At 44.5% G+C, this 129,196-nt stretch overlaps 2 protein-coding genes, 1 long non-coding RNA gene and 1 pseudogene across 23 annotated transcripts; 2 read left to right on the top strand and 2 right to left on the bottom strand.

Annotated features, from left to right (window-relative positions):
- Window positions 1-21,649: 21,649 nt before the first annotated feature.
- On the bottom strand, window positions 21,650-26,122 carry LOC149122686 (uncharacterized). Its single transcript, XR_016219794.1, has 2 exons — window positions 25,454-26,122; window positions 21,650-21,894 (listed from the first exon to the last, which is right to left on the bottom strand). It is a non-coding gene; the product is annotated as an uncharacterized LOC149122686 (long non-coding RNA).
- On the top strand, window positions 26,098-66,682 carry LOC127487864 (interleukin-15 receptor subunit alpha). Of its 4 annotated transcripts, XM_051834760.3 has the most exons (7): window positions 26,098-26,379; window positions 52,052-52,246; window positions 55,052-55,150; window positions 57,051-57,248; window positions 57,841-57,873; window positions 63,637-63,712; window positions 65,855-66,682. In XM_051834760.3, exons 1-7 carry the CDS (start codon window positions 26,304-26,306, stop codon window positions 65,964-65,966), a joined length of 789 nt encoding a protein of 262 aa, XP_051690720.3. In that variant the 5' UTR covers window positions 26,098-26,303; the 3' UTR covers window positions 65,967-66,682. The 4 variants fall into 4 exon arrangements, with proteins under 4 accessions (XP_051690720.3, XP_089168506.1, XP_089168508.1 ...); XM_089312380.1 differs by lacking the exon at window positions 55,052-55,150; XM_089312382.1 differs by lacking the exons at window positions 55,052-55,150; window positions 57,051-57,248 and having other exon boundaries at window positions 26,109-26,379.
- Window positions 27,950-120,011, bottom strand: LOC100359008 (F-box DNA helicase 1). Of its 17 annotated transcripts, none has more exons than XR_016219790.1 (24): window positions 119,795-119,998; window positions 112,122-112,277; window positions 108,439-109,052; window positions 101,635-101,765; window positions 101,396-101,531; window positions 98,021-98,211; window positions 97,136-97,228; window positions 96,705-96,799; window positions 94,562-94,730; window positions 93,653-93,875; window positions 92,902-92,989; window positions 92,732-92,818; window positions 91,230-91,366; window positions 86,968-87,067; window positions 86,761-86,879; window positions 84,947-85,022; window positions 84,134-84,331; window positions 83,414-83,539; window positions 82,033-82,139; window positions 72,388-72,519; window positions 53,126-53,402; window positions 31,957-32,171; window positions 31,154-31,251; window positions 27,950-28,187 (listed from the first exon to the last, which is right to left on the bottom strand). XR_016219790.1 is itself a non-coding variant. In XM_089312378.1 (22 exons), exons 4-22 carry the CDS (start codon window positions 108,973-108,975, stop codon window positions 53,280-53,282), a joined length of 2,868 nt encoding a protein of 955 aa, XP_089168504.1. In that variant the 5' UTR covers window positions 108,976-109,040; window positions 112,122-112,277; window positions 117,523-117,609; window positions 119,795-119,992; the 3' UTR covers window positions 52,708-53,279. The 17 variants fall into 17 exon arrangements, 14 of the variants coding, with proteins under 14 accessions (XP_089168504.1, XP_089168505.1, XP_089168502.1 ...); XR_016219791.1 differs by having other exon boundaries at window positions 108,439-109,040; XR_011381591.2 differs by having other exon boundaries at window positions 31,154-32,171.
- Window positions 32,073-34,757, top strand: LOC138845014 (serine/arginine repetitive matrix protein 1 pseudogene; annotated as a pseudogene). Its single transcript, XR_016219793.1, has one exon. The product of XR_016219793.1 is annotated as a serine/arginine repetitive matrix protein 1 pseudogene (transcript).
- Window positions 120,012-129,196: the final 9,185 nt, after the last annotated feature.

The raw sequence follows: 129,196 nt of genomic DNA, 5'->3' as shown, positions 1-129,196 counted from the left end.
ACGGTGCAACCACTGTAGAAAACAGGTTGGTGGGCCCTCCAAAAGTTAGACACAGACAAGAGGACCCAGCGATTTCATTCCTAGGCGTGTTTATAATGACATTGAACCCAAATACCCATCAACAAATGGCTGCACAGCAATGGAATATTATTCAGCCATAGAAAGAACGGGAACTTTGATCTATGCTACAAAATGGATGAGCCCCAAACACATTATGCTGAGTGAAAGAAGCCATACACACAAGGGTACATATTGTATGATGCTTGTTATGTGAAATATCCAGAACATACAACTTCACAGAGCCAGAAAGCAGATCAGTGGCTGCCAAGGATGGGGAGTGATTACTCAGTGGGGTTTTTCTAGAGTGATTTGTATTTATTATTTTTTACATGATTTGTTTTTACTTGTTTAAAAGTTGGCTGAGGAGGTAGGGAGAGATTTTCTATTTGCTGGTTCATTCCCCAGATGGCTGCAACAGCCGGGGCTAGGTCAGACCCAAGCCAGGAGCCAGGAACCTCAAACCTCATCTGGTCTCAAATGAGCCCAAGGGCTCAGATCATCTTCCACTGCTTTTCCAGGCGCATTAGCAAGGAGCTGGATTGGAAGCAGAGCAGCTGAGGACTCAAACCCATGTGGGATGCCGGCATCGTAGGCAGTGGCTTAACCCATTACACTACAACGCCTGAGCTGTAGAGAGTGAATTCTTCCACCCAGTGGGGCATCTAATATTGTGAACAGTTGTATCTATTTAGAGGTAGCCTGTGACCCACCAGCCTGTAGCTTATTTGTCCTGTAATAGGATTGTCTCACAGGATTCCTCTGAGCTGCCACAAATGATTTGTTGATTCAAAATGACTAATCCTGGCCGTCGCTGTGGCTCACTTGGTTAATCCTCCATCTGCAGCGCTGGTATCCCATATGGGCACTGGGTTCTGTGGCCGGTTGCTCCTCTTCCAGTCTGGCTCTCTGCTGTGGCCCGGGAAGGCCGTGGAGGATGGCCCAGGTGCTCGGGCTCCTGGACCTGTGTGGGAGACCGGGAGGAAGCACCTGGTTCCTGCCTTCGGATTGGCACAGCTCTGGCCATGGTGGCCATCTGGGGAGTGAACCAACGGAGGGAGGACCTTTCTCTCTGTCTCTCTCTCTCTCTCTCATTAACTCTAGCTGTCAAAAAACAAAACAAAAAAAAAAAAAAACAAAAAACTAACCCTGAGACATCTCAGGGGAAGATTGTACAGCCCAAAGATGTCATTTGTGGAGCAAAACTGCCGTTGGGGTCTTCCAGGGAGCCTGGGCAGACAGTTCAATGAGCAGCATATTTTAGAAGCGTGACAATTAATTTCGGGTTTTAAAGGCTTGGTCTGTCAGGTGCCTTCAATGGAATCTTATTTACTCCCCAACCGCACCAGTTATTAACTTGATTAGAAGTTAGTTTAACATTCTGCCTCAGGGTCCTATTTCCCTTTTATTTGAGCACCTGCTCTTATGGCTGTGGCAGCCAGGGCCTCTAGGGAGAAGGACTCTGGTCGTTCCCATCAGCCACACACTGGAGGTGCGGAGTCTCACTTCTGTTCCCACCCCAGGTGTCTCTAGGTGCTGAAGATCCCCTGGTATGGGTCTGAGTGCACAGCAGCCTGCACATCTGTGGGTGCCCACCCGGTCCCTGGCGTGGATGTCCACCGGAAGTTCTGACCTCAACTTGCTGTGGGTCTGTGGCAGGAAGCCCGGGCTCCTTCCTAGTAACCCCCCTGGGGAAGTTGCGCCTGCTCCTGCCCTCAGTTAACTGTGCCTCACCAGTTTTTTTTTTTTTAATTTTTTTTTTATTTTTTACAGACAGAGTGGACAGTGAGAGAGAGACAGAGAGAAAGGTCTTCCTTTGCCGTTGGTTCACCCTCCAATGGCTGCTGCAGCAGGCGTGCTGCAGCCAGTGCACCACGCTAATCCAAAGCCAGGAGCCAGGTGCTTCTCCTGGTCTCCCATGGGGTGCAGGACCCAAGCACCTGGGCCATCCTCCACTGCACTCCCGGGCCACAGCAGAGAGCTGGCCTGGAAGAGGGACAACCGGGGCAGAATCCGGCGCCCTGACCGGGACTCGAACCTGGTGTGCCGGCGCTGCAAAGCGGAGGATTAGCCTTGTGAGCTGCGACGCCGCCTGGGACTTTTTTTTTTTTTAAAGGCTACCTCATGCCCATTAGTCTGGCTACTATTAAAAAATCACAAACACTGGTAAGGATTGAAATAAACTGGAAACTTGGTAAACTATTGGCAGGTTTGTAAAATGGTACAGCCACTGTGGAAGACAGTATAGTGGTTTCTCAAAGAAAATTAAACATAGGAGTATGGTGCTGCAGCATAGTGGGCTAAGCCTCTGCCTGAGGCACCAGCATCCCATATGGGCACCGTTTTGTGTCTTGGCTGCTCCTCTTTCAATCCTGCTCTCTACTAATGGCCTGAGAGAGCAGTGGAAGGTGGTCCACAAATTGGGCCCTTGAAACAACATGGGAGACACGGAAGAAGCTCCTGGCTCCTGCCTTTAGACTGGCCCAGCTCTGGCTGTTGTGACCATTTGAGGACTGAACCAGTGGATGGAAGACCTCTCTTTCTGTTTCTCCCTCCCTCTGTCTGCAACTGTGCCTATCAAATCAATAAATGAATCTTAAAAAAAAAAAAGAAAATTAAACAGAATTACCATACAGCCTATATATATATATATACACACACACACACATATATATATACTCCAAAGAATTGAAAGTTTAGTGTCAATGATATTTGTTTATATAAATAAATTCATGTTTATTGTGGTATTATTCACAATATCCAAAATATGGAAGCAACCCAAATGTCTAGCAACAAATCAAATAATAAAATATGGTATATACACATACAATGGAATATTTATTTAGCCCTGAAAAAGGAACTCAGATATATGCTATAGCATGGATGAACCTTGAGTCCATCATGTTAAATGAAATAAGAAATAAGACAGTAAAAAAAATGGGAGACAACCTTGTGGTGCAGCAGGTTAAGCCATTGCTTGTGACACCCGAATTCCACATCAGGGTGCTGGTTCAGGTCCTGGCTGTTCTGCTTCAGATCCAGCTTCCTGTTGGTGTACCTGGGAAGGCAACGGATGACGGCCCAAGTACTTGTGGGAGACCTGGATGTAGTTCCTGGCTCCTGGCTTCAGCCTGGCCCCAGCTGTTGTGGCCATTTGAGAAGTGAGCTAGCAAATGGAAAATCTCTCTCCTACTGTGTCATTCTGTCCTTCAAATAAACACATAAATCTCTTTTTAAAAAGGTAAATGATGAAAAAAGACAAAAGTAAAACTCAGAGACAGAAAGTAGAATGGTGGTTGCTAAGAACTGGTGGTGGTGGGAAATGGGAGTTTTTGGTTTAATGGATTGGAAACAGTTCTGGAGACGGATGTGATAGTTACACAGCAACCTGAATGTGTTTAGTAGGATGGCTTATTGAACTCTACATCTAAGAATGGCTAACTAGCATGCTCCTTACCACAATTTTTTAAGAAACAGAGTAGGTCCTGTTTGATTCCATTTATGGAAATTTCTAGAAAATAAACTACTCTACAATGACAGTAGCTAGATCAGTGGCTGTCAGGGTAGGATTACAAAGAGCATTATCTTGGCTGGCGCTGTGGCTCAACAGGCTAATCCTCCGCCTGCGGTGCCGGCACACCAGGTTCTAGTCCCGGTCAGGGCACTGGATTCTGTCCCGGTCACTTCTCTTCCTGTCCAGCTCTCTGCTGTGGCCCAAGTCCTTGGGCCCTGCACCCACATGGGAGACCAGGAGAAGCACCTGGCTCTTGGCTTCAGATCAACGCGGTGCACCGGCCGCAGTGGCCACTGGGGCGTGAACCAACGGAAACAGAAGACCTTTCTCTCTGTCTCTCTCACTTTCCACTCTGCCTATTAAAAAAAAAAAAACAAAACGCAAAGAGCATTATTTTGACTTAGACACTTCAAATATGTGCAGTTTGTTGGTATCAAGAAAACTCCCGATAAATCTCTTTGTTTATAAAACAAAAAACAAAAACAAACAAACAAAAACCCTCTGTTTATAGTTCCTAGCTGTTTTTCAAAGCAGTACTTGCCTTAGTACTCCCTGCCTCAGTAGCCTGTAGGTTCAGATGAGGCCAGGCCCACATTCCCTGATTCTTGTTCCACTTGCTGATATGAAACATTGGCTCCACACACCCACACCCATGCTCATTCACACACACACAGTCATTCAGATATTTGGGGAAGTTCCTTGCATCTGATTGGCTGCCTCTGCTGGGCTCCATAGTTCATTAATAAAACAACTAAATCATTCTGTGCTCCACCCATGGGAGAGGCACAAGCTCCTCCTCCCTAAATTGTGTCAATATTTTATCACTGGGCACTGAAACAAGTTCCTTGAGCCCCGGTGTTTCACAGAATCTTTCACGAAACCTGAATCCTCAGCTCTGACGGCAGCTTTTCTTCCTGGAAGGCTTCGACGCGTGGCCAAGGGAGCAGACCAGTGGAATGGTTTCTGAACAGATACCAGGATGCCCACTGAATTCCACCTCAAACTCTTCTTCCAGTCTCCCTTCTCCAAAAACGCTGCTGGAGCCCAGATGCTTCACCACAGACCCATCCACACGCCAAGAGAAGCCTCAATTCTGGGCACAAACTCAGGCAAGACTGAACTGCAGAGTCCACATACATTTTTTTTGTGTGAAAGCTTTTACTTAATAAATATAAATTTCATAGGTACTGCTTTTGGGCTGTAGCGGTTCTTCCCCCAATACCTATCCTCCCACTCCAAACCATCCCACCTCCTATTCCCTCTCCCATCCCATTCTTCATTAAGATTCATTTTTAATTATCTTTATATACAGAACATCAATTCTATACGAAGTAAGGATTTCAATAGTTTGCTCCCACAAAGACACACAAAGTATAAAGTACTCTTTGAAGACTAGTTTTGCCATTAATTCTCATAGTATAACTCATTAAGGACAGAGGTCCTGCAGTGCACAGTGACTCCTGCTGTTGATTTAACAACTGACACTCTTATTTATGATGTCATTAATCACCTGAGGCTCTTGTCATGAACTGCCATCCACACACATTATCATCGTGGTGTTGAGACACTACCATGTTTGGTCATACTGTTAGGACCAATCAATTCTAAGTTCTTATATACTCATTTGACAAATATTTGGCACTTTTCCCTAAGGAAAACCAAAACAGAATGCTCAGGGGTTTGGTCAGATAGACTATTGCCTAAAGGATTACATTTGGCAGTTAAAAATTAAGGCACCGAAGTGTACGCCTTGTTCTCTGGCAACAACCTACACATGCATTTACGAAAACAAAGTGGCGTTCCCATCAGGTGTAAGACCAAAAGTATAAGGGGGAATATAAGACAACTAGGAGAACTGGTTTCCTTTCTGCCCACACCTCTCACTGCCTCACTGTGGTAGGAAAAGACAAGAGGACAAATAAAGTCTGCACTCAAAGTCTCCACCTTGCTGCTTTGTGAGGTGTGGAGGCAAGGCAAATTGACGCACAGTGAACCCATGAACCCCCAAAATGTATGGCTATGGTTTGAGAGCAGCAGCTATGACTAAGAACTGAACTGCTTGAAGTAGGAAGAGCAAGAGGGAGCTTTAGACAGGGCTCTGAGTTTCCCTTGGGTAAACGTGGCTTGAACAGGATCCAGATGATCCCACGTGCAAAGCTGGTGAGGCACAGTTAACTGAGGGCAGGAGCAGGCAGAACTTCCCATCCCATATGAGTGCCAGTTTGAGTCCCATCTGCTCCACTTCCAATCCAGCTCTCTTCTGAGGCCTGGGAAAGCAGTGGAGCATGGTCCAAGTCCTTGGGCCCCTGCACCCACGTGGGAGAAGCTCCTGGCTTTGGATTGGTACAGCTCTGGCTGTAGAGACCATCTGTGGAGAGAACCAGCTGATGGAAGACCTCTCTCTCTCTCTCTTTCTCTGTCTCTCTCTCTGCCTCTGCCTCTCTGTGGCTCTGCCTTTCAAATAAATAAATCTTTTCTTAAAAAAGTTTCTCTTTCAGACATAATCACCCTGTGAAGTCTCTATGGAGCAGAGTCTTACCCAAATTCTAATACAGTGTTGCTTAAACACAAAACAAACTTCAGTTTTTATAATCTATAAATATTTGGAGGCCCTTTGTTACTGAAGCCCAAATTGGCTGATTCTGACTGATACAGGACCGTTCAGACATGCACAGACACTGTAGCTTCTGTGACGTATAACAAATCGGACCCCAGGCACTAATTGGCGCATGAACGCTCTATTCCACTGAAACAATCCTTGTAGGCATTGTTCAGTTCCTCTTCATTAAAATGTTCACTTCTTCAAATAGCCTCTTCTTGCTGTAGGATGATTTCCAGTAAAAGTGAAGGCAGGATTCAAAGAAGTCTTATACAACCTCATGGCAATGGGAAAGAGTGAAGGCCCTCAAAGGTGCTGTCCTCTGCTTTTTCCAGATACAGATATTTTGATTTTCCACCTGGGACTCTCAGCTGGTGCCTGCTGTGGTCACAAACTGTGCCTGGGGCTCTCTGGGGGCAACAACAACCAGAACTAAGTCCCTTCAGCCTTCTTAGACCATTCTGGGTTGTGTAAGGGCCCCCTCAGCCAGCTGGTCCGCTTCTCTCTGATCACTCCTCACCCCACCATAGATAGCTCCCCTGCATACAGGCAGCTCCCATGAGAAGCAGCTTCCTGGACTCACAGCAGTTTCCGGGCTCCAATCAGAAAGAGGAGCAAAAGGAGTGGCTGGGCTTCCAGTCCTTTCCTGGATGCACAGCGGCTCTGGGCCCACGTGGCCGTGACTCTGACTGGTGCCGGAAAAGGTCAAAATGAGACAGGAGAGAAAAGGCAGCTCATCAACATCCAGCCTCTCTCTCCCAGCCCAACTTCACATCAGTCTTTGCCCACAGGTCCCTACCCTTCAGGAGCACAGAGCGCCGGACCCTAACTGCAGAAGACGCCCTAGCACCCAGCGAGGGAGTTTCCCAAGCTGTGCGTGCCTTGAAGAAGAATCCAGGACCACCAACCAACTGACTGACACATGACCTTCCTGGGGAAGGGACTGCCATCTTGAACATGCCCCATGCAAAAGGAGCAACTGTGCCTGCACACAACACTGTGCTGATTCCAAACCAAGCTGCCATGTGCTGAGAGCAGCAAGCAAGATACTTGAGAAGGCACAGCCAGCTAAGCATACACACACATACACACACCCTAGACCCTGTTTGGGTTAACATTGGCCTCCTCTCAATTTCTATTGCTGAAGAAGCTTAAAAATCAAACGAAGATGGAGTGACCTAAGCCAATACCATTAAAAACAAGAAGTTACTTTTGCCCCAAATAAAAATTAAAGTTTAAAATTACAGCCCTAAACTTTTTCCCCAAAAGCTAAAATTGGGTGCAGCTATAAAAATAAGGGACCCTATGCTTAGCTAGCTGCGACACTTGTGCCTGGCCGTGCTAAGACCTGGTGCTCTGTGCTCTGATATGGGGTACTGGGGTTTCCAGAATTTTCGAATGACCTTATGAACCATCAATTATGCTCCTAGATAAATACCCAATAAAATTGAAATGTGTGTTCAAACAAAAGCTTGTACATGAGTGTTCATAGAAGCCTTGCTCATATTTGCCAAAAAATGGAAACTACCCAAATATCCTTCTACTGGTGAATAAATAAACAAATTGTGAAATACTCATTTTGAAGAACCTTAAAAATCTAAGCAAGATGGAGTGACCTAAGCCAATACCATTAAAAACAAGAAGTCACCTTTGCCCCAAATAAAAATTAAAGTTTAAAATTACAGGGAAGAGATGTATAATTTGGGACATGCTCAGGCTGACTTGCCCCAAGTGGTGGAGCTGGAAGCATACCAGGGGATTCCAATTCAATCCCATCGAGGTGGCATGTACCAATGCCATCTCACTGTTCCAGGTGATCAGTTTCAGTTCACAGTTGGTCATGGTGGAGGGACTGGGAGTCAAAGGGAGCACATAGACAAGTCTAGTACCTGCTAACGCTAACCGATGGAGTAAATAAAGGGGAGAGTGATCCAACATGGAAAGTGAGATACTCAGCAGACTCATAGAATGGCAGATGTCCTAAATAGCACTCTGGCCTCAGAATCAGCCCTAAAGGCATTCGGAGCTGGCTGAAAAGCTCATGAGAGTATTTCAGGCATGGAAAGCCAAGACACTCTGGCAAAAGATCTCTGTGAGTGAGATCCCAGTGGAAAGAACAGGTCATCAAAGAAGGAGGTACCTTTCTCTGAAGGGAGGAGAGAACCTCCACTTTGACTATGACCTTGTCTAAACAAGATAAGAGTCGGAGAACTCAGAGGGCTTCCATAGCCTTGGAAACTCATGACTGGAGCATAGGGAGATTACTGATGCCATAGACAGGAGTGTCAATTGGTAAAGTCAACAACAGGAGTCACTGTGCACTTAATCCTCATGTAGGATCTCTATCCTTAATGTGCTGTACATTGAGATTTAATGCTATAACGAGTACTCAAACAATATATTTCACTTTGTGTTTCTATGGGGGTGCAAACTGTTGAAATCCTTACTTAATGCATACTAAACTGATCCTCTGTAAAAAAAAAAAAAAAAAAGAAATTATCAATTCCCAACTTGACTCTCACTGGGATTAAACATGACAATAGGTCTGCTCTGATTTCATCATCATTTAAAAAAATCATCTATTATTTTTCACTTTATGTTTCTGTGTGGGAGCAAACTGTTGAAATCCATACTTGATGTATACTAAGCTGATCTTCTGTATATAAAGAGAATCGAAAATGAATCCTCACGTGAATGGAAGGGGAGAGGGAGTGGGAAAGGGGAGGGTTGTGGGTGGGAGGGACGGTATGGGGGGGAAGCCATTGTAATCCATAAGTCGTACTTTGGAAATTTATATGCATTAAATAAAAGTTTTTAAAAAAAAAGAAAGTGAAAGGTACATATTTTTGGTGCAAAAAATTTTTAATAGCCACACATGAGGGGTCTTCTGCAGACATGATGAAAAATCTATGCATGAATTTCAATTTCTTTTATACCCAAATAAACTTATCTTTGAATTCAAAAAAAAAAAAATTACAGCCCTAAACTTTTTCCCCCAAAGCTAAAATTTGGTGCAGCTATAAAAATAAGGGACCCTATGCTTAGCTAGCTGCGACACTTGTGCCTGGCTGTGCTAAGACCTAACCCAGTTTGTATACCTCCTAATACGAAAATAACAGTGTGGGAAGTGGGACGCCGCTCTCCCTCCAGGGGAACGAAGGGAGCGAGACGTCATCCCCCTCAGGGTGAACAAGATGATGCTGGCAGGGAAAGGAACTGCTGAAGAAGTAAACAACAAAATGGTGACGAGGTGCATGCCTCCCATGTGGTCCCCCTAGCTGATTGGATAAAAGATGCATGCCTTTCACATGATCAGCTCACGGATTGGACTGCTGTGTGCATGCCGCCCATGTGATCCCATAGCTGATTGGACAGAAGACGCATGCCTTTCACATGATCAGCTCACGGATTGGACTGCTGTGTGCATGGACACTATAGTGCTTTTGATTGGTCACTGCGGGTATATAAACCGTGTGGCTCTGTGCTGGGGTCTCTCTCTGGACTCCCGAGTTCAGGAGGCCCGTCTGCGCAGACGCCGAATAAATCCTCTTGCTTTTGCATCAGCCGGTCTGGACTCTGAGTCTTTGGGGTGTGCCTCTTGACGTGTTAGCATCCTCACTCAGAGGGTCTAACACATGCAGTGGACTACTACTTAGCACCAGAAAGGAACTAGTGACATACACCATAGGAGAAACCTCAAAAACATCATTCTGAGCAAAACAAATCACATATGAAGACTACACACACTGTGTGATTCTATTTATATGCTTTTATAACAGACAAAACTAATCTATGGTGAAAGCAATCAGAACAATGGTTTCCAGGGACAGGGATAATGTGGGAGTTGATGGGGGAAGGGACACTAGAGATCTTGCTGGAATTATGGAAATATCCTACAACTTGATAGAGGTAAGGGAATATGCATTTGTCAAAACATCTTATGTAAAGTAGATCTCAATTAAAAACTTTAATGCTAATTTGAATATCAGAAGCTAGCACTATAGGGGATTCATGAACAGAGACAAGACAGCAAGGCCTTATAACAGGGAGTGTGACAGGTGACTCAAAAGTTTAAATTGTATGGGGCCAACGCTGTGACCCAGTGGGTTAATCCTCTATCTGAGGCGCCAGAATCCCACCCATTCTAGTCCCAGCTGCTCCACTTCCGATCCAGCTCTCTTCTGTGGCCTGGGAAAGAAGTAGAAGATGGCCCAATCACTAGGGCTCCTGCACCTGTGTGGGAGACCTGGAAGAAGCACTTGGCTCCTGGCTTCAGATTGGCCCAGTTCTGGCTGTTGCAGCCATATGAGGAGTGAATCAGCGGATGGAAGACCTTTCTTTCTGTCTCTCCCTCTCACTGTCTATAACTCTACCTGTCAAATAAATAAATAAAATATTTAAAAAATGTTTAAATTGTCTACAAGGTATAGCACACCTGAGTGGTTATAGGCTATAGGTTATTTTGCTTGGTTGTTTTAAAAGCAGGGTCTGTTCTTCATAAGAATAAATGTTGATTTGTAACTGGTCTGTTTCTGACTTCTGTATCTCTGCTTGATAATGGCCAAGGCCACCAGACTATGGTTTCTCCTGCACTCTCCCAGCTGCAGTCACAAGATAACATAGGTGGCCTCAAGGTCAGTGATTAAATGACTGATAAGAAAGTAGGTTTTGCCTTTAAAAACCCCACCACCACTGCAACTGGGGCTGTCTCCTTCAGACTTGCTCTGTGAGAAAGGCAGTCGCCAGCTGGCTAGTAAAGACTCCTAATTTGATCTCAAAGTCTCGCTGTGTTTTTAATTTGTATGTCCCACAACAGAAGTAGCTGTTTATTTTTTAAAGGTTTTATTTATTTGAGTAGAGTTACAGTCAGAGAGAAACAGAGAGAAAGGTCTTGCTTCCATTGGATCACTCCCTAAATAGCTGCAACGGCCAGAGCTACACCAATCTGAAGCCAGGAGCCAGGTGCTTTTTCCTGGTCTCCCATGCAGGTGCAGGGTCCAAGGTTGGCCCATCTTCTATTGCTTTCCCAGGCCATAGCAGAGAGCTGGATGCGGAATGGAGCAGCCAGGACTAGAACCGGTACCCATATGGGATGCCAGCACCACAGGCAGAGGATTAACCTACTGTGCCATAGTGCTGGCTCAAAATATTCTTATTTTTTACTTAGGATTTCCTTTATACTTTTTACTGAGAGATTTCCTGCCTTCACCTTTCATAGTGATGACCATGTTTCTGTGTGTAGCACATCTTTAAGCACTTTTTTTAATTAGACAGGTAGAGTTATAGACAGTGACAGAGAGACAAAGAGAAAAGTATTCCTTCCATTGGTTCACTTCCCAAACGGCTGCTACAGCCAGCACTGCACTGATCCGAAGCCAGGAGCCAGGTGCTTCTTCCTGGTCTCCCATGCAGGTACAGGGGCCTAAGCACTTGGGCCATTCTCCACTGCCTTCCCAGGCCATAGCAGAGAGCTGGACTGGAAGAGGAGCAACTGGGACTAGAACCCTGTGCCCATATGTGATGCCGGCGCCACAGGTGGAGGATTAGTCAAGTGACCCATGGCGCCGGCCCCTCTTTAAGCATCTTTTGTAAGGCTGTATGAGTGGTAACAAAGTCTTTCAATTTCTGTTTGTTATGGAAGGTCTTTATTTCACCTTCATTCTTAAATGAGAGCTTTGCAGGGTACAGAAACCTGGGTTGACAGTTCTTTTCTCTTAAGATTTAGAGAATATATCTCGCCATTCTCTCCTAGCCCACAGGGCTTCTGATGAAAAGTCATCTGTGAGTCTGAGATGCTCTGAAAGTTTTCTGGTGTTTCTCTTGTGCATATTTTAGTATATTTTTTTTAAAAAGATTGATTGATTTATTTGAAAGTCAGAGTTATGCAGAGAGAGGAGAGGCAGAGAGAGAGAGAGAGAGAGAGAGAGAGAGGTCTTCCATCCGATGGTTCACTCCCCAATTGGCCGCAGTGACCTGAGCTGTGCCGATCTGAAGTCAGGAGCCAGGAGCTTCTTCCAGGTCTCCTACACAGGTGAAGGGGCCAAGAACTTGGGCCATCTTCTACTGCTTTCCCAGGCCACAGAAGAGAGCTGGATAGGAAGTGGAGCAGCCAGGTCTTGAACCGGCACCCATATGAGATGCTGGCACTTCAGGCCAGGGTGTTAACCCACTGCGCCACAGCACTGGCCCCTAAAATCTCAATTTCATGGGAAATTTTCATTCATTTAATGTATGGGTTTCTTTAATTCATGGATTTGCTTCTGATTACTTCTAAGTAATCCTACAATCCATTTTTTGAATTCCATTTCTGACATTTCTTCAATTTCTTCATATTCACATTCTAGTAGTGAAGTGTTGTTGTGTTCCTTTTGGGGTGTCATGTTGTCTTTCTTATTCTTGTTTCTTGAATTTCTGTGGCGTTTGTGGAGATACTTGTTGTTGTTGTCTCACAACCCTCATGATGGCTTTTGAGCCTCTGTGGCTTAGTGGAGTGTCTGTTCTTTCAGTGAATCCCCTGAGGCATGTGCTGGGTTTGGCCAGGGAGCTCTGTTTAGTGCTCCAGGGTGAGGGCAGGGTCCAAGGTGACACCCAAGTTGGGCATGGTAAATCTTTTTTTTTTCTTCAGAGGGGAGGGTTTGATAAGCTCTGCGGGCAGAGTCTCACACCCACCTCTCCTCCTCCAATACCTGGGCACCAGCCCCAATGGCCACTGCGGCTGGCACGCTGCGATCCAGGAGCCAGGTGCTTCTCCTGGTCTCCCATGCAGGTGCAGGGCCCAAGCACTTGGGCCATCCTCCACTGCACTCCCGGGCCACAGCAGAGAGCTGGTCTGGAAGAGGAGCAACCAGGACAGAATCCGGCGCCCTGACTGGGACTAGAACCCGGGTGCCAGAGCCGCAGGTGGAGGATTAGCCTATAGAGCAGCGGCGCCGCCCAATTTTCTCTTCTAAAACCATATAATTGTCCCTCAGTATACATGAGAGATTGGTTCTAGGACTCTGTGAGGTCCAAAATCCGGGGAAATCAAGTTCCTTTTGTAAAGTGATATAGCAATGCTAGTAATCTATGCGCATCCTCCAAAATACCTTAAGTCACCTTTGGATTACTTAATGACAGCTCATACAATGTGAATGTTATATAAACAGATATTATACTCATACTGTGTTGTTTAGGGAATGACAAGAAAGGAAGTGTGTATATGTTTAGTACAGGCACAGTATTTTTTTTCTGAATATTTTCAATATGCAGTTGATTGAATCCATGGATTCAGAACTCACAGGTACAGAGGGCAAACTGTAATCACTATTTATAAACTGGGATATTTCAAGCAAGGATCTTTATTTCCCAGAGCTCTTTAAAAATGAAAACTCTGGGCACATATTTGACCTAGTGATTGAGGCATCAGCTAGAACACCATGTCCCATATGAGAGTGCCTGGTTTTAATACCCAGCACTGGTTTCTGATTCCTGTTTCCTGTTGATGCAGATCACAGAAGGCAGCAGATGATGGTACAAATACTTGAGTCCCTATCATCCATGTAGAAGACTGGGGTTGAGTTCCTGGCTCCTGACTTTGGCAGCTTCAGATGTTGTAGGCAGACGGGATGCCCCTTTGCCACATAAACAATAAAAAATAAAGAAAAAAATCTAGTAGTAATGAACCCATTGCTCCCACATTTTCCATAGGTTCTTGAAGCCCACGTCCTCTTATCTCATGCCCACTAACCTGTAGGTCAGCCCAAAAGGCATTTAGGTTCATGATTCCTGAATATGTATTGAGTTTACGTTTTAAAACACTAAGGCTCTGTTACTTCATCCTTTAGTTTTATCTTGAAATTATTTTGAGATGAATCAAAAACAACATTGAAAGCAGGAGATTCTTTAAAGATTTTTCTCCTCTCTGAAGTTCTCCTTACCAGGAAAAAAAAAAATAAGGAACATAGAGGAAGGAGTTAATGTTGGGAGAGAAAAGATAATCTTTTGTGAGATGAAAGAAGAGCTCCATGGATGGCAGGCCACGTTACACTGTTTTGTAGATAAGAGAAGCAGGGCAGGCTCACGGTGGAATTGCAAAGTAGGAAAGTATGAGAGACAACTTCGTTATGGGGCAGTTTGCTTTATGTTACTGGGTTGGGTGTAACTTTGCTGCAGAAGTCATACCAAGAGGCCTAAAACATTGTTTCAGCTATTCTAACTCTCGTTCAGGGTGGAGTTTCTGTGTTCTGCTCATGGGGCCTCTTATCCATCTTCTCCATACGCTGGCATCCTGCCACAACAGATGGCTCTGGCTTAGTATCAAAGAAAATATTTCTCTCAACACTTTCTCAATCTCTAACTTAACTTTTTTAGTTGACAACTTTCCCTGCAATCATTTTAGTTAGTTTTCAGAGGACAATATATTATCTATTGTGCATTTTGTATCTAGCATTTATCGAGAGTTTATCACATTAAGCACTATTCAAAATTCTTTTATTAACTTATTTAATCCTAACAATCACCTTATTACTTCCAACCCTCTGAGCTCCTTTATGTCGCTCCCCCTCTCGTGGAGGAACGACACTAAACCCTGCGCTGTTCTTTTTGCCCGGCCCTTCCCGGGTTAGCTGCCGTTCCCTCACTCATGGAGGAACGATGCCGTCCCGGGTTAGCTGCCGGCCCCTCCACCTCCGTGGAGGGGCAGCACCCCCCGTCACTTTCCCTGCTTCCACGGAGAGCGGCATACCACCGGCCGGCTCTCTCGGGGGTTGCTCAGATGTTATCCGGATGTTCCCCCAGATGTTCCTGGTGCATGTTGTCTCTTTCCTCCTTTATAGTCCTCTTCCACCAATCCCAACTCTGCTGCCCACACGCCGAGCACGCTGCTCTCCTCCAATCAGGAGCAGGATCAGCTCCTGCAGTTTATTGGTCAAACTGGAGGCAGCTGTGTAGAAGTTGTTTGGTCTCTCTCTTAGCGCCATATTGTGGGAGAGCAGATGCATAGAATAAATCTTAAGTCCAGTAACTTAGTCTAGTCTCAGTTGCTCCCCACACTTTATTTACTCACTCCACCACAATGCTCGCTCCAATAACGTGTTTTTTTCCCCAAATATTTTTTGATCTGTAGTTGATTGAATCCACAACACACAGCCATGGAAATGGGAGGCTGCCTGTATATAAACAAATTCATATATTTGAAAACCTATCTACTTCCTAATTTTTTCCCGAAATAGCTCATCCTCAAAGGCAGATATTAACAGGGCTCCTGTATAAGAGGCACAAACTATTATAGAAATAGCAAGCAACAAAGAAACAGCTCTGACAGGTGAGAGGTGAATATCATTCAGCTGTTCTTGCAGACATGGAAGACTGAGAGGATTGTGTCACTATGATGTTTTATCCACATTTCTTCTCTTCCTTGTTGTCTTCTCAGTATACACAAGTGCTAGGAACAGACTTCCAGCCAATAAAACATAGAACTGGAGAGAATGGGCTTTCAATGCCAATTAAAAAGGAAAATTCCAAAACTGTTTTGAGTTCAAAAAACAAGGGAGCTTTCGACACTTGCTAACCTCACACTACTCTGACATGTTCAGATATTTAAAGTTCAATGCCTAGCTCATAGCTTTATATTTTCCAATTACAAAAAGGTATTAAATTGTGGTTATAAAGCTCTTCATTCACATAATATGAATGAGCTATCAAGAAATGGATTAGGCTCTTGGGAAGTTTTGCTACCAAAAATTCAGTGCAGGAGAAACTAGGAGTAATTTTTGTATTCTAGAGTCTATGGTTTCATCACTCCAGGGATGCAATTCACTGCTAATTTATTTTTAGGTGTTTGTTTATTTGAGGGCAAGGAAGGTGCCAAGGAGGCTGACCTACTTAGGACTTTGTGGAGGAAGCCTGACACTTTGAGAGAATTGAGAGAATCTACTTGCATTGTCTGTGGGAATAACCAGAAATGCAAAAGCGTTTTGAGTTGGGGGAATCTAGAGGGGAGTAGGTGGATCTGGGCAACCTCAGTAGTGACCAAGACAACACAGGCCAGAGGCCACTCTCTGTTTTGCCTGGGTCCCGGGTCCTGATATGGGCCCTGTGGTGGGAAGAGAATCTTTTGCCATGGGAGCAGTGAAGTGGGGCTTAGTTGGAGGAGTAAAGAAGTCAGCTTTTTGTTCACCTTGGCCAATGGAAGCTCAGATCCATATCTGATGTGGTTTACAAAAATAAGGAAATGTGATGTTTTTTATTCTTGAGTATTGAGAAACAATTCCTTCCTTCACATTGAACATGTTTTTCTCCTCTTAAACATCCCCTTACCGCCCCCCATTCATAGATTCCTTTTCTTTCATTCCTTCCATCTCATTTTCACTGCTTTGGGGGCCCTAGATTAACAGCAAGCAGTGCTATAGTTTGGATATTAACTTAGATGTTCCCCCAGTGGCCCATGTATTAAAGCCTTGGTCTCCAAAGTGTTATGTTAATGCTTAATGGACTAAAGGTTGAGATTTCATCCAGTTGTGGTGCCTGAAGAGGCAGGGCCTTTAGGAAGTCATTGGATTGGGCTGGACTGCCAGGGTGGAACCCGTATGCTAGAAACATGGTGGCTTTGTAAAGAGAAACCACATGGACAGGGAAGGATGAATATACTGCCCGTGTTTCTGCTTCCTAACTCCCCTTGTGATGCTCTCTCTTACAGGTGCCATTACCACCCACACTAGGTGCCAGACCAATGGACTGCCCACTCTTGGACTGTGAACCTCCAAAACTGTAAGACACAGTAAACCTTCCTTCATAGGTAGCATCACTCAGGTGTTTTACTTACAGTGATGAAGAGTTGACTGGTCTAAGCAGCCACATCCCTTTACACAGATCCCTAGAGGCTCAATTTTGCTTTAGCTCATAGATCGGTATGTTATGACAACATAAGCATTAGTAATGCACTGCCCCTTTCTCCACCCACACCCACACTGAGAAACAACTGTGCCCAGCTTCTTTGCAGTTTCCAGAATCTTTCTGCCAGCTTTTGAAAATCTTTTTTAAGTCTTATTTCTTTCTGTCTTTGAAAGGCAGAGCAAGGGAGAGAGAGAGAGAGAGAGAAGAGAGAGAGAGTGTCTACCATCCACTGGTTAACTCCATAAATGGTCTGGGCCAGGTTGAAGCCAGGAGCCAGGAAATCCATCCTGGTTCCACATGGGAGGCAGGGACCCAAGTCCTTAGGCCATTTTTTGTTGCCTTCCCAAGTGCATTAGCAGGAAACTGGATCAGAAGCAGCGTAGCTGGGGCTTGAACTGGTGCTCTGTGCTCTGATATGGGGTACTGGTGTTTCCAGAATTTTAGAATGACCTTATGAACCATCAATTATGCTCCTAGATAAATACCCAATAAAACTGAAATGTGTGTTCAAACAAAAGCTTGTACATGCATGTTCATAGAAGCCTTGCTCGTATTTGCCAAAAAATGGAAACTACCCAAATATCCTTCTACTGGTGAATAAATAAACAAATTGTGAAATACTCATTTAATGGAATTTTAGTCACTAATGAAATGGAATGAAGTCCTGAATTGTACAGCATAGAAAAACCTTGCAAACATTCTGTTGAATGAAAGGAGCCAAATATAAAAGGATGTATTATAGGATTCTATTTCTATAAAATGTTCAGAATAAGCAAATTCATGGAGACACAAAGTAGGTCAAAGGTTCCCAGGGGCAAGCAGGAAGGGAGATTGGCAGTGATTTTTTTAAAAAGATTTATTTTGTTTATTTCAAAGACAGAGTTACAGAGTGAGGTAGACGGGGGGGGGGGGGGGGTGTCTTCCATCCACTGGTTCACTCCCCAGATGGCTGCAACGGCCGGAGCTGCAGGATCCGAAGCCAGGAACCAGGAGATTCTTCTGGGTCTCCCACGTGGGTGCAGGGGCCCAGGGGCTTAGGCCATCTTAAACTGCTTTCCCAGGCCATAGAAGAGAGCTGGATTGGAAGAGGAGCAGCTGGGAATAGAACTGGTGCCCATATGGGATGCCGGTGCATCAGACCAGGGCTTTAACCCCCTGCACCACAGTACTGGCCCTGGGAGTGATTATTAATAGGCACTGGGTTTTTTTTTTTTTTCAGGGTGATGAAACTATTTTAGAAGTAGTGGTGTCTGTTTCACAATATCATGAATACACAAAAAACCACTGAGTTGTTCACTTCAAAATGGATAATTATCAAATGAACTATATTTCCATTTAAGATTTTAAGACTGTAAAGCAAATAAATAAATAAATAAAAACAGTGCATTAGCCTGGATCTCCCTCCTTCCCCTTTTCTGATGGCCCAGTTTGAATCTTACGTTTTACTGTCCTTCTTTCCCAGTTCTGAGGGTCCTTATCTGTAATACACCAATGACAGCTAAAGACTGAAGACCCATGCCAGTCCTCAACTTTCCTGACCCCAGAGCCTCATCCTCTACTACAGCTCTTCTCTGCAAGCAATGATTACTGAGCAGATCCCCGCCCTTGTGCAGTTCCCAGAAGGAACTCTCATCCAAATCACTACTGAACTGTGCACACTTGACCCAAGGAAGCCAACTATTCCAAAACCAGCTCATTTCCTCTGGCCTAAGAACATGGAAGTCAGCCTTCTCAAAATGAAGATACGGGGAGAGCATTTGACACAGCAGTTAAGTTGCTGTGTGGGACATTCACATTCCACATCAGAGTAGCTGGTTTGAGTCTCAGTTCCTCTGCTTCTGACCAAGTTTTCTGCTAATGTGAACTTGGGAGGCAGCAGGTGATGGCTTATATACTTGGGTTCCTTCCACCTACAGGGGAGACCCAGATGGAGTTCTAGGCTTCTGGCTTCAACCTGGCCCATTCTTGACTATTGTAGGCATTTGGGAATGAACCAGCAGATGGAAGATCTCTGTCTCTCTACATTTCAAATAAAATGAAAATAAAAATTTAAAATAGTAATAAATAAAGGTATCATATTGTTATAGATCTAGATCAAAGGATAGCCACCCAAAATGTATGTTGAAGCCCTAACCCTTTCACAATGTAACCGTATTTGGAGATAGTGTTTTTGCAGAAACAGTGAAGTTTAAACAAGGTCATTGGGATGTGACTGTTGTCCTTCTTAGGAGAGGAAGTTGGTGTGGTGGGAAGACCATGTGAAGAAACACAGAGAAGAGACTTCCATATAAAGACCGCCAAGAATTGCTGGGAACTCACAGAAACTAGAAGAGACATTGACGAATTCTGAGAGAGAACACAGTCCTGCCAACTCCTTGATTTCAGATTCCAGACTGTAAAATGAGAACTTTCTCATGTTTAAAGCCATACAGTATCGGGTACTTTGCTATGGCATCCCTAGAAATGAATACAAGTATACATAAAAGGGGGTGTTGGGCTGTGGATAAATTTGTATATTTTAGAGAAGTCCCATTGATACTACTCTTAAACAAGAACACACCATTAATAACGTGACAACTTGACTGAATCCTAAAGGAATTATATTAAGTCAAAAGCTGACCTCTAAAGAATAAATACTGAATGATTCCACTTGTTTAAAATTCTTAAAATGGCAAAATGATGTAGAGATAGAGACACATGAATGGGTTCCAGGGCTTTGGGAAAAGCAGAGAGGGTAATAAGTAGGATCATTGCATGGGAGCCCATTCTTCGTCTTGACTATGGATGTCTATGGCTTGTATTGATGTCAGTTTCCTGGTTGTGATCTTACATTACAGTTATTCAAGATGTTACCATAGGTGGTGGCAGAGAATTAGGCATAAAGGATCTCTCTGCATTCTTTCTTAGAACAACATGTGAATTAACCCAAAATAAAAAGTTTCATTAAAAAAGATACCACTGAGGCAGGCGATGTGGCTTAATAGGCTAATCCTCCACCTTTCGGCGCCAGCACACCGGGTTCTAGTCCCAGTCGGGGCGCCGGATTCTAGTCCTGGTTGCTCCTCTTCCAGGCCCGCTGTCTTTTGTGGCCCGGGAGTGCAGTGGAGGATGGCCCAAGTCCTTGGGCCCTGCACCCCATGGGAGACCAGAAGAAGCACCTGGCTCCTGGCTTCGGATCAGCGCAGTGTGCCGGCCGCAGCGCGCCTGTCGCGGTGGCCACTGGAGGGTGAACCAACGGCAAAGGAAGACCTTTCTCTCTCTGTCTCTCTTTCTCTAACTCTGCCTGTCAAAAAAAAAAAAAAAAAAAAAAAAAAAAAAAAAAAAAAAGACACCACTGGGGACAAGTGCTGTGACACACTATGATAAGCCACTGCTGAGGACACCCACATACACACATACCATATCAGAGTGCTGATTTGAGTCCTAGCAACTCTATGCGTCTGATCCAGCTTCCTGCTAATGCACCCGGGAGGCAGTAGATGATGGTTCAAGCACTTGGGTTCCTGTCATCCACATGAGAGATCAAGATGGAGTTCCAGGCTCCTGACTTTCACATCACCCACCCCTGGCTATTTCAGGCATGTGGGGGTATGAACCAGCAAATGGTTCTGTCTCTGTCTCTTTCTGTCTGCCTTTAAAATAAATACATAAAGAATAAATCTTTGAAAAAGTTAAAAGATATGTTTGAGCTATATCAGTATAACCCCAAGAAAATTGTCTCCACTGAATGTAAATGAGATTGAATGTAATTTCCATCTGAATACAACGCAAGGTTTTGCATCTCTCTCTCTCTCTCTCTTTTAAGGGATGGAGACAAATCTGACATAAGAATTTGAAAATTCATTGGGACGCAAACAACAAGCAAGAATGGTAAAGGAGTTTTGATTAGAGAAAATTTATGGGGACTAACCCTGTAAGACAGGAAAATATTATAAAGCTGCACTAACTGAAACAGTATGGTCCTGGCAAAAGAAGAGACCAGGTAGCAAGGAACAGAAGAAGTAACCCAGTTAACAGTCTGAATTGTCTCCAAGAAAATGCTTTGTGAGAAAGACATTTTTTTAAAAAAAAGGTCAATAAGGAACATTCTAAATCAACATTTTGATTCACTCCATTTCAGTTTCCTGCTAAAACCCTGAAAATAATACAATGAGGTGAAACTGTAGAACAATATTGGACATTGCCTGAAACTTTTAGGGGTTATGGTAGAAAATAGCATAGACAATAGCTCAGTGTAGCAGAGTGCTGTCACCTGAGAGAATTGAAGACCTACCCCATGTGTATCACAAAAGATCAACCTCAAAAACCTCATGGGGGGTGGGGGAGGAGAGCGGTGCGTGACCAAGTGGTTAAGATGCACGTGTCCCACATGGAAGCATCTGGATTCAACACTCACCTCCTGACTCCAGCATTCTTGTTTAATGCAGATTCTGGGAAGCATAAGTGATGGGCCATGCAGTTGGGTTCCTGGCCCCACATGGGAGACCTGGCTTTGGTCCAAGTGGTCATTATAGACATTTTGGGGAGTGAATCAGAGAATATTATTCCCCCTCTCCCCTCTCACAATCTCCCCTCTCCCTCTCCTTTGGAATGATATCATAGTATGATTCTACTCAATTAAAATTATTTATTTATTTGAAAGTCAGAGAAAGAGAGAGAGAGACAGAGACATAGAGAGAGAGAATCTTCCATTTGCTGGTTCACTCCTTATATGCCCACAACTTCTAGTACTGCGCCAGGCTGAAGACAGGAGCCAGGAGCCAGAAGCTTCTTCCAGGTTTTCCATGGGGGTAGCAGGGGCGCAAACACTTGGACCATCTTCTGCTGCTCTTCCCAGGCCATTAGCAAGGAGCTGCATTAGAAGTTGAACAACCGGGACATGAACCGGCACCCACATGGAATGCCAGCATCATAGATGGTGGCTTTATCTGCTATGCCACAGTGCCAGCCCTGTGGCAAGATTTTTTTTTTTATTTGACAGGTAGAGTTATAGACAGTGAGAGAGAGAGACAGAGAGAAAGGTCTTCCCTCCGTTGGTTCACTTCCCAAATGGCTGCCATGGCCGGAGCTGTGCAGATCCGAAGCCAGGAGCCAGGTGCCTCCTCCTGGTCTCCCATGTGGATGCAGGGGCCCAAGCACTTGGACCATTCTCCAGTGCCCTCCCGGGCCACAGCAGAGAGCGGGCCTGGAAGAGGAGCAACCAGGACTAGAAGCCGGCGCCCACATGGGATGCCGGTACCGCAGGTGAAGGATTAATCAAGTGAGCCACGGCGCTGGCCCCGTGGCAAGATTTTTCAAAACCGGAAAGCACAATTCTATTGTCATGGACAGATGCCTTCCCTGTGGCTTGTTTATTTTCTAGATGGCTTTCTCTCTCATTTATTAAAACCGCAGTCTTTAATTTTATGAAGTAATAATTAGCAGAATATGTTTCTCTTGCTGAATGTAATTTTGTAAAACTTCATACTGATCCCTGTATAGCCCCAGTCAAAGCTATGGGCCGGTGCCACGGCTCACTTGGCTAATCCTCCACCTGCGGCACCAGCACCCCAGGTTCTAGCCCCGGTTGGGGAGCCAGATTCTATTCCGGTTGCTCCTCTTCCAGTCCAGTTCTCTGCTGTGGCCCGGGAGGGCAGTGGAGGAAGGCCCAAGTGCTTGGGCCCTGCGCCCACATGGGAGACCAGGGGGAGGCGCCTGGCTCCTGGCTTTGGATCTGTGCAGCGCAGGCCGCTGCGCTGGCCATAGTGGCCATTTGAGGGGTGAACCAACGGAGGGAGGACCTTTCTCTCTGTCTCTCTTTCTCTAACTCTGCCTGTCAAAAAATAAATACATAAATAAAGCTATGACATAATCTCTTAGTGCCTGTTAAATAAAAATGTAAATTTGAATTATACCATCTTTGGCAATTACGGAGCAATTATTTTAAAAAAAGAGTTCATTTAAATGTATCAAATTTTCTTTCTTCTTAAAAGTTTTATTTATTTATTTATTTATTATTATTTATTTTGAGAGTCACAGTTACAGAGAGAGGGGTAGAGACAGAGAGAGAGGATCTTCCATCTGCAGGCTTACTCCCCAGCTGGCCACAACAGCCAGGGCTGGGCCCGGCTGAAGCCAGGAGCCAACAATTTCTTCAGGTCTCCCATGTGGGTGGCAGGGGCTCAGACACCTGGACCATTCTCTGCTGCTTTTCCTAGGCCATTAGCATGGAGCTGGGTCAGAAGTGGAGCAGCCAGGACACCAACCAATGCCCTTATGCTGTGCCAGCACTGCAGGCAGCAGCTTTACCCGCGATGCCATGTATTGTTACAATACCTTCTGACTAGCATAGTGTTACAGTATTCATTTTACTGCATTCTGGACATGAATGACTTTCAAAGCTTGAAAACAAACGTCGGGACCTCTGTTATGGCATAGCAGGTAAATAGTTCAACAGTTCATGTGTTGGAAACTTAATCCCCAATACAACAGTATTAGCAGGTAGTACCTTTAAGAAGTGATTAGGTTATGAGTTATCTGCCACCACGAATAGACTTATAACATCACTACAGAGTTCTTGATAAAGGATGCATTCGGTACCTTCACTCCTGCCCGGTAGACACTTACCCTTCTACATTCTGCCACAGGATGACTTAGCAAGAAAGCCCTTATCACATATTAACCCTCTGATTTTAGATTTTGTGGCCTCTAAAACTACTGCCTAGGACTGGTACTGTGGCGTAGCGGGTAAAGATGTTGCCTGCAACCCCTATGAGTGTTGGTTTTAGTGCTGGCTGCTCCACTTCTGATCCAGCTCCCTGCTAGGGGCCTGAGAAAAGCAGTGGAAGATGGCCCAAGTGCTTGGGCCTCTGCATCCGTGTTGGAGACCCAGAAGAAGCTCCTGGCTCCTGGCTTCAGCCTGGCCCAGCCCCTGCCGTTGTAGCCGTTTGGGGAGTGAACCAGCAGATGGAAGATTTCTCTCTCTCTCTCTAACTCTTTCAACTAACTAGATAAAATCTTAAATAAAATTCAACAATCTACAAATTAGGAAAGAGGAATAAAATCTAAAAAATGCTTCTAGCAACACATGGGAAAACTGTTAAAAGTATTTATTTCTTTACTTGAAAGGCAGAGTTACAGAGACAGAGGAAGACACACACACACAGAGCGAGGTCTTCCACCTGAAAGCTCAGTCCCCAAACAGCCGCATCAGCTGGAGCTGGGCCCATCCAAGGCCAAGAGTCAGGAGCTTCTTCCTGTCTCCCACAGTGCAGGGGCCCAACCACTTGGGCATCTTTAGCTGCTTTCCCAGGCCATTAGCAGGGAGCTGCATTGGAAGTGGAGCAGCTGGGACAGGAACAAGTGCCCATATGGGATGCCAGCCCTGCAGGCAGTGGCTTCACTATCTGTGGAAAATGTTCATAATAAAAGAAACTTTTGTATTTAGAGGTGGGGAATGTGTGTTATTTCCAACCCTCTGAGCTCCTTTACTGAGAATCTTCTGTATTTATCGTGTCTATTTTAGACTTTTTAGGGAAAGAGGAGTAGACACAGGAAAAGTCTTCACCTTTTCTTTTCCTGGTATGTATGTGGTGGTGGTGGTGAGTGATGACATGTAATAAGTTAGTGTTTTTTGCCCAATTAGTTTTTTGCAATTCTAAGGATATATTTTTTTTTTTTTTTTTGACAGACAGAGTTCGACAGTGAGAGTGAGAGACAGGGAGAAAGGTCTTCCTTTTCCGTTGGTTCATCCCCCAAATGGCCGTCACAGCCGGTGCGCTGCAGCCGATCCGAAGCAAGAGCCAGGTGCTTCTCCTGGTTTCCCATGTGGGTGCAGGACCCAAGCACTTGGGCCATCCTCCACTGCCTTCCCGGGCTACAGCAGAGAGCAGGACTGGAAGAGGAGCAACCGGGACAGAATCCAGTGCCCCAACTGGGACTAGAACCGGGGTGCCGGCGCTGCAGGTGGAGGATTAGCCTAGTGAGCCGTGGTGCCGGCAGGATGTTTTTAAAATTAAAGATTTATTTTATTTCGTGGGAAGGCAGAATTCTTCACCTGCTTTCCCAGGCGCATTAGCAAGGAGCTGGAACGGAAGTGGAGCAGCTGGGACTGGAACTTAGGCTCATGTCCCAGGGGCTGCTGCACCAGCTGTGCCAGGACATGGCCCCGTCACTTACTTTCACAGACCACTAAAATCTCTTCAAGGAGAATTCCCACTGAGCAGCATTATGTCACAGAAAGCCTCCCAAGGATGCTGGGAGATTGTAGATAAGAAGTGTGGGACTGAAGCCCAGGGCTGTGTGTCTTGTCTAATTCCACTTGTCTCGCTCTCCCTGGAAATTTTCGACTGCACCCAGAGCTTTCTCCTTATGGACCTGGCTCTCTCTAACCACAGGACTGACTTGCGATCCCAAGAAAGAAAAAGCCCCACCTGCAAAGAGGAGGGTAGGCTGGAAGAATTCGTCCAGGGAAAAGAAAGGAGGCACAGCGGTGAATAACTGTCAGTTCCTCTTCTTCTCTCTGCTCCCTCCGCAACGCTTTAAAAAATTGCCATTTTTTTCTCAGGTCCAGGAAGGAAGCAGCTGGAATAAGGCGAAGTGGCTGGCCAGGGCTGCAGCAGGCGCCAGTTGCCGCCACCTTAGGAGTTGAGGAAGTGGCTGAGGCTGCACTCCAGTCGCCGCGGTAGCGCTCAAGGGGCAGGTGGCAACGCTGAGCGCGATGGGGCTCCCCCCTCCGCGGTCACCCACTGACAGCGAGCTCAGAGCCACAGAAGCTACTGGAGCAGAGCTGGCGAAGTGGAGGTGACCAGCCAGTGGGACCGGACAAAGGCGTGGACGCCCAGCAGTGGCGTGTCCTGGAGAGTTTGCTCGCCCACGACGTTGCCCGTGCCTGCTGCAGTGGGCACAAAAGACCGAATTGACCTACGGGGATTCCAGGGACAAGGAGCCTCCCGGAGAGGAGGAGCCCAGGCTTGTGCAGGTGAGGTCTGCGGGTTCCCGCAGCGCAGGGCCGGCGGCACCCCGGGCACAGGGGTGGCGGCGGCAAGGGTCACGACGGGCTGCTGGGGCTTCTTCCAGAACAGGGGTGGGGATGCTGAGTCACGGATCTGTCACTATTTAGCACCTCTCCTCCGCCCTCCAGGGGCCAAAGCAAAAGCGAAAGCGAATGCATCTGGCCGGGCGGCCGGTCCCGGAGTTGCGCTCTCCACCTCGCTTGGGCCTGGGCATCGCACGCGCCGCTGGCCCTTGTCGTCCCGGAGGGGCACTGTCTAGCCTGCTGCCATGGCCCGGAGACGGCTCCGCTCCTTCTCGGCCCACGCCTTCCTTGCGCTGCTGCTCCCGCCAGCGGTGACACTGGGTAAGGAACAGTGCGCCAGGGCGGAGCCGCGGGAGGGGTCCCAAGCACAGAGCCGGACGGCACCAGGGGTCCCATGGCCCTGGGTCAGACCCGGAGGGAGTCCCGGGAGGAACTCGGTGAGCGCCGGCACACGGGGAAGGGACGCGGCGTCCAGCAGGAGGCTCAGGTGAGGCCAGGCGCGCCAAGGGGCCGCTAAGCGCGCCCCAGACTGCTCCCGGCTCTCGCGGCTCCTAGGTCATCCACCGAACGGAGCTGAGCGGTCAGGCTTGGGTTCCAAGGTCAAAGGAAGAAAATGGTTTTGTATGGCCAAGGGGGCGGCGTATGGGGAGGCGCTTGAGTGCGCGCCGGGCGCCCGTCCCACCTGGACAGCTGGGTGGGAGTTGCACGGCACGCGGTTCCCCGAAAGGGTCCAGGGAAAATAACTTCTGGAGTCTGTCAGGCACAGATACGTGATATGGGTGGGCAGCTGGAAGGACAGGTAGGACCCGGGAATAACTCCCAGTTCTTGAGTGAGCAAAGCAGGAAAGCGGGAGGCAGCGCGGGGATGGTGGTGACAGCCTGGAGGCTGCACTCCAAGAGAAGTGAGGACGAAAGGAAGCTGGTGATTGCTCCGAGTAATCAAAACCTCGGGCAGGTAGATCTAATCTCAGCAGGAACAATGAATGAGTGACTTGGAAAAAAAATTTTGGGCGGGGGGGGGGGCGAGTGCAGCTAGTTGGAGGGGGACGAAAGATCGGTCTAACTGGATTCCTGGATCCTTGCCGGAGCTCCCTCAGGGTCTCATGAAAGCTATGAACTCTTTACCCAGAAAAGTACAGGAATGCATGCTAACTTAGAAAATGTGCATATGAGTTTGGCATCACGGACCCATTGAAGACCAACCATGACAGTTGGTAACTCCATGATTTGTGTGTATTTGTTTTAAGCAAGTTGCAAATACGGTTAGCCAGTCTGGCCAGAGCTGTCCCACCTCCCCACTTGCTGCTGCCTGGCTTGGTCTGATGTCTTAGCACTGGAGTGCGCGTAAAGTTTCATGTTTACAGGACTGTGAGCTCTTGGTGCCTTCCCCCATCCAAAGCTGAGTTTCCTTGGTGATCTGGTCATTTCCTCCCAGCTGGCCAGCCAGTGTCTCCCTTGCAAGTAACAGCCTGGGGCAGGGCAACTCTTAACACAATGTGAAAGTGAAATGCAACTGTGGTCAGAACCCAGCAAAACTTAAAGTAATCAAGAGACACTGCAGAAAGACCTCTGTAGATAATCAACCACATACAGCCTTTGCTCTTTGACCTTGCAAAAACCTTGCAGCTGTGTAAAGATCTGTTGTCACTGCAATCAAGGGAGCAAATGAATTCTTTATGACCAAAAGTTTCCTAAAGCTTTGCATAATCCCTGCCTCCCACCCCACCCTGTCCCCAGGCAAGGACTTACCTGTTTTCTGTCAATATTGATTTGTTGTGCTTTCTAGAATTTTAATACAGTGTGGATTCTCTGTTGTTTGGCTTCTCTCCCTTGTGGTAATCATTCTGAGAATTCATCAATAGTTGATTTCTAAGGCTGAGCAGTACTCTACTTTTTTAAAATAAAGATTGTATTTATTTGTTTGAGATGCAGAGTTACAGACAGAGAGAGGGAGAGACAGAGAGAGGTGTCTTCCATCTGCTGGTTCACTCCCCAAATGGCTGCAATGGCTGGAGCTGTGCCGATCCAAAGTCAGGAGCCAGGAGCTTCTTCTGGGTCTCTCACATGGGTGCAGGAGCCCAAGCACTTTGGCCATCCTCTGCTGCCTTCCCAAGCACATCAGCATGGAGCTGGATGGAAAGTGGAGATGCCAGGCCCTGAACTGGTGCCCATATGGGATATGGGACGCCGGCGCTGCAGGCTGGGGCTTCGACCCGTTGCGCCACAGTGCTGGCCCCGAGTAGTGTTCTGTTGCATGGCTATCCCACCATTTACCCCTATGCTTGTCAACAGACACTTGGGGCTATTGTGGGCAGTCACATGCATATAGGTTTTTATGTGTGCATCTGTTTTCCTTTCTCTTGGGTAGAAAACAGCTAGGAGAGAAGTTGCTGGGTCATATGGTTTGGTATGTGTTTCACCTTTTAAGTAACTGCTAAGCCATTTTCCAAAGTGGTTGTAGTATTTTACGTTTCCGCCAGTGGCGGTGGAGAGTTCCAGGTCCTCTATAGCCTCAGCAACACTTGGTGGTGAGTCTTTTTAATTTTCCTCGTTCCAATAGGGACATGGTGGTTCACTCCCCAAATGACTGCCAACAACCAGAAATCGTTCAGGCCCTACTGAGGAGCCAGGAGCTTCATCCAGGTCTCACATGTGGGTGCAAGGGCCCAAGTACTTGGGCTGTTTTCCACTGCTTTTCCAGGTGCTTTAGCAGGGAGTTGGATTGGAATTAGAGCGGCAGGGACTCAACCAGCGCCCTTGTGGGACGCTTATATGGCAGGCAGCGGCTTTCCCACTATGCCACAATGCTAGCCCCGCATTTGTTTTTAAGAGATTATCCATATGACTTGTTTTTACACCATTTGAACATCACTTGTCTATGTGTGTATGGGTTAGTTGCAGGATGCAAGGCATCAATACACGAAAACCAATTGTGTTTCTGTACATTTGCAATAAAAGGTTGGAAATTGAAACAGTAGTAGCATTGAAAAGCATTAAGTTCTCAAGGATAAATCTGCAGGCGATTTGGTCAAAAACTCCCAGAGAAGACTGTAATTTGTCCGTAGTGAATATCATGATCCTTTGTTTGGGTTTGGTTTTGTTGCATCGGGTATTAGCGCACTTGGGAATGTTTGCACAATCATTTTTTTTTTGAAACTGTTTTTCAGAACTCTGAGAGGCTTTGGTTTTTGTTTCAAATCCATCATATGTAGTTATTACCACTATTGTGTTGCTCTGATAGCAACAAAGTGGTAGAACTCTAAATGTACAAAATAGGAGATTTGTTGCAATAAACCTAAATGTTCAACATTGAAGACCGTATTAAAAAAAGGGAGTTGCTTTCACATAGTTTGCATTGTATGATTCAGTGTCTTTAAATTTTGTGTTTATTTGAAAGGGAGAGAGAGAAATCTTCTATCTGCTGATTCATTCCCCAAATGCCCACAACATCCAGGAATGGGCCAGGCCGAAGCTGGATGCCAAGAACTCAATCCAGTTGTCCCACTTAGTTGCAGCAACGCAGGTACTTGAGCTGTCACCTGCTGCCTCTAGGGTACACATTTGTCGGAAGGTACAATTGGGAGTAGAGCCAGGACTCAAGGCCAGGCACTGCAGTATCTGGTGTGGACATCCCAAGTGGTGTCATAACCACGACACCAGACACTCACCCCTGACCTGATTTTTATTAGAAGATCTAGAAGTATTTGTCACAGAATAGGAAGATTTTTTTTTTTTTGACAGGCATAGTGGATAGTGAGAGAGAGACAGAGAGACAGAGAGACAGAGAGAAAGGTCTTCCTTTTTGCCATTGGTTCACCCTCCAATGGCCACCACAGCTGGAGCGCTGCGGCTGGCGCATCGCGCTGATCCGAAGCCAGGAGCCAGGTGCTTATCCTGGTCTCCCATGCGGTGCAGGGCCCAAGCACTTGGGCCATCCTCCACTGCACTCCTTGGCCACAGCAGAGAGCTGGACTGGAAGAGGGGCAACCGGGACAGAATCCATTGCCCTGACCGAGACTAGAACCCGGGGTGCCGGCGCCGCAGGAGTGAGCCGCGGCACCAGCCAATAGGAAGATATTATGTATTGGTTCTGTGTGTGTATATATGAAGTTTTTGGCTTTTCTTAGTTTTCAGTCAAAATTTCAATTTTTTATAAAAGGAAAAGTAAGGAAGACTACAAAGAAATAACCATAAAGCTCTAGAATTTTAGAGACTTTTCTAATTACCTCTCTGGTAACATTTTCATAAGTTTATACATTTTGCAAATTGAACAAGACAGTGTTCTGTACGCCACTACATATAACATTTGTGCATATCCTATATACATTCTGTAATCATTATGATTCTTTATTGTTGGAACTGTGGCTAGATTTCAGTGATCTCACAAGTGTTGGATATTTAGAGTGTCTCAATAGGTTTGAAGTTCTGAGCAGCACAAAGTAGGAATAACTGGATGAAAATGAGCTACATATGGGCCGGCACTGCAGCTCACTAGGCTAATTCTCCACCTGCGGCACCGGCACACCGGGTTCTAGTCCCGGTCGGGGCGCCGGATCCTGTCCGGATCGCTCCTGTTCCAGGCCAGCTTTCTGCTGTGGTCCAGGAGTACAGTGGAGGATGGCCCAAGTCCTTGGGCCCTGCACCCCATGGGAGACCAGGATAAGTACTTGGCTCCTGCCTTCGGATCAGCGCACCGGCCATAGCAGCCAGTAGGGGGTGAACCAACGGAAGGAAGACCTTTCTCTCTGTCTCTCTCTCTAACTGTCCACTCTGCCTGTCAAAAGAAAGAAAGAAAGAAAATGAGCTACATAGAGCAAAAAAAGTTGAGGAGAAACCCCTTTATGTCTAAAAACGTTTCTGGGGTTATTCATTTCCAATCAAATCATCATTTCAGCTAACTTGCTTTGGACCAAATAACTTCTTGGTAAGTTGATTTTATCAAACTGAATGAGTAAACATAAAATGCTCTCAGTTACTCACTACACATGGTTGATGTGATTTGAATGCTTGGAAATTTTGGGGAAGACTGACTTCTTGTTGCTGGGGGAGAGGGAACATCACTCTTTCTTTTATTTGCTTAGCAATCTATACTCACTCAACTCTTCCAGTGCTTTTCCAGTCATTGTTATTGGATGAGCTTTGATGAAATTCGCCTTCCACACAGGAGGCAGGTTGGAAAGCAGAGTTATGTGCCTGAGGAAGGAAGAACCGAGTTGATGAGTTTGGGCAGTGAGCCTGGTGCAGTTTGTACTTACAGCAAATGCCAAAAGTAAGAGTGCTTTCTTGGCTGGCATTGCAGCTGGAAAATAAGGAAGGAGAAAGGATTAATGGGAGTGCAGACGCCTTGGCCCTTTGGATGTCCGCTCCACACTGAGTTTCTCAGGGTAGGAACCACATCTCGCACTCCTTTGGATCCCACTGCACTTAGCACGTTGCCGGCGTCTGAATGGTAGACTACATGGAAGAAGGTGTTGGAAAGGACTCTGACTGCTTAAAAGAGTTGGAGAGGCATGCTAACCAGAAGACTTTTAAATTTTGGATGTGAGACTAGGCCAGGGCCCTTCGCTTGTATTAAATTCTCATAGACTGACCTGATAGACAAAAAAGATACACAGGTTCTGGGAAGGAGAGTGATTGTTAGGGCTTGCTGTATATGGTTTTATTTGTTTAATTTTTGTTGTTGCTGCCTAATTTCAAAAAGCCAAAAACTTTGACTCCAGTTTTTGTTACTGCATCCATTCCAACCTATGTATGCATAAGCCACTAATGTCAGAAATGTCACTACTGTCATACCTATTGTATGTGGATCTTACAGCTGTGAGAGTATCATAGAACTGCAAAATATATGCAGCACCTTCAAGAGGCATGGAATATTATAAACAAAGTGAGACTACTTACCTTGACTAACTGGGGAACAATGTTGTGAGAGTATTATACACAAACTGTAAATGAAGTATCAGGTGGCGGCGCGGAGCACCCTGGGATAGGGAGCGATCTCTGAGCGAGGCAGCAAGATGGACGCGGGATTCTTCCGCGGAACAAGTGCGGAACAGGATAATCGGTTCAGGAAGAAACAGAAGAAACTACCGAAGCAGGTGAAGTTTGCAGAATGCCTAGAAAAAAAGGTGGACATGAGCAAAGTAAATTTGGAAGTTATAAAGCCTTGGATAACAAAACGAGTAACGGAAATCCTTGGGTTTGAAGATGATGTTGTGATTGAGTTTATATTCAACCAGCTGGAAGTGAAGAATCCAGACTCTAAAATGATGCAAATCAACCCGACTGGGTTTTTGAATGGAAAAAATGCTAGAGAATTTATGGGAGAACTGTGGCCTCTGCTGTTAAGTGCACAAGAAAACATCGCTGGAATCCCCTCTGCTTTCCTGGAACTGAAGAAAGAAGAAATAAAACAAGGACAGATTGAGCAAGAAAAATTGGCATCTATGAAAAAGCAAGATGAAGTCAAAGATAAGAGGGATAAGGAAGACAAAGAAAGCAGCAGAGAAAAAAGTGAACGGTCTCGAAGCCCGAGAAGAACCAAGAGCCGGAGTCCTTCCCCCGCGCCAGAAACGAAGGAAAGAACTCCCGAGCTCCCGGATCCCTCAGTGCAGGAGGCAACTTCGACTAGTGACATCCTAAAAGTTCCCAAGCCTGAACCTGTACCAGAACCTAAAGAACCTTCTCCAGAAAAAAATTCCAAAAAGGAAAAGGAGAAGACCAGAGCACGATCTCGGTCACGTTGCAAATCAAGGTCACGGACGCGGTCTCGCTCTCCTTCTCTCACTCGACCTAGACGGCGCCATGGATCCCGATCAAGATCACACTCGCCTAGAAGACGGCCAAGCCCAAGCAGGCGCCCATCCCCTCGGAGAAGAACTCCTCCAAGACGAATGCCTCCTCCGCCACGGCACAGGAGGAGCAGATCTCCAGTACGACGAAGACGACGTTCGTCAGCATCCTTGTCTGGAAGTAGCTCATCATCCTCTTCATCTCCTTCCCGGTCGCCGCCAAAGAAACCTCTTAAGAGGACATCCAGTCCCCCTCGAAAAACTCGCAGGCTATCTCCTTCCGCGAGTCCTCCAAGGCGAAGGCACCGGCCATCCCCTCCAGCAACTCCACCGCCAAAAACTCGCCATTCCCCGACACCCCAGCAGTCAAACCGTACGAGAAAAAGCCGTGTTTCTGTGTCTCCAGGGAGAACTGCAGGTAAAGTGGCAAAGCATAAAGGCACTGAGAAAAGAGAATCCCCTTCACCAGCACCGGAACCTAGAAAAGTAGAATTATCTGAATCAGAAGAAGACAAAGGTGGCAAAATGGCTGCAGCAGATTCTGTGCAGCAGAGACGCCAGTATAGACGACAGAACCAGCAGTCTTCATCTGACTCTGGCTCCTCTTCCTCCTCAGAAGATGAGCGACCCAAAAGGTCCCACGTGAAGAATGGTGAGGTAGGCAGGTGGCGGAGACATTTCCCTTCCAGGAGTGCCTCTCCCTCGCCACCAAAGCGCCCAGAGACTTCCCCTCGTGGTAGACGGAGGAGAAGTCCCTCACCACCACCCACCAGAAGGGGGCGCTCTCCTTCTCCCGCGCAGGTCTCCTACACCACCGCCCCGACGAAGGACTCCTTCTCCACCGCCACGCCGGCGCTCGCCTTCCCCTCGGAGGTACTCCCCTCCCATACAGAGGAGATACACCCCTTCTCCACCTCCCTAGAGAAGGACGGCTTCTCCTCCACCCCCTCCAAAACGGAGGGCGTCGCCATCTCCACCACCAAAGCGGCGAGTCTCGCATTCTCCACCTCCCAAACCGAGAAGCTCGCCAGTCACCAAGAGACGCTCGCCTTCGTTGTCATCCAAGCATAGGAAAGGCTCTTCCCCAAGCCGCTCCACCCGGGAAGCCCGCTCGCCACAGCCAAACAAAGGGCACTCGCCTTCCCCTCGGCCTCGAGTTCCTCAGACCTCCTCCAGCCCTCCACTCGCGCGGAGAGCACCGTCGTCCTCACCCCAAAGAAGGCGGTCTCCATCTCCAAGTACTAGGCCCATTAGGAGAGTCTCCCGGACTCCGGAGCCTAAAAAGACTGCCTCTCCAAGCCCACAGTCTGTAAGGAGGGTCTCATCCTCCCGATCTGTGTCTGGATCTCCTGAGCCAGCAGCTAAAAAACCTCCAGCACCTCCGTCCCCTGTCCAGTCTCAGACGCCCTCTACAAACTGGTCACCAGCGGTACCGGTCTAAAAGGCTAAGAGCCCAACACCAAGCCCGTCACCGGCAAGGAATTCAGATCAAGAAGGAGGTGGAAAGAAAAAGAAGAAAAGGAAGGACAAGAAACACATAAAGGATAAGAAGCACAAGAAGGAGAAGGCGGTGGCAGCGGCGGCTGTCGCGGCTGCTGCTGCCGTCACCCTGCAGCTGTCGCTGCTGCCACGACCACCTCAGCACAGGAGGAAGCAGAGGCAGCGCTGGAGCCCAGGAAGGAGACTGAAAGTGAAGCTGAAGATAACCTTGATGACCTAGAGAAGCACCTGCGGGAGAAGGCCCTGCGGTCCATGCGGAAGGCTCAGGTGTCCCCACAGCCCTAGGTGGAAACGTTTCTTAGGATGTCCATTTTAGTTTGTACGCAATTCAATTTCGAAATTGCTAACTTGTTTTTGAGCTTTAGACTATAACATTTGTTGTAATAATTGCTAGGTTGAAGTTCACCATGTAAAAAAAAAAGGACATGGATTTACATTGCAAAAGGTGTGCACAGTGTATTAGTGACATTCTTTCATTGACAGCTGACATACATTCATTTAGAGTGAAATATTTTAAGCCAAAAAAATCTCCTTTTTAAAAAAGGGGGTTTAAATATTGTTGGCATTCTTATGGTTCGTTTAAATGCCCCTGGCTATTTCCAAAGGGGTTCCTCTCACTCTCTTTTTTTCTTTCTTTTTTTATTTACCTTTTCTCATTTGAGTCTCTTACCACCCATGTAAGTTATGCTTCCAACCTCATGGTTTGTAAGCTCGCCCAGAAATAAGACCACTGTTGAACTACACATAAGTATAAGTGAGTATTTTAATGCCACAATCTTTCCTGTTGCCTGTGGAGTCTCTGCTGAAGTGAATCAGGGTTGGAGCTCTCAGAAGAGACAGCAAAGCCACGTCATTGCCAGGACACTGTGGGTCTCTGTCCATGTGGAACAAGTTGATTTGGAACACTGGAATTTCATTCTATTCTGTTCTGGCGTGTTCTTTTTTTGTTTGTTTGTTTTCTTTCTTGTAAAGGCAATTAACTAGTCCCAGGAAGGATCCTTCAGTTATATAAAATTTTGTTTTATGAAATGTCATGGCTCCATCATATTTTTGTCTTGTTCTTCCAATTGGTATATACAGCTTTCAGGCTCTTGTATTTGGAAGGCTGGAAGGGCCCGGACTTTGAAATAGTGTCTTGGTTTCACTTTTTTTGTTGTTGTTTATTTGTTGATTTTTTTTTTTTTGACAGGCAGAGTGGACAGTGAGAGAGAGAGACAGAGAGAAAGGTCTTCCTTTTGCCCTTGGTTCACCCTCCAATGGCCGCCGCGGCCGGCGCAATGTGGCTGGCGCATCACGCTGATCCGATGGCAAGAGCCAGGTGCTTATCCTGGTCTCCCATGGGGTGCAGGCCCAAGGACTTGGGCCATCCTCCACTGCACTCCCGGGCCATAGCAGAGAGCTGGCCTGGAAGAGGGGCAACTGGGACAGAATCCAGCGCCCCGACCGGGACTAGAACCAGGTGTGCTGGCGCCGCAAGGTGGAGGATTAGGTTATTGAGCCATGGCGCCGGCCTGTTTCTTGATTTTTTTTAAACTAAAGCTATATAAAGCTTGTGGATTAAACAGAATAAATTTCTAAATTTGAAATTAAAAAAATGAAGTATGAAAAGATGGGATTAAGGCTTCAAAAAACAGAGGGGATTTCTAGTGATTAAATGTATTGTCTGCAGTGTAGCTATGAGACAATCTAACTCTGGGAAGGTAACCTGACATGGCCACAGGGGCCGGCTTTGTGGTGTAGCTGAGAAAGCTGCCCCTGGCCATGCCGCACCCCACGTGGGTGCCAGTTTGTATCCCAGATGCTCCACTTCCCATCAGCTCCCTGCTAATGGCCTGGGAAAAGCAGTGGATGGTGGCTCCAGTGCTTGGGCCCCTCATCCACGTGGGAGTCTTGCATGGAGCTCCTGGCTCCCGACTTCGGCCTGGCTCAACTCCGGCCATTGTGCCATCTAGAGAGAGTACCAGCCGATGGACGATCGATCTCTCTCCCTCTCTGTAACTCTGACTTTCAAAATAAATAAATATTTAGGGGCTGGCACTGTGGGTCACTTGGTTAATCCTCCACCTGCAGTGCCGGCATCCCATGTGGGTGCCGGATTCTAGTCCTGGTTGCTCCTCTTCTAGTCCAGCTCTCTGCTGTGGCCCAGGAGGGCAGTGGAGAATGGCCCGGGTGCTTGGGCCCCTGCACCCATGTGGGAGACCAGGCGGAAGTATCTGGCTCTTGGCTTTGGGTCGGCGCAGTGCTGGCTGTGGCGGCCATCTGGGGAACGAACCAACAGAGGGAAGACCTTTCTGTCTCTCTCTCTCACTGTCAATAAATCTCCTGCCAAATAAATAAATAAATTAAGCCTTAAAATAAAAGAATTGAAAACCCAAACACTGGTAGTCCCCAGGTCAGATATCAGTTGGCATCATCTTTCCACAATAAAACCCAGTAAGCACACTCCCTGCCTTACCATGACTTCATGGAATGATTCAGAACAAATCCCTCCAGCTCTGCAGGGCTGTCTGGCTGTCTGAGATGTCCATGCTGGGAAAAGACACCAGTGTGAGGCCTCTGCACTACTTAAGCCCCAAGTTGTGGGGAGAAGCTTAGGTAGTCACCAGTGAAGCTTTTTGTGATATTGTTGGTACTGGGGAACCTAAGGAGGACGCACCCACTAACAGACTCATTGAATTTATCTTGTGGAATCTGCCAGGACCATGGACACCTTCTCTGAAACAGTAACTCCACTCTCTGATGACTCATTATATTTATAGGTTGAGCTGTGAGTGGCCTTCTGGGCTCTAGGTCTTCCTACGTGATGTAAGGGCTCCTCTTCCAGAAACACCCATGCAACTTTCCCAGCCAAACACACTCCTCTGCCACTGCTTGTCCTGCAAAGGGCGGAACCACTCCTCACACAGATGCTCGGATGCTCACATTGCTCCTTTCCTCCACCGTGACCTTCATGCTGAAGGAAATTAATTCTGGAGTGACCAGCCCATGAGGAAGGCACACCCTGGACCCACGGGCCTCAGTGGCCCTCAGATGGAGTGTAAGTGGGTGCAGAGAGAACCTTGTAGCTCAGAAGGCCTGAGTGGAGGAGAGGGGACGGTACTGGTTTGTAACCCAGGCCCACTCGTGAGGACTTGGCTCTTGGCCTCCTGGCAGTTTTGCAAAAGCTCCTTGTGATGTGATTCTCACGACCTCCTCCAGGGCCCTGCACGTTTTTAGCATCTCCCTAGATTCCTCTTCCTGTCAGGAGTGTTTGGATCTCTTTTCCTTCAGTTCTTGCATCAGAGAAGCTAATTCCTCCACCAGCCTCGTGCTGCCCTCCTCACTTCTCTGTAAATATTTGCAAGGCTGGGAGTACATGAAGACCCTGTATCTACCCTGGTGTTCCCTAAGGTTGACAGAATGGCTGCATGTTTCATTTTAGCAGCACTGACCTTGTTGATAAGTTGCCATTCCTCCTTAGTGAAGCCAAGGTTTTTTCCTGTTATTTTTCTCAACATAAAGCCAACTTCTTCTTTTTTTTTTTTTTACTATTATTTTTGACAGGCAGAGTGGACAGTGAGAGAGAGAGACAGAGAGAAAGGTCTTCCTTTGCCGTCGGTTCACCCTCCAGTGGCCGCCGCGGCCGGCGCACTGTGCTGAAGCCAACTTCTAACAGACATAACAAGGCTGAGCAAAAATAAGACACCCACGAATAAACCAAAGACAAGCACTTCAGGGTCTTCCCCCGGAAGCTGTAGAAAATGAACTGTAGACTCAGGTTATTGGACAGTAGCTGCACAATCAGCTCCTTCAGCTTCTCAAAGTTCAGCCCATCACAGCCCCACCATGGGGCTCTCTGCTCAGTAACTGTGGATCCAGTAGCCACAACAAAGCCTGGGGACGTTCCAACATTTGTACAGAACCCAGCTGGCACCTGGCATTGTGCATTGGTCAGCTGTGTGGTTGGTAGTAGACTTGAGAAATTGAAGACGTTTGCCTCCATTGTTACATAATGATCTTCCTTATTTGCCTCCTTTCTTATGCTATTTTATCAAGATAAAATTTAAATATACTGAAATGTGCCCATGATGTTTATGATCTTAACACATTTCAAAGTTTTATACCTCTCTAGATCACCCAACACCCTCTCAATGTGAATTATATCTATTAATTCTATCTGCTACCCCTGTAAGTTCATCAGTAGCCTCTCACCCGCACAGTATGCTGCTCTGTTTTGATTTCTAGTAACATATATAATTTTCACCAGTTCCTGAACCTCAGAGAGTGGAACAGATTATAGTGTGTTCTTTGGTGTTTGACTTTTGTACAAAATAGTGCTTTTGATATATGTTCATGTTTTTTCTTTTCATAAGCTATTCACTCTGCTTATGTCTGAGCAATGTGACATTGTATGAATGTATCACAAACCATTGAAGAACATTTGTATTGGTTCCCATGTAGGCAGGTAAGAATAGTAGGTAATCAGCAACAGTTAGAAAGGGGGAACCGGTTCTGGTGTTCATCAGCACCGTAGGGTAACCAAAGCCTACAATAATGTATGACATATTTCAAACTAACTAGAAGAGTCCAGAAGCTTCCAGCACTAAAAATGACAAAACGGGAGGTAGAGATGCTGATTATTCTGATTTGATCATCGTACATTGAGCTGTAGTGCTGTACTTCATACACACGCATAAATATGTGTCAAACAATTACTTAAGGGCAGGTGTTTGGCACAGTCGTCAAGTTGCCACTTGGGACACACGCGTCCCCTATCGAGGTGCCTGGTTCAGTACTAGCTCCCCTGCTTCTGATCCAGTTTCCTGTTAATGCATACCATGGGAGACAGCAGATGACGGTTCAAGTACTTGGAAGCCTGTCACCTATGGGGAAGACCTGGATTGAGTGCTGGGCTCCTGGCTTCAGCCTGGCCCAGCCCTATGTGTTGTGGACATTTGGAGAGTGAACTAGTAGTTGGAAGATATCTCTCTGTTGGTTTGTCTGCCTTTCAAATACAATTAGAATAAATAAATAAAAATTTAAACTATTTAAAGAGAATAAAGGGGCTGGAGGTGTTGTGTCACAACAAATTAAACTGCTGCCTGTGACACTGGCAACTCATGTGACCTCCATTTTGAGTCCTAGTTGTTCCATGTCTGATCCAGTTCCCTGCTGATTTCACCTGGGAAAGCAGTGGTAGATGGTCCAAGTACTTGGGTCCCTGCCACCCACATAAGAGACCCAGATGGAGTTCCAGGCTCCTTGTTTGGGCCTGGCCTAGCCCTGGCCATGGAACCATTTGAGGCATGAACCAACAGATGCAAGATCACTGTCTTTCCCTCTTTCTGTAACTGTGCCTTTCAAATAAATAAAAATACATATTAAAGAAACAATAAAGATATTGTGGATATCCAAAAAAATACTAGGAGTAAGCAACAGTAATTTGAAATAAAACTATCATTTGTATTAGCATAAACAGCTGAAATAGTTAGAGACACTTTTGACAAAAGATCTCCAATGCTGATATGCTGAAAATTATAAACATTTCTGAGAGAAATTGCAAATTTACATAAATCAAGAGAGAGACTGTGCCTTTGGGTATTGAGAAGATTCAATATTAGTAAGATGTTGGTTTTCCCCTAAACTTTTTTTTTTAAACTTTTATTTAATGAATATAGATTTCCAAAGTACAGCTTATGGACTACATTGGCTCCCCCCCGCCCGCCGCGATGACTTCCCTCCCACCCGCAACCTTCCCCTTTCCCGCTCTCTCTCCCCTTCCATTCATATCAAGATTCATTTTCAATTTTCTATATATACAGAAGATCAGTTTAGTATACATTAAGTAAAGATTTCAACAGTTTGCACCCACATAGAAACACAAAGTGAAATATACTGTTTGAGTACTCGTTATAGCATTAAATCTCAATGTACAGCACATTAAGGACAGAGATCCTACATGAGGAGTAAGTGCACAGTGACTCCTGTTGTTGACTTTACAAATCGACACTCCTGTTTATGGCATCAGTAATCTCCCTATGCTCCAGTCATGAGTTGCCAAGGCTATGGAAGCCTTTTGAGTTCTCCGATTCTTATCTTATTTAGACGAGGTCATAGTCAAAGTGGAAGTTCTCTCCTCCCTTCAGAGAAAGGTACCTCCTTCTTTGAAGACCTGTTCTTTCCACTGGGATCTCACTCACAGAGATCTTTCATTTAGTTGTTGTTGTTGTTGTTGTTGTTTTTGCCAGAGTGTCTTGGCTTTCCATGCCTGAAATACTCTCATGGGCTTTTCAGCCAGATCCGAATGTCTTTAGGGCTGATTCTGAGGCCAGAGTGCTGTTTAGGACATCTGACATTCTATGAGTCTGCTGTGTATCTCACTTCCCATGTTGGATCGCTCTCCCCTTTATTTATTCTATAGGTTAGTATTAGCAGGCACTAGATTTGTTTATGTGATCCCTTTGACTCTTAGTCCTTTCATTATGATCGATTCTGAACTGAAATTGATCACTTGGTTTTCCCTTAAACTTAATGTAAATTTAATGCAATTCCAATAAAAATTTCAGTAGGCTTTTTCCTTTTTTTCAGAATTAATAAATTGATTCTAATATTCAGTAAAGGACATAGAAGGCTAAATTTATTTTTGTTTTTAAACTTTATTTTTGTTTTTAAGATTTATTTATTTATTTGAAAGGCAGAGTTACAGAGAGGCATAGGCAGAGAGAGAGAGAAAGGTGTTCATCCACTGGTTCACTCTCCAAATGGCCACAATGGCCACAGCTGCACTGATCTGAAGCCAGGAGCCAGGAGCTTCTTCTGGTTCTCTCATGCAGGTGCAGGGGGCCAAGCACTTGGGCCATCTTCCACTGCTTTCCCAGCCCATAGCAGAGAGCTGCATCAGAAGTGGAGCAGCCAGGACTCAAACCAGCATCCATATGGGATGCCAGCACTGCAGGTGGCAGCTTTACCTGCTATGCCACAGCGCTGACCCCAAGAAGACTAAACTGTGAAAGCAGTTAACAAAGTAAGAAGATTTACACTGACTTAGATACTTATCATGAAGCTACAGTAAGCAAACAGCAGGGTATTGGTGTCAAGAGACACAGACAAATAGATTTATGGCATAAGGATGCATCCAGACATAAATTCACACTGCTTGGTGGGTCTCAGGGTCCTATAGAAAAAGCTCATGGAGATCTACCAGTGCTAGAAGAGGGCCAAAGAAGTTCTTGCACTAACCTTGCCACTGCCCCTTGCTGAATATACACTGGAGAGGTTGCTGTCATGAAAGGAAGCTTCAAACCTGAGACCCTGACACACAAGATCTGCCTGGGACTGGGGCTGGACTAGAGCAATGGAAGCCACTCCCCCTCATTAGCCCCACAGCCCCAGGCAAGTGAACACATTTGTCTGTACCAAGAGAAGGATGAGGTGACTGAGAACGTGGGGAGATACTCTCTCGGTGGCTTGGGCACATAGAAAGAACAAAAGATGGGTGGAGCAGGAATCTTGAGAAAAACCCTCTGACACTGCAGCCCCCACTGTAAGTGCTGGGTAATACTGGAGGAATGTGGAGCCAGTTGTAGGCTGAAGCAACAGCAAAATCCAAACCCAAACACAACTCAATGGGAGACTGGAATGGCTCAGTATCCCACACCATTGCTGTAGCAGCAGTGTCCCCACCAGAATGGTAGCCAGTGGTGGCAGCAGCTGGACAAGCGCTTGACACAGGAAATGGACAGAACACTACCTCTCTGCCAGAGAAGAAGCTTCCGCAACTGGTGCTGGATTGAAGAACAGTCTGAAGTTGGAGATCCCCAACCCCATTAAAAGGATAATGCACACCCCTCACCTAAAAGAAAGGAAGCTGGTTTAGGATCGTTACATTTCAGAAGCAAGAGCAGAGGTCAAGGAATTCAAACAGAGTTATACTAGTGGGTTTGGGATTTTTTTTTTTTTTTGTATGGGTGTAGTTATTGTTTCTTTTGTGAATCTCCCATCATGCCCTTTGGCTGCTGTTCCATTAGGATACTTGGTTGATTTTATAAGAATTCCTTTACATATTAAAAATATTGCAAATATTTTTTTGACATGATTCTTTTACTTCTTTCATTTCATGAGCTTGCATGGTCAATTTTTCCTTATAAGGTTTTTTTTAAAGATTTATTTATATTTTTATTTGAAAGGCAGAGTGACAGAGAAAGGGAGAGACAGAGAGAGATGTCCCATCCAGTGGTTCACTGCCCAAATGCCCACAACAGCTGGAACTGGGCTAGGTAGAAACCAGGAGCCCAGAACTCCAGCTGGGGTCATCTTCCATATGGGTGGCAAGGACCCAAGCAATTGGACCAGCCTCCACTGCCTTCCCTGGCACCTTAGTAAGAACAGAAGAAGCAGAGTAGATTGGACTTGTACCAGCACTGGATATGGGGTGTGGATGTCCCAAGCAGCAGCTCAACCCACTGTTTTTGAGCCACAATGCCTGCCCACCTTTATCATTTTGACTCATTGTGTCCAGGAATGCTTTACCCACCTCAAATTATTATTGACTGAGATATACTCTCCCATGTGCTCATCTCATTCAACAGTGGGTACATTGGGGACTGGAAACAACTCTTCATCTACTTCCTTCTCCCAAGCTTGCCATGGGAATTCCTATATGGGGGAGGGAGATTCCCAGTCTTCTGGTAGAGGAGAAACTTCTCAAGAAGAGACAGAGATCATCAATTTAGAATTAAGAAAGAATGTCCACGTCTGCTTTTCTATAACAAAATATCTGAGAGGGGCCGGAGCTGTGGTGTGGCAGGTGAAGCCACCACCTACAGTGCTGGTGTCCCATGTGGGCACCGGTTCGAGTCCCAGCTGCTCCACTTCCGATCCAGCTCTCTGCTATGGCCTGGGAAAGCAGTAGAGATGGCCCAAGTCCTTGGGCCTCTGCACCCGTGTGGGATACCTGGAAGCTCCTGGCTCCTGGTTTTGGATTGGCACAGCTCTGTCCATTGCAGCCAATTGGGGAGTGAACCAGCAGATGGAAGACCTCTCTCTCTCTCTCTGCCTCTCCTTCTCTCTCTGTATAACTCTTTCAAGTAAAATAAATAAATCTTTAAAAAATATCTTGAGGGTGGGTATTTTATAAAGAAAAGAAATTTATTTTGTTTCTCGGTTTTGGAGGGCCAAGAGCATGGCATTAGCACCAGCTTCTGGTGAGGGAGTCATGGCAGAGAGCATCATGTGGTCTGAGGATATGAGTAACAGAGAGAGGCTGAGAGAGGGAGAGAAAAGGAGGAGGAGGACAGGAAGAAGAGGGAGGGGAAGGGGAAGGACAACAGCCTGGAGAGATAAAGCAAGAAAGTGAGTCAAGAAACTTGAACCCCCTTGTAAGTACCTACTCTCATGGTATCCAGGCCAGTTCTGTAAGACCTAACCTACTCCTCTGAGACAGGCATTAACGCCTTCCAAGGATGGTGCCATCCCAATGACCTAATGACCTCCAGTGCGGTCCCGCAATCTCTCAATGCCATGCCACTGGAGACTAGACCCCTAGCACATGATCCTTTAGGAGACAAATTCTATTCAGATGGTAGCAAGGGGGTATGTGCAGATGGACAGCCAAGCCTTTGTACAAGAGCAGGTTCTCAGAAAAAAAATACTGTGTAATTAAGCACCACATCGTGTGGTAAAACCAAATTCAGGAGGGAGGGGAGTGACCAATGAACCTGTGAGGAGTCAGGGAGGGAAGGAGCCTGAGAGTGGAGCTGGCCCAGGACTGGAGTGAGTAGTGGCTGACAAGGACCGAGGGGAAAGAACCTGGAGCCACAGCACCCAGTGCATTAACAGACTGAGCCTGGGGGAATCACAAACTGAGGGAGAGCCACAGTGTTGGTGTTTGCTGCAGGGTGGCAGTGTGCAGAGGAGGAGAAGAAAAAGAGAAGAGAGGGAGGAGACTTCGCCTGTGTGTGGCCTCTGTCATTCCTCTATTTCCTGCCGTCTGGCAGTCTGATCTGTGCAGGAAGGGAAGGATGGGCTCCGCACCATTTGAGATCCTTGATTGCTGATACTCAGGCAGGCGGTAGACGAACCCTGGATTGTGACCCTCTGAGTTGTTCCCCAGCTTCCTATTCCCTGTGGCCATTGCTCACATAAAGCCTGAGTCATCTTGACTCTGGGCATCGCCCTTCAGTTTCTGAAGCGGCTAATCAATAATAGTAATGATGAGGAGGAAAATTCCTTCCATTTGAGCCACAGTTCACAAAGTGCAATCTGCAGTCAGTGAAGCCTTGAGACCTCAAGGCCGACTTGTGAATTACTGAGTTCGCTTCCTTCCTAAGGAAACTGGAATTCAGTGTGAGTGAGTGGCTTGCCCAGCCACTCAGCTTTGAATGCCACGCTCAGGACTCTGTGCTTAAACCTCCATGCGTTCCATTCACTTATTCCCTTACTCTTTTATTTAACAGAAGCCACTGATTGGTTTGTGGATGGACCAGATAAACTATCATGTCCCATGTGCATTGATTCTGAGTACTTGTGCAGCAACAATAAAGCTGTTCTATCTGTCTGTCTGAGGTCCCACTTCACTGTTTTGTTTGATGAGAAAGAAGGAGGAGGGCAGAGGTTTGCCTCATTCATGATTTTATTCTGACAGTCACCATGGTTGAGCTCACTTTTCCCCAGCAATAATAAGAGATCGGGGTGGACACTATTCTCTGCAAAAAGGCCATGTGCACATTCAAGTACCCACATACCACATTTACAAACACATATACACACACACACAAAGTGATTACATATGGATAGCCCCAACCCCAAATCAACTCCAACATCATTAGGTATAATTTCTAATCTTCCCTTCCCTTTCTATGGTTGAAAATTCTTCCTTCAACTGTAGGAAACTTGAACTTGATGGCTTCTGTAGATTATCAAGAAGAAAAGGAGAGATAACAACGACTTTAGACCTTTACCCTCAAACAACCTGGATGGACTTGGGAAGAAAGTCTACAGACTAAGAGCAGTCATTGCTTACTTAGTGTCTGGCCAAGGCTCACTTTCACTTGAAAACATTGTATCTCAACGTGTACTCAGCAAACACAGTTGCTGTAAATTTTTTCCTATTCAACATGGAAAGAGTATTGTTTCTTTAACTAAATATGCATGCAATCACAATAATACCTGACAGAAGGGCTGAGGAGCTGAGGAGCTGAGCTTGGTAGTACTTGCCCTGCATCTAAGATGGACATTTATTGAAATGCGTAAGCATTGATCGATTTATTTGAAAGGCAGCGTTACAGAGAAGCAGAGAGAGAGAGAGATTGGTCAGTCATCCACCAGCTGGTTCCCTCCCCAGATGACCGCAACAGCCAGAGCTGTGCCAATCCGAAGCCAGGAGCTTCTTCTGGGTCTCCCACGTGGGTGCAGGGGCCATTCTCCACCGCTTTCCCAGGCCAAGTTGCTGACAAATGTCTTGAATCTGAAAGCAGCACACAACTGTGAAGACTGAAAAAAGGTGACCCAGGAGAGAGGAGCAGATGCAGAGCATAAATTAAGATCTATTGGCAAAATTGAGCTTGAGGGCTAGATCATGAATAAAACTGTTTTGAAAGAGATTCAGGCAAAGTACTATTCAAAGATTGGGTGGAAAAGAGAAAGAAAGGAGAAAGAGAGAAGACTAAATGCTAGGTTTCTTTTCTAAGGGAACATTCAAATTACCTTTCTGATAGGAATTAGTAGTTTAAGAAAACTAGTAAGTTAAAAAAATTATTTTATGGGGCCGGCGCTGCAGCTCACTAGGCTAATCCTCTGCCTGCGGCACCGGCACCCTGGGTTCTAGTCCTGGTCCAGGCGCCAGATTCTGTCCCGGTTGCTCCTCTTCCAGGCCAGCTCTCTGCTGTGGCGCGGGAAGGCAGTGGAGGATGGCCCAGGTCCTTGGGCCCTGCACCCACATGGGAGACCAGGAGGAAGCACCTGGCTCATGGCTTCGGATCAGCGCGGTGCGCTGGCCGCAGCAGCCATTGGGGGTGAACCAACGGAAAACGAAGACCTTTCTCTCTGTCTCTCTCTCTCTCACTGTCCCCTCTGCCTGTCCAAAAAAAATTATTTTATGATCTCATTTCAAAGTAAATTAGTAGTCTATTGTATAGCATGGTGCCTAGAGTTAATAACAGTGTATTTGCGTATTTGATAATACCTAAGGGGCTGTTGCTGTGGTGTAGCGGGTAAATCTGCCGCCTGCAGATCCAGCATCCCATATGGGCCCAGTTCGAGTCCTGGCTGCTCCTTTTCTGATCCAGCCCTCTGCTATGGCCTGGGAAAGCAGTAGAAGATGGCTCAAGTCTTTGGGTCCCTGCACCTGCGTGGGAAACCCAGATGAAGCTCCTGGATCCTGGCTTCAACTTGGCCTAGGCCTAGCCATTACAGCCATCTGGAGAGTGAACCAATGGATGGAAGATCTTTCTACCTCTGTCTCTCCCTCTGTCTGTAACTCTACTCTGACTTTCAGATAAACAAATAAATCTTTACAAACAAAAACGAAAGTGAAACAACGCATTTTTCTCTCCCGAGACCAGGTAAATCAAGGTAAAACCTACAGTGAGCGACCCACTGAGCTGTTGTGGTTTAGGTGGGTTCAGGTGTGAGGCATGCCAAATGCCCCCCTCCAACCCTCTCCCCATCCACGGAGCTGAAAGAGAGCAAGTGAGGACATTTGAAATCAGAGGGGGAAATTTGACAGCTGACCTGTGGGTGGCTGGCCTGTTGGAAGGCTGCCAGGCACCTTTCAGGTTGTTCCAGCCAAGTCCTGAAGTCACGTGTGGCTCATGCCGATTCTGACCAGCGACCCAATGGGGGTCATGGTATAAGGCACGAGCGAAAACCCAGCAGTCAGGTGAATAAACGTCCCAGTGATTGTGGAGTTTGTCCTTGGGCATCCAGACCTAAGCCAGCAGCTGGGGAATGTTTGAATCCAGAGATTGCTCCAGGGAGGAGAAGTTGGGCCACAATGAGGCAGAGGTTCAGGCTTTCTGACCGAGAGGGGCCAAACAGAGGAAGCAGATGAGAAGGGAGAAAGGAAGCTGCTGGGGAGGCTCCATGGCCAGCCAACGCGGACTCCAGATGTTGCACAACCAAGAGAGGGTTCAGATGGCTGGAAATCAGGCACGGGGTAGTTTGGGTAAATCCAACAATCTGGTTTATGGGAAGTATGCAGAAGAAATCAGCAACCCCAACACACACAGCGGAGAGAGAGAGGACACTTCCCAGAACAGATGGAGATCCCCATTCCTGGGCTCTGGAATCTTCACCATGGCAGGCCGGGCAGTGAATGATCACTGGATTTCCCATGATGCATCCCCTTCCAGGTCCCTGCACACCTTTTAATCTGGAAACGTAGCCAGCTCACCTCCTCCATTTGGGAGTCGTGTGTTCATGGGACTCTCAGGTCATTACAGGCTCAAATTTCCAGATGAGGATGGCCTGGTTTCTAGCACATTCCAGACTCAGCCAGGAAAGCTGAGAGCCAGGGTCTGCTGCCCAGCTGACACCAGCGTCATGCTCACTGGCCGCTACACCAGCAGTTTACCTGCAGATAATCCAGCTGCTAAACCAATGGTCTACTTGCAGCTACACTGAGTGTCTTAGACAGAGGTGCCCCAGGAATGAAACCCATGAAAATGCTCAGGTGGGACACCAGGACACTGGTTTAACCATTCAGTGTCATATCGGAGAAAATCTTGGGGTGAAAAGCTTGTTGAAATCTTTCAATTTCTAATTAGAAGGAGGAGTCGTTTTTAACCCAGTTTTATGGGTCAAAGAAAACTTCAGTTGTTCTGGCTCTGGCTACTTTGGACAACATTCTCCTGATAAAACTGATCTTACTTTTCACGCTGTGTGCATTCCATCCTGTCTCCAGTTGTCTGCAAGTGACTTGTGGGTTATGTTCTGGAGCATGACCAGATCCTACCCAATGGCCCTGCACATTTTTTGGCCTTTTTTTTTTATCTGAACAGCTGTAACTGGCTCAGAAAAAGGCAAGAACTCCTAATTCAAGGATCTTCTGCATTTCTCACATTTATTTGACAATAAACACCCACTGTTAGCATAATTTATTCCTGTGTTGCCCTAGGCCTAACCAAGGTTTCTGACCTCCTGTGGGAAGATAACCTAAAATCGACTCTAGCTTTTATTATTATTATTATGAAGTAGTTAGAATACTTAGAACCGTCTTAACATACAGATGGCTGAACCACAGCCCTTCCTCTTCAGTATGGTCCTTCCTTTCATTTGTAGCTGGTGGTCACCCAGCCTGGTCCAAATTAGCACCAACATCTATTCTGTCTGGTCAGTCTGAAAGGGACACTGGTAAACATTTTGATTTTTACTCCATAATGAATTCATGTATAAAAAAGGGTAATAAATACACAGGTACAAATCAGACGGAGAAGCAGAGTTTACAGGGAGGGCATTTGGTATGGTGGTTAAAACACTGCTTAGGGTGCCCGTACCCCATCTTAGAGTGCCTGGGTTTGGGTCCTGACTCCAGCTGCCTGCTAAGGTGCACACTGGGAGGCACCAGTGATGACTCAAGTAGTTGAGTCCGTGCCACCCATTTGGGTGCTCAGATTCAGTTCCAAGATTCTGGTGTTGGCCTTGCCCAGCGCCCACTGTTGTGGCTATTTGGAGAGTGAACAAGCAATGGAAATTCTATCTGTCTCTCTTCTTTTTGAGTAAATAAAATATGTAAATTGACAAAAATGAAAAGAAACAGGGCATTACAAAAACTCCCAAATGCATTTTCAATAGGCAAAGTGTTTGTACCATTGAAAAATTCAAAGGTAAAAAGGCCTCCATTTATCTTTCTTTCTCAGCTGCCTTGGCCCTATTGCTGAGTTTCTTGTGTATCCTTTCAGAGACTTTATGTACAGACCAAAAAAAAAAAAAAAAAAAAAAAACCTTATGTATAGGTTTTATTTCTCCTTTATTCTCTGCTAGTAGCATACAGTACACGGCATTCTGCTTTTCTTTTAAGCTTAACTGTGTATTGGTGGTCTCTCCACTTCAATGCTCAAAGGGTTTTCTTAGTGTGTTTTGCAAAGCTAGGTGGTACATCATTGTGAGTTTGTACTGTAATCTGCTTGATGAGTCACCTCCTGACTACATACAAGGTTATTTACAGATACTGGATACGATAATGAATAACTTTGTACATACTCACTTCACAAATATGCCAGCGTATCTGTAAATTAGATTCTTATAAATAGACTTGCTAGTTTACAGGGTGTGTCACAACAATGTTTCACAAGTATGCAGATAAATCTGTATGACAGAGTCATAGAAGTAGAACTGTCAGGTCAGAAAGCAGGTGCATCTGTAATCTCTATAAAGAGATTGAAGATATGGCCTCAGTAGGGTTGTGCAAGCCATATGAACATAATAGATTACCAGCATAGTATATGACTGAACTTTTAGCTCTTTTGACAGCTGATAAGTGATATCTCATATAGTTTTTATTTTACATTTCCTTCATTTTTTAAAATATATTTTTTTGAAAGGCAGAGTTCCAGAGAGACTGAGGGAGAAAAACCTTCCATCTGCTAATTCACTCCCCAAATGGCCACAATGCCCAGAGCTGGGACAGGCTGAAGCCAGAAGACAGGAGCTTCTTCCAGGTCTTCCACATGGGTACAGGTGCCTAAGCACTTGGACCATCTTCTGGTGCTTTCCCAGGCAGATTGGCAGGGAGCTGGATTAGCAGTGGAGCACCTGGGACTTGACCCAGCATCCATATGGGATGTCAGCTCCACAGCTTTACCCACTACAACTCAGCACTGGCCCCCACATTTCTTTGATTATGAATGAGGTTGAACAGATTTTTATATATTTATAAGGGCTGCTATCTGCTGTGAATGTCCTGTTTATATCTTTTTATGCTTTCCTATGGGATTAGTGGACTTTATACTGATTTTTAAGAGCTCTTAACATATGAGAAGAATTAGCCTTATGGAAGTACACTATGAGATGTAATTTTTTTTTGTCATTTGGTCATTTGTCTTTAACTTAGGTTGGATTTTGATATGCAGAAAGGTTTTCATTTTTATGTGGGCTGTATCACTCTTGGTCTCCTGTACACTGTTCTAGATCTGTGCTGATTGACTATGCAATTGGTTTTACCTACAAAGGCAATGATTTGTTTAAAGGCTATCTAGAGCATAAATGAGCACTTTTTCTAGAAAGGACTGGGCAATGAATAAATATTTCATTTTAGACTTTAAAATCAGTTCACCACATCTGCTCTGCCACTGCAGTGTGAAAGCTGGCATCAACACGACTTAAATGAATGAATGAGGCCGTGTGCCAGTAAAACTTGATTTACAAAAATAGGTTAGCAGGCAGGGTTGGCCCATGGGCCATTGTTTGCATAGAGGCCACTAGGAGTCCTTTCCTGGCCGGTGCAGCCACTGTGTTTGGCCTCTTCTGTGGTCTCCCCACATGAACAGAAAAATGCTTTCAGCTCAGTTCTTTCGTCTGAGTCCCACCCTTCCCACCTGCTATGGCACCAGCGGCTTGCTCAGCAGAGATTATTTTTGGCGGTTTTCCAATCTGGAACCAAATATCCAGGTTCTCGGGCAGCTATAGGCAGCCCATGGATTTTTATGTTTTTCAACTGATGTGGTTAAGCCAAGTGGTGGCCTCTGGCCAGCATCTCAGCTGGTGAATGACTCGGCATTTATACATGTTTTCCAGGCACCAAAAACTCACTGCACAGGAATCTCCCTCCAACACAACCTACTGGTAGCCCCTTCCATACCCGGGGTGGTGCTTGGCCTCAAATACCAATTCCTGCTCATCTCATCTACATGTGAGAAGACCTAACATGTGTTGCATCAATGAGAAAAATAGTAAAAATCATAGCAGTTATTTGTAGTGGCTAAAGAAAAACTGCTTTTTAACATCAGCTACAATGGAGTTTTCTGGCATCAGATAGAACCTCATCTTAAACAAGCATGGGCCAACAACCTTGGTTTGAAATGTTGGTTGCCACCTCTCCTTTTAAGAACTAAGGGAAATGCTCGTGCCATAAGCTGGGAAGGAGGGTTGGCGATAGTAACCAGCCAGGAGGGTGGCTGTGGGTTGTGTAGGGGGGACGGATAGTGAGTAGCACAGGGGAAACCCAGACCAGAGTGGCCAGGAGGAAGAGAGCTGGAGAGGTAGATGGGGCCAAATCAGGCAGACTCTCCGAGACTTCTTAAGGATGTCAGTCTTTATCCTACAAATACGAGCAGGGGAAAGCCAGGGAAAGTGATGGTATCAAATATGCATGACAGGTCATGCTGGCTGCCTGGTGCACATGGATTGAAGTCTCCCGGGAGACTGGTCTGGAAGCTCTTCTTGCTCAGCAGGAGGGCCCGGAGGCTTAGTGCAGAGTGGAGAGAGCTGGATGCCTGGGGCGACCCTGAGGATTTGGGGATGGATGGGGACTGGAGGGTGACAGGGAGGGGACGTCACTGGTGACTCTCTTGTCTGTAGCTATGCAGGGTGGCTCCTGGAAGGTCTCTAGACAGTGAGATACCCTTCCAGAACATCTCCTACATGCTTGGATCCTGGGGTTTATCCGGAGGGGCCCCTTGGATAAGCCTTGACCTTGGCTATACTATTATTGACTGTTGGCTGTACCTGGAGATCTGCTCTTGGCAAGCTGAAATCTTTTTATCTGTTCCTTCTCATCTGCACTTCTATAGGTGTCACATGCCCCACGCCCACATCTGTTGAACATGCAGCCATCCGGGTCAAGAGTTACAACTTGAGCTCCAGGGAGCGGTATGTTTGTAACTCAGGTTTCAAGCGTAAAGCCGGGACATCCAGCCTGACGGAGTGTGTGTTTAACAAAACCACAAACATTGCCTACTGGACAACTCCCAATCTCAAGTGCATCAGTAAGTATCCAGTTCCTACACTTGTCCTTCTTCACCCCGCCAAGGCCACACAAAGAGCAGAGGTGCAGTATGGGGCCAGATGAGTCCATCTCAGGGCCAACACACTTCTCTGTGTTGAAGTCGGAGGCTAAACACCAATGGGACACTGAAAAACACCTTCTTCAGTTGTAGACACATGGGAGTTTGGTTCACACAATTCTGGGTTCACAATTGGCTCTGCCATTTCGTACCTGTGAGGTCTCAGGGAAGGCCCTTAATCTCTTGGAGCTCTGGATGGTCTTCTAGGAAATGAACCCCATGTTCACACTGCAGGTTGTATGAGGATTCAGTGGAATTCGGTGGTACATATGAACTGACACTACTGTGAATGCTTGCTTTGAGATTTATGGAGGAAGGATTTGGGTTACAGAAAGGATACGTGCTTACAAGCACACTTGCTTTCCAGGGAGTCCCCCCCCCCCCCCCAAGGAAGGAGACTGCAGGGAAACTATTGCTGTTTTTCCCATTACTGCTCAGTCCCAAGGACTGGAACAGACCTGTGCAGCAATGTTTCCCTTAGCTTAGTCACTGTGTATGGTATCTGACAGTTCTCAAGTTTTCCCCTAAAACAGTCTACAACTGGACAGACATGCTAAAAGAAGCCAAATGCTGTTGAGGTGGAAGCCACTAGGTGCTATTTCCATGAATACTAAGCTCCACTTCTACTCCTCCCTTCCCGCCTCTAGAAAAGTAAAGATTGACCCATGCCCTGACTTAATGAGTCTTGGCTCTGTCTAGCAGTGAGCTAGATGCTTTCTCAAATTTGTATAACATTGGCGAGCATTCTGAACTCCTGTATGGGGCAGGGGCTGGGAGGGGACTGTCCCATAGCGAACTCACTCTGCTGGAGGATTCCTCAAAGAGCCACACTTTCTCATGGGATGTGTAGTGGTAGATAGCCCTTCTCCCCCATCCTTCTCTTCAGAACAGAAGTCACAGGGAAGGGAAGCAGGAAGCCCTTCCACTCATATCAAGGAATCATCCAGCTGAGGAATCAAGCTCCCTGTGGCACTGGGTAGAACTGAATAGAGGAGCCAGGTGAGGCTGGGAATGGCCGGTAACTGTGGGAACCCCGAGCGGATCTCTGACTCTGTCCTGTCCTGGGACCCACTGGAACCTGTAATTCAAGGACAAAAATAAGGGCCTTTCCACTGTAAGGAAAGTTACATTTCCGTAAAGCTCTGTGTCATTTGGGTGAATGAATCTATTAAGGAGTGGAGCTGTAGGCTCTGAACCAGGCAGATGCGAAGGGAAGAAGACACCTTGTAGTCCAGTTAGGTTTCACCTAGTTCAGAGCTTCCTCCATTTTTTTTTTTTTTTACCACCAACTCCCTTCAATCATTGTTTTTCCCAGCCTCTTGTGCTTTGAATGATTTTTTTTTTTTATTTGACAGGTAGAGTTATAGACAGTGAGAGAGAGACAAAGAGAAAGGTCTTCCTTCCGTTGGTTCACTCCCCAATGGCTGCTACGGCCGGAGCTGTGCCAATCCGAAGCCAGGAGCCAGGTGCTTCTTCCTGGTCTCCCATGCGGGTGCAGGGGCCCAAGCACTTGGGCCATCCTCCACTGCCCTCCTGGGCCACAGCAGAGAGCTGGACTGGAAGAGGAGCAACTGGGACTAGAACCCGGCATCCATATAGTTTGCCAGTACTGCAGGCAGAGGATTAACCAAGTGAGCCCCGGCGCAGGCCCCAATTTTCTTCTTTCTTTTCTACTTTTTTTTAAAATGTATTTATTTATTTGAAAGTCAGTTACATAGAGAGTGGAAGATACACACACACACACACACACACACACAGAGAGAAAGAGAGAGATGGATTGTCCCTCTGCTTGTTCACTCCCCAAATGGGTGCAATAGCTGAGGCTGAGCGAGACCAAAGCTAGGAGCCAGGAGCTTTTTCTGGGTCTCCTATATGGGTGCAGGGGTCCAAGCACTTGGGCCATCTTCCACTGCTTTCTTAGGTGCCTCAGCAGGGAGCTACATCAGAAGTGGAGCAGTAGGGACTTGCACTGGCGCCCATATGGGATATCGCCATCACAGGTAGTGGCTTTACCTGCTATGCCCTGGCCCCTGATTTTTCATTCTAAACAAACAGAATCTATTGAGTAATTGTTTACTGTCCCATGAAAATCCAATATTGTAAAACTGAGTTAATATCATTAATACTGTTCCAGCCAAAAATAAATTTGATGCCTTAGTTGTGCATTTTTTTTTTTTTTTTTTGGAAATGCTACAAATAAAGTTTGCTGGGGTTGGTGTTGTGGCATACTGGGTTAAAGCTGCTACCTGTAATGCTGACCTGCCATATGGGTGTCAGTTCAAGTCCCGGCTGTTCTACTTCTGAGCCAGCTCCCTGCTAATGTGCCTGTGGAGGCAGTGGAAGATGGCCAATGGGTCCCTCCACCCACATGGGAGACTCAGAGACAGCTCCTGGCTTCAGGCTTTGATCTGGCCCAGCTCTGGCCATTGTGGCCATTTGGGGAGTGAACCAGCACATGGAAGACCTCTCTCTGTTTTCCTCTCCCTTTCTGTGTATAACTCTGCCTTTCAAACAAATAAAATAAATCTTAAAAAAATAAAGTTTGCTATCTGTCTTTGCATTTGGATTGGAAAACACTGCTGTTTATTTCCTGAACTTTGAATCCAACTTAGGAAGTTAGATATCTCCATTGTATATTTAGGTTTTTAAAATGTATATCCAGTTCTGAAGCCACCCCCAAGTTCCACCCTCAGGATCGTAAATGCCATGTGGTTATCCTCTCTCCAGGAGACCCCTCCCTGACTCACCAAAGGCCAGTGCCACCCTCCACTGTAGTGACGGCAAGGGTGACCCCACAGCCAGAGAGCCCCTCCCCTTCTGGAAAAGGTAGGAACACAGGAAACTTTTTAAAGATTCCCATTCCCTACTACCACCCAGCTCCCCACCCTCGAATCCTGAACATTCATGGACCACTGCTGCTGTTCTGCTGCCAACTTGGGTAACAGAACAGACTCTTTGTTGAGGACAGGAGTCAGAATTTATAGTGGCTCTAATTTTCTTTTTAAAATCAGAGTTGCTTGATGTCTAGATTTCATATGTGCACAATGAATAGTGGTTTAAAACTCACTGTTAATGTAACAAATTATGCTTAGTTGTAGACACTTATCCTTATCACGAACTGGAAACAGCCTGAGATGTGATCTCATTTGTACCACGTTAGCCTGCCACAGTTTTATGGGTGCTGGCAGAAAACATAATACTCCTGGAGAAGAGACAGTGTGGCTCATTTATATGTGGCATAGCAAGCAGCAGGATCATTAGCATGTTTGCATCAATTTCTTTGTTTCTCACAGAAGCAATGTGGATGGGCCTGAATAGATGCCCAGATGTCCAGTGGGTTACACTCTGGGAGGAGAAACCTGGGCTCAGGGAACCCGAATGTTTTATAATTGGGAGCAAACAGAGTCACTTTTGATTTGCCCAATAAATCAGATAATCACCAAGTCACCACTCCTAGCCTTGCATCTGTGTCCCAATCACTTGGTCAGATGTCCTTTGCTGAGACCAAACTGTGCAGCTGGAAGCTCGGCTGTGAGAGAGCAACATTTGATACAGACTGATGTGAGCGCATGCTTGGATGTGAATGCTCGGTCTGGGGGGACTCTAGATGCGGGGGACCCTGGAGTGCTGACAGCTAGAGTAAGGTGAGGGGCATGTGAGGCCGTAACGAAGGGTTAATTGTAGGGGACCTCTCACCACGTAGGTGGCTGGGAGAGGATGGGGACACAGGCTTCAATCACGTGTCAAGAGCATTGTGATGCTTGGCCTCACCAGGTGCTTTGCTCTAAGGCTGTATTTTCTAAGTTCTGTATCTGTCAGGAGACCCAGTTGCCATGGAGACAAGATAGGAAACAGCTATGCCACACCTTACTTAACAGTGTAGGGGCAGCCATCCGCCAAGAAGGGGCAAGGCAGTCTCCCTCCCTGAGACTGAAGCTAAATCAGGATATATCCCTCAAATACACACCACTGAGTTCAGACAAGCCAAATCTCAGGCTTCCCCATATTTCAAAAAGTGTTTGCCAACATGTAATAAAGAAAACCAGAATCTTAGCTTTTTGGCAAACACAGCCCCCTTGTGTGTGTGTGTGTGTGTGTGTGTGTGTGTATTTAAGATTTATTTATTTAACAGAGAGGGCAAGGCAGAGAGAGAGACAGAGACAGAGAGAGAGAGAGAGTGCTAAGAGATCTTTCATCTGCTGGCTCACTCCCCAAATGGCCACAAGGGACAGGGCTGGGCCAGGCCAAAGCCAGGAGCCAGGAGCTGCATCTGGGTCTCCCACATGGGTGCAGCAGCCCAAGCACTTGGGCCACCTTCTTCTGTTTCCCCAGGCATGTTAGCAGGGAGCTGGATCGGAAGTGGAGCATCTGGGACCTGGAACAGGTGCCCATGTGGGATGCAGATGGCGGCTTTACACGCTTACATGCTACGTCACAACGCCAGCCTCCCTTGTGTTTTTGAGCTACGTCTTTGAGCATGTGAATGTCTCCTCTAGGCAGCAAGCTTGAATATGCAGCTCTTTAGGGTTTTTCCTATATATGCACCATGATAAGTAACTGATAAGCCCCATCGCCATGGATGTGTCACCACTGAAGGGGGGCATCATGCTGGGGCAGGGCTGGGGGGTGGGCTCCCTGGAGTGTGTCCTGAGACTCCCCATCTGCTGGAACTCAGAGGACTCCAGTCTAAATATCTGTGTTCTCACCATCTTGAAATCTCCTGCAGGCCCAGCCACATTCTCTCCAGAATCAGACACCACAGTGGCCACAGGGACAGCTATTGTACCAGGCTCCCAGCTGATGCCATCCACGTCACCTTCCACAGGAACCACAGGGGTAGGCAGTCATAAGTCCTCCCAAGCCCCATCTCAGACAACAACAAAGACCTTGGAACCCACGCCCTCCACCTCCCACGAGACAACAGGTTAGCACTAGCTTTGCATGGCGACAGGCCGGTTCCCCACATCCTGCTTCTGAGATTTGGGTAGGGATCTTGCACCGTTCAGTCCAGAGTCAGCACTGACCTAGCGGCCTTGCTGCCTTCTGCACCTGCCACAGCCCCCTTTGCCTGGTTTCTGTTCCCCGTGGTGCGCACTTTCTGCCTGGCTTAGTCCAGCTGGGAAAACTGGAAAAGAAAAATCCACCTCCGCAGTGCGATGAGGCCAACCTTATTAAGCTGCCCAGCAGAGCCCATGGCACAGCTCTGAACACCCATCTGAACTGTACCCCCATGGCAGGGTGATGGACACATTCTGCCATCTGGAGCCATTGTCTGTGGGGTAGAGACGCTCTTGGGATTCTGGGCCTGCTTTAGGTCTTGCCCAGTTCGGAAGCATGTCCCAGCACCTCAGTGAGTTTCCTGCGTGTTCTTGGCTGAAATGATTTTGGTGATGCTACTGGTGGGTCTCCCAAGGTTCTAAGATGGGAGCCAAGATATCCCAAATTTCTTGGGCTCTGTGAGAAACTAGTACCTTAAGGACTGCAGCCCAGACTTAGCTGTTCTCTCTCCTCTGCAGATGCTCATCCGTACAGTTCCAGAGATGTCACTGGTAAGTACTCTCCTTTGTCTGGCGTGCTTACGATGGGGTGACCACAGAGCCAGCAGGCTGAACAGTCCTGCTCTGGGCCTGCCGCCCGGCATGACCTCCACCCTCAGAAGTGCCTCCATCAGAACAACTACGTTCTGTGATATCTCGGTAATGGACAGCTTCGTCTGTCATGACATCTTATGTCCATACTGCTCGCTGCTACCTGTCATGCTAGTGACGTTGAAACCAGACAGCTGCTGTACCACAGAAAGGGCCTCGTGGTTCACTTCTGCTCAGCAATGCAGGACTCTTGTCCAGGAAACTGCCCGTGCCCACTGTTGCCATTTTTCTGCCAGCAGCTGCATTCATCTCCCACAGGACAGGGGCACCGTAAGCTTTACAGAGGGAGCTCCACTTTTCTCAGAATAAAGCACTTCCTCCTACAGAAGACACGTGCAACGTTAAGGCTAGGAGAAAAAGAAAGGAACAGACAAGTGACTATGAGGAGGAAATGGGAAGTGTTTGTAAGAATAGGAAAAGAAGAAGGGAGGAGAAGAAAGTGCAGAGAAGACAACAGGAGAAAGAAGGCGAATGGAGTGGCCGGTGCTGCCCCCCCCCCCCCCCAAGCTATTTCACTTCTAGTCCAGCTCTCTGTTAATGCGCCTGGGAATGTGGCAGAAGATGGCTCAAGTACTTGGGCCCCTGCCACCCACGTGGGTAGACAGAGACCCAGATGGAATTGCAGGCTCCTGTCTTTGGCCTGGCTCGGAACCAGCTGTTGCAGTCATTTGGGGAGTGAACCAGTGGATGGAAAATTTTTCTCTTTCGGCCGGGGCCGCAGTTCACTAGGCTAATCCTCCGCCTTGCGGCGCCGGCACACCGGGTTCTAGTCCTGGTCGGGGCGCCGGATTCTGTACCGGTTGCCCCTCTTCCAGGCCAGCTCGCTACTGTGGCCAGGGAGTGCAGTGGAGGATGGCCCAAGTGCTTGGGCCCTGCACCCCATGGGAGACCAGGAGAAGTACCTGGCTCCTGCCATTGGATCAGCGCGGTGCGCTGACCGCAGCGCACCGGCCGAGGCGGCCATTGGAGGGTGAACCAACGACAAAGGAAGACCTTTCTCTCTGTCTCTCTCTCTCACTGTCCACTCTGCCTGTAAAAAAAAAATTTTTTTCTTTCTATGTATGTCTCTCCCTCTCTTTTTCTGTAATTCTGCTTTTCAAATAAAGAAATAAATCTTTAACAATGAAGACTTCAAAAGCAATTAAAGATAAAATATATATATTTATAAAGTTACAAAGATAGTAAAAAAAATTCTCAGTTGTGACTAAAAATTATCTTGTAGAAAGGAAGCAACGCCTGTTCCCAGATTTTAGGGCATGCTTCCAGAGAGGCAGTCTGGAAACAAGCACTCAGGGGTTAAATGACGCTGGACCCTTGTTTTACTTTTACTGTTCTGTACTTCACTTTCACTTAATGAGGTATCCTGGAGATCCTTCCACATCAGTGCATAAAATCCCCTTCTTTCTTTTTCACTGCCACAGAATATGGATTTGCCATGCTTGTTTAGCTTGCCTCCTCTTTGGATATGTCATTGTTTACATTTGTTGGTTATATTACAAATAATGACTGGAAAATCCCCATGTGCCAGTCTTATCTGTAGGATATCCTACACGTAAAATTCTGGGGCCAGGGGCCAATGTTGTGGTGTAGTGGGTTAAGCTACCACTTGCGATGCTGGCATTTGATATTGGAATGCTGGTTCGAGTCTCAGCTGCTCCACTTCTGATCCCTGCTAATGCACCTGGCAAAGCAGCAGAGGATGGCTCAAGTGCTTGGGCCCCTGGCAAACACATCCAAGACCAGGATGGAGTGAGTTCCTGGCTCCTGACTTTAACCTGGATGGGTCCCAGCTGTTATGGACATGGGGACTGAACCAGTGGACAGAAGATCTCTATTTCTCCTTCTCTCTGTTGCTCTACCTTTTAAATAAATGCATAAACCTTTTAAAAAATGTCCATTTTTGGCTACATAGATTTTTCAAACAGTATTTGATTATGGGTTACAATCTATAATCTGCTTTTCCAGTTGATGACTTTCACTGGATTAAAATATCAAAATCTCTTCCAGGGCAGGTGTTTAGTTTAACAGTTGAAATGTCCCTGTCCTATACAGGAGTACCTGGGTTTGATACTTGGCTTCAGCTCCTGATTCCAGCTTCCTGCTAGTGCTGACCCTCGGGGTCTGCATCAGTGACGGCTCAAGTAATGGGGTTCCTGCCACCTGGACTGAGTTCCCAGCTCTCAGTTTCAGCCTGGCTCAGCCCTGGCTGTTGCAGGCATTTGTGGAGTAAACCAGCAAATGGGAGCTTATTTCTCTGTCTGTCTCCTTTTCTCTGCTTCTCAAATAAATTTAAAAAAAATGTTATCTCCCAAATTCTGAAATGTAATAAACATTAACTGAACAACTACAATGGGCAAAGATAGTTGCATGCAAGGAATTGTGAAAATACAGAGGACTAAAGAAAAAAACAAACCAAAATATTTCATGTGTGAGATTTTTTTCCTTCAGACTGCTGAAATAAAAAGATATGGGCTGGTGTCATGCCACTGTGGGTTGGTATGCCAACATTTCATATGGGAGTGCCAGTTCATGCCCCAGCTGCTCCACTTCTGATCCAGTTTCCTGCTAATGCACCTGGTAGGAAGTGGGTGATGTCTCAAGTACTTGGGTCCCTGTCACCCACATGGGAGTCCCAGTTGGAGTTCCTAGCTCCTGACATCAGTCTTGCCCAGTGGTGGGTGTTGTGGGCAGTTGGGGAATGAACTAGCAGATGTAAGAGATTCTCTCTCTCTCTCTCTGTCTCTCTCTGCTTTTCAAATGAATAAATAAATCTTCAGAAAATTTAAAAAGATAGGTGAAGAGAACCAAGTACTTGTCAGCAAAGAGATGAAAATAAAATCTGTTTCATTGTATGTGATTTAAGTTTTGTCTGCTCATAAGGTAGAAATTAAAATCATGCTAGTTTTCTGAAAGCACTTAGTGAAGGTGCCATTACGATATGTCACATATGTCTGTCCCAGCTACCCCAACACCCAACAGTGTGCAGGCATCACTTTATATGGGCTGAGATACTCCCTGGCTCCTGATTGTCGTTGTTTCTGCATGAATTAGCAGTCAGTTGAGCTTATCTTTCTAGGAAAATATTAATAATGCTTTACCATAGTGGTTACTCAATAAATTAATGGATTTTCAGTGAACCCATGATACACTAGTATCATAATTTGTTTTTCAAATAAGGTATTTAAATGATCATTACTTTTAAAAGTTGCTCTTTTTTGATTCAACAGAAAATATTCAATAAATATGGAATGAGTAAGCAAATGGATAAGTGAATTTGAGGGCCTTTACATTTTAATAAACATTTAAGAAATGTCATTCATAGTTTCATTGTCTTAAATATCCCTTGGTTCACTTGACAGTACTTTTTGACAGTAACTTTGTTGGATTATTCCAATATCTCTTCTCCAGTCTCTACCTAGGCTGTTGTTCAAGGCTCCCAATTATAAAATAAAAGGTGAGCGTGCAACACTGCCACCTTCACTGAGTACACTAGGAATGAAGCATGTGTTTTTCAAAATTAGGATTCCTCTACTTCTCTATATTTGAAATAAACTTGCCACAGCCAACCTGCTCAGCTGTTGACAGAGCTATCTCTTGTCTTACTCATCTGCTCATTTCCTACTCTAGACCTAGTTTGGTGCTTTGCTGCTATGAAATGCGGATTTCTCATAAAAAAAAAAAAAAGTCCCTTTCAATTTACTTCATTCACAGAACGTTAAAGGCTTACTTTGATCAACTGAGTAATGAATTGATGCAATGCTGTTCCATCCAAACTGCCTTCATTTGCCGCAGGGACACCAGCGCTGTGTCACAGTGATTGCTACCCCACGACTGGCCTAGTTTGTCAGTATTGCTAAGCAATGACTACTCTCCATGTATTCAGAGGATATTTCCACCATCCGTGCCAAATACTGGCCACTGGCAGTCTCGCCTGCCTTCTCTGTCCTAGTCTCAGTCTGGACTATAAACTGAAGTCAGGGTGGGTATCTACTGTTGCACCATAATCAACATTTTCTTCTCCCTCTCCTCTCTCTCCTCCCCCCTTTATCTCAGCAAATCTTCTTTTCCTTTTTCTGCAGTCCACATTGCCTTGGAAACACAAAAGGGTAGAGAACCTGACCAGTGATGTATTCATTCATTGTCTTGGTGATTTTGGTTTGAATCTCATTATTGAATTTGCTTTGGCTATAAGTGAGGAAGAGGCTAAGAGTCTGAGGTTGTCACCTAAGTTGAATTGTTTTGTTTTGTCATTGGCCCGGGAGCCCTGCAAATTTTATTCTCATTTAACAGGAACCAGGAGGAAGCATTGTGAAAGCAGAGCTACAGCTTTCATCAACTTGCCCTTTCCAGTAAACACTCCTAGCAGTAAATGCATGCCACACCTGTTAGTGAACATGAAGACATAGCTTCCTATAGAGTACAAAAGTTCTGAAAAAAAATTTTTTTAAAGTCATAATGATGATTAATGTTAAGTCTGAGAGCTCAAAACATCTTTGCTTACTTTTGCATGTTTTCTGTTACAGTAGCAACTTTTCTATGCTGATTTTAGTTACTTAAATGTTGCTTGCTTTGTTTATATAGTTTTGATCTTCTGATTAGTCATTAAAAATGAGAAAGAAGTTTAAAATTAAAGATGATATGTAATGCCATCATTACTTAGTACTCTGGTGTACTGTATATTTCTCTAGCCTGTTCTGTGCATATTGACACTCACAAGGCTTGGGGTTCATTCTATCTCAACCAGATTTTTTTTAAAGTTTTATTTACCCACTAGAGACAGAAAGAGAAAGAGATCCAGTCCCTTCCACTGGCCAAGTCCCCAAATGCTTGCAATTGCCAGTGCAGGGGACCAGGAACTGAATCCAGGTCTTCCAAATGGGTGGTAGGAGCCCAGTCATTTTTTTAAGATTTATTTTAACTATTGAAATACAGAAGGAGAGAGAGAGAGAGACAGAATGAGAGAGAGAGATCTTCCATCCACTGGTTCACTTCCCAAATGGCCACAACAGCTGGTGCTGAGTGGATATGAAGCCAGGAGCCAGGAGCTTCTTCCAGGTGTCCTACATGGGTGCATTTGGGAAGTGAACTAGTGGAGGAGAGATCTTTCTGTCTCTGTCTCTCTGCCTTTCAAATTAGGTTTAAAAATTAAAAAAAAATCTAAAAAGATGATGGAATTGGAAGGAAAGTGGCACTGCATGCAGTTCTTAAATCTGTGAAGTTGAAGAACAGAGACATTTTCTTTTCACTTTGGTTTTAGTGGCAGGAAGGAACTCTTGCTCTTCTGGAAGGGCTAGCCACCACCTCCTCCTTCTCCTCCTCCTCTCTACCTCCTATCACCCAGCTTTGGCTTGGAGGCACCTCCTTTTCCTCCTATCCATCCCTGCTCATAGTCACTGTACTCAGCAAGAACAAGCCGTGTGGGGCAACACGGCTGGGGATGGGTTGCATTGGCAGTGTCGACAGGGAAGAGGGCATATTTTTGCCCAGAAGTAGAGTAGAGCAAGCTATGAGGCCCTCAAGAAATGTTAATAATGGTGAGCTGATTGGGAAAGCATTTGGATTTCTCTGCAAGAATGTAGGACATACAGGATTTTCCAGTTCGTAGCAATGAATGAGTTCTTAGGATTCTCAGCATGGCTCCAGCTTTGTTCTGTTCTTTTACAGTGGCCATCTCCACATCTGTCTCGCTGCTGGGTGTAGTGTGTGTGGGGTTCCTCCTGGCGTATTGCCTCAGACCAAGGTGAGTAGCACAGCAGAAACCACAGGACTAAATCTCTCCTTCCCAAGAGAAAATAGCCGTATCATCATGATTCTGGGATGATTTCTCAAAGGAAGAATCCCTTTGTGACTAGATTCTCACACTCATCCACCTCTGTTTTAGCCAAAGAGAGCATTAGAGCTGAGCACTGAGCCAGCCCTAGAGGGCCCTTAATCTGCCACACAGTTCTCAGGCCACTGGTTGGCACTGGGGTGGGGTGGGATGGGGGCGGCAGATAATGCTGCAGGAGGCCAATCTACCAATACGCAATTTAGAAAGAGTGCCCCTAGCGGCCAGTCTGATGAACATGCACTGTGTGCCTATTCTTCAGGTGATATATTCATGAATATAGTATACTCTCCTTGAATGCACTCTTAATTTTGTGTATATTTTCTTATCCTCAATCATGTTAACCTTAATTTTGTCAAATAATTGAAATTCTGCATTTCAGCATTTATGACAAGTTTCTGCCACTGGATGGTATGTATAAGGATCATTTTTAATGACAAATACATTAAAATAGATTCTTAAAAAGTGTGCAAATTGGTTGTATGCTGCCAATAAATAAGCTTACAAGAGAATAATATCAATTTGCTGACTATATTAAATAATAAATAATTTTTCAATTATTTTTCCAATCTTTAGGCATTTTGATCCTTTTTTCACTAAAGACTGAAGCAGCAGTGCTAGCCTTATTGTGTACTTCTTTCAGGTGGTGACCAGGATCTCACCCTTCCAGATCGATGTGGTTTTTCTGGGTCTGCTGAAACTAAAATTTTACTGACTAGTTATAAAATATTAAATATGATGTCACTATAAAAGTATAGGACCCTTTGAGCCTAATTTTTGCAAAATGAACATTCCATGAAATTGTATCATAAAGCCAAAAATGAAAACCAGTCTTTAAAAGTTCACATAAATCTTCAAAAGCTGTTAATACCAGACCAACCAATAAAAAATGCCATCAATATCTTATGTAGTAGCTCAGAAGTTAATGAACTACGGTTAATAAATTACTCAAAAATTTATCTAAAAAACCTATCAAATGCCAAATGTTGACAATACAGATGAAATTACTTTCAAAAGGATTTTCAAAATATCATTGCTGAATAATTTCCATGTAAAAAGCTGAATGTAGAGTTATATTCTTAGATTATAGCTAGCTATATTAAAAAGGAATCTATATGTCATCTTTGTAATAAATACATTAAAATATATTCTTAAAAAGAATTTGTAAGTTTGGTATATACAGCTAATAATATACTCACAAGAGGAAATACCAGTGTTTACTGACTATATTAAATATTTTTGTAAATGTATTTTTAAAAGGTTTGGTAAATCTGGTAAATATGATTATTTGGTCATTTGGTCAATTAAATCTTCCCGTAAACTGCATTTTGCAAATTGGTTATCAGATATCCTAGTCAACAAACTGGCTTTTAGCAAATTGGCCTAAGATTCTGATTTATAGCCAAGCTTTCACTCGAAGGGGCTCAAATCACTTCCCTTAAAATGGCCTAAAAAGTTGCTTCTCTGTAGAAGAGAGACTCCGTAAGCCAGAGAAGAAGGTGCTGCTGACCCAGCTACTCAGAGAGGCAGCTTCATGACAGACACACAAATGTGTAATCAAAATATTGTGCCTTCCTCACTCTCATTATTCAAGAGATGATTAGTCTGTTTCTAACACTTACTAAGCACCAAGAACCGTTTAAAAACCTTCATGAGCTTGGATGATGTAGATGACCAAGTGTGGTGCGAGCAGCCTCCTGGCTACACTTCCCTTTTCCTGTCCCTGCCATCTGAAGTGCTTTTCAACAAGGGGTGGGGATGAGGAGCTTGTGGGAGGGACGTGAGCTGCCCCAATAGCACTGGAAATCTGGTGGATGGGGAGGATGAAAATATGGTATTTAAATCCCATCTGGAAGTTGAAGCCTTTTAGGTTTTCTAGATCTTTGAGCAACACCACCATCAAAGACCGAGTATTTTGTGATTCTTGCAGGCAGGGCATGTGTTTGCTAATGCCTTCCACACTGTGCTGGACACCCATGTTCAATAGGAAGTTATCTGCTGATTTGAGGGCAACCCTCTCCTCTTTTCAAAACGTGTGAATCATCTGCTTTGCAGGCAAACTTCCCAGCCACCTGGTGTTGAAATGGAAACCACAGAAGCAATGCCAATGACTGGGCGCACCGGTAGCAGAGAGGAAGACACAGAAAACTACCCACCTGACCTCTGAAACTCGTGGTGGGGTGTTCCAGCCCAACTAAGTCTGGAGCAAAGGAACCACCTCTGTTTACCTAAGGAGGAAGAGACTCAAGGAGTTGGGTGCCCAGAAAAAGCCGACCAGGATAACCACACGTCCCTGATGTGATCTAACTGTGCCCAGCCTGGGCACACCCCCGTAGAAGCCAGGAGATCACTGAGCATTCAGGAGGATGCCATCCATCCACCCACCTGCTGCCAACTCAGGTACAGGGGCCAGCTTCCCAAAGTCCAAGCAGGTAAAGCTCTCTCAGGAAAGGCTGATGGCTTCAGGCCAGCGTTTGTATTTCATTATGACATTTATTGAGGCTACTTTATTGGCCTGTTTAGTCCATGTGTCATCCTGACTTGTAGTTTAGAGAGGATAGTAATACAACCAAGGCTGTCCATTGCACAATGCTCCTTCTGACTTGAGAGATGTCCACAGGGAAGGCATCTGCATTTGAGCTCCAGAAAATTCTGACAATAGGTGCTCTGCATGATTGGAAGTAGGCCAAGCAAGGCAGAAGACATATTGAGCCCACTGAATCCTCTTGAGTTAAGGATTCAGAAAGAAAACTGAACTCAGTGACATTTTACATACACAAGCGTTTATATTTATTCTTCTGTTATCTCTGCATATTATATATGATTTGTATTTTGAAATTATGTCTATGTAAGCAAAATAAAAATATATTTTCAATACAAAAAGAATGAGACATGTTCCACAAAGAAAACAGCAAGGATGCAGAATCTGCAATGATTGTAGCACAGATTTTCTTTCTAAAAAGAGAAAAAAAAAATGCTTGCCCAAAGCTGGATCATATCACAGTTTCGGGAATTTCTAACAAAATTTCCCTGTGAGAAGTAACTTGATGTAACCTGGATGATGGTAAGTTGTGGCTCAGCTATGTGTGGGATGTACATTTCACTTTCCTTCTCATGTTCTTCTTTGCTGTGGATGCCATTTATTTCTGAAATCCTAGGCCTAATCTCACTTTCCCACCCATTTTATGGATGTGAAAATTGAGCCAGAGAAAGTGGAACCACCACAAACATCTGGGAGGTAGGGCATGCACGCAGCATCTGATTCATATGCTGCCAGAGGCTCTTAAAGCGCCACTTCTCATTGTCTGCTGTGTGTCAATTTAGATGGTTTTATCACAATTAAAGGAAGCCTCTCCAAATGGTTATTTGGGCCCCTCCCCTCCAACCAGCACAGTGGTAGGAGTGGTAGGAGCTGCCATGCCATTAGTGTCAGACCAGACACCTACATGCATCACTGTTGCATTTCGTGGGTCCAGCCGTGTTCAAAGGCCAGCCTAGGCTCAAATGGGAGGGAAGGAATCAATGGAAGCCCGATTTGGTGAGTGCCTCCCACAGTTTTCAGAGCTGCTGCAGAGCTGTGATTTGCTTTTCAATCCTTGGCACTCAGTAAATGTCAATAAATATTGGATGAAGGAACAGAATTATCTGTGGAAACCACTACCTGCCAAGTGCTAATTAGAATCCATCTTAAAATTTTTATAATGAAATGGAAAAAGTTCACAGAACTCCAAAAGATTTCAAAGTTCTACAGCTGTTATGCCTTTAGTCCAGATGTCTTTAACTGGCTACAAACCTAAAAAACTCACATTTTCCCCTTTTCCCTTGTTTCCTGCACTCCGAAATTTGCCATGAAAAAAACACATTACTTCTCATATTTTTTATTTTGCTTCATTTTCCTTGATCAAGAATAACTTTTACCCCTGCTCCCCCCACCTTTTTTTTTTTTTAAAGATTTTATTTAATTATTTGAGAGGCAGAGTTATAGTGAGAGGGAGAAGACAGTGAGAAAGGTCTTCCTTCTGTTGGTTCACTCCCCAAATGGCTGCAATGGCCAGAGCTGCGCCCATCCGAAGCCAGGAACCAGGTGCTTCCTCCCGGTCTCCCATGTGGGTGCAGGGCCCAAGCACCTGGGCCATCCTCCACTGCTTTCCCAGGCTGCAGCAGAGAGCTGGATTGGAAGAGGAGCAGCTGGGAGTAGAACCGGCACCCATATGGGATGCCAGCGCCACAGGAGGAAGAGTAACCCACTGTGCTATGTTGCCGGCCCCTATTTTCTTCCTTTTAAACTCTCTTCTAGACATTAGGAAGTAAAAGAACAGGGATCAAAATCCACATTTAAGAATCTTCCATGTTTCTAAGTGCCTGTTCCACTTCTTCATCAAAAACCTTTCACTATTAGTTGAGGCTGCCCATTTCTGGCCTCAAAATTTCAAAAAAAAAAAAAAAATATGCAGTTTAAGTATCTTGAATCTCCTTGCCTATTTCCCAACAAGTCTGTGCTGCTTGGAGTAGAACCAGCCCAATTCAAATCATAGCCTCCCCAACACCCAGCACAAATCAGGGCTGAATGTGTGAATATCATTCCAGGATGCATATAAACAAGGAGCTCTAATAATGAGGAAATTCACTTTCCCCTTCTCTCCCTCAAGTGCCTGTCAATAATATTGTCTACACATGCTGCTTTTGTTGGGTTAGTCTTAGCTATCCAGGACATAGCACTTCTTTGTCTACATTTATGGGTGTCCTCCATTGTGTTGGGGTGCCTTGTTGTTCAATACAGGGTAGGGGCAGACATCCCCTTCCCATATGCTCTCATCTAACCTGGCTGGGCCCATCAGACCTTTTCACCTGGGACTCAGAAGCTGTTGACTATGGGAGGAATGAATGAAGCACAATGAACTTGCAGAGCGGTGTCCTGTAATCGCCTTAGCTGTCACACTATTTCTTTCTCCAGACTGCTCTGGTTCAGAGAATCTGCTCTGGTCCCGGAATGAATTCATCAAAATCCTTAAACTACCACTTACCTATTGATAATTTTAAAATTACTTCCACCCACGGCTCTTTGTTGAGTATAGATGTTTACCCAATAGCCCCCTGGACAATTCTACTTTAATTTCTCTTAAGCACCCTAAAATCATTACATCAAAAAAACAAATCCAGGGGCCGGCATTGTGGCATAACGGGTAAAGCTGCCACCTGTGACACCGGTATCCCATATGGGTGCCAGTTCAAGTCCTGGCTGCTCCACTTCTGAACCAGCGACCTGCTAATGTACCCGGAAAGCAGAGGAGGATGGCCCAAGTACTTGGGCACCTGTGCCCACATGAGAAACCAGGAAGAAGCTCCTGGCTCCTGCCTTTGGATCAGCCCACCAATAGCTGTGCAGTCATTTGGGGAGTGAACTAGTGGATGGAAGCTCTCTCTATCTCTCGCTCTCTAACTCTGCCTTTCAGATAAATCCAGCTTAAAAAAAAAACAAATCTGCTGAGCCCCAGCCCCAGAGTATCTGACCCTGAAGGTCTTTGGTACACTGGGAATTGTATTTCTAACTCTTCCCAGCTGATACTGATGCCACTCATCTGGGGACCGTACTTCCAAGACCACTAATCTGTCTACCCAATCAGCAGTTCACCCTACCAGTCACAGTGCAACTGCCATCACTTGTCATTTTCTTGCTGAGATGATAATCATTAGCCTTTTAATTTATCTGACCTTTTGTATTTTTAAATATTTACTTATTTGAAAATCAGAGAGAGAGAGAAAGTCTTCCATCTGCGGGTTCACTCCCCAGATGGCTACAACGGTCAGGCTGAAGCCAGGAGTCAAAAGCTTCTTCCAGGTCTCCCAGGTGGGTGGCAGGGACCCAGACACTTGGGCCATCTTCCTCTGCTTTTCCTAGGCCATTAGCAGGAAGCTGGATCAGAAATGGAGCAGCTGGGATGCAATGCCAGTGTTGCAGGCAGTAGCTTTACCTGCTATGCCACAACACTGGTCCCCCTTCCTTGATCTTCTTGAAACATTCTCCAAACTGCAACTGGAAGGATCTTCCTATAAACAAGGTGTCAGCAAACTGTTAAAATCTTTGCTTAGTATAGAGTTGATCTCCTGTATATAAAGATAATTAACAATGAATCTTAATGAAGAATGGGATGGGAGAGGGAGTAGGAGGTGGGATGGTTTGGGGGTGGGAGGGCGGGTATGGGGGGAAGAACAGCTATAATCCAAAAGTTGTACTTACGAAATTTATATTTATTAAATAAAAGCTTTCTATTAAAAAAAAAAAAACACCATGGAATCTGCTTGGCTCAGCTCTGAGACCAATGTGGTAGTTCTTTGGGTGATGCTGTGCTCACCCCGCCACTTGCCATCAACATCCTGAAACTGCTGTATGCCAAAGATGTCAAATACCTTTCAATGTACATCCACACGTACTGGTCATTTCTGTAAGAATTTATACTTTATCACAACATCCCACTATCCCAAAACACAGTGAACCATCTCTCTTCTACGAATTCCCCACCCACCTCCACTTTACCTTTCAAGTGTTTCAGTTGTATTGTAGGAAACACTACATCTAACTAGTCTAACTATTTCATTGTACTTGCCTTTTTATGTATTAGGTGCCTTCATTATTTAAACTGCATACTTCATCATGACAAAGGTACCCATCAGGTCTTACAAATGTGTCATTCCTCATGGTACAAAAGTCACATTTTGGACATGCCAATTATCACCCTACACATTAAGTCTCATAATCTGCTTGGTGTATCATGTGAACAGAGACAGCTGTTGAAAAGAGAAAAGAAGAGGAAAAAAAAGAGGAAACCAGGTGTCACAGTGGCATGCCAGTGCTGCAATGCCGTTTAATTGAAATCCTGTAATAAAAGTTTAAATACATAAAAGGTTTTTGTTTTTGTTTTTGTTTTTTATCAAAAGATCCTCCTCCTCTTCCCTGACCTGATACAGACTGAGGGTAGGCAAATGGAAACTGGCTAGCTGTAGGGAATGGAGAAATGGCAGGTCCAAGTCTGGTTGGTTTCTTCTTCCTCAGAGAATGCTCTGTGATTGCATTCAGAGTCTCAGGAGAGTGAGAGCCCACCCCACAGACTTCTGTCAGCAGGTGGAGTCCACATGTGGCAAGCTACCCCGCACCACGGAGAATGCTTGTCCCAGCCTTAGAAGACAAGGAAGAGCAGGGCTTCGTGTCTGGGCAGCACTATGTTTTCTACAGTGCGTTCCATGGAGCGCACCTGCTCCGGAGAGGCAGTCAAGAATGCCAAAGGCCCAATACGCTGCTCTACACAGGAGTGGCAGAGGTAGCCACCATTGTTTTCCTTTCTGTTGCTCTGCAGAATGGATAAGAAAAAAGAGGTAAGGAAACAATCAAAAACAAAGACTTTCTACCGAAAAGTGCTGAATTATTGTCACAGCTGCCAAGGGACAGTGTCTTATGAGCTGATGTTTTTAGACCAGTGCAAACCCTCTGGAGTAATGCTTCCCACAACACTACTGCCAGGGTAGACTCAACTCCTCCAAATTCCCTGAAAATAGAAACCACAGTTTATCTCATCAGACACAAAGAATCAGAAAAACTGAACCAGGCTCTCCAGGTAAATGGTTGTCTTCTGATGCATCTTGTCACAACCCAGTCTCCCAGGTAATAAGGCTTTACACAACCAGACAGGATCACATATCCTGACTCTTGACTAATACTTTCTCTGACATATAGGGAGACCATATCTCTTGTGCCTTATGTATAAAAAGTACCTAAAGGGGTCAGTGCTGTGGTATAGTGGGTAAGGCTGCCGCCTGCAGTACCAGCATCCCATATGGGCTGGTTTGAGTCCTGGCTGCTCCACTTCCAATCCAGCTCTCTGCTATGGCCTGGGAAAGCAGTAGAAGGTGGCCCAAGTCCTAGGGCCCTGCACCCACATGGAGACCTGGAGGAAGCTCCTGGCTCTTGGCTTCAGATTAGGGTAGTCCTGGCCGTTGCGGCCATTTTGAGGAGTGAACCAGCAGATGGAAGACTTCTCTCTCTGCCTCTGCCTTTCAAATAAATTAAAAACAAACAAACAAACAAACAAAAAAAAAAAACTAGGCCAGCGCCACGGCTCAATAGGCTAATCCTCTGCCTGCAGTGCCGCAACACCAGGTTCTAGTCCCGGTAGGGGCTCCGGATTCTGTCTCGGTTGCCCCTCTTCCAGGCCAGCTCTCTGCTGTGGTCCGGGAGGGCAGTGGAGGATGGCCCAAGTCCTCGGGCCCTGCACCCCATGGGAGACCAGGAGAAGCACCTGGCTCCTGGTTTCAGATCAGCATGATGTGCCGGCCACAGCGCGCCAGCTGCGGTGGCCATTGGAGGGTGAACCAACAGCAAAAGGAAGACCTTTCTCTCTGTCTCTCTCTCTCACTGTCCACTCTGCTTGTCAAAAAAAAAAAAGAAAAAAAAAAAAAACTAACAAAAGGATTACAGCGATTTCTCTTCTCTCCTTCACCCACAACCTAGATAACTACGTGGCTGACAAGCAGTAAAACGCCAATTACTGAATTAAGTTCGAAAGAGAGCAGGTGCTGTTGGGGAGACCACATACGTAAGTGATGGGGAGTTTCTTCATGGTGAGCACAGTGTCCACAGGGATGGCATTGTTGCACTGCCCCACACAGCAGCGGACCACTCCTGTTTTTAATACGTTGCTTGTCAGCTCGGCTTGTAAGAAGTACTCCTAAGAAGGAAAGAGACAGAAAGAGAATAATAGCACCTCTGCTACCTTCTACTTGGAAACTCTTGATGCATCTTGAGTTCCAGAATGAGAAAAGGTTACCCTGTTTTCCCTTAGTTTCTCTGATTTTCCCTGACTCCAAAGCTTTCATCAAGAGAAAACACTTGAAATAGTCCCATTGGCTTCTTGATAAAACTGTAGCTAGTTTTTAAAAAAATAAGATTTAGTGGACAAACATGCATAACGATTGCCCACAGTGATATTTCAAGACTATTTCTGGATTCTACTTATGCTAACCAATCTCCAACTGAATTATTACAAAATTTTTTTTGTATATTCCCGTTGTAACTCCGCTAAGTTGAGAGAGGAGAACTTAAAGGACGTCCAGGGGTTGGTGCTGTGGCACAGAAGGTAAAGCTACTACCTGCAGCGCCAGCATCCCATATTGGCGTCTGTTTCAGGCTGCTCCACTTCTGATCCAGTTCCCTGCTAATGTGCCTGGGAAAGCAGCAGAGGATGGCCCAAGTGCTTGGGGCCTTAGATCCACGTGGGAGACCCGAAAGAAGCTCCTGGCTCCTGCCTTTGGACTGGCTCAGCTCTGAATGTTGTGGCCATTTGGGGAGTGAACCAGCAGATGGAGATCTCTCTCCCTCTCTTTCTCTCTCCCACTCTGCTTTTCAAATAAATAAATATTAAAACAAAAACAGAAACAGAAACAGATGTGCAAATCAACCCTGCACACTTCCCTCTTCCCCTGCTATTGGTTGGCAAGTGGGAAATTGATACATTTCAGCCTCAGTTTCTTTATCTGTGAAATGTAGAGAACAAGGCACCTACTGTCACAAAAACAGGGACTTTGGTTTGATTCACTGCTGCCTCTGAGGAGTTCCACAAAGTATGGGCAAACTAAATGAGCAGGACCACTCATAACTGCTGATCATAAATGACAATTTCATATTTTCTAGATTACAATTGAGTTGTTTACCACATTTTTCAGAATCTATGTACCACATTTTGATTTATTTGGTTTTCTCTTCCATTTTACAACAAAACAGATTTTGCTGAAGCCCCTTTGACTGCCATCTCCATTTTCTTTTTGGGTGTCTCTTTTGTGAGCCACTGTAAAATAGCTTCAAGTTTAATACATGTCCAAAAGCATAAGGCATTTTATAGCTGTTTGTTTATATAAGTGTCATACTTTTGGTTTCCTTCTCAGTTTGTTCACTTTCCTCTTGTGCTATATAGGATTCAGCCATCATTCTTTTATATTTTATTTATGCATTTCTGTGGAAACTCGGGTTTCTAAACTATTTCCAACGATGCAGAAATGAATATCTTTGTACATATTTCCAGCCCACTGCAAGATTTTCTCCAGGGCTGGGGATTTCAAACTGTTTTGATTCATTTACAGTACAATTCTATACTTACATGTGTAAGAAATTAAGGAGCAGGCGTTTAGATTAGCAGTTAAGACAGCTGCATCCCATATCTGAATACCTGGGTTTGATATACCCAGTTCCGGCTCCTACTTTGTGCTTCCTGCCACGGCAGACCCTAGGAGGCAGAACTAATGGCTCACGCGATTGGGTTCCTGCCACCCATATGGGAGATCTAGATCGATTTCCCAGCTACTGACTTGGACCTGGCCTGGTTCCAACCCTCATGAGCATTTGGGGATTGAACCAACAAATGGGAGCTGTATCTGTCTCTGCTATATACATACATACATACATATATAGGTAAATGAACTTGAAATCAAATTTCCACAAAATACTATTTAACCCAATATATTGTGATAACTGAATTTTTTGCATTTTACTTTTTTTTGTTTTTTTTTTTGACAGGCAGAGTTAGACAGTAAGAGAGAGAGAGACAGAGAGAAAGATCTTCCTTTCCATTGTTTCACCCCCCAAACGGTTGCTACTGCCGGCGCACTGCACCGATCCTAAACCAGGAGCCAGGTGCTTCCTACTGGTCTCCCATGCGGGTGCAGGGCCCAACAACCTGGGCCATCCTCCACTGCACTCCTGGGCCAGGACAGAATCTGGCGCCCCAACCAGGACTAGAACCCGGGGTGCCAGAGCTGCAGGCAGAGGATTAGCCAAGTGAGCCACGGCGCCAGCACCATTTTACTTTTTTTTAAAGCTTGTGATAACACATTAATGTCACCAATCATTAGTGAACTGCAACCTACAATTTGACAGACACTGTTCCAGGGCATTAGAATACAGATGATTTGGTCTTAGTACTCTTTATGTTACTAAACATCATAGGCTCTAAAAAGCCTTTGTATATGTGAACCATTACTATTTATCATCTTGGAATCTCAGAAATATACACTCAGAAGTTTTCAAAATGTGGTGAGAGGAGTAGCACTGTTTTGTCTTTGCAAATCTTTCATGTCTAGCTTAATAGAAGACAGCTGGAGCCTCACCTCTTCTGTATTTATTTTGTGGTGACATCACATGCCAGGTGGCCTTGGAGGACTACCCTGCACACTTGTGAGAGCATTAGAGATAAAAATGCTAGTAACAGCCTAGTACCAAGAAACCTGTATATGCATAACAGGTATATGAGCACAGCATGTAATTGTGACGAGCCTGGCATGTGTGTATAATATGTACTTTAAGCGTGGTGTATGCCACATACATAATATGTGCTGAGAACAAGAGAGAGAGCCCTGCAGGGTCAATTTGATTATATCAATATTTGAAACTTCAATCTGGTAAAATAACAGCTAATAGTTACTTAGTCTGTTAAAAAAACCATCCTTTGAGGTGCAGTTAATACCCTTACACCGGCTTTATCAGGTAAGGAACCATGCTTAAGTCATCTGGTTCAGGTCACAAAGAATCGAAAGAACTGGAATGAGAACCAGACATGAACAGGGCCCGTGCTTTTACCGTGGCCAGTCACCACATGGGAAAATATTTTTTTCAACAAACACGTGTGGAGTATCAATTATATGTTAGGTGCTGTCCTAATGATGTGCTTGTGAGATCTAGATTAAGAATCTAAGATTCTAGGGTAGGCATTTGGCCTACTGCTTAGGCCACAGGTTAAGATACCTGCAGCCTACAGGTATCAACAGCTGACTCCAATTTCCTCCTAACACAGACTTCAAGAAGCAACCGCCATGGGGCTGGCGCTGTGCCTCACTTGGTTAATCCTCTGTCTGCGGTGCCGGCATCCCATTTGGGCGCCGGGTTCTAGTCCCGGTTGCTCCTCTTCCAGTCCAGCTCTCTGCTGTGGCCCGGAAGGGCAGTGGAGGATGGCCTAAGTGCTTGGGCCCCTGCACCCACATGGGAGACCAGAAGGAAGCACCTGGCTCCTGGCTGTGGATTGGCATAGCTCCAGCCGTAGCGGCCTTTTGGGGGGTGAACCAACGGAAAGAAGACCTTTCTCTCTGTCTCTCTCTATCTCTCACAGTATAACTGTATCTGTCTAATAAAAAAAAAAAAAGAAGCAATGGCCACGGTTCAAATAATTGAGTTCCTGCCACCCATTTAGGAGACTGGGCTTGAGCTCCTGGTTCCTGAATGTTGTGGGCATTTGGGGAGTGAACCAGCTGACATAGTAACTGTGTCGCTTAACACTTCAAAAATACAGTGATTTTCTTCACTTCTTTAAAACTTAAAAAAAAAGATGAACAAAAAGGCTTCTGGTGATTACATCAGTCATGTTCTCTAAGGAGATCAGAGAAAAAGGAGACTCTTGGTTATAGGGCAATGGCTTATTCTAGGGAGCAGAAAACAAAAAAGGCTCATGTTTTATGTCTAAAACGTCACAGGCATTGTGGAGCAGAGGGTAAGTCACAGTGTGGAACACACCTGCATCCCAAATCAGGATGTCGTTTAGAGTTCTGGCTACGCTGCTTCCCACCCAGCTCCTTGCTAATGTGGCTGGGAAGCAGCCGATGAGGTCTCAAGTACTTGAGTCTTGGCCACCTGTGTGGGAGACCTGGCTGGAGTTCCTGGTTCCTGCTTTTTAGCCTGGTCCAGCCCTGGCTGTTGTGGCCGTTTGGGGAGTTAACCAACTGATGGGAGCTCGATCTCTCTCTCTCCCCCTTTCCTTCCCTCCCTGTTACTCTGTCAAACAAGGAAATAAATAAGTCTTCAAAATGTAAATTAAAAAGAAAATACCACCACCATGACTACTATTTTTCACATGTTTTCACAGCCTCTAAATCGTCCTGGCCTCATGCCCCAGAGTCTTCAATACCCCTAGGCCCTTCTTTCTGAGCAGAGACTGGACTCAACCACTTCTGAAGCAGAATTTCCCAAACGTATTCACAGGCTGTGATAAAGAAAAGCAGAAGTGCTCTACCTCGCACAAGGGCTTTCAGATTTAAAAACATCTGTTCACACAAACAGGCAGTTTCTTGGGGTCTTCCTGTGGGCAGACAGATGTTTCCTCACCCTGTCTCAATAATGGGGAAGTGTTTCTCTAGATTCTATATTATTTTTCTTCTATGGAGAAATGGATTTTCCCTGTCAAATATATGCAGTAAACAAGTGATAAGCTTCCAAATGTCTTCAAAAGGTCTATGAGAATACTTCAAAAAGTTCATGGAAAATGGAATTAGAAGTCATTGATTTTGGGGTGAGTGTGTGGCTTAGCTGTTAAGATAGCACTGGAGACAACCATATCCCATGATAGAGTGCCTGGGTTCAAGTCCAGGCTCCACTTTGGATACCAGCTTCCTGCTATTGCACACCCTGGAAAGCAGCAGGTGGCTGACTTAAGTACTTGGGTCTATGCTACCCACATGAGAGACCCAGACTAAGTTCTGACTTTGGCCTGGCCTACCCCTGCCAATGTGGGCATTTGGGGATGTCTCTCTTAAAATCTGTATCTATATGTATATAATGTATTAAGTATTTTTTTCTTTTATTTAATGAATATAAATTTCCAAAATATGGCTTATGGATTACAATGGCTTCCCCCCCCATACTGTCCCTCCCACCCGCAACCCTCCCCTTTCCCACTCCCTCTCCCCTTCCATTCACATCAAGATTCATTTTCAGTTCTCTTAATATACAGAAGATCAGTTTAGCATACATTAAGTAAAGATTTCAACAGTTTGCTCCCACACAGAAACATAAAGTGAAAAATAATAGATGATTTTTTAAATGATGATGAAATCAGATCAGACCTATCATCATGTTTAATCCCAGTGAGAGTCAAGTTGGGAATTGATAATTTCTTTCTTTCTTTTTATTCTTTTTTTTACAGAAGATCAGTTAAGTATACATTGAGTAAAAATTTCAACAGTTTGCACCCCCATAGAAACACAAAGCGAAATATACTGTTTGACTACTCATTATAGCATTAAATCTCAATGTACAGCACATTAAGGACAGAGATCCTACATGAGAAGTAAGTGCACAGTGACTCCTGTTGTTGACTTTACAAATTGACACTCCTGTTTATGGCATCAGTAATCTCCCTATGCTCCAGTCATGAGTTTCCAAGGCTATGGAAGCCTTTTGAGTTCTCTGACTCTTATCTTATTTAGACAAGGTCATAGTCAAAGTGGAGGTTCTCTCCTCCCTTCAGAGAAAGGTACCTCCTTCTTTGAAGACCTGTTCTTTCCACTGGGATCTCACTCACAGAGATCTTTCATTTAGGGTTTTTTTTTGTTTTGTTTTGTTTTTGCCAGAGTGTCTTGGCTTTCCATGCCTGAAATACTCTCATGAGCTTTTCAGCCAGCTCCGAATGCCTTTAGGGCTGATTCTGAGGCCAGAGTGCTATTTAGGACATCTGCCATTCTATGAGTCTGCTGAGTATCTCACTTCCCATGTTGGATCACTCTCCTCTTTATTTATTCCATCGGTTAGTGTTAGCAGGTACTAGACTTGTTTATGTGCTCCCTTTGACTCTTAGTCCTTTCACTATGATCAATTGTGAACTGAAATTGATCACTTGGAATAGTGAGATGGCACTGGTACATGCCACCTTGATGGGATTGAATTGGAATCCCCTGGTATGTATGTTTTTTAAAAAGTAGTTTATTCTGGAGTGAAACAGTTTTCAAATCCACGCATAGTTTTTCCATAACATACATTTTCCATGAACTTTTTGAAGACCCCTTGTAGAATGCTATCTTTCATGAAAAAGGAGAATATGAAAATACATACAGATTTGTTGATATCTGCAAAAAGAAACACTGAAAGAGAAATCAATTAGAAATTAAAAAAAAAATAGCTACCAAAGGTAGGGGCAGAGAATGGTTTGAAGGGGACAGAAATGAAAGATTCCTCTTGTTAGAAAGCTTTGACTTTGGAAACATAAACAGGTCTTACAGATTCAAAAGATAATCAAATTGAAAAGCAGCAAAGCCATCCCTGAAAGGACTGAAAACAAACATACATTTCAGATTGTACGTTTCACTGGTGATAAAACCAGAGGACAGACAGACGTATTTCAAGGGACTTCAGAATATCTTACTTTAGTTTTCCATCATTAGTGGAATATATGCTCAGGAGAAATGAAGCCTCTAGGAAACCTTACATTTCATTCAGTATTCTATTCACAATGATACTGGTATTATTTTGAAATACACAGAATGGTATAAGTAAGTAACAAATGCTATTAAGAACCAAGATTTTCAGTGTGAAAGATTCAAGTTAAAAGAAGTAAAGTTTAGTGTTAAAACTGAACTGGACTGCATAACTAAAATTCACGAGTTACAAATGTAAAAGGTTAAAGGTGCTGCAATATAGACACAGTGTAGCTTTAAAAAAAAAAAAGGAGAACGAAGATAACACATGCAAAAAAAAGTCTTATTTTCAGTACACAAACTGCTGGTGCTACACACTTGGGAAAACACTACGAAGTAAAGAGTTGGGAAGTTAGGTACTCTCAGGACAGAGAATGGGCATGACATCAGGGTTCACCCAAGTATCAAAGAAGACGGCTGGGGGGTCCCATCTCCAGATTTAGTGGATACTCATTACATCACAATTTTAACTCCTTTAAATATTTATGTTACATTAACAAAAACCAGCTCAATAATTAATTATTAATAATTAATTAATAATAATTAATAATTGGGATTGGAATTATCAGTATGAACATTTGATTTTTCTTTCTTTCAGAATATGGATTGACAAGAAAGATGAATAGGGGCTGGCGCTGTGGCGTAGTGGGTAAAGCCACCGACTGCGGTGCTAGCATCCCATATGGGTGCCAGTTCAAGTCCCGGCTGCTCCACTTCCAGTCCAGCTCTCTGCTATGGCCTGGGATATCAGTAGAAGATGGCCCAAGTCCTTGGGCCCCTGCACCCACATGGGAGACCTGGGAGAAGCTCCTGGCTCCTGGCTTCGGATTGGCGCAGCTCCGGCTGTTGCAGCCAATTGGGGAGTGAACCAGTAGATGGAAGACCTCTCTCTCTCTGCCTCTCTTTCCCTCTGTGTAACTCTGACTTTGAAATACATAAATAAATCTTTTTTTAAAAACAGATGAGTAATCTTAGCATTACTAAAAGAGTGATAGGCAACCTGACAACATGTGATGACAGACAAAGAACAAAGCCCTTCCCTCCAGGGAGCATTCCAGCCAAAACAGATAAGCTTGGATATAATCCGGCCTCTACATCTAACTTCTGATTACAGGAAATCCAGGATAATTACATAACCACATAAGGAAGCAAATCTAGAATGTGGAACATTTTATAGGGCATTTGACCCAGTTTCTGTAATAAGACAGGACCATTAAAGAAAGGGGGGGGGGTGTTGGCTGTTCCAAATTAACTAACTTAAGAGACTAACAACTTAAATGTTGATTTGGATCTTGATTTGAACAAACCAACTGTAAAAAGGCATTTTTTAGATAATCATGTATATATGATTAGAGACTGGGTAGCAGGAGTTACATATTATTTTAAATTCTGTAAAACATGGAAACAGCTCTGTGGTTACAGGAAAAAAAAAAGGTGTTTTTTTTTTTTTTTTTTTTTTTTTTTTTTTTTTAGGAGATGTGTACTCCAAATACATATAGGGTGCTTTGTATATGGTCACTCAATGTATTGTTTTCTCAACTTTTTCATGTTTCAAAATTTTCACAAGTAAAACAAAAATCTTACTTAATCCATGTTGTAAAATGAGATTACTGCTTTATAATACTCCCATTAAAGTTACCAATTGTATTCCTCAAACAGATGTGAAAAGAAATCCCATTTGTCTATAGATTTGTGTCCAAAATGTGGTTGGCACATTTGATCAATTACAAGTATCAAGTTTCTGTTTTAGTACCACTTAACAACTCTGAGACTTTGAATATCATTTACTTAAAACAGTTATGGCTCCACCCAACTCCCACCCTACACTAAAAGTCAAAGCCTTTAATATCAGTACTGACTCTACAGCATGTAACACTCATCTGCTTAACAGAACAGCACAATGTAGCACTTTGAATACATCACTCTGCTACACACACAATTGCATGTTTCCCAGGTAACTAAGGAAGACTATATTAACTTTTGCATTTAAGTTTTTTTTTTTTTTTTTGACAGGCAGAGTGGACAGTGAGAGAGAGAGACAGAGAGAAAGGTCTTCCTTTGCCGTTGGTTCATCCTCCAATGGCCGCCACGGCCTGCGCGCTGCGGCCGGCGCACTGCGCTGATCCGATAGCAGGAGCCAGGTGCTTCTCCTGGTCTCCCATGGGGTGCAGGGCCCAAGCACTTGGGCCATCCTCCACTGCCCTCCCGGGCCACAGCAGAGAGCTGGCCTGGAAGAGGGGCAACCGGGACAGAATCCGGCGCCCCGACCGGGACTAGAACCCGGTGTGCCAGCGCCGCAAGGCAGAGGATTAGCCTAGTGAGCCGGCCTGCATTTAAGTTTTAGATATCAGGCTTAAGTATTTTTCTTTTAGGAAAGATGGACTAGATGGTAACTGTTATTTGTGTTGCAGTCTCCAACAAGATTGAGAAGAATAAATCATCTCTGCTCTAGCTCAAGAAAAGGCAGGAAAGTTGGGAAAGGAAGTAGAGAGAAGGCGGTTTTATGAGGGTGGAGACCAGTGGAGGCCAACTGCTGACCTACTTGCATGTTTGTGTCTTAGCCAGTGACAATGACCAGTGTGGTCTAAGTGTGTCCTCTCTGGCAAGGATATTCTTGGGAAAGTCTCAGTGACAGCAGCAGCTGTCTTTTAAAGAAAGACTAGGGAATGGGAGGGAGGAGGTTTAGATGCAGAAAACATTCTTTTCTTCCTGGAGTGTTGAGAACTAACTGAGCAAAAGAAAAACTAAGAAACAGATGAATACAGTTGGTATTTTAAAAATAACCCTTTTAAAATTGAATTAGGAAAAATTTAGAAGAGAATCATATCTTTGTTTCTTTGGTTAGAACGCTTCTTGCACTAGTGTTGCACAATCACCCTCTGTACATAAAGGCCTTTGCCTCTAACCCACGATTCTGATCCAAAGGCTTTTGCAGGCATACAGATCGACCCCTTATTCAAATCCAGCAAAATTCAAACACTGGCAGATTAACTCACGCTACTCATGCCTCTTACCCCAGCCAAAGTCAAAATGTTTTCCAGTGATTTGGTCATGATGAGACGCTTCTTAGCACGAGTTACTGCAACATACAGTAAATTCCATTCATCCTCAGAAAATGACTCTTAAAAAAAAGTAAAGGGGAAAAAATAAACTCAAAAGCCCACTTACAAAAAGTTATGTTCTCATCTAAATGTTTACATCCTCTCACTCATAACCCATTCCAAAAAAAAGCCACTCAAGATTTGCTGGCTTGTATATACAGAATTTCCCTACAAATGGCAATTCCCAAAACAAAAACCTCGCAGACCAATGGCACAACATGCTGAGTTTTATTTAGTCCTGCTATGGCAATATATATAGAGTGTATATATATATATACACACACACACACACACACACTAGGAATATGCAAATTGGTTATTCAATACCTGTGATGTGCCAGGTAGGTAGTGATGTTCATTATCCCAGTTCTGCTCACAATGGGGAAAGTGAGGTTTACAGAGGTCATGTCATTGGCACAAATTAAGGCCAAGGTAATCAAAGGCCCAGAGCTGGACCTGCCCAGAGCAGGACCCAAGTCTAGTCATCTCTAAAGCCCGCCCTCTTTCCATTTCCTGACACTGTTTCTCTGCATGGATTTAGTCCAACCTGGAAATGTTTGAAGGCAACAGAAGACATCAACCAGATGAAGCTCCTGGCTTTGGTCTGGCTCAGCCCTGGCTTTTGTGGCCATCTGGGGAGTGAACCAGCCAATGGAAGATCTCTCTCTCTTTCTCTTAACTTTGACTTTCAAATATGTAAATCTTTAAAAAACAAAAGCAGCTGGTATCTTTCAATGGCCACCTCTGTTTATGGCTCTCCCTCCTTTTATGGCTATATCCACCAGAAATAAGAGATGTTTAGTATTTATGTTTTCAGCATTACAATACTACACCCTCAAGTTTGAATCCATGGTTAACAGCCAGTTTTTGCTAAAAAGCAGACAAATGACAGTGTTTATTATTTCACCTTTGGTGATATTCTGATCTCTTTAATGAGAAGAATTAATTAAAGGAAAACACCTTGGTTAGCAGGGAAACCATGTTTCAAAGCTTTTATATCTGATGGAGAAAATTTTGAAGCTGAGAGTAGATGTGTGTTAAATAGGCCCACTATAAGTGTAACGGTCTCATAAGCAGCCTGAGAGAAGTGGACCCCATGGGAGCTTGATTTTGATTACAGTATAAGAATCAAAAGTTTAGGACTAGTAGGTGTTTTTTCTTGTTTCTAGGACTTTACCTACCAGGAGGCCACAGCATCCAAGAAAAATCAAAGTAGTCTAAAGGAAGCATCTCACTCAACCCTTGAGTGCTAATTGATCATAACACTCAAACGAAGAGCAACCAGTCTCCTTACCAACTCTGAAGTGGGGTAGCTGGGCAAGATTATGCCTGGCACAAGGCACTTTCACGAAATCATCTAACACATGCACAGTATCAAACTCCAAGCCTTTGGCTTTGTGCACAGTGCCCAAAATGTACTCTAGAATAAAAACACAGCACACAGTTAGATGAGAGCACCACAGGGGAAGAAACGAGAGAAGGAGAGAAAGTGTATGCTCCTACTTTACTCTTAAAAGGGAGGACGAGCTCTTAAACAACATGCTCACGCAGGTCACAACTATTCACGCAGGTAAGAAACATCAGGAAATAGGGTGGGTGTGTGGCATAGCAGTCAAGTTGCTGCTTGGGACATCTGCAACCCACACTAGCGCCTCAGTGGTTCAAGTCCTGGCTACTCTGCTTCTGATCCAGATTCCTACTAATGCACAGCCTGAGAGTCTGCACCAGGTGATGATGGCTCAAGTACTTGGATCCCTGCCACTTGCATGGGTGACCTGGACTGGGTTCTGGGCTGCTGGCTTCAGCTTGGTCCATTTCCAGCTGTTGTGGGCATTTGAAGAGTGAACCAATGGACAGAACACCCACTTTTCCCCTCCCTCCCTTGTCCCCTCCTTCCTTCCTTCCCTCTCACCTTCCACATAAGATGAAAATAAACAAAAATGTTCAGAAGCAGCAGGAGCACATTTGTTCCTCCTCCTGCAGAGAAGGTAAGAGTCATTTTTTTTTTCCTTACCTGCAAAGTCCAAATCTTCTATATGGCATTTTTCTATCCTTTCTACTAGTTCTGGAATCCTGATGTTATACTTTTCAACTACTGCAATCTTTGCTTCCAGCTCTTTGTCCTCGGCAGCCGTCACGTATCTCTTGAAGCCACTAAAGCCTTCTTTGTGTACCCATCTTCTGATAAATCTGTCTTTGATGAAGAGGTTTCCTAAGGAGAACACATATATAGGTTAATATGACGCAGGCCACACTAACTGATGGCGGCAGTAGCTGCACATTCCTAACCAACAGCACGATGGTGGATGGTCTTGAAGTTGGGAGACCCAGGTTCTGGTCCTGACTGTATCACTAACTCTGTGTGTCCCTGGGCAAGTCAGTGCAGTAGCCTCTTCGTCTCCAGCTGAGGATCAACAACTCTATGCTTGAGATCCTCACCTACTTTACAGGGATTTGATTCAGTGCAGTCAAAAGCAAAAAAAAAAAAAAAAGTGCTATAGGAATGTCAGAGGTTATCCTTTGGACCACGTGGACATTATCAACGTGTGAAGTTGCCCGGGAAGACAGAAAGATGTGGGGAATGATGGTCTAAGGGACCAACATTAGAAAGAAATCAGCATGCTGGGAGAAAGATCTGGAAAAATCTGTCAGGATCTCTGAAAACAGGAGGTCTTAGGCATCCCACTCCTCCTAGGAAAAGAGTAACACTAGCCACCCCCTTCTCTGGAAAGACAAAAGAACACTGACTTAGAATTGGTTCTTTCCTTTCCCATCCCTGTTGCTTGAGTGCTTTCTTCAACTGCACCGAGGCCAGGTGGGTACTCACGTTTCTTCCGTTCTTCCTCTGGTTGAAGAAGGATCCAGATATCAATGATTCTGTCCAATCCAAATGATTTAATTCCCTGAAAAAGTGTTTTGGTTGGATTTTTGGTTTTTTTTTTGTTTGTTTGTTTGTTTGTTTTGGTTTGGTTTTTGTTCTTGATTTACAAAACAAATACAGTGATGGGATTCTGAAATGAGATGTTTCTTGGAAACTCATCTCCAATTGCACCCAATGCATAGACAGTAAGCAGGAAACTTCAAGTACAAAGCACCATGCTATAAGGTGAACCCAAAACTCATAATTATTAAGTCTTGGTTGCTACTTTAAAGACTTCCTGCATTATTTTTTAATGAAAGTTAGTCTTAGCTGCATGTTGCTGTTTCATCAGTACAAGCATAATTTAAGTCTAATTTACAGGAATATAAAATGGTTGCAAAAAATATAAATGGTATCTGAATACAAGGTGTTGAGCATGAATACTTACCATTGTTTCTTTTAAGAACTAGAAAATGTCTGTCTATAGGTTCAGATTATTTTATGGTTCTAAAGGAGGTTAGGCCTGTTCTACCTAAGAAGTACATGCTAGGTTCTGGTTGTGCTTCCAGCACTCACAAGCACCAGGCCCAGCACTGAAGACAGACAGACAAGGGCCCCATACCCCAAAGGGTTTCTATCTTTTTGGAAGGGACAGATAAAACACTGACATACAACAGGAACTGAAATAAGACAGCATACCTTGTAATTCACAACACATGTGAGATCAAGTTTAATGAAACAGGCAATCAACGGATGTAAGAGCAGGGAACAGAACAACTCATTTTGTTTCATGCCCTGCATGGATGATATCCCCAAAACACTCTTCTCTTACAGTAATGAAAATGGCTAAACTATGCTATGTCTATTAGATGAAATATTACAGAACTATTAAAGTAGCAATGAAAGAAAATACATTCATGTGCTGAGTAAAAAATAGCATGTATTTCTATGTACAGCATAACTGCAATTATGCAAAAATACACATCTGTAAGGACAAAGACAAAAATAATTAGCAAAAGTGAGAATTACTACATGACATACTTGGATTGTGTGTGTGTTTGTTTTCTTTTAGTTTCTAAAATTTCTACAACATAGTTATATAATCTTTATAAATAAAAAATTTTAAATATCTTATACCTTTTTAAGATTCACTGACTACATTTACTGTACTAGCACCCAGTAGGTCCTCAAACATATTTTTTCATACATGAATTGAATATATTTTAGTCATATACTTTTGCTTCACAGTTAAAAATTAAACATGTCATTTAATCTTCCTAACTTCCCTGTGGAACAGTTAAAGAACAGTCAGTTTTTTTATCTTAGAGATGGAGCGAATGAGGCACACAGAAGTTGTGACTTGCCCCAAGCCACACAGTTAGTGACAGAGCCAGAGCTAGAACCCAGGTGTTTCACTTCATGTGTTTTAGAGTAAACAGTGATTCCCAGTGTGCTGTCAGTTCAACTGTTCTTATACTAATGGACAACACAATCAGAAATATTTCAGGTAGTTAGCAGCCTCATTTGCATAGTCAAGGGTAAGGAGGGTATTCAGTTTTTACAGAGTGGAAGATCCTCAATCTTTATTGGGTGTGCTTTTACATGAAACTTCACTTGCATAATGAGAATGGCCATGGGTAGACTTTGGTCATGGTGTAGTCTGACAAAAAGAGTAAAAAACTCAAATGCTTTCTTGCATTATATCCCAATTGAGTCTTTTTATTGAATGTTTGTCTGCAAACATTCTGCACAAGAAACATTGGACAGAAATTTAATCTTACCCCAATTAAATGTATCCTTGAAGGTACTTCTTCAGTCACCCGTACAGCTTCATCAAATACGTTGGCATTGGTCCGAGACAATAGGGCCACTTGCCCTTTGACATCACCTCTTATGCCACCTTTAGGGAGAGAACACAAACTCTGTGATGAATCAGAATAAAAGGGAAAGTTAACTTTTGTCCCAAAAAAAGAAATGGGAAATCTTACTTTGATGGTTTCCTCCAACCAAAGTCTTTTTCCTTACTCTCTTACAGACATCCAAGATAGTAGCTCCCACATAAGCAATTTCCACACCAAACCTAAAACTCTGTTGGAAAATAACACAACAAAAGGAGTTAGCAAGCCATACTGACATATGGAGCACATTTCTATGATTGCCAAGGTCTGATTCACCTTCCATAGAAAGGGGATTGGAAATTCTCTAGTGAAAAATCATTTACATCCAAATAAAAGCTTGGCAATAATTATTATCAGTAATTACAAAAAGTTACTGACTTTTCTTTCTTCCTTCTTCCTTACTCCCATCTTCTCACCTTTCTTTTGAACTCAGAGTGACAGAAAGAGAGGAAGAGATAGAGAGACAGATCTTCCATCTACTGATTTATTCCCTAAATGCCCACAACAGCAAGGTCTGGGCCAAGCTGAAACCAGAGCCAGGAACTCCATTGCAATCTCCCACGCAGGCAGCAGGAACCCAAGTACGTGGGCCATCATCTCCTGCCTTCCCAGGCACATTAGCAGAAGCTGGATCAGAAGTAGTGGAAACTCAAACTGCTACTCCAACATGGGACACCGGTGTTACAAGTGGTGTCTTAATTTCATATGCCACAATGCCACCTCCTCGACACTCTGGCAAATTTAAAAAAAAAAAAAAAAAGACCTAAATGAAAGATCTCTGTGAGTGAGATCCCAGCAGAAGGAATGGGCCATCAAAGAAGGAGGTACCTTTCTCTGAAGGGAGGAGAGAACTTCCACTTTGACTATGACCTTGTCTAAATAAGATCGGCGTTGGCAAACTCAAAATGCTTCCATAGCCTTGGCAACTCATGACAAGAGCCTCAGGTGATCACTGACGCCATAAACAAGAGTGTCAATTGTTAAGTCAACAACAGGAGTCACTGTGCACTTACTCCCCATGTAGGACCTCTGTCCTTAATGTGTTATACAATGTAAATTAATGCTATAACTAGTACTCAAACAGTACTTTACACTTTGTGTTTCTGTGTGGGTACAAACTGTTGAAATCTTTACCTAATATATACAAAATTGATCTTCTATATATAAAGAGAATTGAAAATGAATCTTGATGTGAATGGGATGGGAGAGGGAGCGGGAGATGGGAGGGAAGTTATGGGGGTGAAAAAGCCACTGTAATCCAAAAGCTGTACTTTGAAAATTTATATTTATTAAATAAAAGTTTAAAAAAATGTTTTGTGTCTGGAAACCCTAGAGTAATCTATTTTCGTCATCTCTCGCCTCTAAACCCAAACCTTGAGAATTCTTTCATCATCCTATATGTCATCTTTTCTTACCCCTGCTACCAGCTTACCTAGAAACTCAAACTTCATGGCTTAGCTTTTTGGCTTTTTCACCTCATCTCTTCCCACTTATTCTCTTTCCTGCTGTCAGATAATCTTTCCCAAACACTTCTATTAAATCGTTCCCTTACAAAAAAGAAAATAAAAAAAGAAGAGCAATAAACACAGAAATAAATGATGAGCTTGCTTTTAAGAACCCTGGAACAATCTAAAGAACTGTTATTTTCCATTCTTCCCAATACCAGCAGCGAACTACTTTTAAGCAAATCTACCTTTTTCAAATCAAATCTAGCAAACTCTAAATTATACAAAAAGCTAACAGAGGGCACGGGAAGTCTCCCCTCTTTACTTTTCAGATTAACATGGCCCCTGGCCTGGACAGTTTTGAGAAATATTTTGTAGTATTCCTCTGTACTGTAATTTGTCTGATGTCATTATCTCATGGTTAGACTAGAGTTATGGGTTTTACAAAGAAGACCACAGAGGTACAACACTGTTTCATCACATGCTCTCAAGGAATTCTTCTGAAAGGAAATGACGTCTTCTGATAGGTTTATTTACTTATTCAATCATTTACCTCAGTATGGAACAATGAATATTTATAATTTGGGTTATGATTTACACAAGAGTAATAATACAGCAATAGACTAGTATTTCTTAGAAATCTGGTTTTCACTGGTTGGCGTTGGTGCAGAGAGTTAAGCTGCTGCCTGCAACACCAGCATCTCATATGGGTGATGGTTCAATTCCCAGCTGCTTCACTTCTGGTCCAGCTTCCTGGTAATGTGCCTGGAAAAGCACTGGAGGATGGCCCAAGAACTTGGGCTCTTGTATCCACGTGGGAGGTACAGAAGAAACTCCTGGCATTGGACCAGTCTAGTTCAAGCTGCTGCAGCCATTTGGGGAGTGAACCAGTGGATGGAAGATCTCTCTCTCTCTCTGTAACTCTGCCTTTCAAATAAATAAAATAAATCTTAAACAAAAAACAAAAACCCACAATTCAGGTCATCAAAACAAGGAAAGTCTTTCACAGCCAAGAAGAGACTAAGGTGAGGATGGGCGTTGTGGTACAGTAGGTTAAGGTGCCTCTTAGGATGCCCCCATGACATACAAGACTGTGGCTCTGAGTCCCAGCTCTTCTGCTTCCAATGCAGTTTCCTGCCAACGCATCCTAGGTGGCAGTGGATGATGGTTCATGTGCTTGGGGCACTGCCATTGACACGGGAGACCAGGATGGAGTTCCAGGCTCCTGGCTTTGGCCTGCTCTAGCCTGGCTGTTGGTGACATTTTGGGAGTAAACCAATAGATGGAAGATACACTGCGCTCTCCCTCTTTCAAGAATACAAACAAACCAAGGAGCCTAAGGAGACATGACTATGTATAATGTGGTATCCTGAATGGGATCCTGGAGTAGCAAAAGACATTACTTAAAAAGGAAATTTGAATGAATTATGGACTTTGGTTTATAATAATGTTCTAAAATAACATACTGTCTATTAAAAAAATGTAACTACTCCGAGCTGATCCCACCAGAAATCACCACAAAGGACAGGGAATAAACTACATGGAGTCATGGGAGTCTACAGAACATTTCAGTAACATAACAGCATGATTTCACTCGAATACAAGTGACACATCTCACATTCTCCAACAAGAAATGAGTTTCTTAAAAGCTGCAGTTCACAAAGCTCTGGCCTCAGGACCCTTCACATTTTTAAAAATTACTGAGGCTTCCAAAGAGCCTTTCTTTGCAGAAGCTCTGTCTATATCTGACATATTAGAAACTTGAATTCATTTAAAAACAGTCATAAGCCTATAACATGATAGCAAGAAACATGTTTTTGGAATATTTTTCAAAGCAGAACAATTTATGCAGTAGAGTGGCACTGGATGACACTTTCTGCAAATTTCTAATTCTTGGCTCAACAGAGGACAGCTGGCTTCTCATGTTTACACATACGCTCAGTCTGTTGGGTACACTATCTTGGCTGAAGTTCATGAAGAAAATGTAGCCTCTCGCAGGTGTGTAGGTAAAAAGGGAAGAGATGTTTATCATGTTTTTACCCACTCAAGGACCCAGGAGTTGTCATGCTCACTGTGGCTCGTACAAGTTTTCTCTGACTTCTAATTTCACTCGAAAGGCAACAATTTTATCTTTGGCAGCAGACACTGTTAGTCGTTTTCCTGAAAGTCACACAGCTCATTTCAATCATCTTTGAGAAAATGTCAAATACTTAGTCTGAATAATTAGAGTTGATCTGTTAGTGTTTGTTTAAGTAAAAGAAAGTGTAAGAAAAAGCTGCCAGTTCAGCTCACAACTCAATTGCAACAGTGTTCCTCTTCATACAGTCCCCAAGCTTCCATCTGCAGCAGAAGTACTCTGGGTATCCTTCTCACTTCAACACACAGAATATTGAAAGACAGATACGAAACTGTCAACAAATATTACGCTTTTGTGCGCTTCATCAAGGGCAGTCTTGAGTGAGTTTCCAGATCATTATTATTATTTTTTTTTACCCTGAATGTGCTGACAGAATATGACAACTGCTAGTCTAGTTTGGTGCCAATACCTCGATCCATGGTAGATGCCAGCAGTTTCACCTATCACTGCTTCACACCAACAGTGCAAATGTCAATGGAGCACAAAAGGGCAAATACCTATGATGAAAGTTTTGACTTTGCAGACGCCCTTACAACCACTCATTGAGAACCACTATTTATGAACATGGATTTGCTACATTCAGTGATCTGGCTTAATGTCATGTACAGTGTCTGGCACATAGAGAACCACTATTTATGAACATGGATTTGCTACATTCAGTGATCTGGCTTAATGTCATGTACAGTGTCTGGCACATAAAAAAACCAGGAGGGAAAATCAAATGCTTCCTTATACACATACGTGTGAGGACTCAGAGAAAGCGCTCTTACCTGTGTGAGATAGAAGACATGAGTGTGGGGGACTGTGAACAGAGCATTGACTGCACCACGGAATGTATAGATCTGCTGGTGGGGGTCACCTACAAAGATCTTCCCACATGGCTGAGACAAAACTATATTCATGATAGCTGCGACCAATAAGAGGGAAAGTTGAGTAAGTATGAAGGAGTCCAATCCGTGAAGCAAAAAGAAACTCTGTTTAAGAAAGAAAAGGGTGAGAATGCTTTCACAAAACTAAGCCAGGACATGCTCGACAGCAAAGCTGCCTTCTTCTGCAGCACAGACACACTCATTCAAAAGAAATAATTTTTTTTTTGACAGGCAGAGTGGACAGTGAGAGAGAGAGACAGAAAGAAAGGTCTTCCTTTGCCGTTGGTTCACCCTCCAATGGCCGCCGCGGCTGGCGCACCGCGCTGATCCGAAGGCAGGAGCCAGGTGCTTCTCCTGGTCTCCCATGGGGTGCAGGGCCCAAGTACTTGAGCCATCCTCCACTGCACTCCTGGGCCACAGCAGAGAGCTGGCCTGGAAGAGGGGCAACCGGGACAGAATCTGGCACCCTGACCAGGACTAGAACCTGGTGTGCCAGCACCACGAGGCAGAGGATTAGCCTATTGAGCCGCGGCGCCGGCCAATATAAATAATTTTAAAATGGACAAAAGAGGGGCCAGTGCTGTGGCACAGCGGGTAAAGCCACCACCTGCAGTGCCGGCATCCCATATGAGCGCCGGTTTGAGTAATGGCTGCTCCACTTCCAATCCAGCTCTGTGCTATGGCCAGGGAAAGCAGTGGAAGATGGCCCAAGTCCTTGGGCCCCTGCAGCTGGTGGGAGATCTGGAAGAAGCTCCTGGCTTTGAATCAGCACAGCTCTGACCATTGCATGAGTAAACCGGCAGATGGAAGACCTCTCTCTTTCTCTCTCTCTATGCCTCTCCTTCACTCTCTGTGTAACTCTTTCAAATAAAATAAATAAATCTTTAAAAAGAAATAGACAAAAGAAACCGTTTCTGTGCCTAGGGATGCAGATTGTTTTCAGTCCTGGATGAATTACTCATTATAAGAAGATATACAGGCAAGTAAAAAAAGAGGCAAACTGTGTTCTCTCACATTGTTATCCAAAAGTGACATAGAAAGTCACATTTCTAAAACGTATCGCCACTTGAGAAGTCCACAACATGAAATTTTCACTATGAATTCTTTTTCCATTCAGAATGAGTCTAAGGTCCTTATCAGCTCATGAGCTACATTCAGTCAGTATTTTAAGAAAAATTTAAGTAAAACACATGGAGGAAATAAACCTGCTCTAGGTGTAGAGAAAGGACAACTGTTGAAATCAAGTCAAATAAAAAAGGATTTCTGAATGACTAAGTATCATTTGCTCTTCTTCTTTATCACAAATAATAATGATCAACTTATTTCACACATATGTCCTCTTACATAATCATGATGCTGTTTCTATGTATTTGAGACTACTGATGTCCTGAATAGTTTATCACCTGGGGTACAGTCCTGGGCCTCATCCACAAAGATGGCGTCAAAAGAGGCAAGCAAAGGCTTGCTCAGCTGCCAGAGTTTCAGATAGCCTAGAAGAAGGGAGTAGTGAGTCATAACTTGAAAAACAAACAGCTACATTTAACAGATAGAAAATGTCTGGAAAATGGCCTACCATCATGAGTCATTTGGTAAGCCTCCTCTTTGCATTCCCCTAGCTTCTGCATGTTGTCCCACAGTCGGCTTGCTTCAAGGACACCATTCTGGAAAGCAAGAGATAATGGTAACTTGCAATTTAACACTTTGGAAAAGACAGAACTCTGAAATTACACTTTCATTTCCACATACAGCAATCTCAGTAAAAGATCATCATAGAATGGTCACAGCAGGCACCTCCTGAACCTCCTAAGGCTTCCTGACAGCCTTTAAATATTGTGGAGGGTCTTGATGCCAAGAAAAATGAGGGGGAAGTACCAAGTCCATGACAGAGCACTGCACAGAGTCACAACAGCTGATGAGCTATCTTTGTAGATTTATTACTGGTACGTAATTCATCAAAAGAAATGACTGTAAAGTTGTGATAAAAATAATAGACTTTTCTACTAGCGAAATCTATGCAGAACCAATAGCCAAAACACAAACACAAAGAAACAAGAAATTAGAAAAGATTCCCAGTCACCACGAAAGATCAGGTTTCAGGACGAGATGATTCAACAACAAGCTCTAATAAGTCGTGAGCAAGTCAATGATGTATCTTATCCGTCACAGAATGAAGTGAGAGGTCTAAGAGTGTACTTCATTGGAGAGAATGCTACATGATCCACGGGGATCACTACGGGGCTACAGTCTCACCCTCCGTTGGCAACTCCCTACAGAGTTCTGAGGACAGAAAGACAGAAAACACACTATACTACTGGAGTACTCACCAGTTTCTCACTCTGTTCCACCATGACTCTTTGTCCTTGGCTGTTCTTACACCAAATAGGCACATGATCGATGGTCAGCTCTTCATCAGCCGAGGCAAAGAAGTTTTCTAAAGTCTTACACACTAGCTTGGCCCTTATGAATCCCCCTTTCCCTTCAGCAAGAACAGAATTGACCATGAAGGGTGTTAACTTGAATAGATTCAACTTCTTCTTCAACTGGTATCTGCAATGTACACACCAAATAAACAGTATTTGACTTTCAAGTCACTGTGGTATTCAGTATTTCCTCCATTCCCTCCAACGACACCACAAGGTAGCTCTAAGGACCACACACACACACACGCACACACACGAGACAGAAGTTTTTAAATGCCAGAGAAGTTCTGAAAGGTCCACACTTGACTAAAAATGGCTGACAATAGGCTTTTAGGAATTCACATACAATAGTCCAGAAGGTCAGTCAGCTCACAGCGAATACTACTATTCCAATGTGTGGGTCCAGGCTCCAAGAGGCCCCCCAAGGGGGTACTCAATGTGCCTTTAAAACTCCACATCTGGGAAACCTGCGGCAAGCAGACTTCTGCTGAGGGCCCCTGACCAGCTCTCCGAGGAAAGCCTAAAACTAATCAAGATTTTTGACACCTCAAACTGCAAACAAGTCATTTCAACTTTTTGTGCCTCAATTACAGAGAACTGAGAATGCCCTTCAGCAAGATATTATCATTGGTGAGTAATATATTTTTGTAAGATAAAAGTATCAGTCATTAAACCTGTATTTATCTCTGGCCTATAAAGGGAGATAACAGCATTACATTTTCTTAATGTCATGACGTAGGTTCATATGCAATCATAAAGATCACGTGAAAAACAGTAAGATATGACAAAGATGCCAGCATTAGTAATGCTCACTTCCGTCCAACGTGTCCGTAGGCCATGGAATGAAAGGTTTTGCAGATGACATTGCTGGGGAAGACAAGTTCAGCTTGTTTTGCAATGCTCTTGTTGAATGTCACATAGAGAAACTTGCTCTCAGACCACTTCTCTGCATACTTGACAAGGGTAGAGGTCTTCCCCGTGCCTAGGAAAGCCGTGAGAAGAAGATGTAACCCTCTGACCAGGCAACGAATTTTCCAACCAGGTCTTGCCCAGGCTTATCCTGCCCTGGCAGGAACAAACTTTTCATTACTGTCAAAAAAGGATCAGCAGACTCTAAGCCAGACTGGAGCAGGCTAGGATCCTGGCTCTGCAGATTCTAGCTAAGTAATAAACAGCAAGTCACCTGAGCTCACTGAGCTTCAGTCTGCTCCTCAGCAACACATTGGTAACATTTACTTGTAGGATGTATGAGGACAAGGACAATCATCAAGGCCTCAGAAAGAGGAATTCAGAAAATTATGGCTATTGAAGGCCTAGCAGTCACTTATGCTCCTAAAGCATACACGTAAGATTCAAGACTCTTGTGATCCATTCGAAAGTCTCCTGTCGGCCCTACCTCTCTATTATGCAATTATTCCATTATTTAGTCTGTCATTGATTTAACAAGTATTTATTCATTTATTTTTTGAGAGATACAGAGAGAAAGAGACAGACTGATTGGTTGACAGAAACCTCTCATCTACTGTTTCACTCCCAGATGCCCACAACAACCCCCGGCTGTGGTCAAGGCCAGGAGTTAGGAACTCAATCAAGGTCTCCCACGTAGGTGACAGGCATCCAATCACTTCAGTCATCACCAACGCCTGTCAGAGTCTGCATAAGCAGGAGGCTGGAGTCAAGAGCCTGAGGCAGGTATTGCTGCCAGGCACTCATACATGGAGTTCAGAAGTCTTAACTGGCTTATCAGCTAATGGCCAAACGCTTGCCCCATTTATCACATATCTATTGAGCATCTACTATATATTCAGCTGTATGCGAAGCACTATGAGTGAATTTTAAAATACACATCACAATCTAGTTGTGAAGAAAATCATGAGACTGGAAAGACATGAAGACAAAAAGGTATATATTTTGACACACAGATCCAGTGTCAAATTCTGGCTCTACTGCTGACTTGCTTATGTAAAATCAAGCCAGTCTTTGAATTTCAATTTCTTTAATCTATAAAATACGTACACGTAATTAACCTTATCGGATGCTGTTAGGATTATCCAGGCACATTGCAGACAAGAAATGATTGTTGTTAGTGGGATATTTAGGCAGAAAAGAAGCAGGAAAGGGTTCCAGTTAGAGAAAACAGCATGAGCAAAGGTTCAGACAGAAGAACAGCCAAGTACTTTAGGAGACTGTAAGTAGAGCAGCATAGCTGACTGAGATAGGAAAATAGCAAACAACACATTTAGGAAAGTAACTTGGAGCCAAAGGAGGGAGGGCCCCCAAAACATCACTCTTCTTAGGTGGCAACTAGAATCATCTGAGAAGGTGATTAATATGACTCATCTCTAAAAAGCAATATGTGAGTATATACGATGATAAATGATAGACAGGATTAACTAATCCCACTGGTTTCTACCCCACAAACTAATTCCTATGAACTATTTGTCTAAACAAGAATTCCAATGCTTTTGAGATGATTTGGTTGAAGTAGGTTGATAACAGGTCACAGTAAAGATGCTCTGGTCAAGGAGCAGGGGGATCGGCACTGTGGTGTAGTGGGTACAGCTGCTGCCTGGGATACCAGCAACCTATATGGACACTGGTTTGAGCCCCAGCCGCTCCACTTCTGATCCAGCTACCTGCTAGCACGCCTGAGAAAGCAGCAGAGGATGGTCCAAGCGGTTGGGCCCCCGCACTCATGTGGGAGACCTAGAGGAAGCTTCTAGCTCCCTGCTTCAGCCTGGTCCTGCCCTAGCTGTTGTGGCCATCTGTGGAGTAAACCAGCAGATGGGAGATCAGTCTCTCTCTGTAGCTCTTTCAAATAAATAATCTTAAAAAAAAAGAAAAGAAAAAAATGATGCTGGGGTTGGAAGCAGGAAGGGAACATAGTGATAAAAGGCAAAAAGTTAGTATCATGAACTGATGCTGTATTCCAGGAACCTGATGCAAGCTCCCTTACCTGCAAAGGCCATGATTTTTACCACCTGGAGAGGTTCCATCTTATGATTCAGAATCAGTTGTTGTTCATGTGTAAGTTGGATGGTTGTTTTCTTGCTATAATCATGAGAAAAAAAAAAAAGTAGAAAAGAAAATGTAATTGAAAAGCTGGGAGGAGGAACTGCCCAAAAACCAAACAAACTTGGATTAATGAAAGTTGCCCCAAAAACCCTCCACTTAAGAGGATAAAAAATGCTCTGAAACTAGATTATGATGGTAGTTGCACAACTCAGGAAATTTTACTAAAAATCATTCGGTACTATATAATCTTAAAATGGATGAATTTTCCATAATATCAATTACACATCAATACAATTACAGTAAAATAAAACAGCTCCACTAGCTAAGTATGAGAAAGACAAAATGCATACCTGTACCTTTAAATATACATACCCTGGCAAAACAGATGGCTCCTCTTTACCTCTTGTGGCCTGAGCACAGGAATTTTCCTGAAGATACAGGCAATAGAAAATGTTGTAGTGGATTCTAACAGAAAAAAAAAAAAAAGCAGATACAGACAGTTTCAAATTCAAGTCACAATCTGTACCTTATTTTTCTTCAGATATATGTATATGTAAACTCCTTACCATTTCTAAAAACAAAATACCACCATTTGGGGCAAGCATTAGCCTAGTGGTTAAGATTTTGGTTAAGAGGCCCTTGTTCCACATCAGAGTACCTGAGTTTGATACCAGGTTCTGACTTCTGACTCCAGCTTATGCCTAATGAAGACTCCAGGAGATACTGGTGATGGCTCAAGTGATTGGGTTCCTGTTACCCATGTGGGAGATCTGTACTGAGTTCTTGGTTCTGGCTTTGGCCTCATCTGGGTGCCATGGCAGGCATTTGGAGAATGAACCAGCAGAAGGGAATTTGTTCTCAGGACTGCACACTTGCTCTCTCTAGCTCTCACTTTCTCTCTCTCTCTCCCCCTGATTCTCAAAAACAAAACAAAAACTTAAAAAGAAAACATTACCATTATAGAAAAAAATGGGAAGAAATTGATTTAAATATATATGCAGCTGACAAAAGCATTCTTAGAGAACATAGTTCTAGGAAAGGTATGATATTTCTGTGTATCATGTCAAAGGGAGAAAGAAATCAGGACATGCTCTTTAGCCATCATGAGCATCGTGAGCATCATGAGCTGTGACCTTAAAAACCAAACATAGCCAAGAAGCAGTAAGAACCAGTGCTAAGCAGCTGGGCTGGAGCTGGAACCAAGTACAGGACCTTCTCACTTTATCAGGGACTCCTCTTTTCCTTGCAAGGCATTACCTATTGCTGATGTTAATCCCCTTCTCCCTCATGGCATACAGCAGCACAGCTATGCAGTACAAGGTCTCAGTGATGTCTGGCATGGTCACTGTAGAACTGGGTCTCCTGAGGCAGAAGAGCAGTTTCTGGATGTCATTCACACTGCTGGACAGGAGCACGACAGCTGCCACCAGAGCCCAGACATTGACTCCCTGTAGAGTGAGGTGCACAGAGGGGAGGAGAGACCAGACACAGGCTGCGATCAATACAATTCAGAGAATCGGCGAGGAAAGCCACGTCTGGGGTTTGGGTGCCATCTATAAACTCCCTGAACTGTGGGAAACACAGAACCTTTTGTTTTACTTTAGATTGCTTCTCATCAGCACTCTTGAGAGTTGAGATCTGAGTTTTTCTTTATCTACATAACATTTATATAGCATCTAACAAAGAACCTCGCACAGAGATGGACCTCTCAAAACATGAGTTCCATCTCCGCTGCCCACCATTCCTCTCCAGGCACCATGAGCTCTCAGGTCTACAAGTGCTCAACAGAGTACAAAGAGGGCAACCAGCTAGTGAGCGACTACCTGGGAGTGGTCTTCAGGGAGGAAATCAAGACCAGCAATTCTCCAGCACGATGATGCCAATTTACTATTTATTTTATTATTGAGTAGTTATTAGGTAATATTAAATATTGAAATTTTACCTTGTTTTGTGAAGACAGTATGCTCCATTTGGTAATGTCTAAGTAAAGGTTCACTAACACATATCATTATGTCTATATCATCACAATTCCACCTATTAGGGAATACATTTCAAAAAAGGATAATCCCATGCACCTCCCAGTAAAACTACACTGTTAAAGAAAACCCATTCTACCAGCATCAGCAATCATTTCATTTAAGACAGAGAGAAAAAATGCAGATGCCTGGGTTTCCAACCTTCTATCACAAGCAGAATACCGGTGGAGGTTGCATGCCTTTGCAGAAAGCTGGAATCAGAGAAGAGTCAGGAACTGAACCCAGGCATCATGGCATGATTTGGGAGCACCCTATGCCGAAACTCTAACTGCTGAGCCAAATGCCCGCCACATGTTATTTCTTCAAGTTTTAAGAGTTATTTATTTCTTTATTTGAAAGGTAAAGTGTGTGTGTGGGAGATAAAGAGAGAGAGAGAAAATCTGAGAACCCCTGATCTGGTCAAGGAGCAACAGGATTGAGATTCAGGAAACTGAAGGCTATTTCCAGCTTCATATTATCTCACTGTGTGTCTACAGCAGGACCCTGATTTTCTCTGTCCTTTTTAAACAAACAAAGGTTGTAAAGAATGAGCTGTCTTGGCCGGCACCACGGCTCACTAGGCTAATCCTCCTCCTGTAGCACTGGTACGCCGGGTTCTTGTCCTGGTTGGGGCGCCAGTTCTGTCCCAGTTGCTCCTCTTCCAGTCCAGCTCTCTGCTGTGGCCCAGGAAGGCAGTGGAGGATGGCCCAAGTACACTTGAGCCCCGCACCCGCATAGGGAGACCAGAAGGAAGCACCTGGCTCCTGGCTTCGGATTGGTGCAGCACGTCGGCCATAGTGGCCATTTGGGGGGTGAACCAATGGAAGGAAGACCTTTCTCTCTGTCTCTCTCTCTCTCTCTCACTGTCTAACTCTGCCTCTCAAAAAAAAAAAAGAATGAGCTGTCTTGTGAATAAATCTTGGGGCTAGCATTGTGGCACAATGGGTTAAGCCACTGCCTGTGACACCAAGATCTTATATCAGAGTGCTGATTCAAGTCCTGACTGCTCTGCTTTTGATCCAACTCCCTGCTAATGTGCCTGAGGAATAACAGACAATGGTCCAAGTGCTTGAGTCCCTGCCAACTCACACGAGACCTGGAAGGAGTTCTGGGCTTCTGGACATTGTGGTCATTTGGGGAGTGAGGCAGCAGATGGAAGATTTCTCTCTGTCTGTCTTTCCTTCTTTCCTCTCTCTCTGTCACTGTGCCTTTCAAATAAACAAATCTTAAAAAAAAAAAAAAATCCTATTATTCCAAGTGTTCAAAGGCTAGATGACCATGTTTCAAGAATGTTTCAGGAATATTTCAGAGCAGATTCCTTAACAGAATGAGAAAATCGAGGAAATATTTTTAAAAACTCTCTCCAAATTGAAATCTATCATTATAAGGCCTTTTATTTCTCCAGTAGGAACAATGACAAGATTTTTTTTTTATTATTTGACAGATAGAGTTAGACAGTGAGAGAGAGAGAGAGACAGAGAGAAAGGTCTTCCTTCTGTTGGTTCACTCCCCAAATGGCTGCCATGGCTGGTGCTGCGCCAATCCGAAGCCAGGAGCCAGGTGCCAGGTGCTTCTTCCCGGTCTCCCATGCAGGTGCAGGGGCCCAAGCACTTAGGCCATCCTCCTCTGCCCTTCCGGGCCACAGCAGAGAGCTGGACTGGAAGAGGAGCAATCAGGACTAGAACCTGGCGCCTATATGGGATGCCGGCGCCACAGGTGGAGGATTAGCCAAGTGAGCCATGGCATTGGCCCAATGACAAGGTTAATACATCAAAGCACTCAGAGACTGAAGATTTTTGAAAACAAATATTTTAAGTGAAAAGTGATCCCTGTTAGGAATTTGGAAAACATTATGCTGAGTGAAATAAGCCAGTCCCAAAGGGACAAATATCGTATGTTCTCCCTTATCGGTGACAACTAACTGAGCACCAAAAAGGAAACCTGTTAAAGTGAAATGAACACTATGAGAAACGGTGACTTGATCAGCCCTTGCCCTGACTGTTGATGAACAACTTAATACGCTATCCCTCTTAGTATTTTGTTTGTTTGTTCTACTTAACACTTTTGGTTGAATACTGTAATCAATACACAGTTATTCTCAAGTGTTGAAACTTAACTGAAAAGTAATCGCTGGTAAGTATAAGAGTGGGAATAAGAGAGGGAAGAGATAAAAAAAAATATATATAACCTTTAGTCAAATCTAATCACCATGGGGCTGGCGCTATGGTGTAGCGGGTTAAGCCGCTGCCTGCAGTGCTGGCATCCCATATGGGTGCCTGTTCGAGACATGGCTGCTCTACTTCTGATCCAGCTCTCTGCTATGGCCTGGGAAAGCAGTGGAAGATGGTCCAAGGCCTTGGACCCCTGACCCACATGGGTGACCCAGAAGAAACTCCTGACTCCTGGCTTCGGACTGGCTCAGCTCCAGCTGTTGCAACCAATTGGGGAGTGAACCAGTGGATGGAAAACTTCTCTCTCTCTCTCTGCCTCTCCTTCGCTCTCTGTGTAACTCTGACTTTCAAATAAAAAAATAAATCCTTAACAAAAATCTAATCACCAACATGCTTTCTTCCAATGAAAAACCTTCTACTTTCCCCCACGATCCTTTATAGCATACCCCAGCAGCCACGTAGAGGTCAGGCAGGTGTTGGCGCACACAGGCCTCTGCCTCAGGACGGAGAGGATGGTCCCGCAGACTCCACAGCGCCCCCTCAGGATCCACACTTGGGGAGCATTTAGTAGTAGCTGTGTACCTGCAAAACATCCACAGCCGAGGCCATAAGATAGGTGGCCATAAGTACTGATATATGAGAAGGGATTTCCAAAACACTTCCTCACAGGAAAAAAGAAACTTACCGTATGAGGTTCAGTACACACAAGTCTGACTCCTTTTCTATGCCACAGTTCAACAGGATGCCATCCACTTTGCTGACAGCTTGCTCCTCATTCATTAGGTATCGATGATATAACTTTTTCCAAGGAATGAACTATGTAATTAAAAACAAACAAACAAACAAACAACAGGCAGGCAATGACATTTAGAAAGATTAGCTCAGAATTCAAAAGCTGAGCAAATCAGGAATAAATGTTATACAACGTTTGGTTAGAAATGAGGAGCACTGCTATCTGTCGAAATCTTTACTTAGTATATACTAAGTTGATCTTCTGTATATAAAGATAATTAAAAATGAATCTTAATGAAGAATGGGATGGGAGAGGGAGTAGGAGATGAGATGGTTTGTGGGTGGGAGGGAGGTTATAGGGGGAAAACCACTGTAATCCAAAAGTTGCACTTTCGAAATTTATATTTATTAAATAAAAGTTAAAAAAAAAGAAATAAGGAGCACTAAGTCTTAGTTCTGGTTCTAACACCAATTAGGGAAAAGCTACTGCTTCAGTCTCTCTATCTGAAACATCAAGACACTAATGACAGAATTTCAACAAGGAGAAAATAATGAAAACTGTGTCTACACATAAGGTGGAATGAACTTCAAGTCAGAAACTGTTACGAGAGACAAAGAATGACAGTTTAGAATAATAATCAACTCACTAAATACAAATAATAATTATTAATCTATATGTACCCATCAGAGCTATTAAATACATAATGTAAACAAGGACAGAACTGAAGGGAGAAATACACAGAAACACAATGATAATAGGAGATTTCCATATCCCAATTTCAATACTGGGAGGAAGATCCACTCAGAGGTTGAATAATGAAATAAGAGGACTTGAACAATACTGTAGATTAATGAGACCTAATAGATGTACGCAGACAACTCCATCTAACAGCAGCAGAATGTACCATCTTGTGGCGTACATATGGAATATGCCACAAGTTACACCACAAAACAAACTAATTTTAAGACTGAAATTACATAAAGTATCTCTTTCAATCACAGTGAGATAAAATCAATGGCAGAAGAAAAACTAGACAATCCATAAAAACATGGAAATTAAGCAACACAATCTTTAAACAATTAACAAATGGGATGAAAGAGAGGACATCTCAAAGAAAATTAGAAAATACCTTGAGATAAAGAACAAAAACACAGCATACCAAAATATATGGGATGTAGTAAAAGCAGTGCTAAATGGGAAGTTTATTGTTATAAATGCCTAAAAAAAGACAGATCTGAGATCAACAACCTAGCTTTACCCTTCAAGGAACTAGAAAAAGAAACTGGACCTGTGTGGCACAGTGGATTAAGCTGCCACCTGCCGAACCGGCATTTGATATGGATGATGATTTGAGTCCCGGCTGCTCCACTTCCAATCCAGCTCTCTGCTAATGGCCTAGGAAAGCAGCAGAGGATGGCTCAAGTACTTGTGTCTCATACCCACTTGGGAGACCCGGATGAATTTCCTAGCTCTTGGCTAGGAAGGCTTTGGCCTGGCCTAGCCCTGGCTGTTGCAACCATTTGGGGAGTGAACCAGCAGATGGTCAATCTCTCTCTGGTTCTCCCACCCTCCCTCTCTCTCTATAACTCTGCCTTTAAATAAATAAATAAATTTTATTTTAAAAAGGTAAAGAAAAAGAACAAACTAAGCCCAAAGTTAGAAGAAAAGAAATAAGGATTTCAGTAAAAAGAAATCAAATATAGTCTAACTTAAAAAAAAAAAAAAAAAAAAACAAAAAACAAAAAACGAGGGACCAGCGCTGTGGCATAGCAGGTAAAGCCACGTCTGCAGTACCAGCATCCCACATGGGCACCGGTTTGAGTCCTGGCTGTTCCTCTTCCTATTCAGCTCTCTGCTGTGGCCTGGGAAAGCAGTGGAAGATGGCTCAAGTCCTTAGGCTCCTGTACCCATGTGGGAGATCCAGAAGAAGCTCCTGGCTTCGGATCAGCGCAGCTTTGGCTGCTGCAGCCAACTGGGGAGTGAACCAATGGATGAGGACCTCTCTCTCTCTCTGCTTCTCCTTCTCTCTCTTTCTCAACTCTGACTTCCAAATAAATAAATAAATCTTGAAAAAAAATCAAGAAAACTAAGAGCTGCTTTTTGAAAAATAGCATTGAGAAACCCTTATCTAGAAAAAAAGAAAAGAAAGGGGGCTGGTGGTGCAGCACAGCAGATTAAGCTGCTGCCTGTGATGCCAGCATCCCATACGGGCACCAATTCAAGTCTTGTCTACACCACTTCCTAGCCAGCTCCCTGTTAATGAGCCTGGGAAAACAGTGGAAGATGTGCCAATTGCTTGGGCCCCTGCCACCCATGTGGCAGACCCGGAGGAAGCTCCTGCTTCCTGGCTTCAGCCTGGCCCAATCCCAGCTGTTGCAGCAATCTGGGGAGTGAACCAGTGGAATAGAAGATTTCTCTCTGTCCCTTCTCTCTCAGTAATTCAGCCTTTCAAATAAATAAATAAATCTTAAAAGGAAAAAATAAAGAAAGAAAACTGAAATAACTAATCAACAGTGAAAGAAGGGAAATTACAACTGATACTACAGAAATAAAAGGATTATAAAAGAATACTATGGACAACTAATACCAACAAATTAATAACTCAGAAGAAATGAACAAATTCAAAGAAACATACAACCTGCCAGGACTGAACCATTAGGAAATAGAAAATTTGAACAGATCAAAATTGAGTAAAGAGACTTAATCATTCATCAAAACCTCCCAACAAAGAAAAGACAGGGACCAGATGGCTTCACAGGCAAACTCTACCAATCATTTTTTTTTTTTTTTTAGAAGATTGTCTTTCAAGAGTCTTTCACTTCAACAGGAAACGTGAAATGGACACTATGAGAAAGTGTGACTTGATCAGCCCTTGTCCTGATTGTTGATGTACAACTTAATACTTTATCCCTTTTAGTATTTTTTTTTTTTTTTGACAGGCAGAGTTAGACAGTGAGAGAGAGAGACAGAGAGAAAGGTCTTCCTTCCATTGGTTCACCCCTAAAATGGCCGCCACGGCCAGCGCACTGTGCCAATCTAAAGCCAGGAGCCAGGTGCTTCCTCCTGGTCTCCCATGTGGGTACAGAGCCCAAGGACTTGGGCCATCCTCCACTGCCTTCCTGGGCCACAGCAGAGAGCTGGACTGGAAGAGGAGCAACTGGGATAGAATCCAGCACCCCAACTGGGACTAGAACCCGGCGTACCAGCGCTGCAGGAGGAGGATTAGCCTAGTGAGCCGTGGCACTGGCCAGTATTTTTTTGTTGTTGTTGTTCTACTTAATACTATTGGTTGAACTCTTCAATTAACACACAATTATTCTTAGGTGTTTAAATTTAACTGAAAAGTGATCCCTGTTATATATGAGAATGGGAATAAGAGAGGGAGGAGATGTACAGTTTGGGACATGCTCAATCGGACTTGCCCCAAACAGTAGAGTTAGAAACGTGCCAGGGGATTCCAACTCAATCCCATCAAGGTGGCATGCACCAATGTCATCTCACTAGTGAAAGTGATTAGTTTCAGTTCACAATTGATCATAATGCAAGGATTAAGAATCAAAGGGATCACATAAACAAGACTAATCTCTGCCAATACTAACTGAAAGAATTAAAAAGGAGAGAACAATCCAACATGGGAAGCAGGATACATAGCAGACTCAGAATGGCAGATGTCCTAAACAGCACTCTGGCCTCAGAATCAGCCCTTAAGGCATTTGGATCTGGGTGAAGAGCCCAGGAGAGTATTTCAGGCATGGAAAGCCAAGACATTCTGGCCAAAACAAAAAACAAACAAAAAAAAACAAAAACAAACCTAAATAAAAGATCTCTGTGAGTGAGATCCCAGTGGAAAGAACGGGCCATCAAAGAAGGAGGTACCTTTCTCTGAAGGGAGGAGAGAACTTTCACTCTGACTATGACCTTGTCTAAATAAGATCAGAGTTGGCAAACTCAAAATGCTTCCATAGCCTTGGCAACTCATGACAAGAGCCTTGGGTGATTACTGACGCCATAAACAAGAGTGTCAATTGTTAAGTCAACAACAGGAGTCACTGTGTACTTACTCCCCATGTAGGATCTCTGTCCTTAATGTGTTGTACAATGTAAATTAATGCTATAACTAGTACTCAAACAGTACTTTACACTTTGTGCTTCTGTGTGGGTGCAAACTGTTGAAATCTTTACTTAATATATACAAAATTGATCTTCTGTATATAAAGAGAATTGAAAATGAATCTTGATGTGAATGGGATGGGAGAGGGAGTGGGAGATGGGAGGGTTGTGGGTAGGAGGGAAGTTAGGGGTTGGAAAAAGCCACTGTAATCCAAAAGCTGTATTTTGAAAATTTATATTTACTAAATAAAAGTTAAAAAATAAAAAAAAGAAAATTAAAAAAAAAGATTTATTTATTTGAATGTCAGAGTTACATAGAATGAGGAGAGGCAGAGAGAGAGAGAAAGAGAGAGAGAGAGAGAGAGAGAGAGGTCTTTCATCTGATGGCTCACTCCCCAGATGGCCGCAACAGCCAGAGCTGTGACGATCCGAAGCCAGGAGCCAGGAGCTTCTTCCCAGTCTCCCACGTGGGTGCAGGGGACCAAGGACTTGGGCCATCTTCTACTGCTTTTCCCGGGCCATAGCAGAGAGCTGGACAGGAAGTGGAGCAGCTGGGTCTCGAACCGGCACCCATATGGGATGCCAGCACTTCAGGTCAGAGCATTAACCCACTACACCACGCCGGCCCCATTCTTCTGATCATTTATAGGCAATAATTAACACCAATACTCCTCATGCTCAAAAAATGGGAGAGAAGGAAACATTTTCAAACTCATTCTGTGAGGTAAGTATTACCCTGAACAAGAACTAGACAGATACTACAAGAAAAGAATACGACAGCTGACAGACAACTGAAAATAAATGGACCACGTCACTAGTAGTGATGACAAAAATAGTATTTGTCTAACATTTCAAGAGATAAGTATAAGCTGGGACATAGTCCCCCAAAAATCTTTGCAAGCAGAATGAAGAAAACCCTCATTTATTTCCATCTACAACTATTCTGTTCATACTAGAAATCTCAATTTAGTGGGGAGAAGAAATACTAGGACACATGGAGGTGGGTATTTGGTGCAGTGCTTAAGTTGCTGTTTGTCACACCTGAATCCCATAATGGAGCCCGGGTACAAGTTCCAGCCCTGCAACCAACTCCAGTTTCCTGCTAATCACACCCTGAGGGACAGCAAATGATAGCACAAGTATTTGGGTCCTTCATACCCATTTAGGAACCCTGACTGAATTCTAGGCTCCCAACTTCGGCCTGACCCATCTTGGCAGTTGCAGGCATTTAGGGAGTCAACTAGCAGATGGAAGCTTTATCTTTCTCTCTGCCTTTCAAATAAAAATAAATACATCAACAGACATTTTAAAAAGAGAAATACTATGGCACAAGCATCTAAAAGCAGAATGACATTTTTCAAAACCTAGAAACTAAGTCACCAAGAAAAGAATGAAGCTAGAGTAACATGAAATTTCCTTTAAAATCTCCTGTGCTTAGGAGAAAATTTTACTAAGTCTCAAAGTATCTTGTCCTGCACTCCATTCCTAAATTTTTAAAACTTCATTGTAGATGAAGGGAGAGTTGACCTCTACATCTGACACTTATTCCCAATAGTCTCAGGGATACATGAGGGGTTTTCAAAAAGTTAGTGGAAAATACATGTTATGAAGAAACTATGCATGGATTTCAAAAAAATGTTTTCCGCCAGCGCCACGGCTCACTAGGCTAATCCTCTGCCTTGCGGCACCGGCACACCGGGTTCTAGTCCCAGTCGGGGCTTCGGATTCTGTCCTGGTTGCCCCTCTTCTAGGCCAGCTCTCTGCTGTGGCCAGGGAGTGCAGTGGAGGATGGCCCAGGTACTTGGGCCCTGCACCCCATGGGAGACCAGGATAAGTACCTGGCTCCTGCCATCGGATCAGTGCAGTGCGCCAGCCGCAGCGCACTAGCTGTGGCGGCCATTGGAGGGTGAACCAACAGCAAAGGAAGACCTTTCTCTCTGTCTCTCTCTCTCTCACTGTCCACTCTGCCTGTCAAAAAGTAAAAAATAATAATAAAAAAAAAGTTTTCCCCACAAAATCATTTAGTTCCATTTTCCCACAAACTTTTTGACATACCCTGGTATAAGCTAAGCAAAACATTCTCCTAGGCAAAAAAGAATGCGGAATGAGGGTAAAACTAAACAACAATGGAAAGGGCTGGGAGAAAGAGCAGTATTATGACTAACTGTAGCACCAAGATATTTTTCTATATGTTGCCCAATATACCAATCTCAAAAAGTACTTTGGGTGGCTTACTGCAACATTTATTTATTAATCACCTACCATAAAGAATGGTGAAGCCCAGTAGAGAATACAAAACTAATTAGAACAAGCTTTCAGCACCCAGCCTCTATCAAAGAGCTAATATCCTGAAGTGGAGAGAAAGGCTTTCTAAAAGAGTATGTGAAATTCTGTAACTCCGGATCTCCCACGTGGGTGCTGGGGTCCAAACACCTGGGCCATCCTCCATTGATTTCCCAGGACACAGCAAAGAGCTGGATCAGAAGAAGAGCAGCCCAGACATGAATCGGTGCCCATACACCTACTATGCCACAGAGCCACTGGAGAAACCACCATTTCTGAAGAGATTCTCTGATCAGAACTATGCATTAAATGAATTTATGTGCTTTCAGAGGACATATCACTAACTCTGAGCACTGTACTCACCAGCGGGTCACTGATGATCTCCCTCCAAAGATGGCACACCAAGCTCAGATTGCAATAGAGGTCTTCCACTGGGAGGAAGGCAAAGATGTGTCTCAGAACTTCCCTAGGCAGGCTACAAATGTGGCTTGGAGCTTCTTCGCAGTTTAAGGTTCCAAAAAGCCCATAGTAAGAGTCAGGAATGGGATCAGGACCAATGTCTTCAATGTCTTGGTCAGTTTCTCCAGATTCTGCAGAGAGACATGACAAACGGTCCTCTGCTTCTTGTCTGGCCTCCTTAGGCCTTGTGCATGACAGGGACACATGATGCCGTGGGATTTTCTTAGAAATTCCATCACACTGATTGGTCTCTGTAGCCTGAAGATTCTCGTCCTCAAAGGATAGAGACCGCTTCCTGACAGGCAGAGCAGAACCTGATGAGCCCAGTCTCACTTCTCTGTCACCTCTCTGAGGAAGAGAACAACTGCTTTCAGCAGGAACGATCATGTCACTCTCGGAGTCCTGATAGCTGTCCTGGCCAACAGAACTGCTTTTGGCCATGTCATTGGTGCACTGCTGCTGGCCAGCTAGGAAGAACTCAGAGTTGTGTCTTTGACATCCTTGACCTGTACGGAGAACTCACACAAAACAAATGAGAAATGAACGGTCAATGCCTGCTGACCCAAATAAGGCAATCTGATTTTTAGTTATCTATTGCTAATAGAAGAAAGAGACAGGGATATATTTATGAGCTAGTCATATAAATAGATAATGCAAAAATCATCTTTTTGTGCATTTGGCTCTGTCATATGATCAGGAACACATTTAGGGAGACACAGAAACCTGTCTTCAGATGCATGATGGCCCACCTTATACCTTGCAATGTATAAGTACAGAGCAGTCATATGCTACACACAGAACACCTGAATGGACAGATAGAAAGGAAATAACTGCTCATAGTCACACAGCAAATCACAAGATGCACCTCTCCTGCTCATTCTTTCAACAGGAAGTCTGAGTCTGGTTAAGTAGAAAAGGACATGCTCTTGGTTATCAGGATGCAGGAAATCCCACTTTTCTGATTTGATGGAGTTAAATTCTTTGAATTTTCTCCTGTGAAGCTGACACATTATTTTTTAGATAAAAAGGAGGAAACCAGAATTATTTTCACATTATTACAGGGCTACTTAATCTCTTCTATTCTGATTCAGTTGGCATTTACTGAGCACCTGTGATTCTGAGACAACTAGAGAGTGAAAAATAATATGGGACCTGACCTCCAGACCTTTCAGGAATGTAAGGGAAGTCCAAATGGTGATTTCACACAGCATCACAGCATTTTCAAACTCCTAAAATTATTTTTAAAAATGCTAAGAAGTATTTAAACACCTCACCAGTTACACATTAATACATATGGTTCTTTTCTAAATGGAAATGGCCAAAATGCTCACTTTGGAAAGCGAATAGATGGAAACTATGGCTAGACTTTAATAGAATTTATAGAATTGAAGCTAATTTTTTTTCTGTATTAGGAAAAACAAAAACAATTGTAACTACTTTTTGGACAATGTGTTGGAAACTGAGTGTTGAAGTCAACAGGCATGGGTTAAATCACAATATTTCCTAATTGCTGAATTCAGTCACACAGTTATTAACCTATACATGCCTAGCACCAAGTTACATAGCCCCTTGGCAGTAAAGAAGAAACTGCCTCAGACATAAAAAACAAAGTAAATCAGACAACACATCATTAAGTTTAAAACTGCCTCATACAATTGGTTTCAGTGGTTTCCAAAAGTGAAAAACACACAATATTTATTGTGCACTGACTATAGTGACTGTATAGTGACTATTTGAGTTGGGTTATGAAATTAACACACATTAAAGAGAAGAAAGGCAATCCAGATTGTATTAATGGGTGGATTATGGATCATTATTAACAAAAGTGGTGGCCGGCGCCGCGGCTCACTAGGCTAATCCTCTGCCTTGCGGCACCGGCACACCGGGTTCTAGTCCCGGTCGGGGCACCAGATTCTGTCCCGGTTGCCCCTCTTCCAGGCCAGCCCTCTGCTGTGGCCAGGGAGTGCAGTGGAGGATGGCCCAAGTACTTGGACCCTGCACCCCATGGGAGACCAGGATAAGTACCTGGCTCCTGCCATCGGATCATCGGATCAGCGCGGTGCGCCGGCCACAGCGCGCCGGCCGCGGCGGCCATTGGAGAGTGAACCAACGGCAAAGGAAGACCTTTCTCTCTGTCTCTCTCACTGTCCACTATGCCTGTCACAAAAAAAAAAAAAAAAAAAAAAGTGGCATTCATTTGATATGTAGAGGCATAGGAAACCAAACTGTCAAAAGTGGAACCTTCATGATTAATAACAAATATCAGGTGATTGCAAGTGTGAGCTTGAAGCCATCAGAGGAACAGGAAAACATTTTACTGCAGGTTCTTTAGAACAGCTATGACATTATAGAAAACAATCATATTTAAGAATATTCACTCAGTGACATATGTTCTAGTTGATTTGGAAGAAATAAACTCTGGAGTCAAGAAGAAGGGTTCCTGCAGTGGTTTAGGTACTAGGTGACAAAGGGCACGTCTACCATGAAGATATTGGAGAAAAGAACATTTCAGAGGAAAAATAATAACACAGTAGACCTAGTGATGGACTAGACAAAGGTGACTAATGATGAGCCAAGTAATCACAGTGTTTCTGGATTGGAATAATGGTGACATTGGCCATATCTCCTATCACTTTAGAATTTTTACAAGCTAATGATATTCACTTTATCATATTTTCCTTTTTTTTTTTTTTTTTTTTTTTTTTTTTTACCAACCATTATAGCAAGTCAGAATTTTCCGGGGCTGGCATTGTGGTACAGCAGGTTAAGCTGCAGCCTGTGACACCAGCAGCCCCTTGGGGCACTGATTCAAGTCCTGGCTGCTTCACTTCTGATTCATCTCCTTTCTAATGTGCCTAGGGAAGTAGAGGAAGGTGGCCCGAGTATTTGGGTCCTTGCCACTCATATGAGAGACCCAGAAGGAGTTCCGGTTCCTGGCTTTAGTCTAGTCCAGTTCCTGGCCATTGTAGCCATTTGGAGAGTGAACCAGAAGATGCAAGATCTCTCTCTCTCTCGAGCCGGCGCCGTGGCTCAATAGGCTAATCCTCCACCATGCGGTGCCGGCACACTGGGTTCTAGTCCCGGTTGGGGCGCCGGATTCTGTCCCGGTTGCCCCTCTTCCAGGCCAGCTCTCTGCTATGGCCAGGGAGTGCAGTGGAGGATGGCCCAGGTGCTTGGGCCCTGCACCCCATGGGAGACCAGGAAAAGCACCTGGATCCTGGCTCCTGCCATCGGATCAGCGCGGTGCGCTGGCTGCAGCGGCGGCCATTGGAGGGTGATCCAACGGCAAAGGAAGACCTTTCTCTCTCTGTCTCTCTCTCACTGTCCACTCTGCCTGTCAAAAAAAAAAAAAAAAAAAAAAAAAAAAAATCTCTCTCTCTCTCTCAGTAATTCTGCCTTTCAAATAAATAAATTTTTAAAAATAATTTTTAAGGAAGACTTATAAATAATGCACAAAAGTATTGAATCATTTCAACAGGACTAAAATCAGAGCAGCCATATTTACAGATACATCTAAAATGGCAGATATTGAGAGGCCACAACAGATAAAAGATTTTTAAACATAAAATACTTTCTGGAAGACATACCCCTCCTCCCTCTTTTTGTTCTGGGTCTAGGATAAAGACCATGGTTCGGATCTCTGTTTGTCCATCTCTGACAGAAGGGCTGGGTCACAGACAAGTGACTCCGAGCCAAATGTTGGCAGTCGATGGCTGTTAGCTGCTTCCGCTTAAACCGTCTCACTGTTTTGTACCAAAAGGCAGAAGAAATGAGATACTCATTAGTTATGGCCAATTCTAAAAGCCAGCCAGCAAATGATACTTATTTTTTAGTAATACAGTAACTGATGAGCAATTCTGTAGATAACCCCACCAGTCCATTCTGCCTTGGCTATATCCACCAACTTTTAGTCATCTCATAATTTCTCAGTATTTCCTCCTTAGAATTTAAGAATCCTAAAATGACACTTTAAGATTCTAAAATGAGTTTTCTCCTGTCTATACCTTCTAGAAGCTTTGACCATGACTCACTCATTGAAAATGAAGTTGCCAATGTCTATAATCAGAATTGGAGATGTAAAAGTTACCAATAGACAGAGGCCATTTTGTGTAAATAGAAGAATGTTTATTATCAAACTGGCCTAAAGAGGAAAAGCTTTTAAATACTTTTAGAAAGCTGTTAAAAGTATGCAGGAATAAGATTAAAATCAAGCCACTCATATTTGTATGATACTGGACCTTGGAGCCAACCATAGACCTGCTCAGCTGAGTAGTTAACTCAGGTAACATACATAAGACTTTTGCACGTCAACAATGAGACACATAACCAATTAGAACATTAGATTCAGTCAAGAATTCTGATGTCCACCCTTGTACATCTATAACGTACTCTGAAATCTGGCTATCGGAAATAGTTACACAAAACAGAAATTAACAACTTTGTATAGCAGAGGTATTCATACATGTATAATGAAGCTTGGAAATTTTCCTTTAAAATTGAAGAATGGCTGTATCCTAGCCTTTCGCAGTCAACTAACTATAGTAATGATATTCTGTTAAAAAACACTGAGGAGGCAGCTGGCATGTGGCATGGTAGGTTAAGCTGCTGTTTACAACACACCAGCATCCCATATCACAGTGTGGGTTCAAGTACCAGCTGCTATAATTCCAATCCAGCTCCCTGCTAATGTGCCTGGGAAAGTAGCAGATGATGGAGCCAGCACTGTAGTGCAGTAGATTGACCTGCCACTTGTGATGCCAGTAATCCATACCAGAGAGCTGGTTTCAGCCCCAGCTAATCTGCTTCTGATACAGCTCCTGGCTAATATACCTGGGAAGGCAGAAGATGGCCCAAGTGCTTTGGCCCCTGACACCCACGTGGGAAGATGAGGATGGAGTTCCAGGGACCCAGCTTTTTTTATTTTTATTTTTATTTTTTTTAAAGAAAGAGTTACAGAGAGAAAGAGGAGAACAAGATAGAACTTCCATCTGTTGGTTCACTCCCCAAATAACTGCAATGGCTGGGGCTGGGCCATGCCAAAGCCAGAAGCTTCTTCTGGGTCTCCCATGTGGGTGCAGGGGCCTAACCACTTGGGTCTTCTGCTGTTTTCCCAGGCCTTTGGCAGGAAGCTGGATTGGAAGTGCAGCAGCCAGGACTCAAACCAGTTCCCATATGGGATGCTGGCACAGCAGATGGCAGCTTAACCTATTATGCCACAGTGCCAGCCATGGTTCTTAGCTTTTTATAGTCACTTGGGGAGTGAACAAACTATGAAAGACTTTTCCATCTCTCCTTCTCTCTCTGTTGCTGTACCTTTCAAATAAATAAAATGCTTTAAGGAAAATCATATGACTCCTACATCAGTCTGAGTGTTTCCTTCTAAAAGGCATGTAAGTTTCACTTTAATAGCATTAATAGTCATGCTAAAATTTTTTTAAAAAATATACTGAAATTCTAACCCATCTTCTTATTAATAGCTTTTAAAGTAGCAGCTCAAATGTAACTATCAAAACAAAGATGCTCAAGTGTTACCTCTTCTATAAAATCTTCCTCCTTCCTTTTACTGTGAGTGGACTTTACGCCTCTCTTAGAGAGAATTTAATGTTAGAAGAAGCTGCTTGTGACTGTTTAAGGAGCTAAGTTCAAGTGTGATATGGGAAACACAGACACATAAATAAAAGCTACGTCTAACATAGGGGTCCCTGAGGATGGAGAGAGATTAAAGTGGCTTATGAAGCTTCTCAAACTGTATGAGGCCACTGGAGATGCTCAAATTAATCTCCTGTGTACCAAAGTGGGAAACTGTACCCCCCTTCGAGATTCTACCATAGTGACTAATAGAAACGTGTCAACTGCCAGGGTCCAGCATTCTGGTGCAGTGGGTCAAGCCATCCAGGAGTCTTGGCTCCTACACTTCTGATCTGGCTTCCTACTAATCAGCCTGAGAAGGTAGCAGAAGGTGGCCCAAATACTTGGGCCCTTGCCAGCCACCTGGGAGGCTTTGGCTTGGCCCAGGACAGGTTGTTATAGCCATTTGGGGAGTGAACCAACGGATGGAAGATCTGTCTCTTAAATAAATAAATAAAAATCTTTTTTTAAAAAACTGTCATATTTCTCAGGTGTTAAGGCAGGAAAACTGAGAATGTACAAAAACCATTTGTCAAATAGAACTTTGCTGAGTATGAGTAAGCCTGTTCCCATCCTGACTTTTCTGAGATGCTCCCTTAGAAGTACAACTTCTCGGGCCGGCGCCGCGGCTCACGAGGCTAATCCTCCGCCTAGCGGCGCCGGCACACCGGGTTCTAGTCCCGGTCGGGGCGCCGGATTCTGTCCCGGTTGCCCCTCTTCCAGGCCAGCCCTCTGCTGTGGCCAGGGAGTGCAGTGGAGGATGGCCCAGGTGCTTGGGCCCTGCACCCCATGGGAGACCAGGAAAAGCACCTGGCTCCTGGCTCCTGCCATCGGATCAGCGCGGTGCGCCGGCCGCAGCACGCCGGCTGCGGCGGCCATTGGAGAGTGAACCAACGGCAAAGGAAGACCTTTCTCTCTGTCTCTCTCTCACTGTCCACTCTGCCTGTCAAAAAATTTAAAAAAAAAAAAAGTACAACTTCTCTCTGTCCCCTAACTCTCGGGGACTCCCTTTCCAGGGGACACATATTTCTGCTAATTCTGAGCTTTTGGCCCCAGCTCAGCAGACCACTGGCACCTTGGGTTCCTGATCTTTGCTGTCTGACTTCATGGTAGTCATCACCTTGAGCACTTTCAGTCTGGCCATTCGCTAATCATTAAATCTCTTCACCTTCATGATGCTCTGTTCCATCTTAGCCCATTTTTTTTTTAAAGATTTACTTATTTATTTGAAAGTCAGAGTTACACAGAGAGAAGGAGAGGCAGAGAGAGAGAGAGAGAGAGAGAGAGAGAGAGGTCTTCCATCTGCTGGTTCACTACCCAAATGGCTGCACTGGCCAGAGCTGCACCAATCCGAAGCCAGGAGCCAGGAGCTTCCTCCGGGTCTCCCACATGGGTGCAGGGGCCCAAGGACTTGGGCCATATTCTACTGCTCTCCCAGGCCACAGCAGAGAGCTGGATCAGAAGAGGAGCAGCCGGGACTGGAACCAGTGCCCATATGGCATGCTGGCGCCTCAGGCCAGGGCTTTAACTGGCTGCGCCACAGCACCGGCCCCATACGTACTGGTAACAGTGTTGTTACCTTGTCATTATTAACAGCAATGACTTATATAAGGATGTATTTAATATGTCTTCTTTCCAGCATCCAACATATATGGCTTCATAAACAATGGCTGACTAAACAAACACATGCACTAGACAGCTTTCTTCTACAGTTTAGGCCTTCTGTGGCTTTGAAGCTTGAAACTCTCTTACAGCTCCTAAGTGCTTTACAGCTTCTTGCTGCACTCTCACAGCACTCTTACAATTGTGCCACAAGTAAACTTTGGCACGGGGAAGCGTCTGGCCTAGCAGTGGAACCACTGGGTAAGACACCCATGGCCTCTGGCTCCTGACTCCACTTTCCTACTAAAGCAGATCCTGGGAGGCAGAAGTAATGGCTGAAGTAATTGGGGTCCTGCCACCCAAGTGGGAGACCTCTATTAAGTTCTTGGCTCCCACCCTCAGCCCAGCTTTGGCTGCTACAGGCATTTGGGGAGTGAACCTCTCCCTGTCTTTCAAACAAAACAAAACAGTGCCATGAGGGCTCAGAGAAGACCACTCAAAGTCACAACACAGTGCCCAAGTGACAGTGCCAGAACAATAACTCAGTCTTCTGACTCCCCAAATCCAGGGTGCTTTTTTGCATAACATTATCCTTGCTATAGCCAGGAAGCTTTGATTCAGCTTCTGAAAAACCTCAAGTATAATTTGTGTAACACTTAAAAAAAAAAAAAACCAAAACTGAAATATCAAAACCAAAGAAATTTAGTAGCCAAAAAGTATTTCGAAGATGTAACTATAAGGAGAACACCACTAAGTACAGTAGACTCAAAGTGGGAAAAACTTCCAAATATTTTGTTCGCATTAACTCTAAAAACATGTAGAAAGAAAACAAACTGCCCCTGTAGCTCTTTCCCTGGGTATTCACTGCTGACTCAGCCACTTGCCAGCCACCGTATCCTGTTTATCTCTAAACCCGAAATGTCCAAGTCAACAGGCTCCATGTTCTGCAGATCATTTCACACCCTGAAAGACAGCACTCATTCTTTATAGTGAGCAAGGATTTCACACTGTATGTTTCTTGCAAGGATAGGAAGAAGTGGCAAAAAAAGAAATTACTATTCACTGTCCAGGACATATTTGTATATATTTAAAGGCTTTCTCTATTGACAATTGATTCCATAACCACTTTTCAGTGTCTACTCTGCCCCAGATTAATTATAAACTCCATGATGGCTTTCTCTTGGCAGTATCCTTGGTGTTAAAAATCATTTTAGACACTGAGGACACACAAATGAATAAGCCTGAACACAAGGTGGCTATCAAAACAAACACAGATTATTAAACATAGGCACTGTAAATATTAGATAAATGCATCCATGAAATGGCATGGTAATAAACCAAAGCAGATAAATAAATAGCAAATAAGAGTTAAAGAACTGGAACAGTACATTGAGTTGAAGAACTTCCAAAAGGCTTTATAAAGAGCTGAGCCTTGAAAAATGAATGGGATTCAGTTAGGCAGAAAAACCAATATGTGCAAAAATATGGAGAAATAACAAAGCTTTGGTGTGGCCAAAAAGGTGGGTTTTGTCAGAACACGAGGTTCCAAGATGAAGAATGATGGGAGACACATCTGGAAGAATCTGGAGCTACCACTACACAGGTCCTTAACCACACTGCTAAAGAGACTGCACTTTATCATGTAGGCCATTCAAGGTTTCACCCAGTTTTCAACAAGAGTCATTACCTAGTCATTCACAGAGGACGAACAGACATGCAAGTTGTCAGGAAGACAAGTCATAAAATCACTGTACCAACCTAGGCAAGAGTCGGTAAAGGCCGGAGAGCAACAGAAATTGGGCAGAGGGCAACTGGGCAGAGTCTCAAGAAGCCTTTCTGACAGGACTGTTAGGAGAAAAAGAAAGAGCAGAAGAGATAACATATTTCTATTATAAGAATAAAAGAGAAACAGTGTTGTTTTAATTGCTCTTTTCTGGAGTGAGCGGGATGCTAATTATTTTTCCTGTTTTAAAGATATCTATGGAATATTAGGTTAAGCTCCAGGAAGTATTATGAAATAGCAGACTGGTCTTCAAAAGGCAGGTGAATGATAGATGAAGACGTAAGGTTTGTGATGCTTTGGTAATAGACAAATTTCTAGAAGTAATTTCACAACCAGAACAGTAAAACTGAATCCAAGTTCAGCTTCCAAATACAAATCAGCCTATAAGGGATACAGAAATGTAGTAAGCAGAGCAAATGTTGGCAACAAATCTGAAATTGGAATTCTAAGTCTCATGAGAGTGTTTGGTGTCTATGCACACTCACAAATCACAAAACATGTCAACCAATCAGTATTCCAGTGGCCACAGCTGAATGCTCAGGAAATGCAACATGAAAAAAAGGAAAGACATCCAGGTAACAAATCACAACACCAACCACAACGCCATGTGAAATGGACAATAAGGTCAAACCACAAAGTCCCAAAGAAAAGGGTAGTCCAACTGGGAAAAGCTCCACCTGTCTCTTCGCTTACTTGCAGATCCTCTCCCTACACCAAGCTTGTGCTCCAGGAAAACCACAGGGACTGTGTGAAGTCACATACTGAATTTTCCTGTTATCCAAAGAGGGGACACAGGCCAAAAGACGTTTATAAAGAACACAGGAGAAGCTGAATTGCATCTGGAACACCAATTAAGTAGCAAACTGTCCTACATTTTCAATATTCCATCTGACTGTCGGCCCATGTATCTCAATTTTGCTGAAAAATCAAAGGAAACTGGAGACATGAAGCAAGCAAAGGAAGGTCATTTATAATCAGAACCATGGGGGATGGACAGGAGGATTAATAGCAAAAAAAAGTATGAAGTTCCTGGATGCCTTAACTTCCAATTTGCACTGACTCCAAGAGCAAGCAGTAAGAACACTGCTTGGCATGTCCTAAGGTTTGCACATTTCAAAGCACCTTTACTCATTCCCTACTTTTGGGGAGGAGAGTTTGGGGAGTGGGTGGAGAGTGACAGGATAAATGAAACTGTAACTTTGGCAAAGCTGGTAACTAGGACTTATTCTGTCCCCAGTGACTGCACATATTATTCAGGAAGTTAACCAAACTGACTGGCTTCCTTTCACTGACCCTTACCAGAGATCTCTCTTTATTTTATCTCTGCCTATTTCTGCAGTGTCAGGCAGTAGGACACTCTGTAGATGTTACCACCTTTCCTTCCAGAAGATCTTCTTGCCCGCACTTATAATATAGAAAGAATCACTAATAGAAAGAACCACTATCCTCAAGAAGGCCCACTTCCCTCACTTGTAAAACCAGAGCGATGCTCTGCAGGATCGTTTGCGGATGAGATAATTAATGTAAAGTGCTCTGCAAACCACAGAGTGCAATATCAAATGTAAAGGGTATTTGTTTACAACCCAGGCACAAAGCAGCAACTCTCCTCTTACCCTCTAAAGGAGCTGACAACATCAAGAGGCAAACAACCACTATCCATAAGGTCAGGTAAGGAACGTCAACACCTACCCAAATCTCTTCATTCACCCATAGTCTTTTTTTTGTTTGTTTTTTAAGAGCTCAGTGTAGCCCAAAAGTTCAAGGCCTTCCCACATCACCTTAACCTTATCTTCGGACAAGGAGGGAGGAGGCTACCAAAAAAAGCAAGGGCAAACAAGGCAACAAAAAACGACTCGCCCAAGGTCAAAACATCGGAATACAAAACGAAAGCCGGGCTTGCCAACAGCTGCGGCCACGTCTACCGTGCCACCTCTTCCAGTCGCCGAGAAACGCCGAGCTACCCCTTCTGGGCCCCACGGAGCAGTGAGGGGTCGAGGGCCTGGCCCGAGCTCACGCGGAACCCCAGCCGCCCCGATGCACAGCCTGCAGCGCCCTCCACCTGCCCGCTGCCGGCCGGGGCCGCGCCCCTTCACCCAGGTTCAGCCAGGGCTTGGCCGGGCTCTCCCAGCAGACCCACTGACCCCCCACCCCGAGACCGGAACCCCAGCGCAGGACCCCCACAAGGGTAAGTTCCGCGCACGGCTGACACCCGCCCGCACTCCGTGCCACGTCCGCGGCCTCACGCACTATGGCGCTCCGGACTGGGGCTGCCACCGCCGCCGCCGCCGCCGCCGGCCCCACAGCCCAGCGTCTCCAACCACCCAGCTCCTCCTCCAGGCTGGACCGTGATCTCTGACAGCCGCCGACTTCCTCCGCGAGCTCCACCCCGCAGCAGCCGAGTGTAGCATCCGCCGCCCGAGCCGACGGATCGCCTCTGGAGCCAATCGGGACGGGCAACCGGAAGGGGCGCGCTGACGGTCAGCCGCCGCTACCAATAGAAATGCGCTCCAAAGGGGGCGCGGCCGTCACTAGCGCACCACGCCTGGTCTGAGCTTCCGGTCGGGCCCCCGAGGAGAGGGGCAACTTTCCCAGAGTTCCTTAGAGCTCCGCTGGTCCCCAGGTCTGCGGGCAGGCGAGGAGGCGGAGAGTGCTGCTGAAGGGGTTGGGAGAAGGTGGAGCAATGGAACACCACCCATTCGCCTAGCGGGTCGGGCAGCGGGCTGGTTCATGCAAGCAGGAGCGGCTGCACGTCCGGGGGTCGGCCGCCCAGCAGTCATCCCTGGGCAGTTCCCTGTCAGGCAGGCTATGGTGGAAAAGGCCATGTGGGCTTGGCAGGCATCCTCGTCGCGCTTGCGGGTTTTGCGGTAGGGCGACGCCCCCATCCTCACTCTTTGACATTTTGGGTCCAACTCACAGCTGTGCAGCAAGCTCCAGGACTGAGGAGGCGCCCGGAGCCCCGACCTGGGTGCGTTCCGTGCTTTAGGGCAAGCACACTTGACAGGCAGTTGGCAGGTAGCACGCCGCAGAGCAACCCCGAGAGTGCTCACCGTCGACTGCCTGGCCCCCTGAAGAATCAGCAAGCACCCTGCGCTCTGAACTGTTTCTTCCTGGCCTTGGGCAGGAGTCAGGGTGTGAAAGCACTGGGGGCTGTAGCAGTGCTGGAGACAGAAGCTGGTGGGTGGGGGTTCTCCTGCGAGAAGAGAAAGTCCCTATCCACTCTTAGCTTTGCCCAGCCTGGTCTGCAATGACGGTCTCTTCCGGGAACCCATGGCGCCTTTGCAAGCATTTGCAGGAGGGCCGGCTGCAAGCCCAGCACGAGGAGTTGCAGGCTGCACTGTGCCGCCTACTACGGGCATTTGGACATCCTGACCCATCTGCCCCAGGCCTGAGACAAGGACATCGAGGCCAATGACCAAGACTACAAGCGGCCTCTGCACGAGGCGGTCTCTAGGGGCCACCGGGATTGAAGGGCGACTGGTAGGTGGCGAGGATCCAGAAAGACGCCCCGCCTGTCTACTGCCTGTGGAAACGTAGATTTCTGTGTACTTCATTCATCTCTTCCGACATCATTAGCTTTTCTCAGCTCCTGGTTCTCTACCCAGGCCTTCTCAATGGCAGGGTTCCCCTGCCCCAGCCTTCCCCTAAAGTGAAATTGACTTACAGCCTACTTCATTCCTGCCCGTGTGGGGTTAGCTGGCTGGTTGGGTCAATCATTTCTCCGTGTAAGGTAGAGAACAATATAGAATATAATTTTAAAATGTTGTCAAGCTACACGTGGCCCCCAATGCAATGTTCTTCTGGGGACATAGAGCTACTTCAGCAATTGTTTTAATTGGCATTCTTCAGTCAATACACTTATTCAGATTCCATCAGTTATACATGGCATGTGTAAGTGTGTAGCACGCTGAGCAATTTTATCACCTGGGTAGCCTTGCATAGCCACTACCACAATCAAGATAGGCTACTGCACCACTACACCAATTCCATTTTGTTTGTTAGATTGATAAGGTTTTTAGTACTCGCTTAAGTACCTCTTTAGGTTCACAGCATCGTGAAGTCCCTGCCTTCAAGTGATGCCTGGTGTGATATAAATAAGAGACAGAGGACAGAGTTATACGTGAAATGAAATACATCTTTCACAGCCAGAAGATGGAGTCTTGTAAGCAGCTTTGCCTCCCAGGTAGCCCTTTGTAGGTACACATTCAGCACAGTTGTTTTTGCTGTTATTTATCCTGGGGTTCTCATACCAGGCAGACCAGTTGCCAGTCAAAGCTGTTTTCTTGCCTCCCAGACCCATCAATCACATACTGCCAAATAATGTATATTTTCTGAAAATCTGACTACTTCTACTGTCTCAGCTGCCTTCCCTCAGCTTGTCCTGGTTGGCCCTAAGACTCCTCTGAGGATGGCTTGCACAAGGAAGAATCTCGAGGTGATCCAGGGCCTTCTGGAGCATGGCATCAATCCTGCATAACCAAGATAACTGCAACAGTTTCCATATTGCCAGCGGAGCAGTGACCCTCTGCTCCTCCAGTACTTGCTCACTGCTTGCCCAGTTGCCTGGAATAGGAAGAGCAAAATTAGAAGGCCTCTGTGCATTGCAGGTATGGCTTGCAGCTCTGCAGGCATGCAGGCACATATGTGCAGCTTGCCTCACCCAGCACTGCTGAACATCATTTTGTTCAAGTCATCTGCAGAATGGAGGATTTGGGAAAGTAGAGGGCAGGGAGCAGGAGCATCTTGGGACCTTTTGGCAAATGATTAGTTTTTAAACTAATGTAACTCAGCTAAGCGTGCTCTTCTGTTTACCTTTTTTTTTTTTTAGATTTATTTATTTATTTATTTGAGAGGTAAGAGTTACAGACAGTGAGAGGAAGAGACAGAGAGAAAGGTCTTCCTTCCGTTGGTTCACTCCCCAGATGGCTGCAACGGCCGGAGCTGCGCTGATCTGAAGCCAGGAGCCAGGAGCTTCCGCCAGGTCTCCCACGCAGGTGTAGGGGCCCAAGCACTTGGCCATGTTCTGCTTTCCCAGGCCATAGTAGAGAGCTGGATGGGAAGAAGAGCAGCCGGGGCTAGAACCAGTGCCGACAGGGGATACCAGCGCCACAGGCTGAGGGTTAACCTACTGCACCATGGCACTGGCTCCTTCTGTTTACTTCTCATGTGTATCTGTGTTATCCTCCAAGTTAGAATTTGAGCTGATCCTGTTCCTTACAAAGTCTTTGACTTTGGACAAGGGACTGAGGTCTCTTGTGAGCAAGTTTCCCCAGCAGCAAAACCTGATAGTAATGAAGCCCAGGTTATAATCTTGTTGTAGGGTTTAAGGAGCACAGTGGACACGTGTAAACCCCTTAGCATGATGATTGGCCGCGAGTGAGCACAGCTGTGATTTTCTTGAGTTGTTTTCACATTGGCATTCACATCGGCATCATTGTTAATTGCAGGAGAATGTATATGTCCTCCTAACCTTAGTGATAGCTGCCACGCTGCTGCACATTTATTTATTTATTTATTTGACAGGCAGAGTGGACAGTGAGAGAGAGAGAGAAATTGCTATACATTTAAATACTTATAATTAAATACCTGGGCTCTTAGCATTAGATAAGTCCAATATAAAATTGAGATGCATTTTTCATTATATGGAGTCATAATCCTTTGCTCTGAATAATCTTATTTCCTTCCGTATTTTGTCTTGTTCCCCGAATTACCATTTGCTTCCTTCCCTCCCTTATTCCCTTCCTCTCTTCCTATAAGAGACAGTTAAATAGAGAGAGAGAGAGCATCCATCTGCTAGTTCATTCCTCAAATGCCCACAATTTACCTGACTAGGGCTGAAGCTGGGAACTCAGGATTCGATACAGGCCTCCTTCCTAGTAGTAGTAGAAGCCCAGTTACTTGAGCCATTACTGCAGTCTCCACAGGTCTGCGTTAGTAGGAAACTGCAGTCAGTAGCTGGAACCAGAAATCAAACTCAGGGATTCTTTTTTTTTTTTTATCTTTTATTTAATGAATATAAATTTCCAAAGTACGACTCATGGGTTACAATGGCTTCCCCCCCCGATACCGTCCCTCCCACCCACAACCCTCCCCTTTCCCACTCCCTCTCCCCTTCCATTCACATCAAGATTCATTTTCGATTATCTTAATATACAGAAGATCAGCTTAGTATACCTTAAGTAAGGATTTCAACAGGTTGTTCCCACACAGAAACATAAAGTGAAAAATAATAGATGATTTTTTTTAAATGATGATGAAATCACATCAGACCTATTGTCATGTTTAATCCCAGTGAGAGTCAAGTTGGGAATTGATAATTTCTTTTTATTCTTTTTTTTACAGAAGATCAGTTTAGTGTACATTAAGTAAAGATTTCAATCGTTTGCACCCCCATAGAAACACAAAGTGAAATATACTGTTTGAGTACTCGTTATAGCATTAAGCCTCAATGTACAGCACATTAGGGACAGAGATCCTACATGAGGAGTAAGTGCACAGTGACTCCTGTTGTTGACTTTACCAATTGACACTCCTGTTTATGGCATCAGTAATCTCCCTATGCACCAGTCATGAGTTTCCAAGGCTCTGGAAGCCCCTTGAGTTCTCCAACTCTTATCTTGTTTAGACACGGTCATAGTCAAAGTGGAGGTTCTCTCCTCCCTTCAGAGAAAGGCACCTCCCTCTTTGAAGACCTGTTCTTTCCACTGGGATCTCACTCACAGAGATCTTTTTGCCAGAGTGTCTTGGCTTTCCATGCCTGAAATACTCTCATGGGCTTTTCAGCCAGATCCGAGTGCCTTTAGGGCTGATTCTGAGGCCAGAGTGCTGTTTAGGACATCCGCCATTCTATGAGTCTGCTGAGTATCTCACTTCCCATGTTGGATCACTCTCCCCTTTATTTATTCTATCGGTTAGTGTTAGCAGGTACTAGACTTGTTTATGTGCTCCCTTTGACTCTTAGTCCTTTCATTATGATCAATTGTGAACTGAAATTGATCACTTGGAATAGTGAGATGGCATTGGCACATGCCACCTTGATGGGATTGAACTGGAATCCCCTGGTATGTTTCCAACTCTACCAATTGGGGCAAGTCAGCCCGAGCATGCCCCAAATTATACATCTCTTCCCTCTCTTATTCCCACTCTTATGTTTAACAGGGATCACATTTCAGTTAATTTTCAACACTTAAGAATAACTGTGTGATAATTACAGAATTAAACCAGTCATATTAAGTAGAACAGACAAAAAAAACTACTAAGAGGGATAATGTATTAAGTTGTCCATTAGCAGTCAGGGCTATTCTGATCAAGTCACCATTTCTCATAGTGTCCATTTCACTTCAGGAGGTTTCCTTTTTGGTGTTCAGTCAGTTGTCACCAATCAGGGAGAACATATGGTATTTGTCCCTTTGGGACTGGCTTACTTCACTCAGCATGATGTGTTCCAGATTCCTCCATTTTGTTGCAAATGACTGGATTTCGTTGTTTCTTACTGCGGTATAGTATTCTAAAGAATACATATCCCATAATTTCTTTATCCAGTCTACCGTTGATGGGCATTTAGGTTGGTTCCAGGTCTTGGCTATTGTGAATTGTGCTGCAATAAACATTAGGGTGCAGACCGCTTTTTTGTTTGTCAATTTAAATTCCTTTGGGTAAATTCCAAGGAGTGGGATGGCTGGGTCGAACGGTAGGGTTATATTCAGGTTTCTGAAACTCAGGGATTCTGATATGGGACATCTTCACTGTAAGCTAAATGCTCACACTGTAGATTATTTTAAATTACTAAAAATAAAAGTTTCTGTGACCTCACAAGAAGTGACCTAACTAAGAGTTTTAACCACCCAAATCAAGAAATTTGGAGAATAATCTTTATCCTCTGGGATAGTATATTGAATTAAGATACAAGGCTTTTAGTTTCTCTAAAAATTAATACCTTTGACATGAAATAGACTAGGATATATAAATACAATTTTCTAGCCACAGTTGGAATTAGAGATCAAGAAATCCTTTTTAAAACTTGGTAGGTAATAAAAAACTTCAGCTCATGAACTACATGACCCACTTTCCCCCCAGCACCCTTCATGCCATTGGAGAAATAATTCCCAATATAGTGGAGACAGAAATAGTGGAGACAGATAATCAAAAGCTTTTGGGTGTACAGTTATTTTTAGTGGAATTAAATCTCTGGCTGTTTTGTTATGGATTACTGTTGATAGGTTTTTTTTGGCCAACAATGTGCCAGTGGTTAAACTGCATCCCATACTAGAGTGCAGTTTGAGTCCCAGCTGCTCCACTTCCCATACAGCTCCAAGCTGATGCTAGTAGAAGATGGCCTAAGTACTTAGGCCCCTGCCACCCATGTGGGAGATCCCAATGGTGTTCCTGGCTTCTGGCTTCAGCCTGGACTGGATGCTGCACCCAGTTAGGGAATGAACCAGTAGATGAAGGACTCTCGCTCTCTCACTCTCTTACTCTCTTGCTCTCTCACTCTCTCTCTTCCCCCCTTCCTTTCCCTTTTTCCCCCTCCCATCTTTCTCCCTTCCTTCTCTGCCACTCCACCTTTCAAATAAATAAACAAATCTTTTCTAAAAAATTGTTCTGCATTTCCCTAGGTGGGAAACCGGTCCTGGGGATTTGCCACACAAAAGTAGGGAGGTAAGTTTAGAATTGATAGATGCCATGAAAGTGCTCATAAAAGATCGGTTTTGTACATGTAAAGTGAAGCCATCGCTTCTTATCACTTGTACATTTAAGTTTTTATTATTCTAGGGCAATAACAGTGAACCTAATTTAATTGCTTCTCCTTGTAAGACTTGACTACTAGATGGGGCAGAGAGTGGAGCCAGGATGCAAGAAACATTTTGTATATGCACTAAAAAGCCCCATTTCTCTGTGGGTGGGAGGGACGGTATGGGGGGGAAGCCATTGCAACACATGAGTCATACTTTGGAAATTTATATTCATTAAATAAAAGATAAAAAAAAAAAGCCCCATTTCTCAACTCTCTTCTCCCAGCAATGCATGGCCATTTAGAAGCAATAAAGATGTATCTTGAGAGATGAGGACAAAAAAAGCATATTGAGGGAAATATGTATTATTTCAAAGAGTTGATATTGGTACTATGTAAAGAGTTCAAATTAAGAAAGAAACTATGCTTCCAAAAGACAAACAAATGGATGTAAGCAGATAACTAAAAGCATATAAAACAAAACTAGCTAATTGAACATATGGAGGATAATGTTCATGCTGGCAAAGTCACCCATTTGTTTATTCAACAAGCATGCATGCTTATATATTCATTCAGTGCCTAATATCAACTAAACCCTGTGCCAGATGTAGCGTCCAACCAATGAAACAGCTGTGCTTCCTACCCTCACAGGGTTGCTAGTAAGAGAGGCTCTAAGTAAGTGCTGTCAGTCTGATAAGCATCATAAGGACCTACAGGATCCCTACAGCACATAACAGGAAGGCCCAACTTGGCCTGGTGTCGCTCCCCCTCTTCGTGGAGGAACGACACAGGACCCTGCGCTGTTCTTTCGTCTGCTCGGCCCTCCCCGGGTTTGCTGCTGGTTCTTCCCGGGTTGGCTACTATCCCTTCCACCTCCGTGGAAGGGCAGTTCCCCCTGGCCACATTCCCCACTTCCGCAGGGGAGCGGCACACCGCCGGCCGGCTTTCTCGGGGGCTGCACAGATGTTCCCCTTAGGTGTTCCCCTTAGATGTTCCTGGTGCATGCCGTCTCTCTCCTCCTTTATAGTCCTCCTCTGCCAATCCTAACTCGGCTGCCCACACGCCGAGTACGCTGCTCTCCTCCAATCAGGAGCAAGTCCTACAGTTTATTAGCTGAACTGGAGGCAGCTGTGCGGAAGCTGTTTACTTCTCTCCCAGCGCCATATTGTGGGAGAGCAGATGCATAGAATAAGTCTTAATTCCAGTAACTCAGTCCAGTCCGGGCTGCTCCCCACAGCCTGGGAGGGAGAAATCTCAATGCCAGTGATTTTTTTTTTTTTGACATGCAGAGTTAGACAGTGAGAGAGAGAGAGACACACAGAGAGAGAGAGTTATAGACAGTGAGGGAGAGACAGAGAGAAAGGTCTTCCTTCCTTAGGTTTGCTCCCAAAATGGCCGCTATGGCCGGCACTGTGCCGATCCAAAGCCAGGAGCTGGGTGCTTCCTCCCGGTCTCCCAAGTGGGTACAGGGACCCAAGCACTTGGGCCATCCTCCGCTGCCCTCCTGGGCCACAGCAGAGAGCTGGACTGGAAGAGGAGCAACTGGGACTAGAACCCAGGCTGCCAGCGCTGCAGGCAGAGGATTAGCTAAGTGAGCCACGCACTGGCCAATGCAAGTGACTTTTAAGCTGTGAGCTGAAGGAGGAATAGCAGTGAGCTGAATGTGGAAGGCAAGTGAGCGTTCCAGACAGAGGTAGCAGCATCCATGGCTGCTGTGAGCCAGGAAGAAGCACAGAACATTAGAGAAATTGAAAGAAGTTCAGAATGTGCTAATGCCTAAACATAGTTGCAAGTATGAGCTCTGTAGACTATGTTAAGGACTTTATATTTTACTTCTGAGCTTAGAAGATGCCATTGAAGTTTTAAGCACAAAAGTAATAAATTTTCAAATATCCTTGATTTGCTGGTTGCAAAATAGGGAATGGATAAAGGAGAGAATTGCCTTGGAGGGTGCTGTGCAATCACTTGAGAGGCTATTGCAGTGGAGAGACATGGTGATAGCTGCATTAGAGATGACTGTAGGGATGAATAGAAAGCTTCGTAGATATTAAAAGTGTAGAAGCAACAGGGCCAGGTGAATAAACTGAGAAAATAAACCAGGCAGAAGAAGTCAAGTAAGACTTGGGTGTCCGGCACCTGAGTGGTACAAGAGCCATTTGCAGAACGCTAGAAGAGGGAGGCAGATCTGGTGGAAATACTTTCGCTTTTGGACACATCAAGGTCCAAGCGCTTGTGAGATAGTCTAATAGAAGCATTACGGACACAGATAACTGGGATAGTCTACCTAGCCTGCATCATCCACACAGAGATGATGACTGGAGCCAGAAGAATGGAAGAAGTGACCTGAGAAGACCACCTATCACAAGGTAATAGAAGAGCACTTAACGCTGTGCCCTAAAAGCACTGCCATGTGGAAGCTTTCCTCATACAAAATGGGAAAATACTTGATTGTCTGCAAACTTAAAAAATGTTCTTCTCTTTACTGATTCAAGAAACATTTTTTCAGGTACCTCCTGTGTGTTATGTTCCAGTGATAAAACACAGATTTTTCTTTTTCCTTTTTTTTAAAGAGCCTATGGGCTTGCATTGGAAGACAAGCATAAACAAATAATTCCACAAATAAATGTCATGTAATTCACCAGGTGTGAGAGGAAAAGTAGAGAATATTGTGAGAGAGCAGAGATCCTTGTGTAGATTGAGGGAGGCGAGAGGACAGATAAGGCAAGGCCCTTGTTGAGGTCACACTGACTTTGAAACTCCTGAGGGATAAATTGGAGTCATCCAAGAGAAGAGTGGAGCAGTGGAGGGCCCAGCAGTGGGACGACCAGGAAGCAGGGAGGAGCATGGTGGGCCTGGGGTGAGGGAACCTGGAGAGGTGGATAGGTACCATAGAAGTCATGTTGAAATTTGAGATCTTTGTT

Source organism: Oryctolagus cuniculus, chromosome 13 (assembly GCF_051225735.1).
Source record: "Oryctolagus cuniculus isolate XC-2025 breed Fujian yellow rabbit chromosome 13, ASM5122573v1, whole genome shotgun sequence".
NCBI classification, from domain to species: Eukaryota; Metazoa; Chordata; class Mammalia; order Lagomorpha; family Leporidae; genus Oryctolagus; species Oryctolagus cuniculus.
The sequence above is the reverse complement of the archived record's forward strand: the minus strand, read 5'-3'. Positions and strand labels throughout refer to the sequence as shown.

Bases quoted from the DNA above. Each gene is read 5' to 3' on its own strand.
- LOC100359008 (XM_070055790.2), bottom strand. The intron at 96,800-97,135 runs GTATGTATATTT...TCATGATTATAG, and splicing joins GAGCCATCTGTTTTGCCAGG to CAAGAAAACAACCATCCAAC. The intron at 71,146-72,387 runs GTATGTGGTCTC...TCCATTCTGCAG, and splicing joins AGAAACTCCCCATCACTTAC to AGCAACAGAAAGGAAAACAA.
- LOC127487864 (XM_051834760.3), top strand. From the start codon at position 26,304: ATGGCCCGGAGACGGCTCCGCTCCTTCTCGGCCCACGCCTTCCTTGCG. The intron at 26,380-52,051 runs GTAAGGAACAGT...GCACTTCTATAG, and splicing joins CCCGCCAGCGGTGACACTGG to GTGTCACATGCCCCACGCCC. The intron at 57,249-57,840 runs GTTAGCACTAGC...TCTCCTCTGCAG, and splicing joins CACCTCCCACGAGACAACAG to ATGCTCATCCGTACAGTTCC.